General features: G+C 40.6%; 4 protein-coding genes and 1 long non-coding RNA gene across 11 annotated transcripts; 1 reads left to right on the top strand and 4 right to left on the bottom strand.

Moving 5' to 3' along the window:
- Positions 1-86,738: 86,738 nt before the first annotated feature.
- Positions 86,739-97,230, bottom strand: ppp4r3a (protein phosphatase 4 regulatory subunit 3A). 2 transcript variants are annotated; one of them, XM_085383346.1, is made up of 15 exons: positions 96,106-97,230; positions 95,872-95,927; positions 95,668-95,766; positions 94,908-95,525; positions 94,011-94,088; positions 93,796-93,912; positions 92,313-92,429; positions 92,090-92,221; positions 91,550-91,652; positions 91,305-91,463; positions 91,017-91,186; positions 90,026-90,165; positions 89,203-89,393; positions 88,275-88,495; positions 86,739-87,723 (listed from the first exon to the last, which is right to left on the bottom strand). In XM_085383346.1, the coding sequence occupies exons 1-15, from the start codon at positions 96,245-96,247 to the stop codon at positions 87,598-87,600; spliced, it is 2,469 nt and encodes an 822-aa protein (XP_085239472.1). In that variant the 5' UTR covers positions 96,248-97,230; the 3' UTR covers positions 86,739-87,597. The 2 variants fall into 2 exon arrangements, with proteins under 2 accessions (XP_085239472.1, XP_085239471.1); XM_085383345.1 differs by having other exon boundaries at positions 90,026-90,168; positions 96,106-97,229.
- A 189-nt stretch (positions 97,231-97,419) lies between these two features.
- Positions 97,420-102,402, bottom strand: erh (ERH mRNA splicing and mitosis factor). The gene is made up of 4 exons (XM_085383352.1): positions 102,245-102,402; positions 101,718-101,805; positions 98,902-99,022; positions 97,420-98,804 (listed from the first exon to the last, which is right to left on the bottom strand). Exons 1-4 carry the CDS (start codon positions 102,245-102,247, stop codon positions 98,696-98,698), a joined length of 321 nt encoding a protein of 106 aa, XP_085239478.1. The 5' UTR covers positions 102,248-102,402; the 3' UTR covers positions 97,420-98,695.
- A 764-nt stretch (positions 102,403-103,166) lies between these two features.
- Positions 103,167-109,156, bottom strand: paplnb (papilin b, proteoglycan-like sulfated glycoprotein). 5 transcript variants are annotated; one of them, XM_085383347.1, is made up of 13 exons: positions 109,039-109,156; positions 108,733-108,815; positions 108,281-108,390; positions 107,473-107,533; positions 107,281-107,383; positions 107,083-107,213; positions 106,312-106,632; positions 105,913-106,089; positions 105,686-105,836; positions 105,520-105,600; positions 104,164-104,317; positions 103,973-104,048; positions 103,167-103,592 (listed from the first exon to the last, which is right to left on the bottom strand). In XM_085383347.1, the coding sequence occupies exons 2-13, from the start codon at positions 108,787-108,789 to the stop codon at positions 103,311-103,313; spliced, it is 1,704 nt and encodes a 567-aa protein (XP_085239473.1). In that variant the 5' UTR covers positions 108,790-108,815; positions 109,039-109,156; the 3' UTR covers positions 103,167-103,310. The 5 variants fall into 5 exon arrangements, with proteins under 5 accessions (XP_085239473.1, XP_085239476.1, XP_085239475.1 ...); XM_085383350.1 differs by having other exon boundaries at positions 103,167-103,589; XM_085383349.1 differs by having other exon boundaries at positions 107,083-107,210.
- A 178-nt stretch (positions 109,157-109,334) lies between these two features.
- Positions 109,335-112,851, bottom strand: LOC146652346 (uncharacterized). Its single transcript, XR_014907678.1, has 3 exons — positions 112,775-112,851; positions 112,001-112,115; positions 109,335-110,656 (listed from the first exon to the last, which is right to left on the bottom strand). It is a non-coding gene; the product is annotated as an uncharacterized LOC146652346 (long non-coding RNA).
- A 5,808-nt stretch (positions 112,852-118,659) lies between these two features.
- On the top strand, positions 118,660-131,116 carry LOC146652345 (ubiquitin carboxyl-terminal hydrolase 46-like). 2 transcript variants are annotated; one of them, XM_085382576.1, is made up of 21 exons: positions 118,660-118,875; positions 119,694-122,206; positions 126,802-126,857; positions 127,182-127,281; positions 127,391-127,474; positions 127,591-127,646; positions 127,751-127,879; positions 127,984-128,112; positions 128,217-128,345; positions 128,450-128,599; positions 128,747-128,884; positions 129,008-129,073; positions 129,171-129,302; positions 129,395-129,518; positions 129,602-129,753; positions 129,859-129,958; positions 130,070-130,146; positions 130,320-130,428; positions 130,525-130,582; positions 130,744-130,901; positions 130,981-131,116. In XM_085382576.1, exons 7-21 carry the CDS (start codon positions 127,761-127,763, stop codon positions 130,996-130,998), a joined length of 1,659 nt encoding a protein of 552 aa, XP_085238702.1. In that variant the 5' UTR covers positions 118,660-118,875; positions 119,694-122,206; positions 126,802-126,857; positions 127,182-127,281; positions 127,391-127,474; positions 127,591-127,646; positions 127,751-127,760; the 3' UTR covers positions 130,999-131,116. The 2 variants fall into 2 exon arrangements, with proteins under 2 accessions (XP_085238702.1, XP_085238701.1); XM_085382575.1 differs by having other exon boundaries at positions 128,744-128,884.
- The last annotated feature ends 13,063 nt before the right edge of the window (positions 131,117-144,179 follow it).

The following is a 144,179-nucleotide window of genomic DNA, read 5'->3' as shown; positions in this document are numbered from 1 at the left end:
GTCCATCCTCACCTCCTCCATCACCGTGTGGTACGCTGGAGCCACTATCAGGGACAAACAGAGACTGCAGCGTGTTGTGCGCTCTGCTGAGAAGGTGATTGGCTGCAGACTCCCATCTTTGCAGGACCTGTACACCTCCAGGACACTGCGGCGTGCAGCTCGGATCTCAGCTGACCCTTCTCACCCTGGACACAGTCTGTTTGACCTGCTCCCCTCAGGCAGGAGGCTCCGATCCATTCGCACCAGAACCTCTCGCCATAAGAACAGTTTCTTCCCCTCTGCTGTTGGACACATGAACAATAACCATATGACTGTTCCCACCACTAACACATGACCCTACGCTGTGTTCACTGCATCATTCCATGTTTGGCACTGATCACCACCTGCACTCATGTATATATCTTTCAACGTAGCACTCTTAATTCTTATTCTCATGTATATATCTCATGTATATCTCATGCACATATCTTCCCACGTAGCACTTTTAATTCTTATCCCTACTTTTATTTTTTTCCATGTCTATTTAAGTGCTATTTATGACACTATGTTTGCACTGAAGCACCGCAGCAATTTCCTAATGTTGTAAACCTGCTCAACATTTGGCAATAAACCCCATTCTGATTCTGATTCTGATTCTGATTCTGATCTTATTCAAATCAGCTGATTCACAAGGAATCATTTCCTACATACCACAAGTTTTAAGATTAAATATGCGATAATCACCTCTTTGCACCATGAAAAAGTCCTTGGCATCTTTTGGGATTATGCGCTTGTTCTCTGGCAGTTCATTTATATCAACAATGTCACTTGAGCTTTTATCTCTTTGTATTTAAAGGATCTGTAAAACCACATACTGTCAGCCAAGTAGCATAAATTAGGTAATAAATGTTCACAGCGAGGGCAGTGTCAAGTGAATGATTATACCTGACACAATGAACTTAGAACTTCTGTCGTGAAACTTAAATAATATTGCACTTTTAAAAGGTGTTACAGGTGCATAAATGCTAGATATGGCCAGATTCGGAGATAGGTGGTTGCTAGACAACATGATGATACATTAAATTTGATATGGATAAAATATAATAATCAGGTTTTGTAGATTAGTGTTGAGATTTTGTGGGCACATGACCACAGACCAAAAATGTGCCATTTTGGCACTATCATAGTGACAATGTAGGATCAAGGGAATAAGGTTCCAGTCACACAGGCCTACAGCCAAAATTCAGTTTTACCGACTGGAAAAATTATTGCTAAAGTCACACAGGCCTACGGATTGGCCAGCGACCCCATGGCAACCACCTGTTGCTAGGAAAAAATGTGTATCTCTCAACTGACTGCTATGGATGGAAGTGACAGACTTATCTACAAACAAAGTAAAAGCAACTTCCAGGAGCCAGTGACAACGAATTGAGGAATGCACATTTTTCCCTAGCAAACAGTTTTTGTATCAAGTCCAGTATGTCAGACGACTCATGAGCAATGTGCGCATGACGCCACGTGAGAAACCTCAATACAAATCTGATGATATCTGATAGGATATTGGGAGATACTCTGAGGTCCTTACAGAAAATATAACTTACTGGCAGATTAGCTCGTTGAGGAAAGGAGACTGAAGGGTGGCTAACAAGTAGTTATCAGTGTACTTAATAACAGTTTGTAAAACAAACCCCAGCATGCAACATGGGAGTGTATAAATCTTGAAGGGAACTAGATGGGATAGTAAGACCGAACTATGGATTATATATAAGACATGGATCATCAATAATCATAAACCTTCTACAGTCTCAAAGGCTTTCTCCATTCTGAACAACAAAAAATGTAACATGCCTAGAGAACAGACCTTTTCCACATCAATGTATTTTAAAATAACTACCTATACATGGTATGAATTATGGCTTGAGTCTCACACCTGAGTTCAAAACTGACTGTAAGACAATTTGTAAATAAGCTAAACTGTGAATCTTCAATCAAATCCTGGGGAAAAGCAACATTTTGATGAGTTATCATATCAAGTAAGACATTTGTTTGGGTCAGTAAAAACCGTTTACAAAAGCTCAGATGGATGATTATTTTGAAATGACAATAACAGAATTTGTCACCAGCAAGCCGGAAATTATTTTGTTTTATTATTCCACAACAGTGGATTTTATTTACAATGCACATCTTTCCTCATTATTGACTAATCTGTAATCTAAACACAACAATGAGGTCATTTCCAGTAAATCTCCACAGATGGCAAGCTAATGCTATTCAATTAGCAGGTGATGGAGAAGGGTGGAACCCGATCCCCAACAAAACACCAGTCCAGCACACTCCCTTCTATAAAGGACACCTGTCAGAAACAAGAGCCTCTTTTACCCTGGCTGTTAGAGAAAAGCATTCTCCTTGTCTCATCATCATTTAAGACTTAGGCACTTCAAAGCCGGCCAGGTACAATAGCAGTGATCAGGCCTGCCTTCAAAAGAACAGCACAAGTTATGGTGGGGCAGCAGGGGGAGAAGAATAGCCCTGTAAATCATAATAGAGAGGAAAATATAAAAGACGAGGCAGAGAGACGCAGTTCACCTGTTCTCTGTAACACAATCACTTAACGATCCTCAGGGTGCATTGTACGGGAGGGTGCTCCTGTAGCTTGCGCCCTCGCTTTGTGCCCTGCTGGAGCACAGAGATCATCTTCCCCCTCTCCACAGACCCCCTGACCTTCTCTCTGTTCCACTCGCACACACACACCCATCGAAATTACCCTTACTCCTCACAGATTAAGATCAATGTCATTCATCGCGTTTAGAGTATCAGCCTTTGATTTGGGCCAAAGAAAGGGAAGGGAGGGCACACAGGGCACCTGGGAGCTGTATAAGGATAGGAAAAAAATGTCCTCCATTCGATGGGGATGAAAGTGCCTTTTTTTTACTTTCCCCTTGAGCTTGTGTGTGCTTTATCTAAATGGAAGTCGATCTTTGAAGTTGCTGCAGGTTAGCACAATTTGCATATTTACACTATATGTTAGGCAAGCACTTGATCAAAGGGTGTCACTCTTTAAAAGTAGTGCCGTATTTCGAAACACTGTATAACTTCCACTGCTTTCGTGGAGTTTGCGCTTATGTGTAGATGTGAACTGAAACGAATCCATTCTGCTAATCAAAATGGCTAACTCAACAAGGCTGTAGCCTGCAGCTACCTTTACTCAAACACAGTTAAAATACTCAGATTCTGAAGAACAATAAGAAGATCATGTATCTAAATGGAAATTAACATATCAATCCCAACAACATCAGAAAAGTATAGATGATTATAAACATTATTGCCAGTTTGAGATGTTAGCATCACAGCGCAAGCTGACAGGATTGATTCCCAGGGATGTTTGGTTTAAAATGCTAGCTGTCTGAACCAGAATTTTTTAAACTGTTACTACACTTCCAAGGTGGACATGCTCACCCTCATCATTTACATCATACTGACAAATAAACAAGGTTAAAAACTTTAAAGGTCCTTTAAAGGTCTTTAACACAAAGATGCTGAACAGCAGTTTAAATGGAACTGTTTCAGGTAATTACCATAATGTCACACCACCCACCTTACACTGTATTCTACCTGGGCTGTGCACTTGTGCTTATTTGATTGGCCGGAGAAGTGTGCTGCCAAATGAGCCAGATGACCCTGCTGTTTTTGGCCCGACTGTGCCAAGTAATCTTATAATTGAAACAAATAAAGAGGCTGAATTATTGAACACAGTCTTTAAGTCATTAGGCTCAGCCCCCTTTGGCTCTGCTTCCCTCAGCATTACCACAGGGATTCCTCTGTGTATCTATTCCCTGACCTTTGTCCCTGCCCATAGGTAAGCTTAGCTTTTGGACAGCACTGACCCTTTTCTATACCAAGCTTTTTTCCATTGAAGTTTCAAACTCTCCTATCTCTGCTCTCTTGGCTTCCCTAGCACCCCCGACATCCCCACCCTTGGAGCCACCAGGGTATGTGACGGTCTAAATGCCCCCTTTTGTTGGCAGAATGGGTCTTTTGTCTGCACCCCCTGCCTGTGCTGACTAAGGGACATCCAGTGAGCCCACTTTTGAGTCCACATAAGGGTATGAGAGCGCTGGAAACAGAGGGTCAGCTTAAGCCACCCTCCACCCCCTCCCCCAAGAGTGTTTGAGGAATTTCCTGATTCACTAACTTTTTAAATAGCTAGTCCCCTTGCCTTTTTATACCTCAAACAGCACCCACTCACATCCTCACACCTCCAGTCTGGCAGATGGCCTAAACTGGCCAGGACATGACATCTATACTGAAGCTGTACTAGACACCCTGCTAGGTACACCTTGCTACTACAGGTTGAAGCCCCATTTACCTTCAGAAGTACCTTCATTCTTTGTGGCACAGATTCAGCAAGGTGCTGGAAACATTCCTCATAGATTCTTGGTCAATGATAACATGATAGCATCACACAGCTGCTGCAAATTTGTCAGCTGCACATCCATGATGTGAATGTCCTATTCCAACACATCCCAAACTGTGCCAAAAAATATCCTTCACACCATGTCGTTTCATGTTAAGCCAAATTCTGACCCTACCATCTAAATGTCAAAGGAGAAATCGAGACTCATCAAGCCGAGCAACATTTTTCCAGTCTTCTACTCTCCAGTTTTGGCGAGCATCTGCAGATTTTAGCCTCAGTTTCTGTTCTTAACCAACAGGAGTGGAACCTGGAATGACTTTAGGACAGCAGCCAATGAGTATCCCAGCGTCAAACGTGTCTAACAATCAGTTTCTTCAGGAATGAGTTGTTTGTTCAGCGTATAATACTTTGATTTTATTTCTACCCTTTAAATATTTATTGTTTTTGTTGTTGTTGTTTTTTGTTTGTTTGTTTTAAGATTCTGTTTTCAGGTAACTTTTAGAAATATTAAAACAAAATTCATATTAATCTGCTAAGCTAGATTCAGACAAGGCGCAGACTTAATGTCACAGTGAGGCAGCCATTCTCTAAAATCTTGTGTTCCCTGAAACTAACAGGACATCCTGTTAGTTTCAAGAGACACTTTCACTGAACATGTCTATGGAATTTAAGCAATGAGGTTTTGTATCTTGAGCAAATGAAGTGCGGAAAGAAACAAGAAAACCTGACAGGCAGAATAAAAGACAAACTGGATTGGTAGCTTTGTTCCTCTAATGAAAATCTGCTCACACAACATTTTGTGGACCTGTAATTAATCCCCCTAACATCCTTTTTTTTAATAGACATCCATTAACATGCTTTTAAAAATGGCACTCTTAAAAAATACCTAATTCACGGCATACATCAGAGCACACATTAGTGCTGAATAGTATTTACTGGCCATCCTTTAAACAGCTCCCTTTAAAATCTCATCCTCTAATGTATCCAAATCACACGGCTGTCCCGGACCATATATCTTTAATTGTACGTCGGTGCACTTTAACAAGAGTCAGATGCCTGCTAAGGACTCCTCTACATCAAAAAGCTGCCGCCCAGCACCTCATATCCTCTGCCTTCACAATGCTGCTGTTTCACCACCCATGTTCATAAAACGTACTCTCCTCCCTCCACTCCCGACCCCCTCCTTTCACTTTGATTGGGCTAATTGTGTTTCCTGCTAAATGCAGTAAACTTAAGGGAAGCTAGGAAGTGCAAATGCACGTACCCTGGAGCGGGTATACAAACTCAAATTCACACTGCAGGCAGCATCTCTAACAAGAGGCCATTAGAGACAATAGGCCGACTCGTTCACTTTCTGAGGGACCAATTTATATTGCAGTGGCAGGTACTAAAGCCTCTTGAGCCCTTTGGATTATAGACTCCTCTTCTGACACCTCTCCCATGGTCATGTGTTGCAAATAGCTCACTATGTTTCAATGGCTTTAACACATGAACATCAGTTTGAGCATCTATCTATCTGTACATATATTAAAGTGTCATTTGGCAGAAAAAAGAAACCTATTTGGTAACTGATCCTATAGCCAGACCTAGAGTTGGAGGAAAGCAAGAAAATAATAATTGGGTTTTTTTTAAACATGAAAAGATTCATAGAAGCACTCCATATTTTAGTGACCACGCAACACGTGGCCCAGCCAGATCGCACTATTCATTGGTTTTCGCCCAGGGAGCCATCACAAAACCATACTGTGGTTGCCTTTGTTATCACAGTCTGCCACTGTTTCTCTTTTCATCCCCCTCTCTTTCTCTTTTTCAATCTGGGTGAGCTCCCATTGAACAGAGGGTCTCTGAGGTTGGATGGGGAAACATTGGACCACTTCAGAGCTCATCCCAAAACCACACCAAGCTTCCCGTACTATCTCTACTCTCTCTGTCTTCCTCTGTCTGAAACCTCATCCTTCTCTGTGCCGGCGATCTGGTCTGTGTGTTGCGGCCTTGGCAGTGGCAGACAGCGTGTTACTGAATGGGAGGGAAGTCATATGTTAGCAGTTTGAACCTACAGCCCCAATTAGAGGCAGCTGTTACTGCACTATCACACCACATCGGAGGGGAGGGGTGGGGTGAATTTATGGTCTGCGTCTCCGTGGTGACCCCTGTTTGATGTGCAGAAAATTAGGAAGTGAATGACTTCCTGTGGGTTGCTGCTGGAAGGGCCAGCTCCATACAATAATAAAAAACAGAGAGTAAGAGAGAACTAGGAAAGCAACAGCTGAGAACTGGGATGAATATTGAGGTAGCAGGGTCAGGATGTGTGCTTACAGAAGCCAGAGGTCATCTTCTCCTTAAAAGCTGTGCCATCGTGCATCCATATATAGATCTGGGTGCTTGCTGACAAACTTGAGCCCTACTTTTGTACAGGTTCAGATTCACTCATACTGCAAGACAAAATCAGTCGACGCATTGCAGAAATCGGCATTTTGTTTCTTTACACAGAGTCCTTGGAATCCCGCAAGAACACGCCTGTGCAAGTAAGCTGCTCAGAGCATATTTACAATCTTGAGAAAAGATGAGGTAAAAGTCCAAGTGGTAAAAGACACAGAATACATCAAAGAAGAAAACGTATGTCCCTATAGATTAAGAAGAAAAGCCAGTCACATCTGTCCAGACTTGTAATTTCAAACATCTTGAGTAACCTTCTGTCAAATTTGCACGACAGAAGTTTCTTTCAAGACCACCTGTAAAGCTTGTCTAAAAAGCTTGATCTTAACCTAAATACCATTTGCTCGTTGCTTAGCAACACTTTGTTTTTCCTCTTGCTTCATCACCACATTGGATGTCATTTCAACTTTGACCTCTTGAACCAGAAGTAATGACCCTTACTGATTCTCCTCCCAATTCAGAGGATCTGCACCCACTCAGAGAAAGCCCCTCGAATAAAAATAAATAGTATTTGAATCTTGAAATTCCTCACAGCCAAGTGTTAAGTCAGTCAATAAAACTTTCTAACAGACTCTGCCAGTCACTGTATGAGCAACAATAGGGCCAGATTGTGATGCTCAGCCTCTTTTGTTTCTCTCCAGCTTTTCTGGTGAATGAAACACAATGGGAAGGAATGCGTTGGTTTCTGGTTGGGTGCTAAACCCAATCAGGATGATAACAATGTGCTTTAAAGGACTAGAAGAGTCTTTAAGGATTCGCCATAGCATCAGATTAGCTTGTTGCCATCTACCCCCTGTGGCCACCTATTCATGTGCAATGTAATGCTAACTGACCGCTAAACAACAACACAAACATAAACACAAAACCTTCTTCACATTTGCTAAAATCTAAAATCACCTCCACGCATCCCATTTATCAGCAAGCTGATTACAAATGAAAAAACGTTAGGAGAGTCTATTAGGACTAGCATTTATTAGATGTGTAAGTAAATATTTTACCTTAAAATTGGCTTTGTGCGTACTGAAAACCAAATGAAGGCTTTGAACCAGAGCATACACACTCTTAAGGATTTTTTTAAAATTTTTTTACACATGAATTTTGGAGTCAGGTCCAAAGTTGCCCCATCTCAAATATAGTCAAGAGCAGGGTATAATTCACATCAGCCACTCTTCAATACTAGAAATGCTTAGTTTGGTTTAGAAAATACATCTGAGGGTAAGGAAGTAGTTGATACCACATAAAAACTCTGATTTGATACATTGTAACACAACAGAATCACCATTGAGTCAGGATGGATGAGCAGAATCTGTCAAATAGTACATTTAAATACATTGTCACTACTTGTCAGTGACTTGTTGTATGCTGAATGCCTTTTTACTATATTTACTTCTCGTACTGAAAAGGAAATCCATTGAACTAACATTGCGATTATTAAAGGATCAATTTTTATATTGATCCAATACATATAAATATTGGTTATTCTAAACAAGATTGAAAAAATGGTAGTGTTTTAATATGCCTAAATACAATGTTGCATGTTACTGTCGATATAAGTGTTGCGGTACTGCATGTTTAACTAAGTAAATCACTGATTCATTGCAAATCTATGACGTCATAAAGGACTCAACTAGATTTGGGTAAGAAAACAGAAGCATACACACGCATACACAAGGTTTATCACAGTCAAAACAAACCAGCCAAGGATTCTTGGAGGCCTGTCCCATTCAAAAGAATGTAGAGAGCAGGGAAAATATTCTGCTTTGATAAGAAGCTGTTTTCTTATGGACAGCCAGGAGGGGTCCGCGGTATCGTGTTTTGCTTAGTATTTGTTTTACTCAATGAGAACATGTGATGTGTCTGAGCTGGTATCTGGATTCCCATTACAACATGTACTTCGGTGCCATGAGAAAAGTATGCCTGCCTGTTGCTGATGGAAAAATTCCAAAGCTCTCATGAAGACACGGTGAGACAGTGTTTAAATGGAGGGGTAAATGGGGCATATTTATTGTGCCAAGGGCCCCCGATTTTTTATATTGCCACACCATGTAATTAAAAAAGAACATCAACAAACCCCATTTTTTAGCCCCTCTTTTATTCCTTTTCCCTTTTCTCATTTAGTTTTTTCCATCTTTTTTCCCCTTTTACATTGAAAAACTAGTGGCCTCTCCCCCCTCTACTGCTTTTCTGTGCAGAGGGTCGCTGACAAAAGGAATTGTGCAAACGAGCCTTTAAAATCCCTAAATGGTTGTGGTCTGTGCACAAAGGGCCAAAGAATGCAGCGCTGGACAAAGACTGGCCCTTGCCCCACCACTCCGCCCTGCAGTGATGGATCCGAACGGACGCATGAACGTGGGCTGGATTTGAGGCTGCCGAGGCGCCACCTCGCCCCCCACTGGGCCGAGCAAAAGGGACGGGCCTCAGGGATACACTGGAACCCCAGCCAAGTGCCTCAAAACAATCACGACCTGCTAACTAGCCTCACCATCCATAGGCCTTGATTGATATGGGAAACGCATGCTTGCTTCTCCATACAGCACCCTCCATCACTCTTTATCATCCTCAAAGCCTGAAATTATTCCCCCTTTCAAAGTAAATGTTACAGATTAGATGTGGGCAGCCATTAAATTGTGATTTTATGTACATAACAGGTTTATATTAGGCTCAAAATTCATGTTTCATGAGTGTCCAATATGCCTCACGAGTACATAGGCTGTAACGAATGGCAGCGAAATATGAAAGCATGATGTTAAAGGTATGGAGAAACTACAATAAGTGTTTTATTAATGGCTGTTGCCCCCCTCATGTTTAAGAAAAAAGTTCATTTGCATGGTTCAAGGATATGGAAAATGTGCTCTGACAACCCACATTAAAGCTATAGTAGAAACTAGTGATTTAAGGATCAGACAAACTGAAAACAGGTTTGCTCTGCTATGACAGCAACTCAGCAGTTGGTCCCTTTATCATTTAATACAATAAATTAGGATGATGAAAAAAAACTGTAAAATGCTTTGGTTGTTTCAATTATTTATCTATTAGTGCAATCCAGTGTTTGAGTTGGATGTTCAGGATCAGAAATGAATGCTGAATGCAGTGGAATAGCCACAAAAACGACCAGCTTAGAGTTAATCTGGTCTGCTAGTGACAACAATACCAAAATGCTAAAATTAATCTATTGTTGCTGCCACAACAACACATTAATATTAGCATACTGTAATCCGTATCTAGTGTGCAGGTGAAGAGTGTGGGCTTGTTTCAGATGATTTCCATTGCCTTTAATATTCTCAACAACCAGCAAGAAGCTTGAAAGAATCGCTAAATATCGCAAGCAAAAGCGTAACACGTGAAAGCTCTGGCTACAAAACAGCGTCCAATTTATTAGATTTTAGGCTCCCCAGGTCACATCTGATTTGCAGTCTCTGGTTTTAAACAAGCAGCCACTTCACTACTGAAGGTCTCCATAAGCCGCTAGCTAATTTCTAAGAGATAAAAGGCAATAAACAACAATTTTACGGGACTGCAATTACAGCACTGCAGGCCTAGAGGACAAGGGGTACCCATTCAGGGAGATATTTTGAAACACTCTGTGTGTTATTACAGTTCCACACAATGCCAAATGACATCTATTTGAGCATGTGACTCCTTTACTAGAGGGGCTTCACACATTTGGCAGAGTGCTCGTCTGTGTCTGCTGTTTTGTGTCAACATAGCAAGTTGTAGCATCACAAAAACAGAAAATAAAATTGAAGCATTCATTCCTACATTTACAATTTCAGCATGAGTGATCGCGTGAATGTAATATTTTGTCATATTTTGCTCTGTGTTTACTCAAACATCTGACACCGAACACCTCATTTAACTGAATTGGTAAGTTGCATCTTTTCTCCCCCTGCAAACCTTTGAATTACAGAACCACGCATTTCTGCAATCCATCTACATTTTGTTTATAGTTCTTAAAACTCCCCAAAATTTTCTCTTCCACGAGTGTCAGACAAAGCAAGTAGCCCTGGGGCAAAGTCTTGCTACACCTTCTAATCCAAAACCAATCAACTCAGCAATGACACCTTATAAATCAGCCGTTTGAACTTCCTGAAATTTCTAACTGACTCAGTGACGCACATGCCCACAACACACAGGGATCACGGAGTTCTTGAATTCCACCTTTGCATCTTTTTCCTCCCTTTGTTTCTTGCCAATGTTTAAGCACTCTATTATAGTCTTTATCGCATGTATACAGCCCTGTACACACACTTTAACTCCCGTTTCTCTTTTTCTTTCTTTATACCGGTACCCTGCAAATAATGGGCTGTAAAAGTTAAATTAGAACTTTAGCTCCTTGTAGAGCTCTATTGGACCCTACAGAGATAAGATATAGCAATAAACACTTCCTGTATTGCTGTTCTTTGTAAGTTGCGGGCATTTACTGTAAATGAAATGTAGACGCACATGAATGAGTAGGTAAGTCTTCATCACAGTTGGATTATAATCGTATATCTTCAGCTTAGGCAATGATCCAAAAAGGGCTTGCACACCTTCTGTGTGTATCCAGTAAAAGCCCGAGGCCCGCATTTCCTCACAATGGTGGTATTTTCAAGTACTGACTTCATATCCTACCCTTGGATTTTTTGTCTCATTTGACCGCAGGACCCAACCCTCATGGTGCACCCCAATCTATGTAAATCCCCTATGCATTCCTCAGATGCACCTAGAAGCACATTGATTACATAACTGGGACAGTCGCAGGGTTGAGCAGGCCAGCAGAATTAGATTTAGCATCAAACTGAGACACAATCTAGCTCGGTTTAATTTTTAATTCAGGACAAAGGCTACATTCATTCATAAAACCCAGGAAAAGACGTTTAAGTACAGTTCTGTTAATGGTTAACGTTTTCTTTACCACTTTGCTTTCACTTCTTGTAAGACACTCCTCCTCACACTTGTTTTATTGCTTTTGAGTGGGTGGTGACGTTGCTGATACCTTACTGATTCATACTGTTGTTTGAAGTAGGATCATTTTTTTAGTCATGCACATGCCATTCATTCAGGTGTCCACCCACAGACATTGCTGCCCCCCTCCCCCACCACCTTTTACTTTAACTGGTAATGGGGTTAGGAAAGTGGGAGAAGACTGGACTTGAAAAGTTTGCCTTTAGAATCAAACAAAAGCAGCAAAAAACACAGAAACTGAATGACTTACTGGCTGACAGTTTATAGTTGGAAAAAGATATTGGACACTTTAAGCAAAGCACTACGAATATAGAGAAAGACAGATGGAGAGAAGCGCCAGTGATTGTTTGGTCACGGTGCAAGCTCAGATTTCTAGTTGTCAGTTCCTCACCGTGGTGCAGGTATGTGAAAAGCGCAATTTGTTTGTCTGTCTATTTCTGTTTGAATTTCTACATGTTTTTAAACACTTACTGTCATTCTGACTTTGATACACAATAGACTTGTTCATAATTCAAATCAAGATAAGAAGACATGAATAAACTGTAGTCTTCAGGCATTATTTTGCAAGGTCTAACAAAAATATTGTATTAACTATTTATGAACTATGGTCTTTTTTTCCCAGTTTTGTTATTGCAAGGTTATAAATGACTGGACTACCAAAGCACAACCATATTTATAAATATAGCACTACATGGAATGAAGTATAATCAATACCTGAAGTTAAGAATATCACCAAATGTTGGGTTTCCTTCTTTAAAGAAGCCCTTTTTTTCTTATCCATGGGTCTCTTGGGCTTCAGTTTTGGATTTAGAGTCATTGTGTGTGTGTATGTACAACAATTCACACCACCAGTCACCCCATTTAATACTGTTCTTGTCTAGCCATTCTGGTGAAAGTTCATCTTGGTTTCATCTGTTCGAAGAACACTTTTTCCAACACCAGTAGTGTAGAGAGGTTTCACTGCAGGTTACACGTGTTCTGATGTTTACCAACTGCTGGCAGCGGCATATGATTTTGTCTCTTGATACTGTCTAGCATTTTAGTCCAACTAGATTTCAGATGTCTACGGCACTTTTGTCATGCAAAAATTAAAATATTCAAAATTATGCAATTTGAAAATGCTGCAACCTCGTCAGTCATTCACTAGTTACAGGATCAAGTGATTCTAGTACACATGTGTATGTCAGCTAATATATTTTTTAATAGTCTCAAGGCTAAGTCGCACTGGAAGTCTCTCTGAAGAGGAACTACAGCTACACCCTATTAATGTTAGCCACACTCCCCAACAAAACATTGAACAAAAAGCTACACAACAGCCTACTCATTCCTTTAGCCAAAGTCACGCCAGCAATGGTGCAGCGCAATAAATTAACGTCTGATTAAAAATGGTTGTCTCGCCCGCCAAATTGTCATCAAGTGGCACCATTGATACGGGCAACAAAACCGGGCACATCACCAATCACCCACTCAATGAGAAAAGGAAGGAACTAAAAACAACATTCTTGAGCAAGTCGGTCTTTCATGAGCTGGATGCGATGTGGGGGTGGGAGGGTGACTGGGTAGAGTAAGTTTCTGGGATATGTAAAGCGGGTACACAGGACCCCACAATGGGGTAGAGAAGGAAGGGCCACCCTGACAGCCTTAGCGGTGCAGTTTCTTTTTTTTTTAAGGGGTGTGGGGGTACTACAGGGATGGAAGGCAGAAACTGGGAGGGGGTGTTCCCTTCTTCAAAGCCTTTCCGCTGGTTCTGGGGCCCTGTAGATGGAGAATGTAGATGGGGGGTGGTGGTGAAGGGGTGAGGGTAAAGGAGAGAAAGGGAGAATTAGGGAGCCCTCTCTTTGTCTGCTGGCATCAGGGGGGTCGGTTAGACACTGAACGCCTCGGGAAGATTAACCAGCCAGGCCCGGTCGGAAGCTGAAGGGTAGGTGGGTGGGTGGGTTGTAGTGGAGGATAATGGGAGCCCGCTTTGTTTCTCATCCACGATAGGATGCTGGAGAGGAGAGATGGAATGTAAGAAATGGAGATTGATTGATTGGTACAGTGAGTACTGCTGAAGGGACAGAGCAAGAAAGAGAGGGTGGATGACCGTGTTGAGCTTTAAGTCGCTCCCTGAAGTGAATCACAGTCTCCAGTTTTGAATTTTTAAAATATGGAAAACATAAGGCTCAAACAAGAAGAATGGTGGGAGTGAACAAAGGGGGGGGGGGAGAAGGGGAACAAAAAACAAAACCTGAAATAAAAATGAAAACAAAGAGAAGCAGAGAGACTTTTAAGGTGGGAGAGATTGAAATGGGGGAGGAAGCTTTAGGGTGTGTGTGTGGGGGGGGGGGGGGGGCTTCCTCAATACGGATTAGTGCAGTGGGGAGAGCGAGGATGGGGTTAGAAGGAAGGGAGGCAGGAGAGGATGAAAGTTGGGGTGGGAGGGACGGGTGAGAATGAAGAATTGCCATTCGCTTCACTCACTTCACTACACAGGAACAAAGCATGATGGGAGGTACTTGACATAACACTCTTCCAGGCCATGTTGGTGTGTGTGTGTGTGTGTGTGTGTGTGTGTGTGTGTGTGTGTGTGTGTGTGTGTGTGTGTGTGTGTGTGGTGTCCGCTATCTCAAGACAAGATATTAGCATGCACAATGTTGAATTTTATATATGATGAGTGTTTCTGATTGGATTGAAGTGTGAAAATTTGGGGTTTCACTGATTATGCAGAAAGTTTTAAAAGACTCTCTTAAGAAAAGGTGAGTGACTCTTTTTGCAGACTGAGCACAGCATGTATTAGTGTACAGCACCTTTAGTTGGAGGAAGTATAGGTGTATGAAGCTGTGAAAATGCAAAACTGTTTTGAGAGGGTAGCTAAAGCTGAATCACTTCTTACAAGTGACTCATACAGGAAAAAGAAGTTGAAGAAATGAAATTAAAGACTCGCTATTATTTTATTAAAATAAAACTTTTATTTGCTGTATTTTCTGTCATAGATGAGCTTCTTGCACTGATGAGTGATGTAACAGCTGAGGGGAAATTGGCTTTCGGCAGAACCAGCATTCCTGCCTCGAGCTAATGACCTGAGGCAGAATTTCAGCACCTTAATTAAGGCGTCATTAATTACAGGAGTGATAACGTTTCTCTCCACAGCTGATAGCCGATCAGAAAAAAAAGGGGATTCAATTATTTTATCTTTCATCGAGTTGTTATGATCAGGCCACGTCAACTCATTCTGAATCACATTTATTGCTTAATACTAAAGTATCCTTTCCATGCACTGCAGAAATGTGTGAGAGCCTGTGCTCCTATAGTGGATGTATCTTTAGGGGATGCTGTGTAATCAGGTGTGTGACACTGACAACAGACAAAGTGGCTGACATTTAATTTAACTGCACCATCCCATCACAAATCGTATTTTTGCTATATGTTGTCCAAAAAGAGTCACGGTAAGTGGCACTGTTAGTGGACATCAACAAGCAATTGTCACAAAAGCAATTCAAATCAAAGAAATCTATTCGCCCACCTTGGAAAGGTTATAGAGCCTGGTATCATTTGAAATTTTCACTCTCCATTTCTCTTTCTCGTCCAGTCCTCCTGCCTGTATTAAAATGATGTGTTTCTGTGCAAGGATGCTGAAAGCTTTTGTTTGGAACTTGTCACCCTGAAGGCCAAAGGTGTAGCCAGAGGGGAGGGAGAGGATATGCAGAGGTATTGTAGATGGATTACACCAGAACCAAAAGTGGACCATGCTCTCTCTCTCTCCCTCACACACACACACGCACACACACACATACAGACACACACACACACACCAGCTCCCTGCAGGTACAGTAACCCCAACGCCTTGGTTCCCTTCTGATCAACAGAGCTGAAACAAGAAGGGCAGGAGGGGCTACTGGTTCCCACATTATACCCCCCATGGCAGCAGTCTCTTCTCACCATCCCTAAAAGGATCTTTACTGCGCCCCAAACCTGTTATCTGACTTTCCATGATAACATGCACATAAGGGTATGGACATAAATGACAAGGGGTCGGGAAAACCAGCTGAATTAATTATTCAGTTATTTTTCAAGTAAATTGTGAGTACTGTCTGCTGTTCTCTGTTTAAAATACTCCAAGTGTAACACTTGTCTAAATGTTATGAAGGAAAGTTTGGGCTCGCAACAGTTCTAGGTAGGTTTGAATTCTATTAAGTTAGGTCCAATTATGTGTGGACAATGGCACAGTTACTAACAAGTTACAGGGGAGGGCTTCATTGCTGGGGACACTGTGGGGTGTGGATGACCAGCTGAACAACAGAGTGAAACAAAACTGAATGAATGGTTTGTACTGAAGAAGTCCCCCCATCCCTAATAAGAATTTGTTGACAATCTTGTGCTGTCCTGAGTCAAATTTTTTGACTAAATCTGAGAACCACTGAGCTAAAAGATGAATATGGATTTAAACTACATATTTAGCTTTAATAGCTTTAATACAAGAGACTGAATAAAGATATTATAGCCCACTGCATGACGTACAGTCATTTAAAAAAAAAAAGGATAAAAACACACTGGTGAGCTTGGCAACAGAAAATAGGCTTGGACAGCCACATGAAACAATTGTGGTGGATCATACCAAGATCCTTTCCAGATCCTTGAAGAAACGAAAAAGTCCTTCACACACTCACCGGCCAGTTGTTAAAGTTCAGGTAGATGAATATCCTGATCTAAATCTGAGTATAGCTGTAGGCATTTAAATATGTTTAGGTGCATGATCTTCATTCCCATACACCTCTGTATGTACTCATGTATTTATATATGAGTGGAGACACTGTTGCAACCATTTTGTGGACACTTAAAATACAAACCTCCAGTAGGTAATTAAGGACATCTGAAATGCCCACTAATCCCTCCAACTTCATCCATTAACAGACTGAAAGAAAAAGAGAAGAAAAGTGGGAAAGGAACCCTTGCACTAACAGATCAGCCCTTTAAACCTTTCCAACAACCCCTTTCCTTTAAACAAAAACACAAAGTCTTCCTCTTATCTCCCCTCTCTCTTTTTGTGTTTTTTACTCCTTCCTGCTCTGTTGTTTTCTTCCTCTGTAAAGTCAGTGGTCAGACTCTCTCAAAGGCACCTAGAGTCTCCACCCTGCTCCTATTGGTTCCTCCTTGCTCTCCCACACTGAGTGCCCATGGCTCCTGAAGTGATGCTCTTTGTGTGGGGTTCAGGGGTCGTGCCTATTAGTGTGAAGAAAGCCCTGCTGGGTCTTATCCTGACCCGGACGAGGACGCAGAGCTCTTCACCTCAACCTCAGCCCGGTCAGCCCCCTCCCCAGACGGGACACTTTCATCCTTTGTCGGGAGGTCAATGAGCGGACCCCCAGAGGGGAAGGAGGGCCTCCACCAATAATGATATGCATGACAGTCATTGTATGACCCCCATGGGGGGGTCATGGTTGGTTGAGGTGGGTGGGACAAGGGAGGGGAGCATTGGCTGCATAACTAAGGATCTCGGTTATCTTATCCAGAAGTAACTGAGTTACAGAATGATGGCGATGAGGATGAGAGAGCTCCACTGGACCGTGATACATTTTATCCAGGATCGTGTATATTATGAAAAATGTTGGGCCAATGGGAAGCAAACTAACAGTTCCACAAAGGTTTATGCTTCACCAATAAGCTCAATTATTGGGAAACCATTCAATTAATCTTCATATCTATTTTAAATGGCCATTCTTTGACACGCCATTGCACCCCAGTCCCACCGACACACACACACACACACACTCAACTTAACCCCTAACCTCAACCCTAGCCTTCACTAGAGAGATGGATTTGACTTGGTTCGCTTCACTCGATGCCAAAAATCTCAAGTATTTGCCTTGATATGCAAATTTTAAGTTACACGACAATATCATCAATAGCAGATAACGGCCTGAACCTTAGAATAAAAACTTCCATGGAAGTGCTTCATCTGAAATGAATGCCAATTGAGATTAAATGTCTAAATCAGAGTTACATTCAAAATGACAACTAAATTTAAACGCTATTGAAAAAGAACAAAAACCCATTGATCTTACTGAATAATATTAAACCTTTGTGAATTTAAAATCTCACACACGTGAAGTTGCTAAGTTTGTGAACACATATGGCTGCGGAGGTGCAAGGAGATGGCCAGTGATCATCATTTACTCTGGAGGAAAATATAATGAAAAGAATTAAAGACAGGAAGAGAGCTCTGAGCTAATAGGGTAATACGTTGCTGACGCTAAAATATGTATGACTCAAGTGCATAGTGTTCGTTATTGATTCAGGAACACGTCATGACATCATGTTCAGAAGCTATCAAGACCTAGACAATTTTGATGTATTATTAATGGCGTGAGCAATTCTTCATGGTCGCCTCATTAAACATAAAAGAAGCTGCCGAAAATTTAAATAAGAGTACACTTTTTTTTTTTAAATTTAAATGAAGCATAAAATCAGAATAATGAGCTAAAATGCACATAGTATTGAAATTATTTAATATCTAAAAATCACAAAAAAAATCACACTTTAAACAGAAGGCTGGTCTTAAATTAGGAGATTACAGTTAGGCTTAGATCAGACTACTTCCACACCTCTGCTTTCCTTCTTCTTTTTTAGGCTATCACAGGAGATGCACAGCCAAACAGCAGTTTGAGTGCATCTGTGGAAGTGCTCTTTGTCTTTGTTGACTAAACTGTACAGCAGGACTGTCATGCAGCCAGACTCACCAGCTCATGTTTCACTACCAGACTTCAGTCTGGAAAATATCTTCTGAGCCCACATACAGATAACAGACAAATCAGAAAAGGAAGCGGAGTTTTCAGATAATGTTGTGGCACATTGCCTCCGAGTATTTACTTGTGAAAAGAAGGCTAAGGCGTTTCTGTTTTATTTGCAAGAAGGTTTAGGGGGGAAAAAACACTTTTGTACTCATATAAAATCTACAGTACAGCCTACAACATGCAGCTTGTTACACTTATCTAGTAATGCAGGAGGCAAGGGTAAATCTGAGCATTGAAAATACAACCATCAAGGGAAACCATAATGAAAAAAGTGTGTGGTTGTTATGCAACTGCAACTATACAGATACATGCACAAATAAATAAATGAATTCAATGAATTCAAATGGTTCAAATTTGAGATCCAGCACTTTATTGCAGTAAATATATTTCTACATCACCTCTCCATCTCAAGTAATGCAATGCTGACTGAAAGGATCCTGGTATATATTCCTGACAATACCACCCCTTTTTTTACCCTTAGCCTCATGTTTTCTTAGAGGTAATTTTCCAGGCAGCCAGCGTACATCCACAAACCAATGCAGCAGCAGCAGCAGCAGCAAAGCTGATGCAAAGCATAAATGTTCCAAGATGTCAGTAAATTTGCTTTAGGGGATTTTAATCACAATTAAACAAGACTTTGAGGAGGTACAAACAGTATATGATGGTGAAACCACACAAAAGAACTCTAGGACTGACCTTTGTTATTGTTCATTGAAGAGTGCTTACTAATTCCTTGCCCGTTCCTTCCTCTGGTGCATTCTACCACGATCGTGTGTATCCTGTGCCTATTTACAAATCCTCCTTCAGGTGTCTCGAGTGTGTGGAGCAAATGACATAGCGCTGCTCCTGTGGATTTAGACTGTCTCAGTCTCTCTCTTTTTTTTTTTTAAACTTCATGCAGGCTTGATTTTGTTGAAAACAGGCCTCTGATCATTTCTGTTGCAGGACTTTTTGTTCTTCTTGATGGAAAAAAAAGCTCATTTATGACTTTGCTTATACTTTGTCGGTCACTGTGAAACTGGCAAATAAATCTGGTTCGTGTTAAAGCACGCTGTAAATAATTTAAAGCCCTTAGGTGCAGAAAACTTTGTATTGTATTATATGTCCTATCCTTTTGTTGCACTATGTATTCTAATTGCTGCTATCTTCAAATTGTTATGAAACGCTTAAACACACCAAAATGATTAGTTTAAAAGTTCTTCATTCACATTTTGCGTTTTCATTTCATGTCAGTTTGAGTTCATTTCCAAATCAGGTTTGCTCATTTACTTTGTTTTCTTCACTTTAAGTTTAGTATTTTTATTTGTGACCTAAAATCTCTCTAAACCCCGTGTTACTTTTTATTTCAGTATTAAGTAGCCTTAAAGCAGACGCACACAAGGCGCTGCTCTCGTTCACGTTCTGTCAGACCCACAGTGAAACCATTATATTTTTCCCGCCAAACCGCTCTTGGCTGTGTGACTGTGTTAATTAGCTGAGCTGCACACAGAGGCAGCGAGAGATCGACAGACAGGAGGAGACAGAAAAAATAAATGTGGCCGACCCCGACAGCCACTTGACTACACCTTCTGCCAGCGAAATGATTTTCTTACGGATTTTGGACAAGTGTCAGAGGGACCACACTGTCCCCTCTGTCTGTCCTCTTGCTGCGTGTCACCAACTCAAGACAGATCCAAGACCAAAGTCTATGTGTGTGAGATGAGGATGAAGAGTATTAGCCAGTTCCCTGCTGCTAGAGCTGTGAGTGTGAGCTGCCAGAAGAGAGGGTAATTATGGGACCTGTTGTGCAGAAGGAAAGCCAGGCCACCGAGGAGGGATTAAGACCGTCAATCTCCTCTCTTCCACTTCGGTCCTCCCTTTACCCCCTCGATCTGCACTGAATCTCTTCATTGAACTAGTGAATTGATTCAATTAGATTTGTGAATTCAACAGAAATAGATTTTTGTCAAATAAAGCAGACTCTTTGCTTTTACTGTAAGCAGTCAGATCCTCCTCCTCCTTCCAGTGATCATTCGCAGCCAGTAAAAGGCTATTTATATTTTTATAGGGAAATCAATTAATTTATCAGACTGGAAGAATCAGTTTAATGTTATTTCAGACATAAGTGATACATTCTAAATTCAGACGTTCACTTGGAACGGTGTTCAGCTGTATTCCTATATTCTGAAGAAGGGAGTGGACTCGTTTTGGTTCCCAGAGCGGGGTTACTCAACATTTAGATCACTCTGAGGCCTTCGTTAAAGATAGAGAAACTCTATGTACTGCAACATTGCACAATATCCCATTCCTGCCAATACCTGCCAACTTTGCTCTTGTGTCTTTGCCTTCCACGTCTTTATTCCGTGTTCCCTATCAAAGCGCACCCTAAACAGGCTCAGGTTCTAACACCAACCATTGATCCACGTGGTGAAAAAAAACAGCTCTCTGCGTACATGTAGCATGATCGAGGACACGCACATACAAATACTTCTTACCTGTGTAAAGTGAGCCCTGGCTAATAATTGGTTTTGTGGTGATTATCTGGCCTCCTCTGTTGCCAGGCCACCTTTGATCCCCCTCATCTCTCATTGTGTCACTCTACATATGTGCGCCGGTATAACATTTCCTCTATTAAAGTTCCACTTGAATCATTTTTGATGCTTCCAAAAACATGGGAGGAAAGTGCTTCCTCTTTCTCTTAAGCTCCTGATGAATCGTGGATCATTTCTCCTCTCATCTCCTCTCTTTCTCTTTATCTTCCCGACCTGCCGTCTGTGACACTGGAAATTGTGGGTATTTGAATAAAGCTGATTGCAAGTGGCAGATGGCAATTAAATAGGAGTGAGGATGTAATGCCGGGAAGAAGGGCAAAAAAGCAATAGGAAGAAAAAAAAAATCCTAAACTTATGAATGTGAGAAGAGATAGAGGGAGGTGAAGAAAAAAGATCAGAGAGAGGAAAAGAGCGATAATATAGTGAGAGAGCACATAAAAGAGGTCTCTGCTGGTGGTTTGTTTGATCAGGGACGAGCAGTAGTTATCTGACTGCACCCCGTCTCTTTGTACAGTTCAGTCATCAGTGCTGATTCATCCAAATGGATACCAGAACATCTCAGTAGCTCATAGTACAGTAACTGCCTTATATCCCTTGACAGAGCCTTAATACAGACCAGACCCACATAATCACTCACACACTGCACCTCACTGCACATACAATCAATCTGTCGGCTTGGCCATAATTTCTCAGACTATTGTGATTAGGCCATCATAAGAGCAACTGAACAGAACCAATTGCCAGACATTACTGAGCAACTTCATCTCACGGTGTAATCTGAGTGTGCGTCTGTCTGTCCTATAGCATCAAAGAAACGTGGTACAGAGGAGATTTTTTTTCACTCTCTCTCTCCCCCAGTCTGTGTGTGTGTGTTCGCGATTGTGTGTAAAAACTATGTATATATGTATCCGCTGATCATCAAAGGGCAGAAGTGAAGACACTGGAGCGGCGGGGATTGGAGCATCCTCACAGCGGTGTAGCGACACAAAAGCAGACAGCATCACACACAAAAAATCTTCTAAGACACTGAGAGAATATCATGCCTCCTCTGTCTGCCTGTAACCCGGGCAACCCTGGCACAGAGCGGTACTCCCATCCCAACCCTGCGCCCGCCTCAGCCTTCCCTCTCATCCACCCTGCTCCTCCCTCCACCCGCAGGATCCTTTAGAGTCCATCCAGCAGCACGTCAAGTTCATCCCCCCACACTCTGCTTCGCAGCAGGCTCTTGACTCGGACTGGCGCGCCGTGGAGGCTACAGAGGGCGTTTGCACTGCGGATCTACACCGAAGTATGGCGCGCCTGTGTGGGGTACATCTCAATCAGCAGGGGCACGGTCCGGAGAGGCCCCTGTTTCAATTCCTGCACCACCTCTCGCTGGCATGGAAGCCTTCATACCCTCCCACTGGTGACTATGAAGCAAAGGGTGCATTTCACCCCCTCCACCCCTCAAATGTCTTTTCATTTTCAGTTGCTCCCAGTGTCCTCCTGTGAATGCAGTGACTCACACTCTGCCAACTGATTTTTCTCTGAAAATGAGGAGAGGGGAAACAACGCCAAGCTGAATAAACACTTTGATAACTAGACAGAGGGTGAGGAGGACAGACGGCGCAGGGAATGGCAAGGCTTAACAGGGACACTGATGGCTTTATACAACAGACTGGAAGAAAGTGTTCCTTCTTTCGCACATTTCTCTCAGTGTCTCTCACCCCTCCTGGCTACTTCTCCCCTGCTGTAGATGACAGAAACAGGAGAAGTTAAACTAGCGAGAAACTCACAGAACAGGAGGCTGGGGATGCGAGGACAGAGCAAGACAGGGAGGATGAGACAAGGCAGGACGTTATCACAGCAGGGGGTGTGAGAAGGAGAGTGAAAAGTAGTGGCCTTTGCATGCCCATCTCATTACTATTTCATTCCTTCCTCGGTCTGCACCTCTCGCCCTTGCTTCCCTTTTTTTTTGTCTTTCCTTTACCACTTTTGTCACATCTGCTCATGGGCAAGTCAAGCATGGGCAGCTTAATAATTAATAATGTCTTAATATTTTCTTCTTTTTATTAAAATTACCTTTTTGAATTTTTGTTTGTATACTCAATAACATTAGAGTCAATGCATCGCTGATACCAACACTACCTTTGCTCACTACCTGCCCTTCCACACAGCCATAAGCGCCCCTCCTGTATTATTGTAGAAGTACTGCTGAGCACATGATGTGAAAAAGAGACTTTTACGTTTTATCACTGACCACAATTTGTTTACAGAACTAAAAAAATAAAATAAAAAAAACTCCTGTTAATGAGCAAAAAATTTAAATTATGACACAATTACACTAATATTTGTAGAAATGTGTATGCCAAAAAGAAAAACACTGTAAATTGACATACAGGGGATTTTGAAGTAAGATTCAGGGGGTTTAACAGTAAACAGAATCCTCCGAGTCTCTTGAATCCCCTTTTCAAGTCTACTATCATCTCTTCTTTCCCCCAACTCAAAAACAACTCTCTCTATCGCACGCACGCACGCACACACACACACACACACACACACACACACACACACACACACACACACACACACACACACATATGTGTGTACCCCTCCATCTATCCTCTGCTTCCCCAGGGTGTTTCAGAGTGACCCACTTTCCCTTACTCAACCCAAACAACTCAACAGCAAAAAGGCTGATGTCTGGTTTCCAGTCTAGGAGTTTTGAAGGTGTGTCAGCAAAAAAACAAAATGAAGATGAAGATGAAGAAATATTTTATTAGCATCCTTTCAACTTTAAAAAATGTAAATTGAATAAAATAAGGCAAAAATATTCAGAGGATTAAAAATAGCTACGCCAGACAGCATGATGAACTGGCGGTTTATACATTTTACACTTGACGTATAGTCGTTTGGCATGTTTTCAGCAGACAGCTCTGTGATTAATTGTATTTTCCTATCCTCGCTGCATCTATAAACCACTGCATGTAAGCCTGGTTCTGTCCTCTGCTCACCCTTGGGTGAGGAGTGTCATTGCCGTCGCTGTCACAGCTGAACCGCTCGGCAGCACCACAGACTGAGCGCCGCCTGGTCGAAGCAGACATGTCAGCAGATTTCCAGAGCCTTAGTGCGACTGTGTATGTGTGTTTGTGTTTGCCCTTGTCAGCCTCTGAGCTTTCTCTATGCAATGTATGGAAAATGAAAAACGCTGCGTCGGGACATTCTGTGGTCCGGAGTCTCCCTGCGTGGATGGTGAGTGACTAGTTTAACATGCATCACTAGCCCCTTACTCCCATGGCTATGTCTCCGCTCAGAGGTCAGAAAAACACATCACCATGCTTTTTTTTTTTTCTTCATTTGACTTTATGTTTTCTCTCTTATCATCCTTTGACTGTATTACTGCTTTCATACATGGAAATATCATAAAAATTCTAACAAGCTTGGGAGGTAATGTTTGGTACGACCACCTTTGTTCTTTAGCACAGCCTGAACACTTTTAGGCAAGCTTTCTCATAATTCCTATAAGTAGTATTCAGTTCTCCAGGGGTCTTGAAAGGCGTTCAAAGCTCTTCTTTGGATGTTGGCATCCATTTGCTACGTTCTTTTGTTCTTTCTCTGTTTTGTATGGTGGATCAAAATGTGACAGTTTGTTTCTGAGTTCATAATTCAATCAGTTTGCAAGCTCTTCAATACCACTGCCCGAAATGTCGTCCCAAACCATGGCAGAGCCTCCACTGTGGTTTACAGATGGCTGTAGACACTCACCTTTCTGTTTAAGGTGAATCAAAAGTTTCCATTTCATTTTATTAAACCACAAGACCAGTTGTCACTGATTTTTAGTCCAGTTTTTGTGCAATACCCCAGCCTCTCCTCCCTTTTTCTCTCCTTCAACAATGCAATTGGTCAGTTTGAAGTGGTATAATGAAAAAAGAAGAACCAAAAAAAAAACCCATTTCTCTTAAGATGCCCAAGTGGAAGGACTTACATTCCAGGCCTAACATTTGTAGTTCCGGTAGCTATATCATAAGTTGCATCACACTCTGGAAAAAAGAAATTGCAAAATTCACCTTCAAACAGAGACATACTACTTGATATGCAGAGTAAGTAAACCTGTTTGAATTCAAAGGTGACATAAATTCAAGTTGCATAATGTCACAGTTAAAAACAAAAGAAAATAAATGTACTCAAGTTAAAAAAAAACAAAAAAAACATTGTAATGGTTCCTGGCCCACAAACAAGTCCAAAAATATTACTGAAATAGTCAGCACTCACAATTACATTACTATAAATAGTGAGGAAAGCTACCGGCTCAAAAACATCCATTTCTTACTGCTGCTGTGTAACATTAAAAGTACCACGTGACTGTAATTGCTTTTTTTTTTATTTCAGTGGAATTTGGATTCCCTTTAAAGACTTTAAAGATGATTACAGATGACATAGTGTAGCTTCTATCCGTTCGTTAAGTCTGCCGTCACTAGCCGTGTCTGGGTCTAAACTCCGCTGCAGGTCCATATATCAAACGATCACTATGGCATTACTGAGAGTTGAAAAACTGTCTAAAGTCTTTCATCTTTAATAAAATGATCAGTGTTCTGCTCTACCAGGTGTAACAATTGAGTTTAACATCCAGGCATCCATGAAAACGGAATTTATGACATTTAACGGAGTTAGAAGTTAGCAGGAAGTTAGCTCGCTAGCTTCTATCTAAATACAATATAGCATGTCCTGACTGCGGGGTTTTGGAAACAAATTAAAACGTACTGCTCTGTTATCACTTCCAACATAAATGAAGACAGAAAACTAAACAGCAGTAGAGCTGGGCGATATAAGATTTTTTCATATCACGATATGTTTTTTTCATTTCAGGCGATAATGATATATATCAAGATATAAGCCAAATAACTACATTTGTAAGATTTAAATGTGCCGTTGCTCACAAGTAAAATGTGAAATAATCAGCAGCTTGTTTTGATTTAAATATTTATTTCCCATAATAAGTTCAACAGAGTAGATGTACTTAAGGAACATGAGACTTTTTCAGATAAATAAATGGCAAACTACACAAAAGGCAGCCGCTAAAGCGTTTAAGTTTCAAAATAGAACAAACGAAACAGACTACTAAATTGTCAATTCCACTTAGAAACAAAATATTAATTCTAAAAATAAATCTTAGTTTGTTTTACAGAAGAACAGACAAAATTGACTAACTTTGTCAATATCAAATAAACTGAGAACTAAAAGGAAATTCTCAATCTCTCCTTGTTGTATAGCTTAGCTTTTCAAACAGTTTTAACCGTTACTTTAGTCTGACAAAAGCCGAATGACAAATTAGCGCTTCCAGCCAGAGATTGAGCTGCACCGCTTTATTGTATTTCTAGACTTGCTTTCGGCACAATTTACAGCGCGCGCTACTCTGTTTTTTGTCAGACTTGAAATAGTCGAAATACCTTCACACTACGGAACTTCTATGGCTCTTCCATTCGACAATCTCTCTGGCGTTGGAACCATCATCTGTTTTCTGTTCGGTAACCTTCGGTCACGCTCTCAGTTGATTCTTCTCTAGTCGGCACACTCATTTCCTCCATTACCCGGGCGGCACGGCGGCTGGCTGCTTCCCAAACAAATACACATGTGCGGCTTGGCGCTTGTCCTGTACGTAACAAGTCACGTGACGTGACGCTGCGGCAGTGATTGGTTCGGCTCTGCGCTAGTTAATTTGGATTGGCTGTTCTTCTTCTTTTTTTTTTTAAGAGGACAAGAGAGATGAGTATGGAAGCCCGTTTCCGCCACTAAAAAAAAAAAAAAAAGCTAGTATCCATAACTCGAAATTTCGAGTTATTTTCTCGAAATTTCGAGTTATTATCTCGAAATTTCGAGAAATATAACTCGAAATTTCGAGTTACTTTTCTCAAAATTTCGAGTTAGCTCTGCCAATCAAAAATATACGTGAATGAGGTCGCTTTCTTTTTACCCGGAAGCATATGGCGCAGGACCGCGCACTCAAAAACGGATCCCAACAAATTAAAGTATGTTTGCTGATAGTAACACCATGTGATTCAGCTAATAACACAGGGATTTCATCATTTGTGAAGCCAGGCTGAAAACACTCAGCAATCTGTGCATTCACGACTGGATGTAATACCGGTAGCTTAGCTGTAGCATTTGTAGCTGAGGGCTTCAGCTTCCGGGTAACATGGAAATGACGTCATTCATGTAGATTACTGATTGGCAGCGCTAACTCGAAATTTCGAGTTGCTTTTCTCAAAATTTTGAGTTAATATGTCGAAATTTCGAGATAATAACTCGAAATTTCGAGAAAATAACTCGAAATTTTGAGTTATGGATCCTTTTTTTTTTTTTTTAGTGGCGGAAACGGGCTTCCATAGATGAGGCCTATCGCAATAGTTTAATTTTTCTATCGAGGAAAAGTTATTTTGCAATACATATCGTTATCGTTCTATCGCCCAGCTCTAAACAGCAGTGACCTTTGTAGGGTTACTGAAGTTTGGCTAGCTGGTATATAATGATGTGCTACGTGATCGCTAGCGACACAGCTATGTTAGCATAATATAAACAAGCTAACTCTTTTTTCCACTCGATAAAAGTTAACGTGAGTGTTCTCGGTGGTCAGGAACAAATGTAATCGCATGGCAGGATGCTGTAAAAGGACCAAACTTCAGCCAGGAGAACAAGTGAGATAATCCATCCACAATACGAGGTTAGTCATTCATATACTGCTGCATGGGCTAGGCTGTAGTTACATCCTAAGGTTTTAAAAACTGAGCTTAAATAAATGATTAGCGATAATAAAAGCCGAGGGAGGTCAACAGTGATCTCTGACTGTTTTAGGAGCTTTTTGAGATTAAATAGAAGAAAATACAAAACATTAAACATGTTAACAACACAAAAGCCATATTAAACGCAGACTACTTTAGGCCCGGAAGTAGGATTCGTCACGTCATCACTTAACGACCGGATTGTTTATGTGTTCATATATCTGTCATTGTTGGAAAATGTGATCCTAAAATGTGGGCCCACTTTAGCAGGAACTAACACCAAAGGTAGTTTTCAAGTACTATGGAAAGTGTTGAAAAAAAATGCATGTTCTTAACATTTTTGAATATTTTACAATGACATCATCTTATTTGACTGACTTTTTCACAGCACTGATAAGATGCACTAAAATAGGAAGCACCCAGACGTCCAAATCCTCTTGCAACTGTTGTTATATAATCCACCAATCACAAACTAATGAAACCAATTTCACACAGTGACTAAATTCCCCAGACCTCATCTTGCTTTGCAGCCTGTTAACGGCCCCTTGGGCAATGTTTGTGTGTGTGTGTGCACAAGCAGACACTGTGTGTTACGAGGCATTCTGTTCAATTGTAGTACTGGGCCCAGTCGGAGGAACGAGGCTTGGCGTTCGTAACGGTGCTTCACAGCCAAACACAGAGAATGTTCTGCCAGCTTTATCTAATATCTTTTCAAACACTTTGCATTCCTTCTCAACTTGCACAACAACTTCTGCTCGAACCACTCTTCGGCTCTCCGTCTCTTACCCCTGCTGCTCCACAAGTTGTTCACAAAAACTCTATTGTTCCTGTAAGTTTTGACTCATGCGTAAAGATTTTTTTTACAGTGCACCGTCTTGCTGCCTGTGCATCCTGAGGGTAAGGCAGCTTATATGAGTCATAGTTCCAGGATGTAAATTCAAATATGACCTCTGCATATAGCAGATACAATGCTTCCTTTTTCATAGAGTCAATCTAAAATATGAGTGCACAATGTAAAGTATTGTTAATTTTTCTTTCCTTAGAGGAAAATTTTGTTCAGTTTGAGGCAATAACTGAGAAAAGTACAGGAAGTTCAACAGGAGTTTCCCCCACGGGCTTGAAAACGTTAATCAATCAGCTCTTCCGACCTTAAAAGAAAAAAACAAAACAGCTTTAGGCACCAATCCGCCCCCATCATCATTCTGTCACTCACCCCATCCAAGCTCAAAACCCTGCATCCCTCACTCACCCACCATCCTGAAACACATGTATACCGACCCGGCTTTTAACCATCACTGATTTTCCCACAGTTTCAGTCTATCATCTTTTCACTCTCTTCTCCTTGTGTCTGTTAAACCCTGATCCTCGAGGCCCGCGATCCTTATCAGGGACCAGACTTCCGTTCAGTCAAGTGTGACGTCTGGAAGTCAGCAAGTCCAGGTGCGATGAGGTCTTGGAATAAGTGTGAGTCTATCTCCCTGTCCCTCAACACCCGCAGGACAGACGTTTATACTTGAATCTAATCGGATTAGATGAGATTATAACACCAGCATGTAACAGCTTCTGTGTGAAAAAGCGACACTTTTCTACACGCACAAAAAAAATGACAACGATAAACTTAACAAATACAAGGACACCCTGCAGTATGAGCTTGCACCTACTCAAAGGGACATGTGCAGCCAATTATCTTTAATGGCTTTGAGCAAACTGAGCTGGAAATACTTCAGTATGACATCAGGTATGCACAATGGAAGATGAACAGTTGTTCAACTCCACCACTCCCTGTTCCTCTTTGCTTATTGTGCATGCAGGACATCTATCATGTTGATGTCACCTTACTCTCGTTTAGCTACCTTGGGACAAAGCTGACGAGAAACAGCACAGGAATCGATAAGTGAGAGGAACAAATAATTTCCTTTTGCATTTAGTCAGACCCAGATTGGCAGCTCTATGTGTGATTTACACCTGGCTGCAGGTTAATGGGGTCTCTGTCGTTGATCCCTCTCATTTCTACTCATCCTACCTTCTCTTCCTCTTGATGTCAGCTTCTTTAGTCTCATTTTTCCACTTTTTTTCCCCTGGCCTCTTCTAAGACGCTCTTTCCATCTGTCATCTCGCTCTTGAAAAGAGAAAATGCGCTCCCCCAGCCTATTAAACAGGTCTCTCTCCCTCTTTAGCTCCCTCTCTCAGCTTCACTTTTTTCTCACACACACCCACATACCATCCCTGATGCTGGCAAGCAGCGGCCCATCCAGCCTGTTGCGTCCTCACCTCTCGGTTTTGTTGAGCGATCAATCACATGATTTGATGGCTCTTATTACAGGCCTTCCTTTCCGGGTCAGGAGGCAAGAATCTTTATAGCAGCAGATACGGGCAACTCCAAAGCCACACATTCTCGCAAAGAGGAAGACAGCCTCACACAGGTGTGATTTATTACCATTTTTCCTTCTTGTGAGAGGTCAAACAGCTTCCCCCCCCCCCCCCCCCCCCATCTTGCAGTGAAAAACATTTAGCGCTGATGGCTAATGAATGATGGTTTTAGTGTGCATTAGTTTGGAATGAAAACAAGAACCCAAATGTTCATTTTACTGATGAGCAAAGTAACTGGTGTGAGGCATTACCTTTCATTGATCCTGCCAACACAAAACAGCCAAAAGTTCTAAAACAAATAAAACCTTAGTGCCAAGTTATCTGCCCCAACACGCTTTCAAATATTTGTTCATTTACTGTATTACGAGTCATAAAAGACACAAAGGCTGATGTTTGGAAATTCAGTGACTTTGGATGCTCTACATTCTCTGTTTCTTAAAAGGGTTTTAAATGTGAATGAGTTTTGAACTTACTTCCAAGGCAAATGAAGCGGATGTTAATTGTGCAATCATGCATAAACACACTTGTAAGGTAAAATATTACCTCTTAGCTACCAAATAACTGTAAACACCATCCCACACTTGCAGTACAGTGCACCATTTGTCATCTGCATGTCAGATAAAGAGGTATATCACCTCATCCTATTCACCAGAGCCATAACAGTCACATCGCCCAGACAGCGCAGGTAAGGCCCTGTTTGAAAATGCAACCCACAATGCAGGCCCATTCAGCTCCTGGATACGGTGGTAGCAGGCATGTGACAGATTTATGCTGCAGCACTAACAGAGCATCTCTGATTTGCATTGCACTATTAGTATCGTGAGCGACGCCTGTGTCTGTGCCAGCAAACATCCGTCATAGAGCCCCCGTATACAGCGCTAAATCCAACCTCAAGGATTTTACCAGCATTTTAACAACCTGGCCACCTCTCCTCACAGCTATTATCACTGGATTCCTGTGGGCTAGTTTAAAGGACTGTTTTCTTAGAGTTACTTTGCTTTTGAGTTCTGAACAATGAACTTGGTATTTGGGACATCTGCACAGTTGTTTAGTCAGTATATAGTATGACATAGTCTAATGTATACATGTGGGTGCTTTGGAGTAAAGGAAGTTAATGATGTGGAGACATAACTCATCACAATGTTGAAGCTTTCAGGTCTTCACTGGTTAAAAATCACACGGCACCTATTTTTTGCTCCCGCCTAAGTGACAGCGTGACCCTTAAACGCTGACCTTTACACAGGGTGACCTCCACAGCCTGTTAATGGAAACAGGAAGGTATTAGGGGTGGGGAAGAGCGCAAAGGAGTTCAAGGGGTCCTAAGGGTCAAGCCCAAAATGATGCATTCGAGCTGGACAGCACTGATGAAGGGCACTGTGTTTCTCTTCAGACAATACTGTCTCAGTTATTGGTGTATAATTTAGCCAATTGATTACCCCACTAATTGTTGCCATAATGAGCTGGTGTGGATAGCTGGCTGTTAGTCGGCGTGTTTGCAATCGTATTTTCATGCCTGAATGACTCTTAGTGAAACATCACAGGTGTGTTTTCTGCAGCACCAGTACAGCGCAGTCATGTTTCCTGCGCGTGTTTATAAAGGCATCTGTCACCAACATGCCAGGGCTTAAAATAAAAAAGAAAACAATCACACGCTATCATGTTACATCTAAGATTATTATAATACTGATATATGCAGTAAACATTTTTTTAATGATGAATTCTTTTTTGATGAGTTTAACATTTTGTGACAGTGTTTTGAGGGAGATGACTGAAGAGGACTGAATAGTTTCCTGCAGATAAAACTTTTTGTTTCCTATTTTACACCACTGTTCATAGCAGGCAACAAAAAGTGGTTTTAGTTTTTGGTTTTAAGTTTTTATCCTTGTTTTCTGTACTTTTTAACCACACATCCAGTTTTAGCATTTTTTTTTGTTTGTTTTGTTTTTTGGGTTGTTTTGTCTTTTCTTTAACCTTTAAAGGCCTCATTTGAGGATGATTGGTTATTTTACTGCATAATGAATTAAAGTCACCAATGTCAGACTCTAAATAACTAAAACATTTTGCTGAGCAGTTGTACAGCATAACATGTAGAATAATCAAAATTTAATGTCCCCACTTAAGGACACAGGGCTTTATCCAGAATTATTTTATATTAACATTTCTTTTTTGTATATATACAATAAACAGCCAAAGAAAAAGCAGATGATCCTAAAATCTGAAAAACTGTAAAAAATTTAATGGTATATTTATTATAAGAAATTGCACTGTTAAAGCTGTGGAATGATTATTTGATGAATCCATTAATCAATCAAGAGATAATTCATGCATCTTCATACAGTAGAAAATAAGACAGATATGTTCTGGTTCAAGCGACAAATGTCCAGATGTTCAGAAGTCACTTCACTTCAATTCCCTCATTATTTAGTAATTAAAACTGATCAGAGTCACTCTTCTTTGACACCCCCCCCCCCCCCCCCAATCTATAGCTACAGACATAACATTGAATAACTTTAGTCTTTTCAGTGGTTTGTCATAAAAGGAAATAGAAGAAAAATTCCTATACTCAGGGACTCATTCATCAACATGAGTTTCCATGAATGTGGCTCTTTGTCAGTCTATGAAATATTTTTTTATTCACATAATCTGGAAACTTAGTTTATGCCCTGTTTTTTGTGGTTGGTCTTACAGCCCATAAATGAAAGGAGTGCTTTCTATCCTGCAGCATCCTGGGGAGAAGCTCATCACAGGGGTCAGTGAGCCTCCAGGGCTTCTTGTGCTCTGATGGGTACATACAGAACCAGAGGGCAGCCAAGGCATATACTGAGGTCAGATCAGAGCATATCAGACAACACAGATGATATCAGTGCGGGTTAGCACGAGAGAGGCAGACCAATTATGTGTATGTGTATGCATGTGTGTGTTGATAGACTAGGTCAGTGAACATGTCAACATCAATAGTAGGGGGCTGTACATAGTTCACTGGTTCGCCCCGAGGGATCTAGTGGGCTGGCAGGAAAAGGTCTCATTTTGACTTTTACAAACAGGTTTTTAATCACTGTGATCTATGAAGTTTGTTTTAACAAAATCTCTCTGTGGTTTGTTTAAAGTCATAAAAAAACATATCTTGAAAGATTATATATATTTTGACAAAGTGTGAGAGGGTAGTCTGCACAGTGTCAAGTCACATCTCATCTGCGACTGTGGCCCTCTTTGTCTGCTTTTCAGCTTGTCTGAGCTCCTGAAGGGGACAGGAATGCCGTCTCATTTCAAGATTTCCTGCTGATAAATCCAGGTGAGTGACAGGGATGACACAGCCTTATCCCAGTATTACTAGAGTCTCCTGGAATTCTGGCTCCATCAAAGAACCGGTAACATCCCAGGCTGAAGTTTCACTCTTTGCTTATCCCTTACACATAGCTTCCAACATACAGAAATTCAACTATTTCTATCCCATGTGTGCCTTCAAGAACATGTAAGGAAAATCAGAACTACCCTGGGCCTGCACTTAAGTTTTTCAGAGTTGAAACAGAAGAAAGCTTGTTTTGCTGACTTGCTCTCACAAGCATCGAAACATATAGTAAGCAATAATTAAATTTCAATGAGATTTAATGATAAGCAGTTTTGTTTATTCATATATTTTGTTTACTTATACTCTTTTGTAAAGCGTCCTTGTGTTTCTTGAAAGGCCCTATACAAATCTAAGTTATTATCACTATTATTATTATTATTATTATTATTATTATTATTATCATTGTAGTAAAAAATGCTCAATTATTCAGACATAGGTATTACTGATGAAACTGGTATGATACATACAAAAAAAGACATATCCTAGTAACGAAAGTTTCAAAGAGAACCGGAGTTCACATGTCACGAGTCATGCTTTTTTCATCCATTTCAGGCCTGTTTTCTCTTCTTTTTACCTCTCTGTTGTGCTATGCAGTTAAGACAGAAATTTGAATTTAACTTATTACCTTGCCAAATTATAAAAAAGTGGACTCTCATTCCTGAGCCTGCCAGGAAGAGAATGGAATTAAGTCAACAACATGAACTTCGTCTAAAAACCACAAAACTTTTTTTTTTTTTTTTTTTTTGCCTGTCCCGTTTGGCTCTTTTGCCATCAGAATTATTGTCTAAAGGCAAAGAAAGATGCCCAACGGATTTACTTTACCAAATTGACCATCCCAGCCTTGCCATAATGGTCCATTTGATTCACCTTTTATTGTTTATTTTATTTTCACTTGCTGAATACGGGACAGACTTGACTGGAGGAAAGAAGGGGAGAAAGAAAGAGGGAAAGAGAAACAGCTGAGAAGAGGGACGGGGGAGAAGGGCAAAAAACAAAAACCAACAGAACGGGCAGAAGAAACAAAAAAGAAAGAAAAGAAAAAAATGCATATATCGATCACCTGGATCACCTGCTGAGAAAGAAAAAAGAAAACAAGCAGAAGAGAACAAGAGTAATAGAATAAACAACATCACAATGATATATGGGAATATGACAGTAAATACTAAATATTAAACATTATTGTGCAGCACATAAGATCAACAGAACACAGTGTGCTTTGAGGTAGGAGCCAAAAAGGGTGTAGTTTGTGGGTGTGATCACCCGTGTGTACACCTGTAAGCATGGACGTGCTTGTTTTTTGTTTTTTTTTAAAGGTTCCTTCATGTAATGATCTGCTAGAGGGTGTGGGGGGGCCATAGCCCCGTCCTCCAGGGCATGAAGCAGGTATGGAGGAGATCAAAACTCCAGACATCCAGAGGCCCCCAGAACACAAGAGACCAAGGAAGACTAACAGAGGGGCAGCCGCGCCACTGTCCCAGAAAGAGCTGAGGAGAGTCCCAGATGAGGGCTCACTCAGCAGCCGCGGAGCAGAAGCCAGGGGGGGTTGCAGTGACGCGCCCGTGAGTTCTGCCGGCAGCCAGCCGTGCCTGAGTGACCGAGCCCCAGGCCGAGAGGCCGGGGGCACCCCACCTCCGAAGTGGCCCGAGCGAGCCCCAGGCTCCAGGCCCCGATAAGCGGCCACCAAGGAGTGAGCCAGTGTGTACCTGGATGCCCATCCCCAGACACAAAGAACCACCAACGCACCGATATCTGAGGGAGTCCACCACTGGCAGGGGAAGTGGTGGTGGGGGGAGATAGACCTCCAAACCTTGGAGGGCCTGAGATGTCCCCAGAGAGGTGGCGTCTGATACCCAACCTGACATATAGACACAGACATACAGGCACACACAGATACAAACATCCATTCCCACCCTCATGCTCTCATATGCACTTACTCCACACTCAACCAACGTGGAGACAGACATAAAGAGACGCTGTACACACGATCACACTCCCCAAGCGTACTCTACAAACCGGGTCTAGGTACCCTTGCCCCTGGAGGGGGGGAACTGCACCCAGACCCAGGTGGTGTTACCCTTTTCCCTGCGGTGGGGAGAGGCAGACCGCCCCGACTCCGCAGCAGCAGGGAGGCCCCACACTCCAGACCGCAGTCGGACAGCCAACTCTGCACCCTGGTGACATACCCCTACTCCAAGGCCCTGCATGTGTGGGTGGTTGTGGTGGAGCGGGAAGAGGGAGGCAGCTGGAGATGGGGAGGGAAGGAAGGGAGGGGCAAGTGACCCCTCCCTGGGGCCAGCTCCCCCGCTGACCCCAGTAGGCACCCCCATACTCCACGACCCGCCAGGGAAAGGGGGGCCAGGCCCATCCAGACCGGGGCCCAGTGCAGCAGCGCCTCCCAGCCCCACAGAGCCCGGGACAGTCCACCCAACCCCACCACAGAGAAAACTGCACCCACCCCACCTTCCACTCATCTTCCAGACTACATGAGACAATAGACGCCCAGGCTGAGGTCTTCCTCCACCTCTCCTGTATCTCCCCTTCCTGCAGAGAGAGTTCCTGAAGAGAGGAAAGCTCCTGCAAGATGCGACAATCTCCCCCACCAGTTGAAGAGCCCCCCAGGTGGCTCGACGCACCGGCGGCACCCTGCGCCAGGGCTGGGCCCCCATGCACCCACCCGCTCACAACCCCGGCAACACACCAACCAGGACCCAAGCCCCCGGCCATGGCCCCAGCCCAGAGACGGAGCGCCCCCAGAACCTCACCCCCATCCCGGACCCATCCAGGGGCAGCCAGGCTACCAGGTCAGTAACCCACGTTATGTTAGCGACTCTGTGTATTTATTGGTAGTAGTTGGATTCCTATGTTTTATTATCATGTATGATTGAAATTAATAAACTTATTCTTACCAAATACCGTATTTTTCGGACCATAAGGCGCATCGGATTATAAGGGGCATTAGGCGAAACAAAACTTTACTCAGCTCATTGTTTTTGTTTCCTCCACTTCCCTAACTTTGATTCATTACTGTTGAACTATCTCGCAGCTGCTCTATTCCCATGTTGTTGCAGTATATTAATGACTAACCTCGTATTGTGGATGGATTATCTCAGTTGTTCTCCTAACTGAAGTTTGGTCCGTTTACAGCATCCTGCCATGCAATTGGATTTTCCCTAACATTTGGGAACCCTCGCGTTAGCTTTTATTGAGTGGAAAAAAGTTAGCATTCATTCTCCAGCTTCACTGTGTTTGTTATGCTAACATAGCTGTGTTGCTAGCGATCGCGTAGCCGTCATTATATACCAGCTAGTCCAACTTCAGTAACAGTACAAAAGTCACTGCTGTTTAGTTTTCTGTCTTCATTTATGTTGGAAGTGGTAGCAGAGCTGTACGTTTTTAATTTTTTTCAGAAATCTCTCAGTCAGAACATGCTATATCATGTTTAGGTGAAAACTAGCGAGCTAACTTCCTGCTAACTTCTAACTCTGTTAAATTAAAAAATCCTGTTTTCATGGATGCCTGGATGTTCAACTTAATTGTTACACCTGGTATAGCAACAACAGTGATCATTTTATCAAAGATGAAAGAATTTAGACAGTTTTTAACTCTCGGTGATCCCCCAGTGTTCGTTTGACTTTGGGACCTGAAGCAGATGGAGTTTTGGACCCAGATTACTCCGCAAGGCTCCTAACTACGATAGCTGTAATCCATCAATCGGTGCGGCTTCTTAGCTTACCAAAGTTGTACTAAAACATTTTTTGACAGATTTCTGAGCACCTGTACCACATAAAATTGGCTCGAGGTCAGTAAGCACAACCAGAATTGATGCATAAGGTGCACCGGATTATAAGGCGCACTGACGATTTTTAAAAAATTTAAGGATTTTAAGTGCACCTTATAGTGTGGAAAATACGGTAAGCTTGAAACATAACATGACATAACTTTAAAGGGGCAGTTCTCTCCAAAATCATACTTATATAATTTTCCTCTTGATCATAGCTCTAATTGTCCAGATAGTTTTGAAACAAATAATGAATAAGTTTTCAAAATATCACATCTAGATTTATACAACTGCTCTTGGATATGCTGGAACTAAATGGCACTTGCCTTGTGGACTTTAAAGCACCAAAAGATTTTTTGAAAAACTCAGGAGCAAAATAAATCACACCTGTCCAGAAAGGCTCAGGCTGATTATATGAAATTAGGTAAAGCTGTAATTTTAGCTGCACATTTCTAATGTGTTTTGCATTTGTCTCACAATTCCATTTAGTTGCATTATTTTCAAGGGAATGGAGTTATATCCTTCCAGGTGATAGCAAAAAAAATCTACATGGAGAAACAGCACATAGGGGGAAAAAAGAGAAATTAGAGTTTAGGTTAAACTCTCCCTTTAATGAATACCTGAAAAAAATTCTTAACCGGCATTTAAATTTTTAATCTGCAGGAATTTACTGCATTCTAAACATTTTTTAAAAGTCATTAAATAATTTACAGTACTGTTTAACAGTCTTAACCACCCCTAATTTCCTCATAAAAGAAAATGGGAACTATATTGCACAATTAATTGAAACTTGTGACACAAAGGAACTCTCTTAGGCAACCTTTCTTGCAATTTCTCTAAGTACTCTTCAGGAGTAGTCCTGCAGGCTTCTTGAAGGACATTCCAAAGCTCTTCTTTGGATGTTGGCTGCCTTTTGTTCCAGGACAAAGTCTTCACAATCTTTTGCGCATGGCTGTGGACTTACTGTGGAAGACCTGTTGTCACTGATTTTCGATCCAGTTCTTGTGTAGTCTGGCATACCTCAGCCTTTTCTACCTGTTTTCCTTCCTTAAGAATGACTTCTTGACACTGAGACAATTTCTGATGAGGCTTCAATGAACACAACCCTTCAGCTAAAGGGTTAGATGCATCTCTATAGACAAGTGGCTAAATATACAATTTAAAATGCAAATTTAAAGCTAAGTTTTATGTTATGTGTAGACACAAATAGTGGCTCATGCCTTAAATTGGGTGCTTTTTTTAATGCTCGAATAAGTCATAAGTAGCTTAAGAAACAAAACATATTCCTGTAAAAATGTACAATGAAAAAATGTCAAAAGACCTTCAGAAAGCCTGGAGAACTATTGTTCAAGACCACTTAAAAAAGTTACAAGAATGTCTGGCTCCTTAGAAGAAAACTAAAAAGAAATAAGAGCTGGCTCAGTACTTTAGCTTTGGGTGCCTTGAAAAGCGCTATATAAATCCAATCCATTATTATTATTATTATTTAGCACAGCGGTCCCCAACCCCCGGGCCTCGGACCGGTACCGGTCCGTGAGTCGTTTGGTACCGGGCCGAGAGAGTTGAGGCTCAGGTGTGAAATGTATGGTTTTCAGGGTTTTTATCGGTTTTCAGCGTTATTTTGTTATCGTTTTTATCGTTAACTCGGTTTTCCTGGGTCTTTTCAGGTGTGTTATGAATAAATCTTCTTTTTTTCAGTACCGGTACTAGTTTTATTTTGTTGTATTTATCCGCGACACCTTAAAGGCCGGTCCGTGAAAATATTGTCGGGCATAAACCGGTCCGTGGCGCAAAAAAGGTTGGGGACTGCTGCTTTAGCACATATAGTTAGAATATATGTCTTTTAGACCCCATTCCTACAAAACTGCTCAAAGAAGTCCTGCCATTAATTAATTCTTTGATCTTAAATATGATCAACCTATCTCTAATTGGCTATGTACCACAGGCCTTCAAGGTGGCTGTAGTTAAACCTTTACTCAAAAAGCCATCTCTAAACCCAGCAGTCTTAGCTAATTATAGGCCAATCTCCAACCTTCCTTTCATATCAAAAATCCTTGAAAGAGTAGTTGTCAAACAGCTAACAGATCATCTGCACAGGAATGGCTTATTTGAAGAGTTTCAGTCAGGTTTCAGAGCTCATCACAGCACAGAAACAGCTTCAGTGAAGGTTACAAATGATCTTCTTATGGCCTCTGACAGTGGACTCATCTCTGTGCTTGTCCTGCTAGACCTCAATGCAGCGTTCAATACTGTCGACCATAATATCCTATTAGAGCGATTAGAACATGCTGTAGGTATTACAGGTACTGCACTGCAGTGGTTTGTATCATATCTATCTAATAGACTCCAATTTGTACATATAAATGGAGAGTCCTCTTCACACACTGAGGTTAATTATGGAGTTCCACAGGGTTCAGTGCTAGGACCAATTCTATTTACACTATACATGCTTCCCTTAGGCAGCATCATTAGAAGACATAGCATAAATTTTCACTGCTATGCAGATGACACCCAGCTCTATCTATCTATGAAGCCAGATAACACACACCAATTAGTTAAACTGCAGGAATGTCTTAAAGACATAAAGACCTGGATGGCCGCTAACTTTCTGCTTCTTAATTCAGATAAAACTGAGGTTATTGTACTCGGCCCTGAAAATCTTAGAAATATGGTATCTAACCAGATTCTTACTCTGGATGGATAACCTTGGCCTCCAGTAATGCTGTGAGGAACCTTGGTGTGATTTTTGACCAGGACATGTCCTTCAACGCACATATTAAACAACTATGTAAGACTGCGTTCTTCCATTTGCGCAACATCTCTAAAATTAGAAATATCCTGTCTCAGAGTGACGCTGAAAAATTAGTTCATGCATTTATTACTCCCAGGCTGGACTACTGTAATTCATTATTATCAGGATGTCCAAAAAACTCACTGAAAAGCCTTCAGCTAATCCAAAATGCTGCAGCAAGAGTACTGACAGGGACTAGAAAGAGAGAGCAGATTTCTCCTGTTCTGGCTTCCCTTCATTGGCTTCCTGTTAAATCCAGAATTGAATTTAAAATCCTGCTCCTCACATACAAGGTCTTAAATAATGAGGCCCCATCTTATCTTAATGACCTTGTAGTACCATATCACCCTATTAGAGCACTTCGCTCTCGCTCTGCAGGCCTACTTGTTGTTCCTAGAGTATTTAAAAGTAAAATTGGAGGGAGAGCCTTCAGTTTTCAGGCCCCTCTTCTGTGGAACCAGCTTCCGGTTTGGATTCGGGAGAAAGACACTATCTCTACTTTTAAGATTAGGCTTAAAACTTTCCTTTTTGCTAAAGCATATAGTTAGGGCTGGACCAGGTGACCCTGAATCCTCCCTTAGTTATGCTGCAATAGATGTAGGCTGCCGGGGATTCCCATGATGCATTGAGTTTTTCCTTTCCAGTCACCTTTCTCACTCACTATGTATTAATAGACCTCTCTGCATTGAATCATATCTGTTATTAACCTCTGTCTCTCTTCCACAGCATGTCTTTTATCCTGTCTTCCTTCTCTCACCCCAACCGGTCGGAGCAGATGGCCGCCCCTCCCTGAGCCTGGTTCTGCCGGAGGTTTCTTTCTGTTAAAAGGGAGTTTTTCCCCTAACAATTTACACTGCATCAAATTTTTACAGAAATCCATTATTACCTCTACAGCAATGATTTCCAAGAAAATGACCCCACCATGTGCTTTCACACTTTGTTCTCATTGAATAAAATGTTGCTACTTAAAGCTTTAGATATATGTAATAACCCAGCCTGCTTGTGCTCTCCCTTGTAACCGTGGAGACAGATGCAATCTGGTTCTTGTCATTATGTGCATCCACAGCTTTCAAAGAGATGGATAGAGTTTGTGTGTGCGTGTTTTGTGTAAATATGTGTATTTATCCATATGTTCAAATTGGGGGCTGTAACCACACACGTCCTCGGGTTAGGAAGTGCTAAATTCTCAACTTCCTGTATGTCTGGGTCCGTCTCCACAGCTGTGGTCAGACATAGAGCAGGCCAGCACTGAAGTGCATGGCTCTCCTGAAAGGCCATGTAATAATGGTTTATTCTCTCCTGAGCTTAACCCTAACCCCCTCTCCTCCTTCTATACCTCTCACACAAATACATTTCTTCCCTCCACTACCTCTCTATTAGTCTTTCCTCTTTAAGGCACTCCTGCCACCTATAGAAAAGCGGCCATACCTTTGCACACAGGTTGAGTGCCCCACTGACCTCCAAGACTAATGAAAAAAACTCTTACATTCTCCCCCATCCTCACGGCACCCCATTACTTATAGAAAAGTCTTCTACCTCACCCTCCTCTTGCCCTCTTGTCTTCCTCCTCCTCCTCTTCGTCTTTACTACCCGCCCTCCTTCTTCAGTAGCCCTCCCGCTGCGATGCGGTTGGCTCCTTTGATCTGGCCCAGCGCTCTAATTAGAAGGAAGTGAAGTGTAGGCCAGTGAGGTCACCATTACCCACGACCCCTCTCATCGACCACTCCAAATGTCGTTAGGGAGCGAGACATTCTCACGGCGTTGACCCGCTGGCTGCAATGGCGGGGGATCTGGATCGCGTTAGGGACCCCCGTAAAAATCAGGCACAATTTACATCTAATTTGAGCTGTTGCAGAGGTCAGTGTACGGCGTCTCGTTAGTGTCCAACTGGGGAGGGCACAGGGGGGAACCATATTACTACCGAACCAAACTAGTACCAACACTAAGCCATCTTGACTGGCTAAGGTTAGAAGTTCATCATAAACAAAACTACTGGGCTTAAAAGTTTAGTATAAATGCAAGAGTACTGAAAATTAAACTTTCAGATTTGTCACGAAAAGCCAGGATTGGGCCTTCGACATTTGAGGGGGTTCAACATAAATGAAGGCACCGGTTGTGACATAGCTGCAGGATTTATCTTAAAAGCAACAACTTGGATTTAAAGTTTGAGGTTTGTCATAAAAGCAAAGATTGGCATTAGTTTGTGGTTAAGAGTGATGAAACATGTATGACTACTGCTTTTGATCATGCCCGTAAAGTAGCGGGAGCTTACCGTGTGTGTTGAAGGATAATGTGTCATTACTTGAGGGATGTGAGTCACCAGAACAGACCGGCGCACACATAAACTAACAGACTTAAGGAAAAAATGAACGCTAATCACACTCTGACTCTGCTTGTTAAGGGTATTTCCTCTTGCTCACTCAAACTCCCAGGGCGATTAAATCTCCCAAAGTCTGTCGAATCCCGGCAGTACCACGTCTAAAATAAAGAGACATTGGCAAGCAGCGCTACATCCATAGCTGCATGCAAACACATAACCTTCATGCATGCACATCTACCTGGCCAGGAACCAAGCATTTGTGTACACATGATCACCTATAGACCTATAGCTTCTCACAAGGGAACCAAAGAGGAGGGGGAGGGCTTTTAAGGTAACACATCAAAGCTAGAGGGATATTTTACTTTGGATAGGGTAAGAACACATCAAACGACACGGTCCCACTTCCCACCGCCCTCCTCCCTGTCGCTCACTCTGCATTGTGTTGTACTAAAATTAAGGGGGTTGGACAAGAAATCCATATATCTGACAAAGAAAATGCATGCTCCCTGACACTTCAAAGACACTGTCAGGGTGGGAAGGCAATGATTTAATACGCAATGAAAATTTACACCGTGGGTACGTCTTCCATTGCACTCGACCCTCAATTGGGGCAATATTACCAAATTGATGGGTGTGTTTCTGCATTCTGTGCTTGCCCAAGGTTGAAAGGGATGATCAGGTGTGTGTGCGGGTGTGTTCAGCTAGTAAAAGAGAAACATATTATTTATAGTTTGCTTTATAAGTAAGAGGGCAACTCTTGTAATTATCATGTCAGAGATTTTCTCGTACAAACTGGGAGGAGGAGGGGAAGGGGAGAAAGAAAGTATGTGTCTAGGTGTACTGTCTGTGTACAGTGTTCAGTCTGGCTGTCATCCAGGGAGTTGATTTAGGTGGATTATGTTAATCCATACGCGCTCTGTCTGTCTCAAGATGATCTTTGAGCCGACTTAGGTCTAGAGTGGGGCCACCCTCATCTGAGAGCGGAAGTCCCCTAAAACTGCAGAACACCAGAGCCTAGGAGCTCTGTGAGAGGAGAGACGAGACTTAGACATTTGGTTTTGTCCAAAATATGCCTAACAGCAACCCAAAAAAACTCATGACCAATGAACATAGAATGACCCATTTTATGTCCCTATAATCTGCAACAACAAAAAAAACACACAACACACAAAAAAAGTTCAAAAACATTACTAATTTTCTGGCAACTAGAATTGATATAGATATAGACTAGGACAAAACCTTGGATAAAACAATAAACTGTTGCTATTTTTTTAACAACCCTACTTGCTTCAGCTTCTCATGGACTCCAACTTCCTTTATTGTGGAACATAAACACATGGAATACGCCTTTAAGTGGGAACAAACAAATCCATTGGGATATTTTTTGGAAGTCAGTTTGGAACAAGTGTACATCTACCCCTTGAAATAGAGCAGAATGGAAAATTTCCGAAAGAGGTGGCAGTACCCCGACGGAAAGAAAACTTGGGACTGTAGAGTAATTGTTCAACTTCCATGTACACAAACCTTTGATAGACAGGTTCTCTCTTCCAGTGATGGTTGCCAAGGTTCTCTTGAGCAGGGCAAGAAGCTCAGCTTGCATCTAAATGTTTTAGATGTGTCGCGTGAGACTTATGTGGGTAAATTCCCATCACCAAATCCCCCGCCTTAACAATTTTTCCTTGAACATAGCCTAGCTCCGCTGCTCCTGCTTTCTGCATGAATAGAATTATTATCCCTGCCAGATAAAAGAGCGGAGTCCTCTGGAGCTAATGCCTGAGCTGCTGTTTGATCCTGATAAAAACACCCAAGCTAGATAACAAATGCATTCTCTATGAGCAGCAGGAAGTTATTCATTCATTCTTATAATCAGACCAAAAGCACCACTCCCTGCTTCTCCTTTTCTTTGATATGTGCAGTAAAACTGATAGTTAAAGAGAAGAGAAATAACAAATAAAGGCTTACATACTGTGCATGATTCATATCCTCACACCAAAGTTGCATTGCTGATTATATTATTAGATAATTAATCATATTATTTATATATATATATATATATATATATATATATATATATATATATATATATATATATATATATATATACACTTTAATACTGCATGTGTAAGAATCTTTTGACTATTTCTCTCTGACAGATCATATTTGGGATCTGTAGCTGTCAATCAGTACAATTAAACTAAAAGAAACTGGTTATTTCCTTGCATTTCATTATTCAATAATTACATATCTAATTATTGATATCTATAAATATACATGCACAAATATTATTTTAATAAAATATATGGACGGGCTGTCTTTAGAGATATAACTAACAATCATTAAAACAGCATGCCTGGGCGATCTAGAGAGGGCTATTCATTTAATATTGTTATATATTCACACAAAGACTTAATTTTATTTTTGCGTTTGTGTTCAAATTAGTAAATTTAAATGTTCTGTTACTCTTGTTGTTTTAATGTTTTGGTCTGTGCATGCATGTGTTCTGTTTATCTGTGTTGTTGAATCCTTTTTTTTGCTGACCCAGATAAGATCCTGGGTCTCTGTGATCTGAACTTTGACCCTCACCTGTTGCCTAAAGGCGCCTGTCGCCTAACAGAGGTGAAGCCAACAATCACTTCTGGAACCATGTGGGAGACCCTTTTGCACTCACTCTCGCACCCTTACACACAAACACACACCTTTTCACCTCTGCACGGACACAACTGAACACCTGATACTGTTGAGCAAGCCGTTTACTTGCTTTTCATCTCATCACCTGCTCTACTTCCTCTTTTCATTTTCTTTCTCTTTTGCGCTTTCACTTTTTTTTGGACTCAACAGTCTTAAGGAGCCACAGAGAAAAATCCTTGTATGTTGTAGTAGTTTTTAGAAGATATAAATGCAAAGGGAGCACTTTTTGAAGCACATCTCTAATCTTGGTCTTTCTCTCTCTCTCACCTGACTCTCTCACTCACTCACACACACACACACACACACACAAAGACACCTACGTACTGCTGCAAAGATCAAACACTTCTTATTGTATCATAAAACTTATCGCACCTTTGCAAGATGAGGCCAATTGACATTTCCCAATTACAGAGAAACACACCCATTCAAACATCCACTCTTAAGTACACAAGTAAACACTGGTACACAGAAATCCACAAGAAGGACAAAGGGAAAGACTGCAAACATGACTGCAAGTATCATGTGCTGCTAAATTTAAACCTAAGCTCTAAGTGGGTCTCAGGTTTTTGAGTCTATCATAGCTTTATGTCAAGCACAAAGTGCTCAGCTAACACACATTTACACACACACACACACACACACACACACACACACACACACACACACACACACACACACACACACACACACACACACGGTCCATTTGTGTGTTAATGATTAGAAGGGGACCCATTTGCTGGTGATGGGAATGTGGGCAGTGGTTTCCTAAGTGGTGCTATCTGTGTCACAGGGCCAAGGCTGCTAAGTCTCTATCTGTGAGCATGACACTGGTTTGCTTCACATGGAAAAGATGCTAACAAGGAAACCTCTATTTGGCCTTCAAGCACTATTGCATATGTTTATCTGAACTTAACTCTAAATCACTATAAGCCACCTGAAGAGTCGTATCAGATAAAAAAGTGAAAGCAAAAGTAATCGCCAGCTTTATTTATTTGATAGATTAAAAGATCTTCATATGAATATTTACCTTATTGTGTGAAAATTACTTCATCAATATTAGATTATTAATATTATTTAAAAAAATAAAAAACTTTCACTCACCCTTCATATCAAAAGAATATTAAACAAGAAGGTTCTCATGCTAAGGTTGTTTTTCCATATCCTACATGTTGTCCACAAGACGTCCAGCACTCGTACTCCAATTTGAAGGACATCCAAATAAAACAACTCACCTGACATTCACAGCTTTTTTCAGGTGTGTCATAGAGATGACTGGAGATACTGTAACACTGTAAGTTGCTACTACGCTGCAATAGTTACAATAAACATATGAATAGTTCTCCAGGCTCCTTGAGGAACATTCAAAGTTCTTCTTTGGATCTTTTTGTTCATAATGCTGAGGACTCTGAGGAGGCCACTCACTCAATGTTCCACTGTGTGTTTCTCTATCCAAGTACACTTATATTGCATTGGAAGTGGGTTTAGGATCAAGCACTGTCACTGCTGTCCCTCTTTCCTAACCTCTGTCCGTACATGTTGACAAGAATTACTATTACCAGATTACTATTTTTTAGGCCAGTGTCAGATTTTTTTTTTTTTTTTTTTTTTTTACAAAAACTGTAAAAGAATGAAAGATAAGAAAATGCCATCTTCCTGCAAATGGCTGTAAGAGTATTATATAGTCATATTTTTTTCCACTTTAAACAACAAAGTCTTTTAAAACTACTTAAGCCTGAAATATAAATATCAAATATTATTTATAGCTTTGGGATTTTAACTCTTTAAAGAAGAGGGACTCCAGCTGAGGTGGAGCAGAGGCTGACATTGGCTGAAAAAGACTGGTCTCTGCATGTAAGGTTTCCACATGGTGCTGCCAGCTCTTCTCTTTCTGTCCAGGCAAAAGTCACACTGCCCTTGCTGATGAGAGGGGCTTGCAGCAGCACCCTGCAGATTGGAATCTATTATTTTTTTTGACCTGTAAACACCATCTAAAATGAGCATCCCTACATAAATCAGCAGTTCCTCTGTGTCCACATAAGTCACTGAGTCTTTACTGCAGCAAATCATGGCCACAATTTGCTGCAGGATTTCATCCATCAGCAGCAGTGCATAGATGGTGGGATGTTGTGTAGGTCCCGGGATCAAACCTCTGGTTGCTATACAGAGCAAAGCATTGCAGTCTTTGTGAGATTAAGATTATTTCCTATCAAACTGTGTTATCTTTAAAAATTTTCTAATCTTTTTCAACTAAAGAAAATGGAACAAATAAAGTGTCACTATGAACAGGCAGCTAGCTACAAAATAACTAAAGATAAAAATTTTAAATTGTCTCTTTCCTAAATTGAATGTTATGAGTAGACGAAATACTTGAACATCTCTTGAGTTAGATTCCTTTTTATGCTTGAATAATTCATAGTGTTTAGAGGCTTTAACAAACCAACAAAAAACACAAATTCCCGTGAAAATGGTCGGATACAAGAACTTGACTGTAAAAGAGTGAAAAAGCAGCTGATGTCCAAGAAATATTTCAAGAAAGCTCGAAACCATTTTTAAAAATTACACGAACATCTGGCAAAACATAAAGAAGTTAGGGGTGGGTCAAGGCTTTTGCACAGTATTGTAGCTCAAAAGTGAAACCGTTTACTAAATAGCAGATACTGTTTGATGTTTTGTCATCTCCTGGGCTGTGGTTTTTAAGTAGAAAAGAGAGCTGCCAGGGATAAAAGTATGCGTCTGCCTGCAAGCATATTTGTGCATATTCGCAACCATGTGAGTGACGGCTGTGTCGAGGCCGAGTGACAGGGACTCGTGTGAGTGGTAAATCGTAGTGACAGTGCATTGGGGAGAAGGAGCAGGACGGTTCCTGTGCAATGGTGACCTCTGACCTCCTGTGTCAGAACTGAGGCATCCCTAAACAATAGCATGAAGAGACCGAAAGGCCAAAAAGAAGATTAAAAAAAATAGCTTGAAGTCTTCTCTGGCTTCCCTGATCCAGCTGCCGAGCTATATTGTTCTGTCCATCTCCGACACTAATGCTGCCCTAATGAGCCTCCCTATAATGCCGACTTAACCACGGGGATGTGCTCCAAGGTGTAAGGTGACAGGGTTAATAGGAAGGAGGGGAAAAGAATTTGGGGAGCATAAGGAAGACAGAATGAAGTATTAGAAGAACACACAGCTACAGGTGTGTAGAGCAGCGTGATCTTTGATATGTGCATCAGGTCTGAGGTTCAAGTGCATTTTAGCATTTTGAATAACTATGAATTCTTGATTAAAACTACATTTGCATTTATAAATCTAAGATTATAAAAATATTAAGGATTTCAAATGATTATATTCTCACTCTACTCCTCATTACAAAGGTGTACTGTGCTTTACACACATTAAAGCACAGTACATCATTATAGTTAGGTATTATAGTATAGTCTACACCATACTATAGTAGAATAGTATAGGCATTTGTAATATAGTAGTTTAAGTAATTACTTCAGTGAGTATGATAGGGTTTGTGTAACATAATAACTGGATGAAATAGACAGCTTACTTAGTGTGTGAAGACTTCTCTCTAAACAATTGTGGTCCAACTCAGGCTGAATCGCTCTAACAAGCAACTATCGAATTCATAAACACAGATTACCAACACGTTGCAATCAGCGCTACCTGTGTGTGGCGTGTCTCTTTGCAATAGGGGGCTTGCTCAGTTGGTTGCCAGCTTGTTTTATTCTGGTTATATTTAAATAATAAAGGAAGGTTGCCAAGTGCCTATATCTTTGGAAGTTGAACGGCCATCCTGCAGCAATTATGCCACTAGTTATGGAATTTCAGGCCTTTAAAGTTCTGGCTGGACTCTGAATATAAGCAGTTAATCAGGATTTCTTTTTGAACAGTTTATAGTTAATAGTTAATTCCCATATTATCACAAACAAGCTGTAACTGACCCCATTCAGGCACAAACTGATGCAAACAGATAGCAGACTGAATCCATCCTACTGGGGGTTTTTTTTATCATCTTGATGCACCAAAGTCGCTCTAAAGTTGGCAGCTGATTGCGAGTAGTTGCAGACCTGTTCCAAATCTTCCAGGCAACCATTTCAAAGACATTGAGATCACAAGTTTATTGCACACTATTGTGCTAATGTCATGGTTGGCTGTGTGGCAGGCAGGCAGGAGTGGTGGACCCAAAATGCAGGACTCTTAGGAAATGAGGTTTCAACTGAAAATGCAGCTTTATTGCTGGAACAAAACTTCAACATAAAATAAAACTCACAAAAGCAAACAAAACTCTAAACTGAGATGCAGGAGGACTGGAAATCACGAACACACAGCAAGTGAGGGTGAACAGCCGTTAACGACGCAACACTAACACAAAGACACACCGGGCTTAAATACACTGAGGGAGTCATCAAGGAATTAGAGACAGAAGGGGGACACAGCTGGGAGAAATAAGACCTAACGAGACAGGGAGAGCAAAGCCGGAACACTGACATCAGACAGGAACAAGAAACTTCAAAGTAAAACAGGAAACAAAACACACTTTACTAAGACACGGACTAGACAGAGAGAGACAGACTTGACACTGACCAAAGTCTACTAAATAATAATCATAATCAAAACAGTATCACTGATAAATCAAATCATAAATCATAATCTAGAAAAACACCAAAGCATGAAAAACAGAAAGCTGGGTCAACATGACCCAGAACCATGACAGCTAAGAGGTCTCCAACAAGTGTTTTCCCCTAGTGTGACTGTAGAATAATGCTAATAGCTTTATACATTATTCACTACTATCACACCTAAACCTTTAGTGGGTCAAGTTTCACTGTCAGTAATGTGGGTGCCATGCGTGCCAGTAGAAGAACAATGCACATTTTAAAAGAGCATAATATTGTGCCATTAATATTGAGAATGTAATCATATCGTAAGTCTCAGACAGCGGAATACTCTTATAACATTAGTGAGTTGATTTTTTTCCCCCCACAGAATCGGATTTCGCCTGTTACAGAGACTAGCTTGGAGAAAACTGACTATCAATAAGTACAAGAGCTGTTAGGAGAGTCAATAATGCATTTCTTACCACCATGCATAGCAAATCAGGCTATAATGGCAATCTGAAAATGACTATTGAAAACCAATGCTATGTGTATTTTTGCCCCGATCAGCACAAAACACGTTAAAGTTCATAAACACAACTGCAGACAGGAAAATCAAAATAAATCAGTCCACTCTGTAAACCTTAATGTCGTGGAATGACATCAAATGACATTGTGTAAAAGCCCTAATCAAAAATCTGTCTGGGCCTCTGCATGCCGAAAGCAAACCTTTCTCTCCGCCTGGAATGGGCTCGGTCCACACAGTGCCTCTTTAAGCAGGGAGAGGCTCGCAAAGACAGACTCAAGGCTTGAGTATTGACTCACCAGTCAGCACCTTATCACGGTGAGAACATACACACATGAAGAATGAGTCTATGGTGCAGCAGATAAGACGGCAGGTAAGCGGAAGGGTCATGGGTACAGAGGGTTGACTGTAACTGCAATATATAGGCTGAGCATACATATCTGCTTTGTTTCACTTTGGTTTAGACAGAGGTCAAACATGAGAGACTGACAGAGAAGGATGTAGAGAGGAAGCTTATACAGGTTAATCTGCCTTTTAAGAGTCCACAGAGCTGTCAAAAACACGTTTGAGCACTCTGTATGTGCGAGCGGAGGAAAGACACATAAATGCACAAGAATGTGCATTCCCAGACATGCACCCACATAGACACACACTGAGTTCATGGGGCCTCTGAGTTCAGGGCAGTAGGTGTTAGATTACAGCAGCGAGGCCATCCAAAGCGCCGCCTGGTTTTATCTTTATTTAACTGCTGATTAGAGCAACTCTTTGAAGACTCCTTTAATTGCCGCAGTGATAGGGCTCTTAAAACTGAGAGGCTTTTTTCACCTCTTTTATTGATTTCTCCACTCATGCCACCATAAAAACGCCCACGCTCCCATCTACAAGGCTGTCTGTTTCTCCCTCTCTGCTCTTTCCCTCTCCTACTGCTTTTGTCTTTGACCACCCTTCTTGTTCTTGTTTTTCTTCTTTACCCATTCCACATTTCATCACTTGGTTTATATCTTGTCTGCTTTTATCCTTGTCTTGTGTTTCTGAGTAAAGTTTTTGCTCTCTAGACTGAATTAGTGACTGATTCTAACAATATAGACTGAAGCCCCCGAGGCAAAAATTTTAAAAAAAAACTTGTGACCCGCCCTGTAACTTTTGATTTAAATATTTCAGCAATCCTTTTTAAGACAAGACGTTTTAAAAGTGAACTCAGAATAGAGGGTGCTAAAGTAACGTGATGACAGATTGAGAGTCAGTGACAGGTTTGTATTGAAAGTGCGGTATCTCAGCGGTTTGTCACACACCAGTCTGTCGTCACTTTCAAAGAAACTCCAGCTTATTAAACATAAATTTCTAAGTAAACATCGTCTGCAATCTCTTTTATTGTTCACATTCATTTATGAAGTCAAGTTTTTAATGTTTAAAGCTATTTTAACAGCATTTTATTCATTACACGGTTCTGGTTCTTTTTTATCGAAAGGCAACAAATAAATTGTCATCAACACCTCAAGTTGTTGGCGACAAGAGAACAACTACATCAAAGTGTGCTTGATTCAAACAACAATTTCATATCCAAACTAGACTTGCCATCTTCTTATTGTATGCGTTCAGCAAACTGCCAGCCAGTCACACCCAGAGTGCTGAGAAAACACAAGAAATCCACAAATTTTAAAATGCACCACAGAAAATCTCTGCTGCCAACCAAGCGTCTTCACTTTTACACAGTCTTTCCTTCTGCTGGTATTGAGTATGGGTGGAAGAAAATATTAATACAAAAAAAACATCTTTCATAGCAATCTATAATTAATTTTCACAGTCCTGTGAAAGTATCCCACACGAGTAATTAGCTTGTAGAACCACATTTAGCCGCAATAACTGGAGTAATCATTTTATCTACGACTTTATCAATCGCTTACATAGTTGTGGAATAATTTTGGCACACTCTTCTCTTCTGCATTGTTTCAGTTTATTGAGGTTTGTGGGTATTAATTTATGCACAGTTCTCTTAAGGTCCTCCCACAGCATTTCATTTCCTGCTGTGCCGGGATCATTTAGCAATCGGAAAGACAGCTTCACATTTGTTTCTAATATTATTGTATCATTGAGGGTGTTTACCTTACATAAAAAGCACACCCAGGTGACTGTTGTTGTGATTTGAAACAAACTGAATTGAATACTCTGATATCCATGTTGATGGTTGACTGAGTGATGGTGTCCAAGCCCTGTGGCTGCAAAACATCCTAATCATTACCCTTCCACCAACGTGCTTGACAATAGGTATGGAGTGTTTTTGATGATATGCTGTGTTTGGTTTTTACCAGATGTGTATTACGGCCAGAATCTATACTTTGAAGTCTAGTGGTTTGTTAAACTGTGCAAACTGACATTATGACATTTTTCAATACCAAAATGCTAACGGTACAATTTTTAGTATCATAAGCATCATTATATTTGGCTAACATGTATCTAGTATATAGTATAATGCATCTAAGTCAACTAACTTTATGCTAATATTAGTAGAATACTCTGCAACTGTGTCCTGACTACAAAACATAATGTTAACATTTTGAATAAATGTTCAAACATAACTTTTTTTAAATCCCGGTAGCACTGCAACCACGTAAGCTAGCACAATATTTTTTTTTGCATATGAAACCGGAGGAGTTGTACTTGCATCATATGCCATCAGCTTGTCCTAAGTCACAGTTTCCTTCCACATATAGCTTTGCAAAAACTACATAAAAAGCACTTGCAGCAACAAAGACATAATATTCCAGAAACAGGCTTTGCCAATCTGATCAGCTGTTTGTAACACTTCCGCGAACTATCGCATGTCCGCCATGACCTGGCCGGAACAGGAAGTGACGTCATGTTGCGGAAATGCAGTTTTTTACCATCAGGGCCTTATGAGCCTATACTTGTGTTTTAAAAAGTTATGTTTGACTTTATGACTTTCTGTGTCGTTTCTGGGATGCTTAGGACTCATATTGCACTGCTGGAAATAGTTTATTATTAGTTTTTGATGCATATGCTGTTTTTTTTGCAAATTTGCATTATAATATTTATTTTCGTTTTTCCTGCAGCATATAAAAATTGGTGTATTTCAAAAATAAAACTATGAAGACACTTAAAATAAATTTCCTGTGGTGGGAAACTATTTTGTGTTTATTGCACTTTTTTGCAATTTATGTAATTACTATGCACTTAATACATACATATTATTAAAATTTGGGCTATACTGGTTGTATTGATGTATAGCAACTTGAAATGCTCCCAGAAATGGCACTACAGCATGTAAAAATATAATATAAGCTCTGGCGGACTTGGTTCTATGGTAGGTCTTAAAGGGTTAATAAAGAGAGTTTAAGTTTATGGGATAATAATTTTGTTTTGTAATCAAATCAAAAATCATTTACTTGTCAAGCGTCACACAGTCATTATTAGTCATTATTAGTCATTATAGGGAGAAACACAAAGTACTAGTGTCTTGATGCATGCTCAAACATCCAAGTAAGGAATCCCAAAAAATGTATTCTGTTCATCTGGACATAGCTTTTTCTACTAGTACTACTAGTATTTCAAGCGAATGAATTACTCCACTTTTGTTGAAAATAAAAAACTAAAATTTTATCACACCATTTCCCATTAGATATGTATGTGAAATTCAGTTGTAATTACTTTTCAATGACAATACTATTTCTGGCAAAACTGCAGTTCAAACACCTGAGAATGTAAAAAACAGAAAACCCCCAACTCACTTATAATGATTGCTGCTTCACTTCTGTCTGTTTCTACCTTTGATAGGCATTAGGTTCACTACAGAGTTTCTGCTGCTGAAAGACACAGTTTATGGCTGTCTTGACAGGACAGGTCCACTGGATAAGGTCTCTACCTCTGGCCTCACATCCTAAAGTGTGCTGATTCAGCTGGCCTCTTTCGTCTGGTTGCCATTTCATTTGCACATGACCTCTGTCACAGCTCAATTTCAAGGGCATGGAGTTACCCTCATGCCTCACCTCTCATCAAGGCCATGACACTTTTTTTCATTGATTATCCAATCAGGCAATAACACCACATGCATATAACTTTGTGTTTAATTGACTATTACCCACCTGATCTGGAATTGAGGTTGAGATGCATCAAAGTGTCTGTTGAATAAAGCAGGTATTGATTACATTTGAACTTTATATTTCAAAAAGAAATTGTTCTAAATACTCGTGATGACATAATATCTAATCTCAAACACCTGCTGATTTGGTCAGATCACACCCTTGGGTGAGAGTTGTAACCTTGAAGATTCTGTAGCAAAGCTGCTGCTGATCCTATTACAGAATAATCAGTCCTTGTCTGGCTCCTGTTCTGCAGCGTCAGCACTGGGTTTGTATTGATTCCATGTAGAAACAACAGAATCGCTAACCTTTCATCATTGACTGTGAAGGAAAATAAATACTAGGCTTTTGTGATTCTGTTGTGTGGAAAGCAACTCAATACCAAAGGCAATTTCACAGTACTGATTGTAAGCCAACAGTAATAATTTCATTAAACTTTTGAAAAACAGTCACGAAAGTTACTGCATTACCAATATAATCAATGCAGAGACTGATCTGTGTCTAGCAATTGTTGATTAGATATTTACCACTGCAAGCAGGTTTCTTTTATTCAAAACAAAGCAGCCCTTACAAAGTTCATATTCTAACAAACAACATTTAGTTTTTTTGATAATTTCCTTTATCTCACGCCTCATGGACTTCTTCTGCTCATTCTCGGTACCTGCCATAACAGCTGAGCTTAAGACTGGTATCCTGAAACAGATTAGAGGTATTCATTAGGGATTCTTAATCAACTCATTTACAGTGCAATCCCTTGTACACAGAACCTTGTATACCTCAGACCTGATTTTGAAAGTCCTGACATACCGTCTTTGACCTTGAACAGGCAAGGGTGCCTAACTGTGGTTGTAATGAAAGGAGGGGAAAGGGATAAATAAAAGGCTGGGTGAGCGGGGGATTAAAGGGCAGAGAATAAATTTCAAGAATGTTGAGGGACTAGAATGTCCAAGAAGAGGGTTAAGGATGAAAAGAGGGTGGAAATGCATCAGGTACTAAAAAAATAAAAAGGAGACATAAATACGGAGAGGTGTCGGTGCCCCACAGAGGGAGATGGGAAGTAAGTAACAAGGTTTGATTTGGTAATCCTATCACTGACCTGCTTTTTTAAGGCCAAACAACAATGTGACAGCAGCTGACTGATTCAGCCTAGACACCAACAACCAACCCCGCACCCCATTTCTAATCCTGTCAGCTGACTATCCACTAAATCAGCTGATGGATGCCGCGCCATCACCCCACTAAGGGTCCTGACAGCTGACTAGGTCCCCTGTTCTCCGACGACCCCCATTCCAACTGCACACTGCATACGCCTCCATTACTGCTGGTGCACTGTGCAACAACAGACCTTCTGGTTATACATTTTTAATTTCCTTGAAGGATTTTACAACATCAAAATTAGACTTAAGTGACAATTACAGACTAATCAACAAGTCGACCTTGACTATTGTCTTGTCGTAATCATCCAAGGCGTAATCCTAACCTTTCCCAGTGACAGACACAACACCTATTTAGCCACTTTGTTACACAACACTCATTTAGCCACTTTCTTATCCTCAGATCAGCCAGGTTCAAATCCGAACGGTCATTTGTCGAGCGTGGGCATTCTTGCAGTGAGGACAGGATTAGAGTGACAGAATCTGGGTTACAGACACTACACAGTCCATCTGTTGTTTTGGTTTTTCCTCTATAACGACCACAAGCAAGGCTTCACCTCCCTCTGCTTCATTCTTCATTTCTCCAAATGAAAACAGTCGGGGCGGAAATGTAAATGCAAACAAAATTAAATGATTTGTAATCATTAATCTAACAGAAATAAAGATACCAAATATCAGATCTTAGTGTTTTTTAACAAAAGAAAGTTAAGTAACGTGTTTCAAAAAGGTGGGACAGGAGCACGTTTACCCCTTTGTTGCATCACCTGTTTATTAATGACCCTCTTTGTTTTCAGAAACAACAGAACTATCCATGCCATTTTGGAAGCTACATTTTTCTCTTTGCACTTGATATACTCACTTACTGAACTCGTCCTGAACCAATGCAGTGATGTGTAAATGTCAGAAGACAGTTTTCTCATTAATGGTTAGCAAGAAGCAACTCCACTAGTTCCAAAAAGTCAATTCTTACCTTTGTCTTTGAGAAAATGGCCCACCTTTGTAAATGTTTTTTGAATATGTTTGTGTTTTTTGTTGCTGGGTTAAAGTCTTCTGCAATACAACACAGTGTTCATTTTGTACACTGTGGATCAATTTAAAGAAAAAGTAGACAATAGAAGGTGTAATTTTGGAAAAAGCGTATATAAGCATGTAGTCCCTGATATGCTTAGTTTCAACATCATATATGTTGTCTTTGTACTTCGGGTGTACATTTCACACATCCCTAACTTAACTTTCACAACAAACAACTGACTTTAAAGAGATAGTGTGGTTTTTGAAATCACTAAAAAGGAAATATGTTTTTCTCTTGAACTCCTGATCCATGAAAGCAGAATAATAGAGTTCATGGCGAACAACTCTTCTTACTTATCTTCCTCTCTCTGTCTGTTCCCCTTTGTCTTTATCTCTCTTCATCTGTATTTCACTATTCCAGTTTCCAAGGCGAATAAACTAAATAATCCGTTTTAGCAATTTCTACATGGATACACTAAACCCTCAACATACACTTCTTACTTAGCCACATGTGAGCACAGGCGCATTTGAACACACTACGTATTTAACACACACACTATTTTGTTGTTTTTCACAGACTGACTCAAACACACAGAAATTCTGGGACTCTTCTTTTGAAGAACCTATTTATCAATATAGCAAAAAATAATTAACAATTAAGCAATTAATGCATATTTAATTACCACAGGATTAAGATAATACTCCACTATAGACAGTCTTTACATGAACACCCCATTGTAATCTTTGTAATCACATTAACGTACACAGTCAAATTAGATCACAGTCTGTATAAATTAATAGATGATTGTTGTTTTGCATTTTATAAAGCTCACAAGCAAAGTGGATGTAGAAATGTTGTCACAAAGCACAAATGTTGTAAAACAACTGATGTTCTGAACAAGTTTTCTAAAAGTATACAAAACGATCATTTAAAAGTTTATTTATGCGGTTGAAGTAAATCAAATCAAATCAAAAAAATTTTCTATAGCACATAAAAATACAACAAAGTTGACCAAAGTGCTTCACAGTCAGTCAGATCAATAGCATAAGACGGAATAAAAAAAGAAACTGTTAAAAAGAGGGCAGGAAACAATATGACAATTGTTTGAAACTAAAACTAGCCACGAAATAACATACTAGTTTGAAGTAAATAAATAAACCCTTATATAAGATGCTTAATGCTACCTTTTGACAGTTGTTGGTTTTGTTAATATTTGGCAGTAAAGACAAAGCTCTAGTGTGTGTTCATCAGGGTAATTCTCACACAGGCTTTTCAATAAACACATACATACAGAGTTAGGTCCATAAGGTTTTGGAAAGTAATACGATTTTGCAATTTAGCCCCTTCAAGAGCTTTATTGTTTGTTTTTTTTATTTTAACTGTTGCATTAACATTGCATTAGGAATTGCAGCCACAATCCTTCATTAGAAGAGGCTCAAAATGAATTGATGTATTGACAGAATTATTAGTAAACAATGTTGAAATAGAGCAAGTCTCGGATACAAAATTTCTGGGTGTGATAATAGATAACAAAATCTGCTGGAAACCTCACATAAAGCATATACAAGCCAAACTGTCAAGAAGCATCTCCGTACTAAGTAAAGTTAAATATTTTTTGCCTTCCAAATCACTCCGGGTACTTTATTGTTCACTTATATTGCCATATTTGGAATACTGTGTGGAAATTTGGGGAAACACATATAAAACTGCACTTCAACCAATATGTAAAATTCAAAAAAAAGCAATCAGGATGATTAATAAAGCAGGATTTAGAGACCATACTAACATCATGTTTTTGAAATTAAAAATACTGAAGTTTATGGATCTTATAAAATATAAAACTGCAAAAATTATGTACAAGGCCAGATACAATATGTTACCAGGAAATATACAGAGGATGTTCTATGACAGAGAAGGAGACTATGAATTGAGGGGGAAATTGAATCTAAGGATTCTTAAAGCACGGTCAAAGGTTAAAACCTTTTGTGTCACTATTTATGGGGTAAAACTGTGGAATAGTTTTACTATAGATCTACAGCAATGCTCAGGAATTAGTAAGTTCATGAAAATACTTCGAAAACTGATTTTGGAAGAATATGATACCGATAAAGATGATCACCCATTGTATGTATAAAAATATCAAATTATCTCCAAATTATATCAATCATGGTAGCCAAGTTTATATAGGTTCTCCTCGTGTATCGTGTGGAGTATGTGATGATGGGAATTAGGTGAATTATGTGGGATCAATAAGATGTTGAGCAGGGGTAGGAATTAATAAGTATGTTCATACTTCTTCCTACTCCTTTTCAGACCAAACATTGTTACATTATGTCAGACGATTTTGTTTTATTTCATTATATATTTTGTTTATCTGAACACATACGTGTGTGTGTGTATATCTACATATATATTCGTATCTGTAAATGAAAATATATGTAGTGTGTATATATTGTTTTTTGTTTTATATGTCTGAAACAAATAAAGATACAATACAATACAAAAAAGATACAATACAATACAGAATTGGCAAGGTGAGACCTGATCCCTTGTTATTTCCTGACAGATGAAGCAAATCTGGAGCTGATACCAACTGTTGAATTTGCTGTTCATAGGAACTCTTAATATGAGGTCCAAACAGATGTGGATGCAAATGAAGGAAGCCATCATTAGGCTGAAAAACAAAAATAAACCTATCAGAGAAACAGCAAAAGCCCAAATTAGAATTTCGCAGAAAACATCTGAACAAAAAAAAATACTTGAATTGAAGCTAAAAGTCTGTGATTTAGTCACATTTTTACAAATCCACTGTGGTTATGTTGAGATAAATTATTTCATTGTGCAAATATTTATGGCCTAAACTATAATGAAAAGTGCAATTCTCACTAAAGGCCCTTGAATACACGCCATAATTATAAGATAATCAGATAAGCCCCGTGACCCAAGTGCACTAAATAAAAATATGAAAAACAACAACTTCTAAACAATTTATTCTTTTTGACACATAAACATATTTTTCTTATTGACCTTATTTTACATTAATGGTACAAATTCAGATTTTATTCTTTGCAACACACAGGAGAACAGCAAAAGGTTTGGCAATGTAATCTAAAAATTACTTGCATCTGTGTGTTTGGAATAAATGCGATAAAAAAAAAACCCAAACATGTGGCCCTTCACTAAGTGTGGCCCTCCTGTGTATCTGTTTAAGGACTCTCAGTCCAGCACAAAGGCAACCTTACACCAGTGACTAAAAGACGGAGGGAGTTAGGGAGTGAACGAAATGATAAATCAAGCCTGAAGAAAGACAAAAGCAACTGGCCAAGGGGGCCCAAAGTGTCATCTTGCCTCCACTTGGGGTGAAAAGAAGGGAGAGGAAAAAGAAAAAGGAAATCTAGAATTTACCAGAGGAAAGTTCTCTTTCTTTTCCTGGACAGCTGAGCGTCTTATTATGGGATTAGATTTAACCAGTGTCCCCCTTGGAATGTGGAGCAGAGCGCTGGTGGTAATGGGTGGAAGAGTTTTTAGGGGAAGATGTGGGTTGGGGAGTGAGGTTTACGGGTGGGCCTCGGTGAGGGGTGGGGTGCCGCTGGGTGATGGTAGGATGGGTCAGGGAGGCAGTATACAGGAGGGTTTGGCAGGGTGCCCGGGGTGGGGGTGGCGGGGCGCACAACACAGGGGCCCACATGGACCCTTGCCAACAGTGCAATTACTCCACATTCTGAACAGCTGGCACATAATGGGTATTCAGGCACTTGTAGTCCTTCGATAGGACATTGAGATCCCAGGTCGTCCCCCCTCACATGCCTCAGCACCACGTGGCAACCAGAGATCACGCCACCAAACTCCTGCTGGGAACACCGTCATGCCAACAGTGCCAATAAAACACACCGAGGTGATGTGATTGATAACGCCAGGTAAAGCGTTAAAATGACTTCCCGTGCCTCGTGAGAAGCATAAAACGAAGTAGGTGCAAGCCCAACGCAAGCGTCTGCACACACGAACGCATCAAAGTGCAAATGCAGGCCTCGTCTGCATTTGATCCGCAGTAATATGCTAGCAGGCTGGGACCCGTGAGTTGAGTGTGGGGGAATTCTGTGTTTATAAATTCAGTTTGTTTGAAACTCAGTCCAAGTTTATAATCCACCCACTGTGTGGCGGCTTTGCGCTTTCCCTCAAAGCGCTCACACAGTGTAAACACAGAGTTTAAAAGGGAGATCTTTTTTTTTAATCTAAAACAAAGGGAGCACAGGAAATGGACTCCGTCTTGAAGAGGAAAACAAACAGACCGCCTGTCACTCAGGCTCACATGGTGCCGTGATGTCATGCAGGACGAGATGTGGGGCCGAGGAGTTCAACCCATGTGTGTGTGTGTGTTTGTGTGTGCGCTCGGCTACCAATTCCAGTAGCCGGGAACACATGGCGAGTGTATGTGCGGTCTCAAGAAAGGCTGCATCCGTTAGAAATACGGCTGACTTCCTGTCTGCAAATTCCTTTCTTTGTCAGGTGCTGATGATGAAGATTGATATCCTCTGTGCAGTGATGGAGCTGTGAATCAGCCTGCCTCCGAGGCAACGAGGCCACAACCGCTCCAGGGTTCTTTGTGACTTGCAGAAAGCTTCATCTTCAACTCCACCCTCTGAGGATCATACGCAGGACGTGTGCAGACCATCAAAGAGCATGTGTAGGATGAGATGATAGTATCGATACAATTGTGTGTGCGCACGTGCACGTGCACTCGCACGCGCGCACGTATCATGCCTATGCAACTGTGTGGGGTACAGAACAGATGAGAGCCTTATGTTGAACATTATAAAACACTCAGGCCATCTGATAGAGTTTAACTAGTGTGTTCCACTTCACTTAAAGAGCAGCAAACAAGGGGATCTCTATGTGCTGCTAAGTCAACACAGACCTCCTTCCTCTGCTCTTTAAATGTGATTAAAAGATTTGTTTAGAGTTTATTTATCTGGTCTTAATTTTAGCTGCTCTATAATCTCTATATCAGTCTTCTAATAAACCGATCACAGCTATCATATAGGATGAGCATGTGTTAATCATTTTTTCTTTCACAAATGTTTATCATAGTGTAAACCACTGAGGAGCACCACTGCAGTGTCTGTTTTCACTAAAAAGCCATTGACAGGAACCAGTTTGGGTGACAAACTAACCCCAGTTTTTATCAGCTGGTCTCAGTTCGATTCGAAGCCTCCTGGTGACAAGTGCATGACCTCGATTAAATATGGTATTAGAGCAATAGAAGCCTTTAACAAGATGCACTCGGAGCCTCAATAACAAGTTAATTTTCTTTTGTTCCCATTTTTACCTCATAGAGCCTTAAAGCTTAGACAAGCTGGTCCAACAACATATTTGCTTTGGTTGTGTTGTAAAAAGCATTAGAATGCGCTCTGTGATTTCAGCGCTTTACTACATGACTGCACTCACACACATAGCAAATAAAAGTTAAGTTACATTTCGTTGCAAAAGACTTGCACGCGAGAAACACAGATGTCTGAGGCAGCCGAGTTCAACCTGCCGACATGCTCAACTCAGGTGAGCCCTCACGTGAACTAAATGGAGTATTTCCACAAGGTGAGATTCTGTTTGAAGTTGACTAACTTCTGTTGAGAAATGAAGCCAGGAGGAAAAGTTCATCTATAACATCTGCAAATTCCACACTAAGCAGGACCAGGAGAGCAGTAAAACATGTTTAATGATAAAGAGAATCAACAACTGTACAAAAAGAGACAAAAATCTTTAGGACTCTTTTAAATATCAAGCCAGTGTTTAACACCGGCGGTCCAGTGCTGGAGGCTGAGTTTAGCATGTGTATCAGCAGGAACCGTGCCAAGAACATCAGTTTAGGGCTAACTGTAATATGATTAGAAACACACAACATAAGTCGCCGCCTTCCTGGGAGCATAGCCATAACTCCCATGCTCATGGGCAGGATTATGCTAATGTGAGACAATTTGTGTGCATGTGCGATTGTGTGTGTAATAGACAGGGAGAAAGCAGAGTGGAGGAAAATGCAAGCAAAAGGATGAAATGGCACAAAACTCTCATTTTCTTGATGTTTTTCTTGTCTGAACACACCATTGGGTTTTTTTGTCACTCCCACTCTCCATTGTCTTGTCACCTTTTTATCCTTTTCTCTTCCTCTTCTCGTGCTTTTCAAACTTTTCCTACCATATCAGGTGGCAGGGCCTCAGCATCTGCCCTGTTGGCACGGACCCTGACTGTAGCTGCCAGCAGAGGCTCAGCAGCCCGGTGATGTCAAAAGAACCTCTTTCATCTAAACCTGCTTCATTCACCAACTCCACTTTTTGCCCTTCACTTTTTTCTGAGCCTCCTTTTGTGTGTCTGGGTGTGTGTGCATGCCTCTGTGTGTTTTCTATCAGCGTGTTTTTCCCCATAGGGTGGCCTTCAATTCAGAGACACACCTGTTGTTAGCAGAACAGGAGCACAGACGTCTCGTCCATGTACAGCGAGACAGGTTCAGAAAGATTGGCTGCCAAGAAGCCAGAAGCCAGCATTTGTAGTGACAGCAGGAGCTGAAGTGATGAGTGCAAACATTTGAAACTCAAAAGAAAATTCTCTAATTTATTGGTCTGTTTATTCTGAAGTTGAATATCTCTACAACTTATGAGGACTTTAAAGAAATAGGCCTTGTGCCAAACAAGGCATGTCTGAACAGTGTCAGTTGGATTGAGATTCAGGTACAGGACTACTGCCACAATAAATAGTTATATTTAGCCAAGCTTACAAAAGAAAAGAAAAGAAAAGAAAAGAAAAGAAAAGAAAAGAAAAGAAAAGAAAAGAAAAGAAAAGAAAAGAAAAGAACAAAGCAAAGAAAATAAATGAATGCTATAAGAGCGCTGTGTTCACAGTCAAGAAATCAATTTAAAGTTGAGTGTTAGGAATGGTGTCTCTACTTAAGTGTTGGCAGCGGTTTGTGCTGCTCCAGTGCCTTCTAATTTCATGATTTATAAGATCATTCAGAGCGGAGAGACTGAAGCGATACAAACACATGACTCAAGGGCCCTGTAATTACATGGGATTAGTTCTGCTTTTGTCTGAGCCATTAGGATGCCTCGAGTGGGCCAATATTTACATACATCAATAATCATGCAGGATAAAAAAAAATGATGAACACTTAATAACTTCCTCCCATTGTCAAGTACATCTCTGCTGCCCAAGATCATGGGGACCTTTGTTGGAAAATGTCAACTCATGGGTGCACCCCCACCCAACCATCCCCCAGGCAGCTGATCTGATTCATTCTGGTCATCCCTGGTCTTGGATTCATCATCTAAGACATAACCCCTGTGCTGTTAGAACGCTGAGTGTGAAACACTGGAAGACTAAACTTGGGAGCTAGATGACTACAAATCTAAGTAACCCACCGGCATCCACCTAGGGTTAGTGAGGCCAAGCCCGAACGCTGGTTCTCAGTGTCTGGGGACATTTATGACGTCTGGGTCTGTGAACAGAGGGGGCTGCCATGACTTACAGGACTAATCTGAGGGGTTATTCAACCCCTTGGAGCTTACAACCATGCATGCTTTGATGTCATATATTGTTATTGCATCTGTCCACATTCCATGGCTTGGAGACGTGATTGGATTGTGTTTGCTCTCCGCACATCTGTGTGTTTGCCAGGCAGGATTAATGGCTTGTTGACCGCAGTTCAGTTGGGTGTTTTCTATTTTCAACCCCCGCGGATTTCACATCTTATCACACTTTGTCAATCAGACAGAATGCAATCTATACTATGGCTTCCAGTACAGCCTCTATTCTGTATTCGGATCAAATGCTACCACAGATGTAAAGTTTTGTGTCTGAAGTTCACACCCGGAATACTGACAGACAAACTGAAAGTGTGAGCGACACACTGCCGCTCCTGTCACAGGTGCCATGTTAAATGTCAGCTCCGTTGTGTAATCCCTCAGCTGTCGTGACGTTGCTTGGTGTTTCCAGCGTTGTCCCTGACTTAGCTGCTGTGCTGTGCTGTGCAACTCTCAGCCTTTTGGTACAGAGCTCATTTCCATACTGTTCCCTAAGGAATTGTAATTAAATTTCATAATTACTTTGGGGATCTTAACTCTGCCGCTTTGACCAAAACACTGGGGAAGTAGGCTACTGTGTATGTGCGTGTGTGTGTGTGAATGAAGGTATATGTGGAGCATGGTATATGTTAATGTGCCAGTGAGTGATAAACTATTTTTTCAGACTAGCTTGACTTCCTGTCATCTTTCTTGTCTTGTCCTGTTTCCCTTCCTGTTCCTCATCCCTTCCTCTTTTTTTCTTTCCTAGCCCATAAAGTCTTTGACCTTGGGGAGTTCCACTACTTTACCATATCCCTTGTTTCATTGCTTCCCATTGTGTATACACTCTGTGGGTTAAAGGTCATGGCAGGAGGTCACAGTGCAATGGTGTCCAGACAGCTCACTTAAATGCATTTTATTGGGGATCCTTAAGTTTTATAGGGTTAATGTCTGAAAAATTATACCTATCATTTTTGGAATCAAATGGTTTTATTGCCATTACAGCACCAGGAAATTACCGCACACTTCCAGGACATAAAAATGATATGTGACCATGAATATTTACAGCAATTTAAGAGGTAAAAATGTGAAAACTATTAAAAATAGATATATAAAATAACTTTCCCCTAAATAGCCCTTAACATGTACTTGAGCAACACACTTAAGCCTCAAAATTCCCAATGGTACTGTACAAGGAAGGGTTCAATTGTGTGTGTAAGTGTTTTATGGATGCAAAACTTAATGGGGATGAAAATGAGCAAGTGTTCTTCACAAAACACTCCTCGGGACACAGGGATATTCTATTGTTACAGATGGAATTTGCCGTTGGATTAAGATTGTGTAAATTACTAACACGCCTGAATCCCCAGTTGTAGTGCAGCTGGCGGTGCAGAGGTGCCAGCGAGAGGAAGGGGAAGCGCTGGCACAGTTGGGGCTCCACTAGATTTCCCTGTATTCAAGTAGAAAGCAGTGGGGAAGTGATATAATCCTCAACTGGACATCAGCCAATGTCTTCCATCCTGTGTGTACAGCACCTCCAGCACCTTCCCGCACTTTGCAGTGTGCATATTGTACGCATCTGCTTGTGTATTCCTCTTGCGCCTGCCTATGTGATAAGTGCCGGGATCACAGGGTTCTGCGCTATGAAGACTCATTGAGGGAATGGTGGGCACACTGTGCGCATATGTGTGTATGTGTGTGTGTGTGTGTGTGTGTGTGTGTGTGTGTGTGTGTGTGTGTGTGTGTGTGTGTGTGTGTGTGTGTGTGTGTGTGTGTAATAGTAAAAGGGAGATGTATTGGAATGCTGCCGAATCCCCTGAGGGCCCCACCACACACACACACACACACACACACACACACACACACACAGAGTATTCCTTTGGGGTCAGCACACGACAGGTGCTGACTTAAGAGCCCTTCTTCTTCCTCCTCACACACCCACTTATGCCCCCTTTACATGTACTACAGCATATTCTGCCACCATCCTGCTTGTGGCCAGACCAGTCTGTTGTTGAATATGTGTTTCTGAAGCTACACCTATATGAAATAGGACACGCACATACACACAGATATACCTACATATCAATGGACAGCTGTTGTCATAACAGTAGACCAATGTCCTCTGCACTGCAGATACATTTTTTTCCTGGGACATATAGACAAAAAACTATATTTTAGGCTCTGTAGGTACTTCATCACTGTCTCCCTTCTTTACCTTCTCTGCCTTACTTTCTTCTCCCCTTATATCCTTCCTATTGTGTTCTCACCTCATTTTTCTTCCTATCAGCCACTTGTCTGTTTTTTTTCTATATTACATTTGTATTTTTTTCTTTCCCACTCCATTTCCTTTTCTTAAATCCTTTTCTTAAACCCCTCAACGTCCCAGAGCATCCTATTGTGTCTCTCTCCATCTTTACCACTTACTTCATCATTCTATACATTACCTCTTCCTCCTCCTTCTCTGCATTAAACGTTCCCTTTCTCTCTCTTTTTTTCTTTGTCCTTTTTTTCTCTCTCCCTGCAGTGTCTCTCCTTCCCCTCCCTCACTCGGTCTCCTTTCTCTCTTTCGCTCTCTTCCTCCCTTGTGTCTATTGGTGTTAGCCAGTGCCAGACTGTTGTAGAAAGAGAGTACTGCAGACTCCGGGCGGTTGGTATTTGTGCCAGCCGTTAGGCGCACACACACACATACGCAGAGTCAATGAGGACAATGTGTCTGTGCTGAGAAGGGAAGAAAAAATGCAAGCTTTCGCTGCCACCCTGAGGCGACAGAGAGTATAGCTGCAGCTGGGGTCATTGAGGGGAGACAGAGAGGATGATGAAATACTGGAAGCTTTTCAGTAACGACTGAGCCGAGCCGGGCTGGGTGGGCGGGATGAGCCGCTGTGAGCTCACTGCTGCTACTACGAGCTCACGGCTGCTATTATGCAAGAGAATGAAGCGAAGGGAGGGAGAGAGAATCGATGCAAACAACAGGAGGTTCAGCGAGGATAGTCGACTCAGTGGGATGATGTACAGAATATCATCAGCGCTGGCGCCTTAAAGCCAGCCAATGCACGTAGGGATGATTTTTCACAGCTCTATTGTTTCCAATAGTGGTGATTACTTTCTTTAGATGGCATTCCAGTGAAGACTACTGCCCTGAACAGTAATCATCACAAAGACAAATAGTGATGTCCTTAGGCACAGCAGGGACATTTAGGAGATAAATGGCTTTAATTAATCTTGTTGCAGACAGCTTCGAGATATGTTAATCGATGAAATATGGTGAGAGCATCCTTAGTTACATAGATATGCAAATAGTCAACTGCAGGGCAAATTCATTTAAATTTGTATTGTTTCTCAACACACCGAGTGTTAGCTCAAAGGAGGACAATGCATTGCGTGCAAAGGGAAACACTTGTGGAAACACAAGGTGACCTTAACAGAGTGGCTCAGGCATTTTTTAAGGGTACAGCGTTTCTTCATTGCAGGTTTCCACTCAATATCCATTTTTAAGGAGTGATGGAGATGATGAGAGTGACAGTCAAGGGCGAGCCAGTACTGTTAGGGTGGCGTTACACAACTCATAAGAAAACATTGATGAAGGCTGAATGTTATGCCAAAGGGTTCACAGGAGACAGCAATGCTGTGCTTCCTGACAGTTAGTTCTTTTTATAATGCAAGCAGGAACTAAGGTCAGAAATGTTCTTCAGATTTCAAAAAGTGGATATTCAGTTTTATTCTTGATCAGGTGTCTTTGTCCTGATTAGGAGCTAACACGCTCCTGTCTCCTTTGTTTGTGCTTACTCTTCATTTCTGTCTTATTCCACTTACTTCTTATACTTCCACCCCCACTCCTGCTCTACTAATACAGTCAGTGCTGAGGTGACCTTCAGGAAACAGAAAGTGGCATACATGCATACATTGATTCCTATGCCTATGTCTTTTCCTTTCTGTATGTACAGAGGTACGGCTGAGAACGTCTACCTTTCTATGGTGATGTTATGAAAATCCCATAAAACTGTTTTCCTCCTTTTTTGCAAGATGCCTTAATCAAAGTTGGACTGTCAGTTCATTTTCAGCTGTCAAATCATGTTACTTCTCACATAGGTGGTCATGTTGGCATGTGTTTGTTTATGTCAGCACCTTCCCAGACCCCTGTCCATCCAATGAGCACACAGGCCATCAAATGCATGGGAAAATTGCAATGAATATGAACCTCATAGCACGATCAATTAGAAACAATCGAGGACTGCCGGGACAAAGGGGGGGAAGACAAAAAAGGAAAAACATTTTTCTTTTCACTGCCATCTAAGTACACTGTTTAGACGTGTAAAGTTTAGTGAAATTGAGGCCGACAGCCTTCTTTGAGCCCAGTGGGGTACTTATAATTGTTGGGGGAGTAAGGGAGGGAGGGAGCTGAGGCATTGTCCTTGTTGTACTAGAAGCCTGCGCTACTGTCACTACAGATTGTTACTAGTAATTTGCTTTATGCTGAGTGGAAGGGGGATCAGGGATGAAGTGAGGCGTGTGTTAAATCCTCTACAGGGATCACAAAATCTTATCAGTCTCCAATCACAACTCCATCCGTGGGGGGTTACGTAATGCCCGTAAACTGCCACAGTGACCACCCAGGGCCGGTGCGCACTACTGCCACGTTGATGAGATTGCAAGCAACTGGCATCATACATCTGCCAAAAGCAACGCAGGATCAATACACTGTGGAGGAGCAGACGGGGTCAGGCTTATTCCTGGTCACATCTCTTGCAATGCTCAAATTACTTATGCGTCTTTTCTGCAGCAGCAAGACCGCAGGGATTGATTACGAGTGGCTGTGATCAATAGCAGACAAACAACCATCTCAGCATGGTATGAGCAAAGCAGAACCTAAATCCAGTTCGTTTAGGATGAGCACATGTAAATACAAAATGAGTTCACATGCTAGATCAGTGGCTGACAGTTTGTCCACACGTGTCCACTTAACTGACATCGTCCAACTTCATTCAGTTGGACGGAGGTAATGACAGTAGTAAAAGAGGAAAGAAGAGACCAAGAGATGGCGAAAGCAAGCAAAATAAAAGTTAGACACAGCTAATGCAGGCGGACAGTAGCTTTGTACTAGTCATTGTGGAGTCCACTGTGTGATAGCTTCCCTCAGGCCTCTGTGCCCTTTGTTGGCTGTAATTTGCTGTTGTCACATTCAGTTCATATCAAGACCTTTCTACAGGCCACATCATATGAAAAGATTAGTGCAGTTGCCCTATGCTTTCCCTTGGCTCCTGGTCAGAGGCCCAGCATAAGGGCTCAGGGTGAAGCAGCCGGGATGACAGTTTGGGGAGGGCAGCTTGGTGGCCTCCTGGAGCCTCAAAGGTTCTCAAGCCAGAGCTTCGTGGTACAGACAGCTGTGAGAGGCCTGGGGACACGATTGGAAGGGCTACTGAAGAGGAAGCGCATTTTTTGTTGAAGGGTGTATTGTCACCACCCATCATTTCTCATTGCCCCGTTGAGACTTGAGGAGCTCGACTCACATTTTTCTTTTCAGATGCTCTCCTGCCTTCTCCGATATCACAGTAAAACTTGACAGATGCATGAAAATTGATGATGCAGTCCTGAAATTTCCAGAAGCACATGGTAAATGGAGTGGTGTATATTTACGCAGAGCACTTTTTCAGTCTTGTGGACCACTCAAAGCACTCTTGACACCCATTCACACACACATCCAAGCATACAGCAATGTTTTACACAAACGACACTTGAGCATGCAGACTGGAGTAGCGAAACCATTGACCTTCTGCTTAGTGGACAATCCCCTCTACCTCCACAACCACCCCCCACTCCACATGGCCAGACTAATAGCAGCCAGACTAATGCTTGCATCAACTGCATCTATTAAGTTCATATTTGAGGAATCAGCGCCTCTTAGGATTTTCTTCCATCTCTAAACACATCAGACCCATAGCTAATATTGCAGGGCAAACATATGTGCAAACTCAGCTGTCTGTTCTCCTACATCCTATCGGCTTTGATCTTCCATTTTCTCCTCTCCTGTGATAGATATTTACATTACATTACCAGTGAAACACACACGCATGAGGGCCCATATGCGCATATACACGTTCCCCATCAGAGAGTGCTACTGACACCTCCCAGAGGGGTCGTGGTGGTGGAAGACATCCTGCACATCAGACCGCAGGGTCATCGTTATTAGTGTACTTTACGACAAAGAGCAGGCTCCAACACTTACGCTCAACTAACTGCCGTGAGACACGGGAAGTGTGTGGCAAAGTGTAAAGGGAATTAGGAGGCTGAAGAAGAGGGGAGGAGGGGGAGGCAGAAAAAGAGGGAGACAGTGAGAAATAAATGGAGTGTCACAGTTCAAACAAAAGAAACAAAAGACAAAGGCAGGAATGGGGCAATAAAGAAAGGTGGGATTGTAAGACAAAGGCACAAAGAGAGTTGGGGTTGATAGAGAAAGACAGACAAAGGGAGATGATGCACTACCTATGCAGAGTACAGCAGGAAAATCTGTCTGGACTCCCCTCCCCAAGCAGAGCACGCTGGGCTATTACAGTAATGAGTGCAAGCACCAGAGTGACGTCATGTATCTATAGCATTAGTGATGTATAGACAAAGAGACTGAAGAACAAAAATCAAGCAAAACCATGGGAGGCAGTGAGGGATGTGGAGAAAGACACTGACTGTGGGGTGTAGCAGGAAACAGCGTAAGCGCAGTACATAGGACTGGAAAGCAGAAAGGGTTAGAGACAAAGAAAACAGCAATAGGAAATTAATTTACATAGGCTCCTCCCTCATTTGCCTCCCCTGCTTTGTTACACCTGGAGGTGGAAAAATCAGCTTGAACATAGCATATTAGATAACAACAAATCCTCCCCACCTCCCTCCTCCCCGTCATCACACACATTGAATCCCCCTCCACAGCCCAGTTCACAAAAACAATAAAACACTTATTGCACACATATGCAAGTCGGTGGCTTTTTCACAAGCCAAGATCGGAATAATGAAAGCAGTGACAAAAGAACATCATTAATTATCTGGTTCTTCAATCCTAATTGGCTGGAGATTATTATCACTGTCTAATGGGATGCACAATGCTTTTAAACTAGAGCACATGATTTGAATGAAACGTACTCACGGAATCTCTCAGTGAATTTACGAGACAGTTGAGCTCATAGTAAACTCACGTATTGGGCATGAATGAGGCTCTCTTGTGCACAATTCCACAGTTCAAAAACCCAAACAGCTGTGAACTGCCCAGACAACCAGTCTTTTTTTATTGGCCACTGGGCTATTCAGAATTGCTGGGGATTTCTAAGGGCACCTTGATGGTACGCTGCAAAAAATCCCTATTGTTAAGCAAAATATTTATAAAGTAACTTGGAGCAAGACTGACACTTCAGTTCATCTTCTTTGTTATATGTGATGATGCTCACTTTTGGTTTTGAGTGTGACAACAATGCAATGCAACAAACACGTTGAATATCCTGGTACTGGAAATAACTTTGTATGAAAAATTAACCTGACAAGATTTGTCCTTGATAAGAAAAATAAGTCTCTTTCTATGATGAACAACATGAGCTGTGCTTTTTGTTCCTTTAAGAAGGATTCTAGGTAACTGTTAACTTTAAGTGTTTAAGCACTGTAATAGAACAACCAATGATTTAATCTTACATAAGAATAGGACACCTAAGTGTACAAATTAACAGAAATAATTAAAGATTTCTTCTTGTCCACAATTACAAATGCTCATCAATGTCTATTGGCTACTGAAATATAAGCTGCTTGTCTGAGGTATATCAATGATGTTTCCAGAGCACAAAGGCAGACTTTATTCTGGGCAGGCATGGCAGGGGGCGACCTCAGAAGCTATGAAACAGGGGGCCTCTTGAGTGCGACCACCCCAAAGACAGACCACTGCCGGTGCTGACACTGAGATCTGCACAGGAATTTACCGTGACAGCGGAAACAGCCTCTCCTCAGGTGAACGTTCATAAAAAGAGGGCACACACACACACACACACACACACACACACACACACACACAGAAATACACATGCAGACCTTGGCAGTGAACCCTGCTTTAGCTCACCTCCCTCTAACCTTGATGGTGAGAGTCAAGGAAAATGTAAACCTTTCCTCACCTTCTGATCTTCAAAATGTTCTCGGCCTCTCTTACAGGACTGCCTTGTCAGCAAGGTGTCAGATTAACAGTCATATTATCTTTTCTCTTAAAGGGGAAAACAATTAAATCTGAAGTCAGACTTCCCATAACATCTAAACCAGAAACTTCTGCCTTGTATGTTTATGTATGTGACCACATAGTTGCCTCCTAGAGGTCTTGCCGTCCTGGGAGCAAGTAGTTGGTGGAGAAGAAATACTTCCTGTATTTCTAAGTATTTTGAAAGTAGTGGCACCGAGGGGCTTGATATAGACCAAGACAGAAATGTTTACATCATGGTGTCATCACTTTTGAAGATTCGAAAAACAGCCATGTTAAGAAACAAAAAAACTAAGCCAAGAAAGCCCTTAAACTGTCCTTGTGATGTTTTCAAAGTAAGACGGCGGTAGCAGCAGGGCCCCTTCAGAAGGCATCTAAACAACGGCAACCTGGTTATATATTAGTAACAAAGTAGATTTACTGTTCCTAAGGGCAGGACCAGTCATTGGTTCCGATCCAGATCAATCAGAAAGGCATGCCTGTGAAGAAAGTCTGAACTCTTGTGACCTGGCAGTGCTGGATAAAACAACATGCATCCTGGCTCTGCTTTCAGGTATTTCCGGAGTGCACCTTGGGCCCATTTCACAGTGAACCCACGTATCAGCTTTCAGAGTGAAATAATGTGAATCTGTGTGCTTAAGATCACATGTACCTATGCTGGCATGCACACGGCAGCTCCTGTACGCTCCGCACATACACAAGTATGCCGCTAACATGTGTTTCTGATGAGACAATCTAGATCTGAATTTCAAATAAAGATAATGGGAAGCAGAGCAAGAGTGAATGAAAGGGAGAGGGGGTGGGGTATGGAATCTATAGGTGGGGAGGGAGGGGGGCATTCCTGAGGCCTGATGTAGGAGGTAAATTAAAAATATCCCCAGCTTCTTGGAGGGGGTCCAGGGCAGCTGACACACACTGCTCAGTCAGGGATCTCGCTGCTGATCCAGTAAGCACTCACTCACGGCCAATTATGCTTCCTGTGAAGTGTGCTCAACCCCCCCTGCACATCCCTGCCACCCTGCCTCCCTACCTTTACCCTTCTAGCAACACCAGCCAGAGAGAGAAGGCTGTCAAAGAGCTGGGATCAAACCTCCAATCAAACGCTGGCTGTCACACACCCAGGTGATGATTAATGGCTTATATTCTCTGACCCAGAGAAGAAAGGAGAACAGAGAGCAAGCTACAGATGGGAGTTTTCAACTCATTACAAAGCACAGTAACATGTGTTGAGAAGACCAGGCGTCTTCCGTGTGCCTGTGCAGCTCACCAACTGGCACTGGCACGCAATTATAGTGTCGAGAGATGAAAGTTCACTCCATTTAGTAAGCAAGGCTGTCAAGGTTTTCTTCGCTTCCGGGCAAATTAACAAATTAGATACAAGGGGTTCACAGTTCACCTGTGTTTCAAATTGTCAAAGAAACCAGAGGTTCTCACTTCTTTTCTCACTCACACTCACACACACAGTGAGGGTCTTGCCACTGGCGTCCAACCGTGTTCTACGGTGGAAACCAAACACTGGTCTGTTTTGACTGAATGTGATCCTTGTTTCCGGCCTGAATGCTGCCAGAGGCAGATTGATGGCTCTCACCCAGAGGAGGACGTTTACAGGAAAATCCTCCTGGCTGAAATTTGCCTTCTTTTTTATATTAGAATTGAAACACAGGGTCGCAGTCATGGCTGTGCAAAGGCAAAGTGTTCCCCAAGTGATAATGAAGGGAATTTAGCTGTGCATATCATCATACACACAAGTTTGTACTTCTGGGAGTTGCATCTCTAGACTCAGGCCTTTACATGCCTGACACTAAACTTTAAACTAACCTCAGCCTACCCCTGCTACTAATCCTTATCTTAAACAAAATTCTTCAATCTTGTTTTCATAATTCTGACCATCTCATCTCTGCTATGACAGCACGAGAAAAGAAACTGACAGAGCCCATCCAACCCATCCAAATTGGAAAAAAACAGCCCTATAGTTAAAACTACCTTATAGGTCAAGACTGAACTACTGAACCTTAGTAGATGTTTACAACAGAAACTCTATGTATACTTTTCACCCTGTGTGATATTGAGATAATGCAAAATAAATCAAAACTTGTGTTTTTTAAAAGTCATTAAAGATGTATGCTGTAGAGCCATTCCACCTTGGAAAAAGAACAGTTCAAAGAAATCATTAAAACACCCAAATTACCATTCATGCCCATGATGAGTGCAAAAACCTCTGACCACAAGTATATATGGGTTAACGTGTTTATTAACCCATCACACTCATTGGCAAAGCCATTTCATTTCCTCATATGTCACTGAATAGTGAAAACCTCTGGGCTGTTGACTTATTGACAAGCGGACACCACAATGGATGATTCCACAAATTTGATTTAGCAGCTTTTCACGCCTGATGCCCTTCCTGATGTAACCCTCCAAAGGACTTGTCTCCTCCCGCTCTCCAGACATTGATCATTTGGATGTTAGGCAAATGTGTTAACCACTACACTATGGAGCCACAGTGTTAACACATATACAGTACTGTGCAAAAGTCTTGAATCTTTATGTTTTAGTAGGAAAATGGAAAATACAGACATGCAAACATAAATGGAAATATATTTTAAAAAATACAAAAACAGTTTGTAAAATTCAACCTTGGTGTGGTATGACCACCTTCATTTATCAACACAACCCTAACTCTCTTAGGTAAAGTTTAAACAGTCTTCTGGAACAGTGCTGCAGGCATGTTGAAGGACATTGAAAGCTCTTTTTTAGATGTTGGCTGTCTTTTGTTTTTTCTTTCTCGAGATTATCCGATGCTGCTTCAGTAATGTCTGGGAGTGATATGCAAACCATGAAAGATCCTCCTCTGTGCTTTACAGATGGCTGTAGACACTCACTGTTGAATCAAATCATCTGCTTGTCTAACTTACCCAGATTTTTTAAGGACACACTGCACAGTACATAGAGATATGCCAGATTTACCGATATTAGCTCTTGGGTAATTGCCTTGTTGTTTAAAAATACTATTTTTTAAGCCTTTTTGTCACTGGCAACAAAGTTCCTAAAAATAGAATTTAAAATTGTTAGATTAGCATGGGCTCTTTGCTAAATTGTCTGTTATTTGTAGACTGCTAACTCAAGGGATGAACACTGATTCACTCCTTGAGTTAGGCGACTTTTATATGCCTGAATGATTCATGGGTCTGTGTTACGTGGCTTAAAAAAAACCCTACATAAACAACCAAAAATTCCTTTTAGAGATGGTCAGGTAAAAGGGCCGGACTAAAACTGAGCAAAAGGCAGCCAATATCTAAAGACAAACTTCTAAAAACTTCAGAGAAGCTTTTGTAGCACTGCTGCTCAAGACCATTTTGAAAAATGATTACAACAGTTTGGCTTCTTGGAACCAAACTGAAAGGAGTTAGCAGTGGATTAAACATTTTGCACAGTAATGTAGGCCAAGTTTCCCTAATATCATGTCTTACCGGCAGAGCAACTTTAAAATAAGGAGCACACTCTCAGGATCTGAACATGTAGCTGGTCCTAACTATACAGGAAGTATAAGAAACCTCATTGTCAAGTATACAGAGACATGCAAACACAACACAAAGTCTCATATATACGCATTGAAGGATGTATTTGTACACACAATCCTACTCCCTGTCTTTATAGCTTAAATGTGTTTACACATGTGAAAACTAACAAAGATGTACAGTACATGCCTGCGTATACAATGAAACAAACAGCAACAAACATTATTTACAGTGGGTGTTACAGTTTGCCTCCTCATCCCGCATCTCCTAAACGTCTTGTGTTATCCCCACCCCCACCACACACTAATTAAACTGAACTGAAATGAAAAGCTGATCTGCCATTCCTCCAAAGCAGCAGGAAGATAGAGCAGTGATTTCCGCTGTGAATCGATAAGTCAGAAAGACGAACACTTATTAAAGTTTCAGCGGAAGAAAAAATAAGATAAGGAAAGACAAGAAGGGAAGATAGAGGGAAGAGGCTACACAGGATAATGACTGGTGCTATCAGACATGTTGCATCAGGCAAACTGTTGTGTATTAATTGCTGTGGGCTTCACATTTCTTCATTTCTGTCCATCAGATTTCTTCATGTTGCATATCGGTTACTGTGAGATAAGAAGAGATAAACTGTAGATACAAACACTAAAACAGAGGGGAGAGGAGGAGGGGGTGGCGTGAAAGCAACAAAGAGCATAAGAAACTGAGAGGGGAGATGTGGAGGAAGAGAGATAGACGGGCTGTGGTAACAGTGATAGAGAATGAGCAGACTCCTGGGACAGCAGAAGCGAGTCCATCGATTTAGGACAGTAAGCTGGCTCACATTTCCCCTCCTCAGCAGTAATAGCAGCGCTTTGCCATGGAACTGAGCCTCATATCCCGTCTGGACAGGGTCACCTCCACTTTATAAGTGTGTGTGTGTGTGTGTGTGTGTGTGTGTGTGTGTGTGTGTGTGTGTGTGTGTGTGTGTGTGTGTGTGTGTGTGTGTGTGTGTGTGTGTGTGTTGAATGAGGGGATGTTGGGGGCTGGAGGGTCATGTGCATGTGTACAAAGACAGGAAAACATAAAATGTGGTATTGAATTTTTTAAGTTTGTTTGTTGTTTGTTTTTTTTACACAGACTAAACAACAGCCACATACAAATAACTTACTTCCATGGTATATCACATAGATATAAGACAGCCCGAAATGAGCTTCTTTTTGTTGCCCTGGTTTACAACCACATGGCATCTAAGCATTCTGTAAAGTCTGGCGCATCCCATAAGTCATATGTTGGCCTCATCAGAGGGAACTGATAGCCTGTATGAATCACATCTATCCAGAAGGGTGGACTACAGGGAGACTGGACTGGGTTCTCAAAGCCGTCCAGTGTCATCCAAGAGGGCCAAACCATGTGACAGACGACCGAGCATGTGGCATCTCCCTGACCCCTGACCCGGAAACCTTTCCCCTATCTGCCCCTGCTGTGGCTAACGGATGGCCCGGGACCTCAGTGACCACTGACCACTGGGACTCTTTTGTGTTAGTGATCAATCACATCAGAAGAGGTCACACAGGGGTCAGATCCCAACCAGGTGAACTTTGACTCTCCAGTGTGGGATCTAGCTTGTGGTATTTGGGTAGGGTGTCTATAGGACAGATAACACTGAGATCTGCAGATAGATGACAGATACGACAGATACAACATTAGCAATGTGTGTGTTTATGAAAACTGACCACAAAGCCTGCACACACTTGACAATCCGATGCAAGGACACCAACTCCAAGCAGAGAAAAAAGCAAAAATAAAACAACAACAGGTCTTCTGTATCAATTGAGAATTCCATAGAGAGAAAATCTACAAATTCTCTGGCTATTCACATTTTTCCAAGTGGTCAGCTAAGGACTGTTTTCTGGACTTGAGTCAAAACCTTTTCAGTACCACTTAGGTTTATACCCCACCTGATAAAGATGACCACCCAGGAAGCCAGCGACATTTACAGTGAGCCGTTTCAGCCCATTAGCCAGCATCAGATCCCCAAGCTTCAGCACCTCGTGAGCAACATGACCAGCGGGTCTAGGATTTAACTAAACCACAAGAGCACCGCCATCACCACCTCCTCAATCATAAAGCCTGGTACTCTAACAGGAAGAAGAAATATGGTTTCTCATAGATTCCTTCCTGCTTGTAAGGGACCAAGCAGTCGAAGGATGCCCAGGCATAGGTATAATTTTTAAAATGTGGGTTTTTTTATACCCCATAAACACAAAGACAATATCAAGAAATATAATCCTAAATAGGCTATTTTAAGAAATATGTCAGTCTAAAAAAAAAAAAAAGAGGTCAACTGATTAGAACTCTACACGAAAACAATGCCTAACAAAACCTAAACAAAGTGACCTAACTCAATGAAAGACAGCTCAGTCTATATACTAGCCACAGGTGCAATAAATAATCTTATATACAGAAACCACATTCTCACCCATGTGGACAAAGACGATGGTTCAGTCCATTTTGCTGGCCCTTTGGCTTAAAACAGCTGAAAACCAATTGCGCATGCCATCATTTATTATACAATGTAGTGTCATGATGTGTAGTAAAACAACAAACCAAAATTGATTAAATCAAACTAACTGCGCAACAATGTGGGAGCATAAAGTCTTGTGGTTGTGGACGTGACATCACACTGCTGTTTTACTGCTATTATCTCACATAAATTCTCACCCAAAATCATGATGAAATGACAAAGGGAAACTGTGGATAACAGTTTATATCCTATACATGAATCTGTGTGTCGGTTGGGGGACGTCAGTGTGTGTGTGTGTGTGTGTGTGTGTGTGTGTGTGTGTGTGTGTGTGTGTGTGTGTGTGTGTGTGTGAGTATGAGAGAAAGAGAGACCCAGATGTTCTTACAGGAAGAGACAAATTTAGAGTTCATCCCTCGTATATTTGGACATCACTCACTGACTGATTTATAGAAACAAAAAAAGAAGTTCAAAGACATTTTAACCCAAAATATCTTCAATTTCACGACTCTGAAATGTCAGGGACAGCCCTGTAGACAGTTTCATAGATTTAACTTTCTACGTTCACAGACTGAACTTCTGAACTCGAAGTTAAAGTTAAAAACCACAGAGGACTCGTCATTCATGTACACTAAACTCACAGCACTCTTGCCCCTGGTTGGCTTCGCCGCTCGAGGGACGCATCTTAAGCACTGCTAAACTAACATCACACTGGTCTCGGGTCAGGAATTAAACACAAGAGAAAAGAGGGGCTATAGAATGATTTTGGCCTGTGGCAGGCGCTTCTCACAGGAAGTTTATTTTTGTCGAGAGCCACACGGCTCACATACAGAGAAAACATCCAGAGAGAGCTGCCCACGCACACTTTCAAACATAAACACAGACATGAATGATTAACAGGGAAATTCCTCTTTCATTCATACTATATCATACAAGCATATTAGAAATGTTACTAATGGGGCTTTTCTCTTTTGAAATCTTTCTCTGAAGTGCAAGGTGTTTTTAAAAAAACCCTGTTGTGGCATTTTTTTTTCTTTTCAAAATACTGAGCCTCTCTCACTTTGACCATCTGGCTGGTCAAACAGATAGTAGTCTCAAAGGTCACAACAGCTAGGGTCCTTCATGACCCTGTCAATACCAGTGCCGCACTTATCTGTAATGGAAGCCACTCTGTGAGACTGGTAAGTGTGGTGGGGGGTTGTGCGCTGGGTACTGCGAGCAAGTGTGTGTATGCATTTGTCTTCATATGTGTGAGCAGTGACTGTGCTCAAATTATTCAAGTGTGAGGACTGTGTCCTTGAAATGCTCACCGGTCAAGGGTGCATCTGTCAACTGTCTGCTGGTGTCTGAGTGCGCAACAAAAGGCAAAGTAAGTGTGTCACCTGTTTCTGGGAACTAGTACATCAAGGGGTTAGTATGGGCTGGAAACAGCACTCTGATGGGCGGCTGAACACTAAATAATAATAAAAATAATAATAATACTAAGCTTGTTTTTTTGTTTTATGTATTGTACTGTGCAAAAGTCTCGAGTCACTCCTCAAGTCTTTATGTTTTTGATATGAAAATGGGAAAAGGTGCAGCAATTTATTGAAGCATGTAAACATGCATGGGAGTGCAGCATACCCATGTATAACCAGTAAAACCATGTTTGTATAATTCTAATGAGCTTGAAAGCCAGTATTTGGTATGATTGCCTTTAGTCTTGGACGTAGCCTAAACTCTCTTAGAGCAAGCTTATTTGTAGTTTCCTTTAAGTAGTCTTTAGGAAAAGTTCTCCAGGGTTCTTGAAGGAAAATAATGCATATTTGAATTCATCACTCCATAAGATCTGGTGCTTCTGATTTTCAGTCCATTTCTTGTGTAATTTATCATACATCAGCCTTTTATCCCTGTTTCCCTTCCTTAAGAACAGTCACTCTTCTACTGAAGAAATCTTGGACAAAGCTTCAGCAAACAGCAGATGGGTCCACTCAGGGTTTAGAGGCATCCCAAGTCTTTGCTGGATTTTTGTTATTAAGGACATAAGTGTCAGATACTATTCATCTGCAATAGATAGTTGACAAGCCTGCCACTACTTCTTCTGTCCTCCGCCTGTTCAGCTCAATGTTTTTTCAAGTACAGACTGCACACTTCCAAGTTTTCATAAACTGGTGCAAAAATTGAATTTTATGCTTTTATGCATTATCATTGCCATTTTTCATCGATTCATCTGTTGAAATATGAACAAATTATGTGTTTTTGTGACCGCTACACTGCTGTAGTAGATCTTAAAGTACCCGCACCCACCAAATGATGCTTTAACCCATTTCTGTCTACCCTGTGTCTTTCACACAATAAAGGACATAATGTATACGAGAGTAGCAGCCTATAAAAAGCCTTGTTGGAATGAAAGCGTCCTAGCTGTAGCTAGCACTGGGAGCATGGATGTTCCTGCGCTTGAGCCAGATAATAATGAAATGCTGGTGTCAGACAAGAGACAGGGAAAAGAATCAGGCCTGTGGAACAGAGGGCTAATAATAGCAGCTGAAACTGTGCTATTCCCACCACTGACTGAGGGACCATCATCACACTTCTACGCACACACACAGAGGCTCAGACAGACACACACACACTGGCTTGGCACAGAGTTTAAACAGTAACCTGATCAAGCCACCGCAGAAACCAAAGCAATCAGGAATCAAAGCAAATCCAGTATGCGTGCAGAACGTGCATGTGCGTGCATGTGCCGTACAAATGTGAACACGTGAGGAAGTGTGTGTACAGCGAGTAGGGCGAGCGAGCCAAAGATAAATGGAAGCAGAGTTTGGTGGAAACCACTTTCCCCTCCATAAAGTGAAGGAGAGCATGTCTCTGATGTGCCCTACCAGAGAGGAAAGAAGGCCTTTCATTCAGCATGAGGAGATCTGTCTCTTCTCCTCTAGCCCTTCATTTCCCCCCTCATCTTCACTCCTAGAGAGCATCTGAAGCCCATTCTCTCCCTCCGCTCCCCTCTCCATCAGCCGCAAATATAACAAAAGTCTCTCCCTGACAAGACGAAAGGCTTTCTGCTCCTAATTGTACCCAGCCGTCACAGAGACGAAGGAGGTGAGGAGATCGGGAGAGAAGAGGAGGGACGAAAGAGGAGAGGAGAAAGGACTAGGACAGGGAAGTGGACTTAAAGCAGGAGAGAAGAAAGGAAGAAATGAAAGATGTGTTTGTTCAGTACCTCATGCTGACACGTCTCTCTTATCTCTTGCCCAGCCAAACCATATGCCCCTAGGCCACAGAGGGAGGGAGGAGAGAAAGATGAGGTGTAAGTGTGTGAGAAGGATATAATAAGTCTTTGCAGGATGCAGAAAATTGTGAAAGAGGCATATGCCATGCGTACTGTAGGTATGAGTTATTCAAGGTCAGCCAGGGAGACAGACACAGAAATCTGAAGATGAATAGAAGGCGTGAAGAGCGGACGGAGAAGAGATACATGGTGAGGCCCTGTCTCGAACCAAAGGGGCTTCTGCCTTGACCCACAGCCCTTTCGCTTCCCCGCAGCTTCTCGGTTGCCTGTTGACCACACACGCCGCCTGGCACAGCGCGGACGCCAACGCCACACGACACAGAGCCGCCATCAAAGTCTCAGACACTCCAGCAGCAGGAGCCATCAGGCCTGGCTGAATGGAGGAAGAAGAAGCAGAAAAAAACATAAGCGTTTTGGTAATGCACAGGCTTTCAGTCTGTGGAAATACAAAAGCGGACTCAAATAGTGAATGTCAAGCATGATTTCGACTGCTACTGTATTTTGGAACAGTTCTGTTTGGTTAATTTTGGGTTACGGACAGAAATCAAAGCTTGTCAAGACCTTAACATATAGCGAAAGGTTTGATTTGTTAAGTCGAATGGTGATTTTAATGTTCACAGTAGCAGCCTGACTGGGTGACCGGGGCATTGGCTATATGTGTGTGTGTGTGTGTGTGTGTGTGTGGGTGGGTGGGTGGGTGTTTGTGACTGGCCTCACATGTTCAACTCCAACTGAACCATGTGTCTGATTCTCCCTGTTTATTGGCTGAAAACTGATACCTTTAAGGGCTTCATTCATGCCACATTACGTGAGGTAAATTCAATATCTCAGACATCATGATTGGCCCATTCACCTCCTTGCCCTGGGTGATTTTTACATGTTGGATGTCTGCGCCTCCCAGCGTTTTCCTTCACAGAAACTGCTGTGTTTCCCAGCGCTCTGCTGCTCAGCCTAATTTCTCTTCAACACCTTCAGTCTGGGACACTATACGTGCCCAGAGGGCCGGTGAAGTCGGTTTTATTTTATTCAGTGTGAGTTTTACGTGCTTTTAATAGGGTCAGAAATTTATGCGGGTGGGGATTTTATCTGCTAGATTCCGACGTGTGAGCTCACATTACTGGAGCAGCATTAGATGTAAACTCCTGGAAAGTAGGAATAGATTCAAGTGTGGGTGTTTGTGTGCGTGTGTGTCAGTGAGCGTGCAGCTATCTGCAGCTCATGCTGTGGATTTACAGTGCGCCTCCAAAGTATGCCACCAAGTCTTCTCACACGCATGCACGCACAAAAACAAGCACACGCTCTTGGGCGCGGAAGGTGCGCTCTTTATCACTGTGACATTTCCATTTAACACGCAGCCCAGCAGCTCGTACATTCACATCCATGTTTCCTGTGCCCCATGCCGAGGCACAATAACAACCACTTAACATTTAGCAATAGCAGATCAGCCCCAAATTCTTCCACTTTCCATCGCTTCCATGGGAAAGCTCATTATTTATCTCTGATTTAGAGTGACAAGAATTATGAAGGGGCCACGGTCTGCTACCGAGAAACAAAGGAAGCACGGGCTTACTGCTGGTTTATGGTGCACATTTAGAAGGCATTTTAGCTGCAGTGGATGCAAGTTATGAGGAGAGACAGAAGGAATATGACAGCAGTTTCCAACCTGAGGGGTGGAAAGCATTCCCGACCTGAGTCCATGGGTCATAGAAGAGATTTAAAGAGCAATTACACCAAAAAAGTTTATTTATTTATGTATGCTTTAGTCTAAAATTTATGTTGGAAAATGCTTTCACCTCCTGATATTGCTTTAAATCATTCAGGATGACAGAAAATAACTACTGTAGTTGAAGACTGCATGTAGAGGTCATTGGTTTTCATTACTTCACAATAAAATACAAATTACCCGTTTCAATATTTGGCCCAAAACATACCAATAACACTACAATAAACACTATGGGCTTTGATCAGATTATCATCATCAGGTTCAGCAGATGTCACTATACTGTAAATCAACACGTCAGCTCTAGATGGAGTTTTCGGGGTAAATAACATTACAGCAATATGCAAGCTTGTTAGCATGATCCAGAGGAGAGGAGGGACAATCTCCAAGAAGTCCGTTATTTGAAATGATCTTGATATATAGATGTAACTTTGGAGACCTCATATTTTTTCTGCCACCACTTCAGAAACATTTAGGTCACAGTATGTTGGACTTCTGTTTGTGACTGCATCTCACCTCTGCTTTAATGTAAACCATATGTGACGGATGAGGACTTTTCTCCACTCTTTTATTCGCTGCCGACGGATGCTGACCCGAGGCCGTCCCGGCTGCCCCCCAGCCCCCGGGGTTCCACGTCGGCCTACCGGCCCTCTCTCCGCCCGGGGGACGCCCAGCTCCAGCGTTTAACACGGTGATTAATCACGCACAGCGGAGGACGCGCTGCACTGAACACGGGCAATCACCTCCATTAAAGCGGGGGAGCTCCGGCGGACACAGAGAGCACTTTGTGCCGGGAAATACAGGTCATTGTCTGCCGCGACGCCCGGGCCGGTAGGGAGACATAAAGGTGGACTTTGTGTGAGTGTTTAGACAAGCTCAGCCAGGCTTCCAAAAACTGCATGTGTGCCACATTTCCTCTTTCATATATCCTGATGTAGTTACCAGGATTACACGGGATAAAATAACTCCCCTTTCCTTCCCCATCCCCCACTGATCAATTAAAGGTGCTTCTCAAAAACTTAAAAAAAAAACAATGAGTCTGTTTATAAATAAATGGCATGGAGGAAACCAAACACGTGTGCACATAATAAGGTTGATTACCTTTCTACGTTTATAAATCTATGCATTGATTGGCATCCACAAGTGGTCTCTACCGCCCCCTACTGATTCTGCTCTCGTTTCGTTAAAGCAAAGAAATCATAGCCCTAAAAGAGAGCCATAAATGTCAGACACCTTGCTATTTATAACTGAGAGTGTCCAAAAGTTGCACTTTGCATGCTCTGGACCATTTTGGGAAACTGGCTGCTAAAGTGGTCTGTAATAGCTATCTTAGGCTATAAACTAAATTGATCGTTTTAATTGAAAATAACGTGACTTTCGTATGTTCGTAACTTCCCTCCCTTGCTTCCACTGCTTGTTTCTCTGATGCTCCTGATTGTATCACAGCATCTGCATCAGTTGTAATAAAAATGTTCACTGCTGCAGAACAGGGAGTTGGTGGACACGTTTCCAGGGTTCTTGACAGGTAGGACATTTTGTTCTGAGCAGCTGAGCAAACTTAATAAGGTGATAAGATCAAAAGCTCTATAAACAGGTATGTGTACAGACAAAAAACAAATGTTATGTGAGGCCAGATGGAATAAAGCGAAGCATTAAAAGCAGATTGCAATCACTACAGATCAAAACCACCACATTGTCAGGGAGGTATATATTTGGTGGCAGGAAGTATAACTCATAAATTTCAACCTTGTTTGAAATACACCATTTTTTTTGTTTCTTATGAAAGTATGCACACAGTATAGTAGTGAGCCTCATCTATACTATCATTTGTTCTGCTACTTTTAGCATTTGCATAGATATATACTAATGTGATCAATGTATAGAAAGTTGACAACTGGCAGACAGTATGCTTTAGGAGTGGAGCTGATCAAGACAGCTGTCAAAGAGACTTTTCATTGGCCCAGTAGGAAGCTGGACAGCAGCGTCCCTGATGGGGGCTCTTCAGCCTGGCAGACATACAGGCGGGCAGAGCCGGGTGAACGACTTGGCATTGGAAGTGGAGCTGGCATTCTGGTGAAGAAGTGGCTGGCACCAAGACCAAGCTGGCCTCTCCAGTGGCAAAAAGGGAGATCTCACACATATACACACACTCTGCCACACTCCTGCTGAGGAGCAAACGGAGGCTGGCAGGGAGGGCTGCTCTTCAAAAGCTGCTGTTGTCTGGAGATGGCTTTCATGTGAATGGAGGCCTTAATAGGCGTTGTGCGACGGCTCTCGTTGCCCGCTGAGCACCGAGTGATCCTCTTCTGTTGGGTTTTAATTAATAAACAATGTTTGAAGGCCACAATGCACTTGGAGGGACAACACAGTGACTTCTTGGTGGCCTTGATGCTGTTTGTTTTTGAGTTGTACTCAGACTCCCACTGAGGTGACCACATAAACGGGAGGGTGCTGACATTTTTCATCAACTTTTTTTTCCCCACTCCAAAAAAAACAAAACACTTGCATGGCTACAAGTGCTGCAAAGTGCTTTCAGTTATGAAGATGATTAGCAATACCTCTTCTAAGACTGATTAAAGAAATTATAACCTCATATTAGTCACTTATATGAGTTGGCAGAATGAATCATACTGGTATAATACCAACAGGATAACATGTTCTAATGGAGTCTACTTGCAAAATTGCAGTTGTGTATCTGACCTTGCTTTTAAATACATAATTTTAAATACATCTTTAACAATTTGTCCCCAGTGTGGTATATCAAGCACCCATGTTCCACCCATTACCGTCTCAACAAAGAAGTTAAAAAATGCCACATGTAATACACAGTATTTTAAAAACAACAGCAAGGTATTAATACTTTCTCTGTGGAGGAGTTAATGACTGATTTCTGTAAGGACTGCAAAGCACAGTTGAAATAACCCACAATTCACATAGTTGATTCTCTCATGGACCAAGGATGCCATCTGGTGGATTATTAGGAAATCAGCAACCAAGTACACCCCCAAAAAACTTGGGATACCTTGTCTGCTAGTTGGAACATAATGGTAATACTTTAGTCCCAGGAATTACAGATCTTTCTTCAGTTTGACCTTCTAGCTTGTGGAACCATTGTGAACCAAAAAGAACTGTCTGCGCTACAGAAACAGGGGCACCCATCTTCTAGCAAGGAGCCAAAAACTGTAATATATAGTAAAGTAGATGCAGCCAGGAACACTTGATTACTAGAACAAAGGGTAGTAGGACATCTTACAGCAAAGATCATTTTAATGGTCCCAAATTTTCTGAACAACTAGTGTACACTCATGTAAAAGAAAGGAAAAACAAAAGATATGACAAAATTCATCACATCTAGAATTCCACTCAATCTTTAATCAAGACGGGATTACAAATTCTCCAAAAAATCTGCAGTTTCAAAGGGCAAAAAGGGTAAAACTAGCTCACCTACTGAGGTCTTTAAAAACCTGTTCAAGTGTGACTGAAAACGTCCTGAACATTTAAAGGCAGGTCTTTTTTTTGTAGTCATTTACAAAAAAAAAAGAAAAAAGAAAAAGACTGTGACAAATACAGAACATAAAAGAAAATAATGAAGAAACTGCTGGCTTTTTTTCCTCTTCGGAGAAACAACGTCCGCTGAGGAACGGCGACACTGATGACATCATCAAATGACAACAAGGACAGCGCTTTGCCACATGCTGCCTCCCATCTGGTCCTATATGCTAACTTAAAAAGGGAGAAAAAGCAACAGACAAAGAGAAGGGAGAGAGCAGGGGAGAAAAGAAGGAGAAAGGAACAGGAAGGAAGTGGATTCTGAGGAGGGGACGGGGGTGCGAGTGGTGGCTCTAGGTCTGAATTGGCCGACCCGTTTGGGCCACTGTGATGTCCTTCCCTGAGTGGGGGGCAGGTGGGGGTCAGTGGGTTATGGTCCAAGCCCGCGAGCTCTCTGGGATTTCTGTCTGTGTTGTATGTGGTCTTTTCCTCCAGTTGCTAAATTACCAAACTCATGGCTCATACTGTTTGAGTCCGTTGAAGATTTATTGAGTGAAATTTTTTTCCCCTCTCCAAACTTTCAATCGTCTCTTCCCATTTTCAGACGGTTTTTCCACTCCTGGTCTCCTGATTGGCACTTGTATGAATTGGACTAGTGTGAGGAGCCTTCAGATCCATTCACAGTCTGCTCCTCATGTGGCCACCCGTTGACACTGAGCGGTGGTTTTCATTCATTCAATTTGTTTACAAGTTTGATCGTTCCTGTGTAAAGTCTATGCGCTGAGACTGCCTGAGCGGTGCACAAGCTGAGACAGTGACGCTTCTTTAGGAGCTCAGCTTGGACTTCTTTGAGGGTGGCAGAGGGTCTTCTTTACTCTCTCCATCCTCCTCCTCTTCCTCCTCCTCGTCATCATCATCATCAGGATAGTCCACAAGTCCCACCAAACCTCCCTGAAGCAGAAACGAGACACCCAGTTTGCAGAAACTGCAATTATTATTTGCAGACATGTTTCAACACTGCTTTCTTTATAACTAGCAATCATATGCCCATTACACATACATGTCAATATTGCATGCAATTCTTCACAACTACTAAACTCACTGCATTTTTTCCCCCCATTTTTGTATATAATTTGGTGTTAATTGTCCTGATTTTGTGCAGCGAGTCTTCCATTTTTAGAAATCTATTAAATCCATAAATAACACACTTTCTGATAATCTCCATCCCCCCTCTATTTTTCCACCATGTAAATAAAGTCAGCTAGAAAAAAATATCCTAGTCCAGTGGCACAATGGTTATCATGTCCAGTTTTTGTATTATATAACAAGAATAGAGGGGGAGTTGTGAGAAATTTAACAGTATAAGTGTGAAGATTCATAGCTAAATCTCATTTCTTACTAAATCCTTCACTTAAGTGTTTAAAGCATTGCCAACACTGTGCAAATCTTTTTTTTTTTTTTTTAACTTTGCTCATTAAGAAAAAAAAAATGTTGACAGGTACCTTTGTGGTTACAGTTGTGGTGGAGGGTGAGCTCCGTGCGCCTGAGCCTGGAGAGCCTGGAGACCCTGGCGATCCTGGAGAACCTGGGTTTAGTGAGGCAGATGAAGGAGGGCTGGAGAGGCTGGTTTTAGTGGAGCCCGAGAAGGAAAGCTTGAAACTGGGATTCTGTCTGCCCGACAAGCTCGACTTTCCCAATACTTCTTTCTCCTCTGAGTCTTTCACTGTGGGTCAACATGATGAGGTGATAAAGAAAAGGTCATTCTCTCATTAAAATTCTTTAAAATTTTGGAGGGGTGAATATAATTGTCTCCTCAGAAATCAGGACAGGCTTTTGCAAGACATATTTTCCTTCTTAGGCGTCTCTCACTACTTATAAATATACCTAGCCAGCATGTAAAAACTGGTTCTGAGTGGCACCGCTATGCTGAACCAAATGAAAACAGTTTTCTTTGAGTGAATCCTTACAAAATGCCATACAAGACAATAACAGAACGCATTATGTGCAAAGCCCAATGCACCATTTTAAAAAAAATCAAAATTAACTTATCTTGGCTCTGCAACACCTTACAAGCAAATTTCAGGAAATTCAGTTTGGTAGTTTTTGCTTCTTGCTGACAAACAACAAACAACTTTCATCTGGGGAGGAATAATGTAAGAACCATATACACTGGTGATTTCCCCATGACTACACCTAAAGCTATCAATGTAACCGAGACAACCCAATTACAATGTATTTTTCACCTAAAATTTGCCATTACATCTATAACCCTGAAATACCCTTTATAAAATCTATTCTTGTATCAAATTTACAGGGGCTTCGTTTTCAGAAATAATCAGCTAGTAACATTAATTTATATAATTAACAAAAGGAATGGATTCTTTCCAACCCCAATTTCCCACCAAACATCACAAGTTTCCTTGCACGTACATTTCTTTCTTTCCATGAACTTGCTAATTGGTTCCATGAGGTCTTCCTCACTCTTCATTTTATCAGAGGGAGGAACAACTGCCTCGCCATCCTCAAGGTCATCTTCATCTGCATTGAACCACATCTCCTCCTCATCCTCCAGCGTCCGTGCATCACGTCGGAAGCGGTGGTTCCTCAAGATGGAGCGCATGCTGTCAAAGAAAATGCACAGTTCAGCAATCAGGAAAAAAAAAAAGATTTTCTATTCTTTGAAAGCTCTTAGTTAGTCAAATTTCCTCTTACAGAACTAATGTAATCCACAAACATGTGGTTTGCATTAGTATACACATACACATGAAGTATACACATAGCCCAAGAAGCTGTTATAAAACATACACCACATTCGTTTAAAAATTAAGTCGATATTTTATAACATGAAATTTAACAGAAGTATTACAGATTAACAAAACAAACCCATCCAGTTTCGCTTTAAGAGTCATAGATGATCAACTGGTCTATTGCTTAACTATAAACGGTTAGACTGCGTTAAGTTGCAAAACCTTCTCTATAAGTGGAAACTTGCTTTTGTACAGTTGGTGAAATACAAGTGTAAGGATGCGTTTCAAAAGAATATAAACTGGGCACGATTTACAACACAGCAGCTCAAAATAGCACTATGACTCAACAAAGCTGCCTTCAGAAAAAAACAATTCATGAAAAAAAAAAATTCATCAAAATTAGTCATTCAAGATGTCACACGCACTTTTTCCATTTAGTGTCAGATAAACATTGTCTGTCAATACATAATTAGATAAAGGCAGCAGTCAAGACAAAATCTTCTTACCTATCAAGTTTGGGGTTGTCCTGCCTTTCTCGTTGTTGTTCATACCGCAGTTTTAGGCCTTTAAATGTCTGGACGTAGTCCACATCCTCAAGAGCCTTCCAGTAGTTTTCTATTATATGAGCCGTTAGAGACTTCACATCCTCCTGGGAGCAATGGCAATCGGGAGCGGAGAACACAGAAATGGTAGCAGAGGGGGAAAGTATGGAAAGAGAAAAAGATGGGCAGTTTACAGTTTTCGATAAAGCAGAGTGGGAAAAAAAAAGTTGGAAAGAAGCCAATGAGGGAAATACAAAAGGCAGATTAGAACTAATTCTAATGAAAGCACACATAACAACTGGACTGAGCATTTTCAGACCTATAGTTCCTTTACTCTGGTCTAAATCAGGTGATGAGTTTGTAAACCTGTAGCTTTTTCTTCTGTTGTTTGCTTTGTTTTTGCATTGACAAAACCCCAAGCTAACTTCACCACCATCTCCTCAAAAGTCTTGGGCATGGTTGTTTTGGTCAGAACCAAACAACCTTAAAACACGTCACAGTTTGGTTTGAATGGACTCAATACTTGTAAACTTTTAGGGATTTAGTTTGACATCGTACACATATCAGTTTCTCTGATTAAATATAAAATCACTTAAGATAGAGAGAATACGTTTTTAATGCCTAACAAATAATTACAGCTATGTTTGCACATCAGTTAGCCATACATTGGTTTTTTAAACCTGTAAGACATGACCAGTTTTTTCAGTACAGGTTTTTCAGGCTCTTCAAATGTGAGAAGCAGAAGCAATAAAAAACAGGAACAAAAATCAGTAACACAAGTGAAACCAAACATATTTTTCCTTCCAGCTTCCCAAACCAAGTTAACCATGAGATGTACAGACCGCTATTATGGCGCTCTGACATCATTTATATGCTGATCATGTCGCTCAAGGTTCTTTTGTGTTAAATATATACTGTTGTTTACCTATTAAATTTTGGTATGAAAAATACTCACCACACGAACATACTCAAACATCTCAATAATAGCAGAGTTCATGAGATTGTAGCGTGAGCCGTTATTGAGGAAGGCCTTGATGACAGGTTCAAAGAGAAAATTTCTCATGATGTAGCGATTGTAGAATTCATCCTTTAGACCAATAATTCTTCGCATGAAACGCAGGGCGCCTGTGCAGGGAGAAACACAATGTTCAATATTAAGCAATAGATGTCCTTATTTGTCAAACAGACTTTAATTGTATCGTTCTCTACTTTGACAGATATAGTTGGAAGAACTGTGACTTACATAGAGCCAGGAAAGCATGCCGGGAGGCTGTGAGCACCAATACCCTCCTGAGAATATCCTTGTTGATGATGTAGTTCTTGATGTGATAGGTGTGATGCTCAACACAAAATGTTAGCAGCTCCAAAATCAAGGCCAGCAACTGGGATGTTTGAAAGTCATCTAAAGGAGGAAAGAAAGAACGTGAGAAAGCTAGCAACATAAAAACTTGTAGATTAAAAAAAAGAAATCTAACAAAAACTCGGTACCTTTGCTAGGTTTTTCTTCCGTGGTGTTGGCCAGTAGTGGAGCTGATAAAACATGCATACAGTGCTTGTAGAAGAAGCTCAGAAACTCAGTTTTTTCTGTTTTCTGTAAAAAATAAAATAAAAATAAGGAAACAGATACTTTGCTGAATTGCTAAATTTTTAAAATGTACTTGAGCTTTTCACTCCAGTTCAAAAGAATTACAAGCAAGAAAGTGAAGCTGCAGATATCCTGGCCAACCTGTTGAATTGGTGGCAGTGATGTTTTCAGTTACTAGACAGTAACTTGATTAACAAGGAAATCTGCCTTCTTTTTTTCTTTTTTTTTACTGATAGGACTATTGTCTTTGTCCAAAGCGCAAGAACCCACAGACATAACATTTGTTCTCTTTTGTATTTAAGCACTTACACATTTTGAAAGCCAACTCTTATCTGCGCAATGGACTTATTTTGTTTTGTTTTGATTTTTGTTTGTTTTACAGTCAGTGTAAATAGTACATACATACATAGTGGAAACTATGTAAAAGCAGCATTCACACTCACATTTGCAGTAGCAAGCATATTCTCTGGATCCACCAGAGTTCGCAGCAGACCCATTAACTGCACTGCACCACCAAGCTCTGGGTCTGTGTCACAGATCATGTGCTCTATGATCAGGTTGATCAAGAGGATGTCCTGAAAGGCAAATAAGTTTTAGTTTATGTGCATCATTGTGATAAATGGACATCATTCCTATTTATCATGTTGCCTTTGTGTATATACTCACATCATCATTCTGCTGTGATTCCTGCATGACGAACTCTCGTACCATGGAGGGGTTGTATTCCACCAGATAAGAGAAGATATCTGTGGCTGCCCCACGCACCTGAACATCGTCCATTCCCTTTTCAAAATAAATCTATTTATTATATTTATCAGCAGATTTTTGATTTGCACGCCAGGAAATTTTGAAATGTACTTTAAAATTGTTCAAAAGTAATAACTTTTAAAAAAGGAACAACCTTTGTTGTTTCTCTCTCTGATAAAATCAAGAGTGATATAATGAAAACAAAAGTCATGATCAGCTTCAAAATCAGCTTGTGTGCACAGGTTTAAGAAGTACATGTAATTGTATCGATATAGTGAGAGCAAACAATTCAAAACCCAACTCAAGATTTCAAGAACAAAAACTATCGATTTAAACATAACAAAAATAAAAAGGTCAGTGGCAAATTATAGAGAAAAGACCCATACAGTGAAAGGACACCTCAATTGCACGTTTACGCATTATTGTTGCCATTTTGTGAGGTGCTAAACTGGTTTCCCCATGTAAAGTTAATCAAGTTGCCCACCCCCCTTTTTTTCCCCCATTCCCCAAGAAAACACTTTAAAAATCTGTAAATCTCTCTGCTTTAGTGCCTGACCTTGCTTTAACTCACAATAGTAATCATTAAGCTCGAGTTTGACTCATGGTTGCACTTTAGTAGTTCTTGTAATGTCTAACAAATTCTTTGGACAGTGAATCCCCATTAACCCAATGGCTATATGAGCAGAAGGTCTTTCCTGACCTTCCTCACATACACTTTACAAGCAGATAATATGAATTGTACCACCACCAAAAAAAAAAAAAATCTTATTAGCTTACTAGCCAAAAAGCCCATCATGCCCTGAAACCACAACTTTGATGACTAACTGCATGCATGTTCAATGTATGTTAAGCCTCAGTGTTTATCACATAGCACTTCTTTTAAGCCCATTTAAACTCAAATTCCATGTGAGAAGTTAAACACACGAGTTAACTAAAAGAAAAAATAAAACTTAATTGAAATTTATTTTTGACAAGGGATGCATACAAAAGAAATGTGCTATCTTCTCAGTCACAACACATTTAATGCTACAGATATCACATGCTGGAGTCTGATTCTGCTTTCTCAACTAGGTGTTCCTGTGGTATGCCCTGGCAACCTTCAAGTACTGTTCAGCAAAAAATAAATGTAATGAGCAAACTAGCATGTTCCAGTTATTTTTTAATAGAATAATTATAGATCATTATAACAAAAAAAGAAGATTTTGTTGTTATAGAATTAAGGGACATACTACTAGTATGTCCCTTAATTCAATTTTATTGCATCAGAAAGTTGAAGGCATCACCCATGATCAAAATGCAAAAGGCTGCAACATCACCAAAGCTACTGACGTCAACAGACAAATTATTTTAGTGCGAGAAAACCACAAAACTATTCATCTGAGATTAATGCCACTGGACTTACCAGAATAACCTCTAGTGCAGGTAGAATGCCCATGTTTGATAATGTCTTGAAGAAAGCATCCCTGTTTTGAGGTTGTAATGTTTGAGAGAATGCACAGAACTCCTTTAGGAAGTTTACCTAAAAGGAATAAACAAAGAGAGGTCAACAAAACAAAGATCTTAAGAGTTTGTGACTGCAACAACTTTAAATAAATAAATTATTAAATTCTGGTATACCAGTTCGTGTCTTTTGTCATCATCTGTGGCCTCATCTGTTAGCTGTGCAAAGAGGTCTGTCAGGAACTTCTCATCGTCCTGACATCAAAAAAGGGAGATGAGATTTTAGAAGTCAGTATTAAGAGTATGATTAATATGTCAATGTATGACAGACACCCAATTTTCACAAGTTACAAAGCTGTTATTGGTTTACAATAGTACAAGTCCAACATAATTACACAGAAAACAAAAGTGAATTGCATCATGTTTGTCAATGAGAAATTTGGAGCATAAACAATGTGATCTATCTGGTCATAAAAATACTTTTGATATGTTTATGCTGAAAACACCATCTCATTCAATGACATCTACTACCACTTTAAATATTTTTTAAAACCTTGGTTAGTGAACGGTTTGATTTAAGCTTGCCTGCCTTATGCTAATTAAGGAAGCAAAGACTCATATCTGTAGTGTTTGACTTCAGAGCGTGATATAGCAAAGAACACCAGAGTCAACAATGTGCCCGTTTCAGTTTTCCTCTAGCGCAGCATAACAGATTTACACAACACTACTGTGCCTCCATGGAGACAGCCATACATAAACAATGCTGAGTTGACACAGGATAAAAACACAAAGGTCACATGATCATAAAAGGGTGCCAGACAATCTCAGACAGGGTAAAAGTACAATCAGTCAAAAATAAAACCAATGTACAATCCTATAATTACTGTAATTTGAGGCTCACTAACATTTCATAAAAGAAATTCTCCTTTGTGAGGATTACAGTATATTCACAAGTTTACCTATTTATAACACTTGCTTCAATTAAACCATTTGTTTAAAATGTAGTGTTTATACAAAGTAAAAACAACAACCCCATACTGTTAGATCATACTACTACATGTCTGCTTATCTCACCTGTAGCATGCCCACAATCTCCACCTTGTTGAAAAAGATGAAGGAGTGCAAGGTGGACAGCATGTTTTCCTCAAAAACAGAGGGCGTGGGCAGCACCATATCCTGAATATACTGCACCCGATATGTCTGGTGAATTTTCTGACGCAGTTCAGGATCAGAGATGGGGATCACCTCCTTAAACCGGGCTGTTTTAGTGAGAAACTCACGATGCCGCCTTGGCTGCGGGAGTGCTGGGTCAAACTCCAGGCAACCAATGACGTCCATTATGCACTCATCAGAAAACATCACCTCAAAGAGTGCAGTACGATTCAGCAGGAAGATGCCTTTCATTATTTCATACAGGTGGTGCAGTCCCTCTCTGTTCTCCAAATCCTCACAAACACGGAACAATTCCAGGAGCTTGCGAATATAGCCTTCATTCTCCACAGCCAGTGCTAGTTTTTCACGCCGCAGTGGTGATGGGAGAGAAGAGGCCACCAACTCGGCCAGGTCCTCCAAACGGTTCAGTTCGCATGGTGGTAATTCCAAACCTGGGGATGACATGTCATCAAAACGCTCCTCCTCCGATTCGTCCACCACATCCTGTGTGATGTCAACTGAAGGGTCCTTTCCCTGCACCTTAATAAAACACAAGTGCGGACAAACATATTAGCACCTCAGGATGTAACTACATAAGGGATCACCAGGAACACAAATAGCATCAAACCCACAAACTAATGGAGATGAAAAACTCAAACCCACACAAATTAAGTACACTAACCTGGCATATTTTCTCCCAGATTTCATCACAGCCAGCCTTCTCCTGGAAACTGAGTGCTAGATCATAATTTTCAGCCTCTGACCACACTATCAATGTGTCCTTTTCAAAAGAAAAACAAAGCCAATTTACAATAAACAGAGCAGAATGGGGGGGGGGGGGGGGGGGGGGAATCAGTTTTGGATGTTCATCATGTTATGTACTGACCTGTTGTTTCTGGTAGGCTGTGTTTGGGTTAATTTTGGACTCCAGCAGAAGGGAACCTGTCAGGTTTAAAACAAAGGTAGCCCAAAATTGTAGGTTACTGCATTTGCTTCAAATAAGTAATACGTGTACAAATTTCAGGTGATACAGGTGGTTAAAATGAGTGCGGAACGTCTTGTTTTTGTAGTAATAACTGAGCTACTACAATCTTCGTGTGGTATTCCTGCGTTCGCTTACCATCGCTCTCTGCTCGCACCAGGAGAGACGTGCCTTTCAAGCGCTCCACATAGCCCGACGAGACGTGCCCGGTCCCACGGTCATCCCACTGTCTGTCCTCATTGAGGGTATAGACTTTGACTCGCCGACGAGTGTCCGTCATCCTGGCAGTTTCTTGTAACCCGTTCTCCCCTTCCGGGCCTTTTACGGGGTGCTTTCTTCACCTAGTAACGCCACAACTTCAATTCACTTTTTACAGCTGCTCACTTCTACAAGAGTATTAACTAAATATGAATCGGCGGGGGGTCACTTAGGATAAGTTCTAAAAGCAACTTAAAAGTGGATCGCCTCAACAAGTTTCCAGCAGGATTCCGCAATAATTGTTAAAATTACTACTGCAATATCTCGCATTTCTTGACGAGCTGCCTCAAAACTTACACTGCCAGCGCTATAGGCAAGGCGCCACGCAGACTCCGCGTACAAACCATTGTAGGAAGCTAACGACAAAATTAAAGAGCGGAGGACGTCGTTATCTTACGCGTTAAACGACAAAACAACGAATGTCACTGCAATATACAGCTGAGAACAGAGTACTGAAAAAGAAGCAGATATTACGATGACTGGCTCACGAAACACTCCTGCTTATATGTACAGCTTGTACGCTTACAGGTAACGTTAGCTATCAACCCTTACGAGTTAACTCGCTAGCTAGTACGCTAAGTACCTATGCTCCACATATCCAATGTTAAACTACCATTTGAAGCAGATTAACTATAGAGTTAGCTGTCGATAACATTACTTTATACTTGCGGACAACAGACACCCGTTTTAAGCCTGGAACAATGTTTCTATTCTTCTTTAAATAATACGCCAGCTAGCTAACGTTAGCTGCTATTTCTTTCCCAAGTGTTCCGCCATGTTCTGGCTCGGGGCCGCGGAGAGACCACTCTCTCCTTACTCTTACTCATGCATCCCCAAAACTGTGCAAACCAACAAACTGGAGTCGTATAATTACTTGAAGGTTACGCTTTACATTATACTGCTATTTGCCATTCATTGCCGATGTCTTGCTCAGATAATTGCTAAGTGCCCCCCGTGAGTATTCAGCCATCTTGGGTCCCTTCACAGTCAGTACGGGGTTTCCAGCACGGCAACAACAGGGCAGCCCGCCACATTTAAAGAGACAGTAACAGAGAAAATAAACTGTATTTGAGGCCACGTCTAGCATGAATGGGTCTAACTTTTGCGATACTCACCTGCCAGTCACACTATCATTGTGTATAAAAATTCAGTGTTCATCGCACTAATGGTCGCATATACACGAGTGGACACCAGTCAGAAACAATCGTTTATTTTGTTTCAATAAAAGAAAACAGAAATGCAGAGTTGAAATCAGTTGTTATGCAACACAGCAGAATTACAAAAACGTTTTATATCACAATGGTGGGCTTTTAAAACATAATGAAAACTCAAAAACGTCCATTAATTATAGTAACAAATATCCTGGGTCATCATGTGATCATCAGTCTTCAGCCACTGATCTACTTCAAAAATAAAACGGCTGCTTTCAAAGTCCACAACGTCTTGAAATTCAACCACCCAGGAAAATGTACATAGGAAAAAAAAATGAAATAAAATTCACATAACTTTTAGGGAAACTGAAAAACACACACAAAAAAAAAGTTTTTCTACCTCGTGGAGTATTTCTCCATTCTTCCCATCATAGTGTAACAACTTAAACATGCAGGTTCCCAACCATGACCCAATTTTTCAGTATAAAGCCCAAAATGTACAGTTTCACCCCAATTATTCCAAACCTCTTTTGCCAATGAAAACAATGTGAAAACATTCCCTTTGTTAAAATGGGCAATGCAGTCTTTACAAAGAAAAAGAAAAGAAGCCCTTTTCATACATGTAGTCTTTTTTGATGGCACACATCAGATTCATAATTAAATTACTAACCTCATCAGATTTTTTTATGTATTACTTCCAAAAGGTAATGAATACGAATGAATTCATGTATGGCAAATGTCCTGCGAGATCAATGACACTTTTGCCACAGTTGCCAGTATAGCTGTTTTCACACACAAACTTAAAATGTTGGAACAGGCACATCAGGACATTGTGTAAATTTCTTTCTCACATGTAACACAAAAGCAAGCCTTCCATGTGGTTTAGGTGAGGGAGCTGCATGATCCTATAGAAAGGACACAATATGACTATAATATGACTAAGTTCCTATGCAAATTACATGAATTTTGTTCCTGGCTGAAATCCATTCAATGTCCAATCCAACTGCATCACACCTTTGTGTTCTTACATGCACCTCTCTCAGGTAATGTCAAGAAAGACTTCAGGCTGCAGTGCACATGTGAAAAGAGCTTACGTGTCTGAATGAAACTGCAAAAAGTGGCCTGAATGGAAAAAGTGCCGTCACTTAAGCACAGTGGTGGAACCATGTCTGAAAAGGGCTTTGCGTTAAAAATTACAAACACATGCTGCCAAGGATGACATTTCCAAAAAGAAAATCCCCAAATTTTTTCACATCCCCCAATTTTCCCCCCCAATCTCTCTTCCTCATGTTTGGTACAATATGAAATAATTCCCCCTGTCAAACTGACTTTGCAGCTTGCTGAGCCTGACGCCGTAAGAGGACGTATATCTTCTCCTTAATCCAGTCTTTGTTGTATGGTTGATATGTTTGAGTGTCAGCTCTGTATCTGTATAAAAAGTAAAATATTTTATTGAAACGTGACCAATGCATCCAAAGGGAATGTTGTGTTGCATTCAAATTCATACACAGCTAATTATACTTACACAAGACAGCTCAGATCTGCCAAGTCATCAATAAAGTCGAACAACTGACTAATGTCATAAGTAATGGAGGGACTGTTTGGATTCATCCTCTTGAGGTGCTCTTCATACATTTTGCAAACACCTGGGGAAGAGGCAAATGACATGCTGAATGGAAGCAAAAACAACAACAACAAAATGCAATCCACAGGAAAAAGCTAAAATAGCAAAAAACAAGCGTAATTTACATAGACTTTACAGTGTGCAGTAATCACTGAAAGAGAAAGACAAGATAAATAAAGAGGCCCTAATAAAGGGAATAAAGTAATAAGTGAAAACAAACAAACCTTTGGCGTCACTTTCTGTATTTGTATCTGTATTTATTAGAGCTATTTTGAAATACCTTATATTTAACTGGTACGTTAATCTGTTATTTACTGGTCTTACTGTCTTGAAGCAACAGTGACCACATCATTTCCTCTGGGATTAATACAGTAGTCTGAATCTGAAAAGTGTATACTGCAGTTCAAGACACACAACACAATTGTAAACACCTCTTACTTTACAGATAATAAAGGCATTAAAAGGTATATGATAACCCCATTACTACGGAATGCATAACTTGAGTAAATGTACGTATTTTTAATCACAGTCAGTTCTGAATATCATACTAATGATTATTCTTTGTGTAAGTGAACCTTGATTAATCTCTGTTCAATAGAGCTCAACTGCAGTTCAAAACCCATTAATGTAAAGCAAATGGTTTCCAGTGTATACTTTTAGTCTGTGTGCTGAGAGCGCTTTCAGTCACAGTCACCCTGTTCTTTGGGACAAGCTGCCTGCTGACCTGAGGTCAATTAGAGCTGTGTCAACATTCAAAAACAGGTATAAAACCTTTGAATTCTTTATTTTTTTACTAAGTTTTTTTGATGTTATTTTTAAACTTTTATAGTAAGCACAAGTTTACATGTTATTTGTGCTATATAAAAATGATGTTGACATTAGAGCAGGGCGATATGGCCAAAAATATTTATCACGATATACATTTGAAAATTTGCAATAACGATATAACTGACGATATAATTGATGCGAGACAAAATACAACTCCACAACATTACTAGCGCAAAAAGACAACCTTCCATTTATTTTCACTTAAACAAGAAGCTGGTTTTTATGTACATTAAAGCTTTATAAAAATGTAACAGTGCAAATGCAAATTCCTTGCTGAAAGTTTAACTAAAAGGCATTTCCAGTAGAAATGGGCTGACATATCCTGAGCATAACCATGTATAATATCCACTGAAGTTAAAAAGAGGTGCTTTGCAACATTAAACTGCAGTGTGCGGTACGTATTTTTCGGACCATAAGGTGCACGGGATTATAAGGCACATTAAGCGAAACAAAGCAGTCAGATAAATCAAACTTTATTCAACTCATTCTTGCTTCCTCCACTTCTGTACCATTGATTCATTAATGTTGAATTCTCTGGCAGCTGCTCTATTCCCATGTTGTTGCAGTATATTAATGACTAACCTTGTATTGCGGATGGATTATCTCAGTTGTTCTCCTGACTGAAGTTTGGTCCGTTTACAGCATCCTGCCATGCGACTGAATTTGTCTCTAACTATCAGGAACCTTAACGTTAACTTTTATTGAGTGGAAAAGTGTTAGTGTTCGTCCTCCAGCTTCACTGTTTATGTTATGCTAACATAGCTGTGTCGCTAGCGATCACGTAGCACATCATTATATACCAGCTAGCCCAACTTCAGTAACCCTACAAACGTCACTGCTGTTTAGTTTCCTGTCTTCATTTATGTTGGAAGTGATAGCAGAGCTGTACGTTTGAATTTTTTCAGAAATCTCTCAGTCAGAACATGCAATATCATGCTTAGGTAACTAGCGAAACTAGCGAGCTAACTTCCGCTAGCTAACTTCCTGCTAACTTCTAACTCGTTAAATGTAATAAATTTTGTTTTCATGGATGCCTGGAAGTTAAACTTCATAGTTACACCTGGTAAAGCAGCAATGCTGATCGTTTTATTAAAGATGAAAGAATTTAGACAGTTTTTAACTCTCAGTGATGCTGCAGTGTTGTTTGACCTGAAGTATACGGAGTTTAGGACACAGATTACTCCCAGATTTAAGAGCATCTTAGTCCGACAAATACGACAATAACGACAGCCGCTTGCATGTTCTGCAAAAAAATGTGCTTTGTCGTGTATCTGACGGACAAACACCAAACCAGTTCCACATCACTGAAGTTGCACCATTTTTTACAAACCAATTCTGGTTCATTTGTTTCACTCAACAATCGGCCATGTGCGTATGAAAACAAAGGAACTGCGCATGCGCGTTTTACTCATATTCTATCACGATATTTCATTTTCCTATCGTTGCCTAACATTATACCGGTATTACCGTGAACGGTATAATATGGCCCAGCCCTAGTTGACATAAAAGAATTTTGTTTCCTGAGTCCATAGTTTAAAGAGAGTCACATAATTAATATATATGTCTTTTCTCATGTTTTCTTTTTTACTTTCCAGAAACTAGAAAGTGATTACTGTCAGTCTGGGTTTTTGTTTTTTTCTCCACAAATTAAGATGAACCACATAATCCCATACACAGACAATACTTGGTACCAGGATTAATTTATTATTCACTGGCCTATCATTCGTATGTATTTACTATGAGAAAAATATCCTTTAAAAGAATGAGGAATCACAATAGATGATGAATTCAATAAAATTGCATCTGCTGCTACTACTAGTTACACTGAAAGTAAATATTTAAAAAAAACTGCGAGATGATTTATGAATGAAAACATTAAACAGACTCACCCTCCATGCATTCATTAACTGACTCATAGTCAGCGTATGTGCGGCCCTCTGGTCTCTTGGTTGGTTGGACAAGCAAAATTGTGTGCGACTGTAAAATGATTGATAATGTTTAATACACACCACCACGTAGTTTCTCTGTGTCAAACCAAAGCACCTTAATTGGGCAGCTGATGCGAGTTTTTTGCGAGTTTTTGAGACTTGTGTAACCTTCTGCCCAGACATTTTCCAACACCAGTGTAAGGATGGTCATTCAGCTGCAGACCACCGACTTCATCAGTCTTTTACAAAACATCCACCATAACGTTACTTCAGCCACATCTCACATTAATAGAAATATGTAATTTGATTAGATGGTGAAATTAAGTTTTAAGAAACAACGAAGCGGTGGGCAAAAATGCGTGTTTGATAAGAATAGCAAAGCGTTAGCCTCGAAGCTTATTAGCTTAGCTGTGTGTGATTAGCACAAGCTAGTTGTGGCCTAAACTGAGAATTATTAGCTCTTTAGATGTAAAATAAAACACACTTACCATCTCTGTTTTCAACCCAAAGCCTCGCTATTTACTGGCTATGCAAAACTGAAAAAAACTCGTATTCGGTGTAACTTCTCAGAACCCCGTGCGATGTAGCTGTTTGGTCTAAAAGTAATTTAGGGGAAGTGAAAAAGACCTCTTCCGGTTGTAAAATCGAGTCCCTTCAAAGTATAATTTTTGCTTCAAAATAAAAGTCCGATAATGCAACAGTAATGATTAAAATGTGATTTTTTTTCAGCAGACTTTGTTTGTAAAGGTACACATTATTTTTTCTAAATTCTCTTTTTTTTAATTATCATAGACATTATTTAAATGGACCCAGGTTGTGCATCTGAAAAGTGTAGCCAGCAGAGAAGCGCTCTAAAGCTGCCTTACTTTTAATAGCCAGTAGGGGCTGAACGCTTTGTCAGCCCCTGCAAGGCTCCTGCATAGAAGACTTCTAGTTGTACAGAAGTTTGTGGGAAAACGGCCCCCCAATAAATTACTTTTCTAATGAGTTTGTGAACTCACTTGCTGATTATTTAATGGGGGAAAATGTAAATTTAAATTGTAGTCATTATATTGTTTTGCTGTTTACACATTCACTTAACATAGAGAGATCTCTGGTTCATCCCTGGGAGGACACACAAAACCCTTCAGGTCTGCATCAAGAAAGACATCCAGCATACAAGTGGAGCTAGCTGTTGTGGTGACCCCTTGTGAACTTGGGAGCACCTCTGAGTAGCTTTTACTATTATCCTGCTCGTGTATTGACATGTCAGTAATGATGCCCTACAAGAAATGAAGATGCAAATAAAGCATTTTTTTTTTCAAAAACAACACATACACTGACATAGTGGAGATCACAAAAACAAACTGAAAGACAGTGAAACCAGGAAAAATAGCTATAATATTTGTGATGGCAAATCATATTTTTAAATGAAATATGTAATGTGGTTTGTTGTTCTTTTTTTCTTTATTTGGTGTGTATACTATAGGCTACATTTGTGTACCAAAATCACTTGATTTTCTTTAAACAGAGAGCATGACTGGGCACTTTTGGAGATATCAGTGACATGTGTGGTTATGGCCTTGCTCTCAGAAGGTCCCTGAGTGTCGCTCTCCTTGTAGTTTCTCTTGGAGATGTGGATACAGGCACCCTCGCCACACCTCCACACTCTCGTTGGCATGCCTCCAGGGACACAAAGTTGTTGGGATTGCCCTGGCAGCCTCCATACCAGAACTCGGTACACTTGGCAGTGGCAGGATTATAGCAGAACCGGACCGTCCAGGTCTCACAGGGGCCCTCATCACGAGGCAGGGAGCACAAATTGCCAGTGGATGGAGGAGTGGGTGATGGGTGCTGCTGATATAGGAGAAAACAAAGCAATATATACATTATATTTGTAGTGTGGTCTGCAGAAAAAGAGCTGCAATTGTTAGACATTTTAAATGGTGAAAGAAATATTAAGCGTTACATATATGATTATATAATTGTTTTGCAGAGACAAAGATACTTTCTTATGGTTGTTATTGTGAATAATGCTCTAAAAACACATGATATTTTATCCCTGTGGTGCTTCTATTTGACCATATCTTTTTGGTGAACACTCAAATTTAGTAAACTTGGCAAATACTTTGTTACTAAGTGAAGGTCATCACTAGATTTATATACACAGCTGTTATATTATTCAGAAAGGTTAACTGTGACTGGCTCATAAAATTAGTTAATAATGTGATTCCTACCACAGTCTGGTACTCAGGACAGCCAGCCTGTCCGAATCCTTGAGCGGGTGTCACCCCATCCAAACAACAGCCATACCTAAAACAGAGACGATGATTTTTCTTTTTTAATTTCAGTTTGAAAATGGGGAAAAGATTTCTCTACACTTTCACATCATTTTCTGCAAAATAGTGTTTAGAGGTACTCATGTTACCTAGTGCGGACACATTCTTGTGAGCATCCCAGGTTCCTGGGCCCCGTGGCAGAGGTACGGCCATCAGGACAGCAGCCGTAAGGCGACTGCGTACAGTGAGGTCTCACCTCATTAGGGTAAGAGTCATACACACTGTTTGTAGCTGGCCTTGAAACTAAAGCAAGTAAACAAATGAGGTCAAATATACTGTATGCATGCATTCCTTTCTAATTTTAAAAGCTTTTGACTAACATTTCTTAATAAGTCTGTGTAGGTTCTCAGTCATCTTTGTAGGTAATAAAAGATAAGTCATGAAAAGTTTGTTGTTGTTGTTTTTAGTTAAAAAAAAACAGCTTTTATAATACAGAAAACGCTTCGTAGAAGGAAAAAGAAATGGCTGTGTTTGAGCTTGTGGCTTACCTCCAGTTATCTAAGTTGGAAATTAGGCTAAAACAAGTTTGGAATTTTCTGTTTGTCTATGAAATACAAGAAGGCAATGGGAGGGCAGCACAGTCATAGTCTAGACAGCAACAATTACAACATGCCGAAAGCGTACATTATCTTTATTGCGTGAAGAACCCTCAACTGTGTTACAATACTAAAATTACTGTCTGCGTCGTCTTAAGAAACGTTTGTTTTTTTTTTTGTTTTTTTACAGTGGCTTTGATTTCACATATATAAAATGCACTCTGAGTTGTGAAACACTGCTATGTCTGTGTGGGTGAGTGTCTCTAAATGTTCATTAATTCATTATTCAGCACTGTAATATCAGTTCTGTTCAAATTAGTTCAATTCAATTCAGTAGTACCAAATCACAAGAAAAAATGCCTGAAGGAGCTTTGTACTATAAGGCAAACCCCAAAAATCAAACAACCCCATATGAACAACCATTTTGCAATAGTGGGTAAGAGCATAGAGACAGGACTAAATACAGACTACGGGACAGAGAAGACAAAGATTTGGTGCTGCAGTGGTGTGTAAACATGTGGGCAATGAAAAGAGGTGAGTAGACAAGTTCCTGAAGCAGTCTGTGCTCTATAGCAGTATAGCTACAATCTGCTTCAGGGTCAGCCAACCCAGCCTAAACTATAAGCTTCATCAAAAAAAGAACATTTTGAGCTTAGTCTTTAAAGTAAACTTCCCCCAAATCCAAACTGGGACCTGAATGCTGAAGGCTCTGCCTCCCATTCTGCTTTTAAAATCTCTAGAAACTACAAGCAAGCCTGCAGTCTGAGAGAAAAGTGCTCTATTGGGATGATATGATTCTATGAGGTTCTATTACACACAAGGGTGATCTTATGTTGTAGTGCCACATATAAAGAAATTGCATGCTCAACCATGCAAAGAAAGATGGTAACATTTCCGCACTCATCATACCTGAAGGTTCTTCTGGAATATGGGGCACAAATCCTCTAATAGTGCTTCCACCTGGCCTTGGGTCCTGCACACTTGGGGCCGCTGGAAAAGAAACAAGGTTGACAATATAAAATAAATAAATAAAAGTAAAAATGATCAGAACTTGCTGCATTCAGATGTCACTCACTTTGCACCCCAGGGCAGGGCTGCGTGTTGCATTCCTCCACAGAATGTGGTCTGTGAGCTAACCCACAACGATCTTCAGGGTAGGGGTTCAAATCAGTGTCAAAACAGGCAACTCTCCTCTCCCTCACACCACCACCACAACTTCTCGAACACTGCGAGATAAACAAAGCTAGTAACGCTGAAAGGAAAATAACAGTTAAAGCTTTTTTTTGCTTTCTGTTCCCTTACCAGGCCGTACTCTGTCATATGCCAGGTTATGCGTGTGTAACAGGCAGGTCTGCGGCAGGCCTGGACAGAAGGAGGTCGAACCAGTCCACTGCATGCATGATCAGGCAGATGTTCGCCTCCTGGTCCAACGCAAACAACTTCCCTTGTCTGCTGTCCTTCTCCACAGGTTGCTGAACACTGACCATCAAATGCAACAATTTAGTTAATATTTTTAACTGATTTGAGTTGATAAATACAAGCAGTGTAACAATCATATGAACAAGGTCATACTTTATCCAAGATAGGTGTTGTATCAGCCAAAAAAAAAATTAAAATGGCAAAGATGGTCTAAGTAGACATAACTGTTTCATATCATTAGGATAGTTCAAATATGATAGTTTTTAACCGTAGGAGACATACTCCACTGAAGCTGGACACGCTGTACTCTGCAGTACATGGATGCATGTTGCAGGCCTGCTGACTCGGTGGCCTTTGCAGGCGCTGGGCAATGCAGTAAGTCTCGTCGACCACATGGGGGTTCACTGAGTCCTCAACTACACACTCCACACTACGATGCTGCATGCCTCCGCTGCACGAGGCAGAGCACTCGCCAAACACACTAGCTCTATAGACATATGTGAATGTCTCTGTTGGACGAGGAGCAGCAACAACAACTGGAGCAGAGGAGTGTACTGAGTTAGTGTCTTCATCCAAGCCCATAAACTCTCCACGGGTCAGTATCTAAAAAAAAAGACAAATTATTAGGAAATAACTATAAGAAAAAGAACCAACAGGTATTACAAAAGTGAAAAGAGTCCTATAAATCGCCTTTTAGGAGAGTAAAATTCTCTATGACTAAAACAAAACTAAAAGACTGCATCAAAGAAAGGGAGGATAACAACAGAAATATCTTATATATTCTTTTTCTACCTTTAACTTCAACAATCTTTTTTTCTAAATCTGGCTGACAAACAAGAGTTAGCAATAAAGAAAAAACTTCTTTGCTTTGAACAATCTGCATCTTTAAAAGTAAAAAATATACAGGCGATCTTTCAACCTTATTTAGATTCATTTTTATGCTCTATTCTAGCGTCACACCCTGCTCTTGGATTATTTGGTACATTGAAACCCAAATATTCAAACTAAGTAAGAGTCACATGCATAGGTCTAATCTGCAGCTCCAAATCTCACCCTGCAGACACCATCCACACAGATATCACTGCGGCCCACATAGCACGGGGTCCCATCTACCACTGCAGTTCTGTGTCGGTAAAAGAAATCCTCTCCTCTCGGGACACAGTTGAGCTCACATGGATTAGCTGCTAGAAAAGGTTAGGGAGTCACAAACCTAAAAACACTTAAATATTGTTGTACATATTGTACATGTACCTCCACAATAAGGCAACCATGTGTAGCGTTTGCCATTAAAGTCCATTCTGTCAAACTGGGAGCACTGCTCCTGTCTGAAATCCCTTGAGCTCACTGGGCATTCCTGCATGACAGGAAATCGAACATTTAAACAAGATACTATCCGTTTTCTCTTTGTGAAAGTATTTTTAAATGGGTTTAAAGGATAATTACATGTGTATTGCAGGTGCGGAATGATTTGGAGGATCCTATGCAGTTATGTCCACCATCTGTCCTGCAGAAGGAAATGAAATAAATGGCATTTGCACACTCAAGTGTTAAAAAAGACACAAATTAAAAACGATATAAGAAGAGTGTTGGGTCTGTGTTTCCACAAGCCCCGCTAATTCTAGAGACTTATTCATCATGAAGAAAACAAGACAGTCGATCGATCGATTATTTGCGCAAGGGAGGCCTCGTCTGTGTCCACCACGAAAATGACCCCCAGATCTGACCTCCTCCTGCTACCTTTTATTGAGAGACAGTTCACACAAAACACGTCAGAACAAAGCCACGCCCCCTTGGTTCTAAGACAAAGCATTTTATGTATATGTGTGAACTTCTGTAAGAGTGTGTGTGTGTGTGTGTGTGTGTGTGTGTGTGTGTGTGTGTGTGTGTGTGTGTGTGTGTGTGTGTGTGTGTGTGTGTCAGACCTCCTGCTGACCAAAGGGTCGTAAACCCAGGAAGCTTACATCAAAAGAAACAGATCTTTCAGATAGGATGTATCTACAATAAAACCTCCCCCAGCACAGAGTGGTTGGAGAGGTGGTCAGGATTAAAGGAATGGCTTTGATCCTACTGCTTGAACTAAGACTGTACAAATTTAAGAAACACAATGGCAACATTCAACAATTAGACTTAACAAAGAGTCTTTTGTAATGTTACAAATGAATACAAAATTACCTTAAGTTCACATATTCAAAACACAATAGCAATGAATATAAATATGAGGCTCTTTACTTCATGCATTTCTTTGCCCTACCTTGAAGTAATACATTTCCTGGTTCTCACTGCCACCCCTGTGCCACAGCTGCGGCTGCAGGGTCCATAGGCTCCAAACTCACCCCAGTAGTCGTGGGTCGAACGTGTCAACTAAGCAAATAAGAGAAACTCAAAGTCAGGCTCTGGAACATGTTGTGCTCCCACATGGGACATCAGGACCTGACACAAATCCCTAACTCACACACTAAACGCATGCAAGACGCACTAAAAAAATATAGCATTTAGCCACAAACTAACACTTATACATTACACAACATTTTTACAAACCTGTTCTGTGACACATTGAACTAATCATGCTTGCACATCAGAAAATAAATCATTTACCACTTAAAAAAAAAAATCAAAGGAATATTTTCCTGTGTCATAAGGTACTGTTGATATGAATCTGTAATAATACAATACTATTAATATTGTTAACATAAAAAAACTCACTGTAAAAGCAGGTACAGCCAGCAGCTGTAGGAGTCCCAGGACTTGCAGGATATTCATGTTCACCTGAAGCCACTGCTGAACTACTGACGAGGATAGCAATTAATTAACGCAACTTACAGTGCAAGAAATTCCATTTAACACAAATGATGTGCGTGCAGTTCATTCATCCATTAACAGATTAACGTGTATCAGATGAAACCTGAGTCCCTCAGGACCCCTGCTAATGTCTTAACAAGTATCTATTCCATGCAAATACAAATGAAAAGCTGGATAAAAAAAACATGTAAAATCTTATTACTGAATTACCTGATTGAAGTGAATTCCCAGCTTGCTGACAAGCTGCACGGTGGGATGTGCACTTCAGCAGTGACAGCAGGCAACGACACCCAGCATTTCTTCTTCCATCACCCTCTCACTGCTTACTGACACCACAGCCCATAAAGTGTCAGATTTCAACCACTAAGAGAAACACTGGTTTTCTATTTTTTTTGTTCTGTTTTGATCGTAAATATGTTTCTTGCTGGAGCAGAATGTCTGAAGTTAGAACTTCCACGTACCGAGACTCATGTTGTTAATTTACATCAAGTCTTTTTATTCACACAAATGTTTTGGAGGTACAGAAATTATGCAAATGTAGAGGCAATGTATAGATTCATGCAGAAATGGAACATCATCAAAGTTTGGTTCATTTCATAATATAAAGGAGGTTACATGTGTCATCACGTGCAATTTAAATACGTCTCTGCAACATATCTTAAAGTTGTATTATTTGCGAAGCGCACTAAAACGTGACTCAGTGTGAAAGAGAATTTTCCATTGATTGCCTTTTCTGAAGTGTCTCACCATTGATTGTCTCCTTCACACATCCTGTAACCACTAAATACAGACGAGTAAATCACAACAGGGGAGCTAGTGGGAGGTAAACATAGGTTTAAAGCTCTATTTAGTTTTATTTTTAGCAAGAAACCACAGTGGAGCATGGCCTGGATGTGAACGTAGCATGGAGGACAAGGAACACCGGGAATCAGTGAACATCAACGTTCCTGTGCCAATGAGCTGCAATACTAGAGGAGCCGTTATAGTCTCTTGTCATCGCCTTTAAGATGCAAGTACATAGCAATCAAACAAAAAAGAAAGGCAATAAACTGTGCCTTTGTTGGGTTCATATTGTTAATGTTTGAATGAAACTATTATTTTAAGGGAAAATCCAGCATTCATATATATATATATATATATATATATATATATATATATATATATATATATATACATAAAGTCAGTGATATTATATTATAAAAATAAGAAAAAATATTGTTGTTGCTAGACTTAGCAATCAATGACAAAAACCTTAACAAAGACAATAAAGCACGATTCAGCGATGTCAAACTTCAGCATCTCGCCCCATCACCGACCCATCCATTCAAAATGTAAGCATCCAAACTCAAAACCACAATCCCAAACACGATACAAAGAGAAGCTAAATCTGCCAGTCACTTTTTGTCCCTCAAAGCTGCTGGTTCAGCTTCTGTTTGCTTCTCTTGAGGTTCAAAGGCACTCTTGGTGCTGAACAGGTCGTCCATTGATTCCACGATTTCCTGTATTTCTCGGGACAGCTCGGAGTAGCTCTCTTTAAGGTCCTCTTGCTGCTTCCTGAGGTCTGCTGCCGCATGCGTCAGCTCAGAAACCTGTTCGCTGCAGGTGGTCCTCAACTGCTCCACGTCCAAAAGCATCACTTCCATGCTGTTTATCAGCTCCACCAGACGCTCAGCAGTTGTTTCAAACCCTGATGTGTCCAGACTTCCTTCTTCCTTGGAATTGTCTGGAGCGCTGGCTCCTTCTTCTGGATTTGGTTCTGTCTCCATCCTCGTGTTGTAGCAACTTTCAGTCACCTGATACTCAAGTCAGTCTTCAGTATAGCAGTTTTCTGGAAGAAAAGGGAAGCATTTAGCTGTAGCCAATAGCTGTGATAGGTTCAACTGCAAAGAAATTATTCAATTTGGGTGAGAAATGTCAAAGATGCAGATCTAAGCTCTTCACAGGGAATGAAAAATGCATTTCTATCTAACAACTTTAATAGCAGGAAATTAACTAGGCATATCATTATCTTCTTACTCTGTTTTTTGCTATATTTTTCAAGTAATTAATATTTGACAACAGCATAATAAAACTGAAAATGCTATTTTTGGTGTACCACCCCCAATATTTTCAGTGACTCCTATATGGCCACCCCTATGAAAAATTTCTGGAGGCGGCCCTGTGTGTATGTGTGTATAGTTGTATGTGTTTTATGTGTATCCAAGTGCCCTTTCACTGACATGGCTATACCAAGCTACAACCCCCTACTCCACCCACACCCACACCCCCTAGTCCAAATTACTGCCGGCTTCGATGAGGGGCAGGCGGGACATGAGATTATGTGTTTCTTCCCTCCTCCCAAATTGAGACTATTTACTCCTTCGGCTGTCTGAGCAGATGGATTAACCTCGTCCTCTGCCTTGACACACATGCACACAGTCATATGCATGTTATAATATAAGCTGAACTATTGAAGACACGTGGAGCTATACTACTGCAAGTCAGTTTGAAATGTCACATGCCATTTGGATAAATGCAGAATGTGGCTGGCCCATTCTTTTACATTAAGGAATTACAGGCAAATGCCAGCAGTTACTCTAACAACTGCATATTGTTCAGTAGTAATGGAAACTTTACAGATGAGCAGGCCAACAGTATGCACTAATGCACCGGCGTGCTGTCAATGCAATGAATTTTTGGGACCTCTGTAAAAGTGTAAAGTGATCGTTTCACAGCCTGGACCAAAGACATCGCCACTATTCTTTTACATTGGTTATCCCAAAAATAAACAGCCTAAAATAAAACAGTGTATAATCATCTTCCCGGAGTTTTCTGGCGCAAACGTCAGAGAAGATCCAAAGAATGCTGGCAATAAACAGAGGTGACGGGGAAAAGAACGGGAAACCACAAGGGCTACGTAGAAAAGGGAGGGAAAAGTGATGAGACAGGTGAAAACACAAGGAAAGTAATAATAGGACTTTGGATACGAAAATATTTTTATATTCAATTAGTGCTGTAAAACAAACAAAAAAAAGTATTCTTTCCTATTTTTAATTTTTTAAAAGATTCGATTTTTAAAATATACACTCAATCAATTTTAAAGTCTTTAAAGAATTAAATAGTTAAATGCATTAAAACAGTGACAAAATCCAAATCTTCAAAAATGTGTTAAAGAGCCACCAAAGGTTCCTACCCTTTAAATGGCTGTAAAGATAAGGAGTCTAGACGATGACCTCACCACCCTCGGTCTCTTATCAAAACATGACAACTTGCTCGATGGAGGCCAATGTCAGGGGGATACCCTTACTCTGAAAGTGGTGTAAAATACAAGGGTGTAAGTTTCAAAAGAAAAGTAATGAATTATTAATGAATCGGTTCAGGACACATTACCTAGACAACAAAGACAGCAGCTGTGTGTGTGTGTGTGTGTGTGTGTGTGTGTGTGTGTGTGTGTGTGTGTGTGTGTGTGTGTGTGTGTGTGTGTGTGTGTGTGTAAGACTTTAAGCAGTTACATTACATGTAAATTTTTTGTACTGATGTAATTTTGTTGCATAAGTACAATATAAAATGTTACATTTAATGGAATCTGGTCGAATTACATTCACTTGTACACATACAGTTTATGCCAAGTACAGTTGCCTTAATGATCAATTATTTGAATAAATAAACCTTTAATTTCATGTATTTGAATATCTGAGTTGCGTTTTACTCAAAAAATATTGCTTCGTATTTATGAGGTGGCAGATTTAATTTTTCAAAGCAAAAGCTCACAAAAAATACTGGTATGACAGATCAGGAGGAAAAAGACCCTCATCAGTTCTTCACTAAAGCACGAAGAGACAAAACCAGACAAAAACCGATCAATAAAACAAAAATCAAGCAAAGTATTCATTATAGTATTCAACAAAACATATCAATAAACTTTAAAAATTTCCCATCAGCGAAATACAAGAAAATGAAGTCTTACTTGTCTCTGTGGTTATTTACTGAGCGTATCCGGAATGTGTCAACATGCAGACTAAAGATAATATAGATTATGTGTTAAGTATGGATCCCAGCCAGAGTGCAGCAGGCCTGCCCTCCTCCTAACTCACTCCCTCTGTGCTATGATGCCCACAATGGTGCTATTTAGGGCTAAACCCTGCTGTACGTTATCAACGCAGAACATTTAGTTGTAAAGGACAGATACCTTTTACTTTTCAGAGGCAACATCATGATGAACATGTTGCAGTTTATTTTAGTTCATTTCTTCATTCACAACCACATTTTCAAAACATGCTGGGACCGTGTAAAATCATAATGGTTTGTGGAAATTTAATGCAATGATTTCAAATTCCGGTGATCCCTATATTTAAAATGGGACAGCATATGAAATGTTGAAACCCTTCTGTAACTGTTAATGCGAAATACTAAGCTCTATTTTTGACAGTAACATGTTTTCTCATTCTTGCTTGGTGTAAGATTTCAGCTGCTCAGGAGTTTCAGGTCTCCTTTGGCATTTCATATAATGCTCCAGAGCACCCGGATCCTTACTCTGGAGCCATAAAAATGTAATGCATGCAGAAAGTGGCTTGGTAATGTCATCTGAATGAAACATCACAGATGTGTAAGACACCCATGCTGCGTGCGCTAATGCACCCTCACCTTTATTTATTTATTTTTTTACTTTACAATAATCCAAAGAAACTAGATACTATGGTCTATCTATCTCTCTCTTTGTGTGTGTGTGTGTGTGTGTGTGTGTGTGTGTGTGTGTGTGTGTGTGTGTGTGTGTGTGTGTGTGTGTGTAATGCTGAAAGTGTTGATGGTAAAGCCTGTGTATTTCCAAACATTTCCACATGATGGCGCTTTTAGCTAAGTTTTCCATACACTTCTGTGGAAGCTAGGAAGGTTGAGATACACTTTTTCTGTATCTTTTATGTGCACCAACTCGTTTTTTATGTGTGCTTTATTTATTGTCCTTTGCAAATGTGAATTCTCAATTATAGTTTGTTGAGGTTTAAAGTTGCAGGCGGCTGCCAACTCTATACAGGTTATGCATGTGTTTCAATGAGCTCCTAAAAACATTTAAGGACTAAAATGTGTAGCTTTGCATTTGTGGTTAGGTGGGTGCTCTTTATGTAAGTGCTGTGTGGGGGATCAGGAGTATGGATTATTTCACCCTGGGTCGTATTCAGAGAGGCCAGCCAAGCGTGAGGCAGACAGGAGAAAGGGGGCATTGTTGAGGTCTAGATGAGTGTCAGAGGTGCCTCAGAAAATAGAATCACTCTTGGAGGTTTAACAGAAACTTACTTGCAACAACCCCCTGACCCTTCAGATGTCTGACCGTGGCTGAACCCCTCTTTACAACAGTATATAAATGTATCAATTAACATACCATTTGTATGTGGCTTATGTTAACGGATTGGTAGCGCACTAATTGCAAGTAAACCACAAAGAAACTATGAAAATTAAAATTAAAATTAAAAAACAAAAAATAAAAGAGGAAGAAACAAAAAAGTGGATTTGATCTGGTTTGAATAATAAGTTTATGGGAACGGGGAAATTCCTGAAGGCTGATTTTGTTTACCTTGAGCATTAGGTGGCTGAGGTTTATCAAGTAAGGTGGTGGTGATAATATCAGTTTTCAAAACCTTGGGACTTTCTGGCACCTTGTTCATTCATCTATCTGTCTAGAATTCAGTCTAGGTAAAACAGTTACGTGGATTATGTGGACGCACATTTGTCTCAGCCGTTCTGTCTCTGTCCTTATCTCTCACTGGCTTGGATTTGCACAAACAATCTGAACACAAACTCTGGATTCGTCTGCATATGCCTTCAGAGAGGCCGCTATCATCACTGCTCATAAAGGAAGAAAAAGTTTCATGAAAATGTTTCCCAAATGTGATTTATTCTCAAAATGTGGGCATAAATAGGCTCTCTGTCACTGAAGAAAAAGGAAAGTTACGAGGTAGTGGCTCACGCATGCCTTCAGTCCTTAGGGCCTTGTAGGGTTCAGGGTCTTTGACACACAGAATTCCTACACTATTTATGGCACCTCATTGGTGTAAATGGGCCAGAAATATATGGCCATTTTTAGACATAGGGCCCATTTTTCAGAGGCTAACATGTAATTAGACAATTCACGGCAAAAGGGGCAATTTCTCTCATTATTCCATGACAAATTAGGCAGATAAAAGAAATGGAGGTGATTCCACATATTGAACTTGCATTTCATGGCTATTCATTGGAAGATTCAGTAGCGGCCAAATCAGCAATCTTCTACATTCTTAAAAAGAAGTGGTCAGCTCAGCAACACCAGAAGGACTGAAATACCTCAGACGTGGATGATGACAGAATTATTTCCATGGTTAAGGAAAACTGCTTCACAACAAATCAAGAATGCTTTATAGGAGCTAAACATATCATAGTTTACGATCTAGAAGGCTTCATGAATGGAAAGAGGTCTGCAAAGAGGATAAAACAGCCGTTGATGATGTGAACGATGAATTGTGACATGTACAGAGTTATACTCTGCTCACATTCAGCTAAATGCTGCAAAACAGAACACAACTCTTCACATTGCAAATGGATAACAATCCAAAGCATACCGCAAAAGCAGGAGTTTCTCAAGACAAAGAAATGATATATTCTTCAGTGACCAAGTGGGTCACCTGATCTCAACACAACAGAGCATGCTTTTCAGTTACTGACTACAAAACTGAATGATGAACAACTCACAAGCAAGCAACTGAAGAAGGATACAGTAAATGCCCCGATTAACTCGTATGCATGCAAACATGCGCAGTACCAAAAAGAGAAACAGAGGTACATCCAGAGCCCAACCCTGAATGAATGTTCATTTTACTCTGTGCTCGCTTGATGTGTGGGATAGAAACAGAATAAATACTAAATATATGCTTTGTTTGTATTTGTCTTCACAGACTATTTAATGTATCGGCTGGTTAATTAGGTTTTTGTAGATGAAAATGATCATACAAAAAAAATCAAGAAGGGAAAAGAACTAGATTTGAACTTTTTTCTCTCTTTTAATTTAAATTTTGACTTGTCAGTCAACTGTCAGTCAGCTCTGTAAAGGAGTTTCAGCTAAATATCTTAAAAAGAAAGAAGTATTTTTTTTTCTTTTTAGAATATTACATTCTGAAAAAGATTTGGTCTAAAAGTGAAAGGAAAAACAGCTTAACAGAGCTCCACCCAGATCCATCAGATCGGGATCAGTTTCCTTGAGACGTTCTCGTTTTCTGGTAAATGGGTGGGATTCCCGATCCCGTCCCCCCAGGGAAGTACAAGTGCATGAATAGTTAATGTTCCAATCAGGCCTCCCCCGCTTTCATATGATGCCAGAGAATTTTTTTCTCCCCCTTAGAGAAACAATGTGAAGTCTGCTGGACACTGCTCAGAAACCTGATTGTTACAAAATGTTCCCTGGAATGGGAAGCTTCAAATATTTCCCTCCTTCTTTGCCTAAAACAAAAGGCCCAGATGATGAAAATGTGTGATTTCTGCTACTTTTGTCAAATGTTGAAACTGAAAAGTAATGTGCTTTGAGATGATGCCATTGATGAAAATGAGATTTGGTTTAAAGACTATAGCTGTGCTAGTTGGAGGCATTACCATAAATAGAAATGATAAAACTGGCTCTTACTGCGTGACCTGATCAGTGAACCAGGCCAGAAAAAAATCAGAGCAAACAGTAATGATTCTCATCAAAGACTTTGCAGGGAAATTGCAGGGATTTCATGCAAGGTTGAAGGCATCAAGTTGACCTTCTCATGACTTGTGTCCATTTTGAATGGCTAATGTGTCCAGACTGTCCATCAAGTGAAGCATCTGGGCCTTTTTCATGACAAGTGAGACGTCTGACATCGATCTGCTCACCACCTCAGAGCATTCCATTGTTGGGTCTCTGCTGCACCTGATATGAGATGCCTGCCAGCACTGCACTCTCTTAACAGAGCTTTAATTGTTTTGTATTTCTTCCACATTCTCGGGCGTGCAGTTTCCCCTCAGTATACATTCATACACATGTGCTTCCACACATGCCCACACATTGCAGGAACACTCACCAGACATTATTTTCTCTTTCCAGTGAAGTAAAACATTTGGCTAGCAGTAAAAACAAATAGAAGCATGTGGGAATTTGGCTTTTTAAAGAACCCCTGGCCCTAAAGTGAAACCACAGTTCATCCCAGCAGCAAGGAGGGCAGGATGAGAGATATTTACATGAAATTAAAGCCCTAAGATGGTCTAATTTTTACAAGATTATTTGGTGATAAACAAAAGTGGGGGAGGGTTCATGGAAAGTTTAGACACCATCTAAATTCTTTCTTTTTCTCCCGCTGATATATATATTATGATATTATATAAAACAGATATAGATGTTTGAGTTACTCCTGATTAGGCAATGTGGAATATTTGTTTCTCCCACAAAGAAGGATTAAAATTTCCATTCACATTTCCCATAACAACGCCACTCTTTGATAAATGTTGTTGTATGAGCTGCCATGTTTTTCTTTCTGGATATTTTCTGCTGTCTTTGCCAGGACCTCATTTACTCTTTTTCAGGCTGGGAAACGGGTTTTAGACACTGGGGAAATCTGGTGTGCCTCTGCCTCTCACAGCTAATTAGTGTGTGAACTAATTGCGTGGCTAACTTTAGCAAACCGATAGCCTAGTTCCATCTGTCCGCTATGTATAAAGTAGGGAGGGAGATGTAGAAGAGCGTATTGGTGACATTCTAGCTCTTTTTAGAAATTTTTGACAAGAACTCTCACCTGGGAAGCCTGTAACCGGATCCAGTCTGGCGCAAATGATCTTTAGACAGAGTGGCATAAACATTTATGTTGTAATAAATAATTTTATGCTGAGAAATCATTCAGTAAAGCTTTATAAATCAGTGATATGCTGGACTGAGGAAAATCTGATGTGATCTGTCATCTCTGTTTAACTGTGGCTGAACTAAATACTGTATAATAAAATGGACCACCTATGTAATGTGGTCTGAAGCCTCAGTTTTAACATGGTGATCATCCTTATGATTCTTGGCTCCATAATTTGAGAAAAACAATAGCATTATATAATTTACCCCAAAATTAATCTGGGTACATGACTTAGACGAGACCATCCATTCATTTTCCCCCACAGAGTAGCTGTAGCCTAACCTAGATGTCATGGGGCAAGCCCGGTACACATGTCACAGAGATAAAACAGCGAGACAGATAAGCATTGAACGCCTACATCCAATTTAGAATGAACAGTTACCTAACCTGTAAATAATTTTTTAAGTGTAGGAGGAAACCAGAGAACACAGAGCAAACAGGCACAGGGAGAACATGCAAATCTCACATAGAAATGCTCTAGGCTGGATTTGAACTAACCCAGCACCTGGTTAGCATCTCCCTGACTAGTGGCAACTTTTGTTCAGACAAGACATTTATCCTGGAACAATGATATCACTTCAGGATGAAAACTTTATTGTACCACTTACAAGATTTTAACTTCATGCTTCCTGCTACATGATGACTGTTTTTTATGGAGGACCACAAGAGCCAAAATAATGAATTGTAGAATAAATTCTCCATTTGTAAATTCATTTTTGAATTCCAATTTAATAAACTGATTTTTAAAATGCTTTTTAAAAACTTCATTTCAAAAAACATTTTTGAATTCCAATGTAATAAACTTTATTTCAAAACCCTTTTTCCAATTGCACTTTAATAAACTGCATTTCAAAATCCATTTCCCTTTCCTGTTCGCTCAGGATTAATTTTTGGATTAGCTGTTGGATCAACAACTTCATTTTAAAAATACTGTGGCTATTCAAATTAGCCACACCGTGGGATGTAAGGAGCTCTCTGATTGGTTGGACAGACACAGGCTGTCTGCCTGGATTTTTCTAGCTCATAGCTTCGCCATGCTAAGCGTGTGTACTTGTACAAAGGCCGTTCAGCCTCGGGATTTACACTCGGCTCAACACGGATATGTGAAGAATGAAGGGACCCTGCAGCAAAATGAAGAGCGCAACCTCTGACTGAGTGCCTGTTTATGCAGTCTGACCACCTGTTGAAGGTAACGTGCTAACATGGCTAACGCTAGCATCACCGCACTTAGCCCCATTATTTTAAGGTCATCTTAGCTTATGAAATTTTTACGTGGCAGCTGTACGAGCTAGCTACGTGATTTTGTAAGCTGCTGTGCTCTTCACAAATAAAGCTGGAAGCAGCTCAGACTATTAGAACCAGCACTGAGGCCTGTTACGTTTATACAGTGTTAGAGCAATGGCTGCAGCCTACAGCCTTTAAACTAGCGATTAAAATGCTGACAGTAAACTCGTCAGTCCAGATGTTACCACATTACTTTATGATACTTAGAGTTAAAACAACTGAGACAGGCGGATTAAAATAACAGCTGTCAGTTCTCTCATTCCTTATATCAAGACTGGAGATCACACTACTGATTTCAGTTCATTTAATATGTGAGTGCACAGATTCATTCTCAACTGGACATAAATGATGATCAAAGGTTGTATATATGATAAATTCATCAAATCCCAGCCTCTAACACAGTGCGCTGAATCTTAGCTTTGAATGTCCAGTATATTCTAATCAGTGCAATTTAAGCATTCACTTAACCTACAGTATCTAAACCTGTGTGGCAAATGTGTGGTAAAGACACAGATAATGAAATTTAATTATTAATACAATATACATCATGAAAAACGAAAGCCGAAATTGATTCAGTTTAGTACTTTTTTCTGTATGCTCTGTGATTTTAAAGGCCTTAAATTCAGTGATATATACTGTAAATGATTTTCTCAGAGATCTTAAAGTAGTTAAATCACTGCTGATAGTCTGGTTGTTTATATTTCCTCTTGTTTTTGTCTGTAGGGCTGTTTGATGATGATTTGGACTCCTCTGGGAGATGAGGACACACCCACATCTGTTCCATACTGCAGCCATTGATGGTGTGACAGATGCACACACTGGAAAACCAGCGCCTGGACTTCATGCAGGAGAGACGGCCTCAGAGATGGACCAATCAGAGAGCTCCTTACATCCCACAGTGTGGCAAATTTGAATAGCTGCAGTATTTTTAAAATGAAGTTGTTAATCCAACAGCTAATCCAAAGGTTAATCCCTGAGCGAACAGGAATCAAAAATGGATTTTGAAATGCAATTTATTAAATTGGAATTCAAAAATGAATTTACAAATGGAGAATTTATTCTACAATTCAATATTTAAGCACAGAATTCTTTATTTCGATGCGCGTGGCTCTTGTGGTCCTCCATAGTTTTTAGCTTAGCTTCATCAGCTCCAAAAAGATATTATGTCATGGTAGGGCTGCTCAATTAATCGAATTTTAATCACGATTACGATCTGGGCTTTCAACGATCATTAAAAATGACTGAGCCGATTATTAGCCCCTCCCTCATTTATCCGCGACACCTTAAAGGCCGGTCCGTGAAAATATTGTCGGGCATAAACCGGTCCGTGGCGCAAAAAAGGTTGGAGACCGCTGATTAAGAGGACCCGAGGGAAGCTCGGAAAGCTAAGCAGAAGTTATTTGGAGAGGAGAGTGACTGCTGTTGGTTGAAAAGAGAGGTTAAAAAAAAAAAAAACTTCAGTGGTGTTGCACACTATTTTATATTATTTTTTAAAGTCATTGTTAACCCTTTAAAGCCGGTCAGAGCAGCACGCTCCGTTTTGTGTAACTATTTTTAAATCCCTGTAGAACCTGAACCGTGTAAGCTAGCGCAATAATTTGTTTTACATATGAAACCAGAGGAGTTGTACTTACATCTGATGCCATCAGCTTGTCCTCGGTCACGGTTTCCTTCCACATAAAGCTTTGCAAAAACTGCATAAAAAGCGCTTGCAGGAACAAAAACACAATATTCCAGAAACAGGCTTTGCCGATCCGATCAGCTGTTCGTAACACTTCCCACAGTGAAACAGACGTCAGCGCGAACGATCACATGTCCGCCATTCCCTGGCCGAAACCGGAAGTGACATCATTTTCGCGGAAAATGTAGTTTTTTACTTGTAGGCCTTAAAAGCCTATACTGGTCATGTTTGACTCTTCGGAATAGTTCCTGGGATGCTTAGAACTCGAATTGCGCTGCTGGAAATAGTTTATTTTGATGCACCTGCTGTTTTCTTTGCAAATTTGCATCATAGGATTGTTTTTTCGTTTTTCCTGCAGTGTATATAAAAATTGCTGTATCTCCAAAATAAAACTTTGAAGACACTCAAAATAAATTTCCTGTTGTTGTAAACTATTTTTTGCAACTTTTTTGTATTTAAAGTTTTGAGGGATAAGCCTCTTAAATTTCTCCAAGTAGAAATATATGTAAAAAACAAACAAAAACGATTTTCAATTTTTTTTTGTAGTTTATTGCACTTTTTTGCAATTAATGTAGTTACTATGGACTTAATGCATACATATTATTAAAATATGGGCTATAACAGTTGTATAGCAACTTGAAATGCTCCCACAAATGGCACTACAACATGTAAAAAAATAATATAAGCTCTGGCGGACTTGGTTCTATAGTAGGTCTTAAAGGGTTAAATAAATATCGTCAAATAATCGAGATCTCAATTTCAGTGAAAATAATCGTGATTATCATTTTTGCCATAATCGAGCAGCCCTATGTCATGGTTTGCTAAGAGGACTCGTGTACAGGACACACTGAAAGCAGGTTAACAATGTTTAACTAACAAAGTCAATATCAATTGAAAACAGCTGAAATAAACCAAAAAATTTTCTTTGAAGCAAAACTCAGAGAACTGTTAGTCAAAAGCAGGTAAGTAGCTGAGGTTTCTTTGATAATTTCACTGTAAGCTATATAAAGTTTCTATGAACTTGGCTTTAATATCATCGATTTCCTCGGATACAGTACTGTACAAATGCTTTGAGCCAACCTGACTTTCTTTGTATTTTTTCTCCAATAGGCACACCTCATTGTAGGCTTTTTTGAGGTCCTTGTACTTGGCTTCTTTCATCAAAATTAGTTTTTGTTTACTAAGCCCTGTAACACCAGCATGAATTATTCAAACATAAAAAAGGCACTCAATTCCATACTTACCCTTATTCACAACAACTTGGCATAGAACTGACTGAAATTGTGTCTCTAGGGACTTTGTCTGTCTGTCTGTCTTTGCCCATCAGAGACCCATCATTTGTCATTTCTTTTCTTGTCATTTCTGCAGGGAAGGGGTGGTGCAGCAGGTTTGAGGGGCAATGCCAGTAAGGCTGGGACACGAGCTGCAGCCTCATCCAACCTCTTTTTTTTTTTTTCCAGGTGCCCAGCCACCCTTCAGTTTCATCATATCATCCCAAACAATAGCTGTAAAGTTGGATGTAGGATGAAGACAGCAGAGAGAGCAAAAGAAACAGGTAAGAGCGGACAGGTAGTCCGAGTTAGAGCAGGGCGATATGACCAAAAATATTTATCACAATATACATTTGAAGATTTGCGATAATGAGCTTCTATCCCCAAGCCATCCGTGCCCTAAACACACACACCCGCCCTCTCACATCATCTATAATTGACTGAGACAGGACTCTCTTCCAGACACTCTAAACCAAGGCACAATGTACATTTCAATTCCTTTAATTTTAAATATGTTTATATTGTCTATCCTGTAAAATAGTCAGATGTCTATTCATATTAATGTACAGAATTCACCTGCTTGCTGCTACTACTGCACATTCACCCAGTGTATATACTATATATATATATATATATATATATATATATATATATATATATATATATATATGTATTATGTTCTTCCTCTACACACTTCTCATTCTCCGTCGCCAGCACGCTTTTTCCACCATGTGCGTATGAAAACAAAGGTACCGCGCATGCGCGTTTTACCCATATTCTATCGCGATTAGGGATGGGTATCGTTTAGGTTTTATCTGATACCGGTGCCAAATCGGTACTTTTGAAACGGTGCCGGTGCTCAAACGGTGCTCAAACCGGTGCTTAAAGAATGGAGAACACAAAATTGGTCCAAAAACCTCTCATATTCAGCTGGTTTTTTGTAAAAAGATAACAATGTTAGCCTTTTCTGCAGCTATGGGGCATATATGGTATCACTCTTAGCTGGAAGCAGTGCTTAAACAATGGAAAAAATACAAACCTTGTCCAAAAACCTCTCATGTTTAGCTGTTTCCCTCTTTTTCTTTGGTCATTTTAGCCTTTTTGGCCAGGGTGAAGGGAGTATCTGCCATCAACCAAGAAGACAGCCGCATGTAGCTATGATGATGTTTGCTAGTTCACCTTACATGCATTAATGTAATAACGTGGTTAGCCTACTCAACGTAAATTACACACAAACAACATTAAGCTACTCACGCAGAGAAGAACGGCTGCTGCTGCCATCAAATACGGCGCATTTCTCGGCTTTTAAAAAAAAAACGCTACGCGTCGCCAGGTGTTTCATCGGATTCGAGGTGTTACTTCCTTTGACAGTATCACAGTATCAGCTTAAAGCACTTGTTGCTGCTGAGTTTGCATATTTTGCTATGAAGTACAGCCAGACTTTTGACCGCTTCGCCTTGGACATTTTTAATCTGTAGCTCTGCATAAAAGAACGTACGTACCTGGCCCCGCCTACTATCCTCGGAAACGTAAATTGATTGGCTAGAAGTGTATCACAGCTCAGGAAAAAAAAGCACCGAAATAAAGCACCGAAATGTGCGCTGCTTTTCGGTCTGGTTACTACCGTTTATGTCAGAACACCGGTACCCATCCCTAATCGCGATATTTCATTTTCTTGTTGTTGCCCAACATCATACCAGTATTACTGTGAACGGTATGATATGCCCTAGCCCTAGCCAGAGTTAACAAAAACTTTTAAAGCCAGTGTAGCTTCTGTTTTGAACACATTTATTGATGATGATTTTACATAAATAAGCAGTGTATTATACTGTAATCAGATGTGGATTCTCACTAACCGCTTTACTAGTAATTGTCACAAATACTGTTTATTTGCCGTATTTACAGATAGTGAAATAAAATGGAAAATAATTCTTTCATAATTGTATACTCAGCTTGGTCAAGATAATAACTCCAGAACAAGAGGCATAGGATTTTGAATTAATACCAATGGTGCATCTACTGATATTCAGTTTGAATATCAGTGACCTTGACCTCAAGGTCAAAGGTCAAGTTTTCTGAAAATCTTGTGAATGTTACAACTTGGTGACAGGAAGGAAGTCACCTAGTTTGCTCAAATTTGTACCATAGGTGTTCAGAAGGGTTAAAGAAATCTGAGCTGGCAGCAATCACTTCAGAGTGTCGGGTCAGGACACTTGCAAATGTTCAGATGTGAGAGGAACAAACAGGCAGAGTCCAGGAATAAAGTTGTCATTCTTTGTATTTTCAATTGAGAATGTGCCCGCAGCTGGGCGAGATAGAGTGTGTGTGTGTGTATGTGTGGTTTCTGCAGACAAAGCATAATAATACAATCAATTAGGAATCAGATTACATAATAAACATAAAGATACAACTGAGGTGTACTCAAGTACAGTATATAGCTAAATAAGCTGACATTATACTTCAGCCTGGTTACATAAACTTAAAGTCAGACATTATGCATTAACACACCGCATACAACTATGCACTGAAGGCAACTGTACATTGGTTTATCATCTGTTACACGGAGCACAGAATCAACAACACGATAACAACGAATCTCTCTCCTAGAAGCTAATTAGTAAACAAATCTGTTATGCTAGCGAACTACCACTTGTACATAATGTCACATAAACAGAAGCAGAAACTGCTGGTAAGTCATCAAATACACTCATGGCTGAACACCAACACAACTGAGTGAAGTAAAACATTAACTTACGGTCTTATGAACGCACACACTGTCCGTTGTTTGGCTGCCGTTTGTCTCTGAACTAAAGTTGCGGACATGCACCCCGATGGTGCATTCAGGGGGCATAGGAAATCCCATACACAACCCTAACCCTTTTGTACAATAGGTGCAATTACTAGTAGGCTGAAGGGTTGCGCTAGGGGCCATCTGTAGAGATGTAGGGTCAACAACCTGTCTGTGAACGTGGACAAAACAAAAGAGATGATTGTTGACTTCAGGAGAGCACAGAGAGCTCACTTCCCACTTAACATCACTGGATCCTCTTTGGAGGTCGTCAAGAGCACCAAATTCCTTGATGTCCACCTGGCGGAGAACCTTTTCTGGTCCCTTAACCCAAGCTCCATAACTAAGGAGGCCCAACAGCATCTCTACTTCTTGCGGAAGCTGAGGAAAGCCCATCTCTCACCATCCATTCTCACCACCTTCTACAGAGGGATTATCGAGAGCGTCCTGAGCAGCTGCATCACTATCTAGTATGGTAACTGCACCGTATCAGATCGCAGTACCCTACGACTAATAGTGAGAGCAGCTGAGAAGATCATTGGAGCCCCTCTCCCCTCCATCATGGACACTTTTAGCACCCGCTCCATCCGCAAAGCCACCAGCATTATGGAGGACCTCACACACTCTTCACCCTGCTGCCTTCTCGAAAGAGGTACCAGCAAGCCGTCAGACTCCTGAACACTCAGTGACTGGACTGACACACACACACACACACCTTCACACATCGCTACCAAGCACTTATCTGCAGTATCTCACACACACACACACACACACACACACACACACACACATATAGGGCTGGGCTATATCATACCGTTCACGGTAATACCGGTGTAATTTTGGGCAACGATAGGAAAATGAAATATCGTGATAGAATATGGGTAAAACGCGCATGCGCAGTGCCTATGTTTACATACGCACATGGCGGCGACACAGAATGAGAAGAGCGAAAGTGGAGCATTACGGCTATATTAGGCAGGCGCCTCGCGGAGTGATACGTACTGTGCTTCAACATAATATTACTGTATTGTGTGTGTATAACCTCTTTTTAAGTTTAGTGGATATTATACATTGTTATGCTCAGGATATGTCGGCCAATTTCCACTGGAAATGCCTTTTGGTTAAACTGTCAGCAAGGAATTTGCATTGTTACATTTTTATATAACTTTAATGCACATAAAAACAGCTGCTTGTTTAAGTGAAAATACATTGATGGTTTTTTTGCACTAATAAAGTTGTGGAGTTGTAAAGTATTTTGTCTAGTGTCAGTTATATCGTCAGTTATATCGTTATCGCAAATTTTCAAATGTATATCGTGATAAATATTTTTGGTCATATCGCCCTGCTCCACACCCACACACACACACACACACACACACACACACACCAAGTTACTTTTGCACAATACTCAGCATTTTGCACATATCCATTGCACTGTCTTGTCTTGTTTATTTTTGCAATTTTTTGCACATTGCACTGTACATTTCAAGCATGTACAGTGGGGTTGCTTGGAGACGAGTACCACACAGTTCCAATGAGCATACATTCCAAAATATGCAAACTAGCCCCATACATTATGATGACATATGTTCAGGGTATGAACATTCTATGCTGAAAGCTTATAAATATACAACTATTGAACTTGTTTTCAGTTGAACTTTTGCATAGCACAGAAGATTTTCACTGCGATCAAATTAGGTTCAAAGATGTTCAAACGCTTTTTTCTCAGAAAGGTAAGTTTGACGAGACTTGTAGCACATTTCTCTGTATATTTTCTTACAGTAAATAAGCATTTTGAAGCTTTTAATGGAGCTTCATAGATGATTTTTGTAAAAACTGAATTTTGAACCAAATGAAGTATTTTGTATTTCATACCATAAACTTTAAAACTCAAATTGAGGCATGAATAAATTGTTTTTAATTTATTTAAACATATTCATATCGGTCCACTTCATGAGTCGATAGCTCACTAAATTGATAAATAATCTAAAATAATACCAAATTTTCTAACTGGACACTTTTCATGTAGAGCCTCCCTTGGAATGTTTGTTTTATGCCATTACTGATGTTGGTTTTCTTCTTTCTAAACAGAGATCAAAAAACCAAAACGTGGCAGAGAAGGAAATTCCTTCTACGTCTCAACAGAGGTAAAGAAATGTGACTCTTTAATCCAATGTTGCCGGAGATATTTATAGCAGTGGTTTAGTGTGAGCTGTTTTATTTCCCTTTTATTGTTGTTTTTCTTCCGCCTTGTGTGTTTATATCGTTTTTACTACTTCTAGTTTTGTCTATTATTTATATCGATTCAGAGATTAGTTGAAAATATAGAGTGTAAATGTACAAAATACATGATTTTGTTCATTTTGGTATTTCATAACAGTTATTATTTTTTATTTGCAATATCCAGGATGCGCTCCTTGTTAAAAATTTCCACTTTGAAAAATAACATTTACACTTTTGTCCTCGATCAGCGTCCCGGATGCTTCTGTTGCTGCCACAACACCTAACCATGAAAATGGTATAAAGAAGAAGAAGAAAATAAAATGGAGACACTTCTTCTGCTGTTTCTCGGTTTGCTTTTACAGAAGACATATGAAATGCACATTTTCCTTAAAATGTATTTGTTAATTTTAAGTGACTTTTCTTTTTTAATAACATTATGTTTGTTCGTTCTCTACAGGAAACTGACAGCGATACAGAGGCAGAGACCCCCACTGTAAAGCCACAGAAAAAGTCCCGCTGGTCTATTTTCAAATTCTGGAAGGTATGTTTTATGGAAAGAGTCATTATCATCAAGCATTTATTCATCACAATGAAATGGGAGCAATTAAGAGCAATGAAGCACACAGCTATGTCCTGTCTTTTGGTTTCTTTCTACAGAGAAGAAGGCAGGTTGCTCCAGAAACAACAGGGGAACCTGATAAAAAGAGTGACAAGTAAGGGAAACTTTAATCTTCTCACTTTAAAGAAAAATTCTTTTGGGATCCTTCTGGTTGCAGATTTGATACTTAATCTTCTATATATTTGTATATTTTTGCAGATTAAAGAACATGCAGCAGGACTGTACACCTGCCAAGGCAGCACCACCAAAAGAAGACTGCCTAGAAACAAAAGGTCGAGAACTGGTTGCTCCAGAAACAACAGGGGAACCTGATAAAAAGAGTGACAAGTAAGGGAAACTTTAATCTTCTCACTTTAAAGAAAAATTCTTTTGGGATCCTTCTGGTTGCAGATTTGATACTTAATCTTCTATATATTTGTATATTTTTGCAGATTAAAGAACATGCAGCAGGACTGTACACCTGCCAAGGCAGCACCACCAAAAGAAGACTGCCTAGAAACAAAAGGTCGAGAACTGGTTGCTCCAGAAACAACAGGGGAACCTGATAAAAAGAGTGACAAGTAAGGGAAACTTTAATCTTCTCACTTTAAAGAAAAATTCTTTTGGGATCCTTCTGGTTGCAGATTTGATACTTAATCTTCTATATATTTGTATATTTTTGCAGATTAAAGAACCTGCAGCAGGACTGTACTCCTGCCGAGGCAGCACCACCAAAAGAAGACTGCCTAGAAACAAAAGGTCGAGAACTGGTTGCTCCAGAAACAACAGGGGAACCTGATAAAAAGAGTGACAAGTAAGGGACACTTTAATCTTCTCACTTTAAAGAAAAATTCTTTTGGGATCCTTCTGGTTGCAGATTTGATACTTAATCTTCTATATATTTGTATATTTTTGCAGATTAAAGAACCTGCAGCAGGACTGTACACTTGCTGAGGCAGCACCACCAAAAGAAGACTGCCTAGAAACAAAAGGCCAAGAACTGGACATCAAGCCTCCACTGAACAGTTCAGAGGACCTAGTACAGGTCATAACTACAGACAATCCCAGGTAAGTGCTTTTAATATTTTGGCCGATTGCTGATCACAATAAGAATTAGATGTTTGAATGCTTTTCTCCAGAGAGACAATGTTTGTTTGTTGTCCTGTTGTGCTTGCTATGCATCCCTGACTCCTTTCTTCTTTCTGCATGCAGCAGCACCCATAAGGAATGTGGTGAAAGTTCCAACCAGGTTAGAAACACCACTGAACATAGTGAGCCATCAGACCTGAGTTGGGACACTTTGCTTATGGAGTTTCTGGCACAAGAGGATGTATTGGAGCAGGTGTTTGACATGTAAGAGAAAAACGTCCTCCAAAATGTTTAAACTTCAAAGCTCATGCATACATGCACATACACCGCTTAGCTTCTTGACATCTTTCCTAATTGTGTGTTTGTGTTTTTACCTTTTTGCAATAGTTTAGGGAAAAATTTAAAGGATAGAAAAAAAATGGAAAAGAAAGTTCAGACTGTGGACCGCTTCGGGTGAGTACACGTGGTGCACGAGGACCAAAGCTCTCTTTGTCAAAGTGGAAATGAGTTATTTTACACTGATAGTGTAAACTTTGTGTATGTGTGGCAGGTTTCCAAACATTGTAAACAGCTGCTACATGAACTCCTGCCTGCAGAGCCTCCTCAACAATGAGGAGTTCATTAGAGATGTCAGCCGTCAGGAGACTTTGTGGAGAGCAGTCCCAGAAGCTCGGCTCTTAAGGTGCGCTACGTCAACCTTCTACTTTCTTCAGAAACCTGAAGAACAAAGATATCTAACACCAGAAATGTCTGTTTACCCTTGTCTGTTTACAGAAGGCTCATGAACATCAGGAACTGTCATGAATCAAGAGATTATGACCTTAAAAAACGCCGCCTAATATCTTTTAAGAAGGCATTCAGCCAACAGGTTCCTGAATACGAAGGCAGTGCACAGAAAGTGCGTCAGCTATTTGGACATTTTGTTTTTTGCTTTACCTTCTAATGTTTATGTTCTAAATCTCCTCTGTGTTTTTCTTTCAGGACGCTCATGAATTCCTAACCTTGTTCCTCAATGAGGTGAAAAGCCTCTCACCTCACCTGAAGAGGGAAGCAGCTCTCCTGGGCCGAAGTTATACCTGCCCAGTAGAAGACCATCATGTTTTCAAAATGGAAAACATGAGGACATGCAAGAGGTAAGCCAGTCTTTCAGAAACACAGGGCTGATTGCAACATTTTCATATACCTCTTTTCCACCTACTTGATCGTTACTTTAACTACGTTACTCCTTAAATGTGTAGCTGCGGTCACCAGTCATCACAACAGGAGGAATTTACAAGCTTGTCCCTTGACCTGGTTCCAGAGGGGTCTGTTGAGGACATGTTAGGGACATACTTGAAGGTAAGATCACAAATTCCAGTAGAGATGTAGTATCACTGATCTTGTGTGTGTGCATAGGTTGTGATTTTTTTTTTCTACCATAAAGCCTGTTTTCTCTTTGCCGTTGTTTAGGAACAAAAAATCGAATTTACCTGTGACTGTGGAGGGACGACCTCGGAAGTGAAGCAGTCTTTTGATACACTGCCAAGGTGAGTAAGGTCACATCAGAATTGATCGACTGACCTGATTTCCAAACTGTGGCGCACTAAACATCAGAGTTTTTAAGACAACACTTGAGCAGTCATTTTCTCCCATCTTCGGTTTGTGTTTGACACTCATTCTTCTTATTTTGTACCTTGGGTTTTTTTTTCTTTTCTGCCAGAGTTCTCATCTTTCACCTGAAGAGGTTTGGCTTTACAAAAACCCACAAGCTTCAGAAGGTGAATGACCCCGTCAGGCTGCAGAGGGACTTGGTGGTGTCATCCAAACAGGTAAAAACAGACTGCAGAACATCTCAGAGAATCAGCTTAATTATCGCACTGATGTGAGACTTTATGAAACTGATCTTTGGATTTGTTCCTTCTCAGGGTGATGGCCGTTATGAACTCATAAGCATCATTAGTCACTATGGAGGCACAGAATCAGGTAAAACAACTGACTTGTTACAAACAGAAAATGCTACTTTTGAGTGAAGGACTCACACACAAAAGCTTTTGATGTTTTAAGAAGCACTAAGTCCAAACCACTGTTTGCTTGAATCAGTTGACTTTTAGAAGTTGGATTCATTTGTCTTAATGTGATCTTAGGACACTACATCTGTCATTCTGTGCATCCTGAGGAGAGCCCACAGTCTACATCAGATCATTGGCTCACCTATAATGATGCACGGGTGCTCCACACAACTGGATCGGCAGTTTTTGAGGAACAGCAGCAGTCTGCCTACATCCTGTTTTACAAGAGAAACGTAAGAAGACACAGCAGCTGAGAGAATTTTGAAATGTCCTATTACCTTGTTAATCATTTTTCTCTTCATTCTAAAACAGGGTGTGGAAGCAAGTTAGAGCCATCATCGTGCTGAGAAGGAACAACCGTCGTCTCAGACCGCTGGTAAGTATTGCCCTTAGGAGGAAGGGTCCTCCCAGAGAGCCTGGTTCCTCCCAAGATTTCTTCCTCCAGGAGGGAGTTTTTTCTTGCCACCGTCGCCCCACATTCACCGGTCATTCACTAGTAGTGCACCACTACTAGAGATAGTCAGGACCAGTGTTTGGCTTGCTCTCTGGGAACAACAAATAAATTAATAATAAAATAAAATAAAGATATTATTGTCACGGGCTGAAAGCAGGGACTCAAGCGCAGAGCAGGTTGATGTCTCAAAACACAATTTATTTACACACCCGTGCAATAATATATACAGTGACGGGAAATTCAGGGGATTAGGGGAAGGCTCTCTCTCTCTCACGCTCGCTCACGTCCTCACACACGTTCGTACCGCGGGGAGGTCACAGGTCCGGGAAGATAAGCTGGAACAGGGAAAGGGAGATATCACTCACAAATCACGAAGGCATAAAGGTGTAAGACCACGGGAGCTGGAAAGGTAGACTAACGTCAGTAGCGCAATCATCCCGCGATGAGAGGATATGTGACCCAGCCTCAAATAGAAGACGGATAATCAGCTGATCGCCAACAGCTGTGAGAGCCAAGGGCGGGAGCCAGCTGTGAGCTCCGCCCAGGCAGAGAGATAGGGGGAGAAAGAGAAAAAAAACACAAGTGTAGCCTTGTGAGGCCGGCTGGGCAGGCACGGGGACCATGACAATTATTTACTTATTTATTTATTTTTTATTAAAATTAACGTAACAACAAAAACAAAAATAACTAATAAAAACGAATTAACTAAGTATTCAACTGTGTTTTGTGAAATTTGTAATGAGTCTCAGTTAAGTTGATGTCACAGAAGTTTCTGAATCAACCATTTAGATTGTTCAACAAACAGATTTACTCAGGTAAAGATGGTAAGCTGGAGCACTGGTACCCTTCTAGTTCAGTTTAAGTTTTTAGACAAATATTCCCTCATTCAGTTGCAGTTTCTGCTTACATTATACATTATTTAGCTGCAAATGTTTAGCTGCAAGTAGCAAAGTCCAAAAGTGACAACATTTCCACTGCACTCTCTCCAGAAATGGCATATAGAACTTTTGATCAAATTAGACATTTATCCTTGAAAAATCCATGAAAATCTTTAATTGTACCTTTTATAACATTGTGGTGGGGCGTGGTCTGCGGTGCCGTGCAGGGAGGGCGGACGCACCTGCACGGCATCCTTAATCACGCCCGCCTAGTTAAAAACACGGGGACTCAGGGGTTTGGGGATTGTTGTGGTGAGATGTAAATAAAGATGGCTCCGAATGATACTCCGTGGTCCTGCCGTGCCTTATTCTCGCCACATTGGTGCCGAAACCCAGGAGGCAGCACGGCGGGTCCGTATCGGAGCCAGGGAATGGAGGAGCTGGCCCAGATGGTGGCCGAAATGGCGGCCGCCCAGCGGGAGCAGGCGGCGGCGGAGGGAGTAGTAGTGACGGAGGAGTCGCGCGATGGGCTGCTCCAGCGGGGAGCGACGGCAGTGACGGATGGACCGCGCAAGGAGCTGGAGGTCCCCGTGCCAGGGGAGCCTGCTCGAGTGGAACTGGCGAGCGAGGCGTGCGCCACGCTTGAGATCGCCGTGCTCACCAGATCGGCCTCACCACCACCAGAGGCCAGTACACGCCACACCTCTGCCCAGCCACCTGTGAGCTGGGGCTCACGACTGTGCCGGCCGCGCCGGGTGCACACGCCACGCGTCCGACTTCCGAACCAGCTTGGCCTGCACCGCTGGATTCGCGGGCGGCCACCTGAACTCGCACCTCCCCGTCGCTTGGCCGGGGCCTGGGGGCGCCAGCTGTCCGGGCTGATTCCCTCTCCCACTGGCGGTGGGGGAGTAGGTTCGGCCGGATGGCTCCCCAGCCTCAATCAGGCGATGGGGGTATGTGGTGGGGCGTGGTCTGCGGTGCCGTGCAGGGAGGGCGGACGCACCTGCACGGCATCCTTAATCACGCCCGCCTAGTTAAAAACACGGGGACTCGGGGGTTTGGGGATTGTTGTGGTGAGATGTAAATAAAGATGGCTCCGAATGATACTCCGTGGTCCCGCCGTGCCTTATTCTCGCCACAAACATTTTAACAAGTTACTGTCTCCTGCTGCATGTTTCTTGTTTTGGCTTAACTTCATCAGCTCAAAAAACACACCGTGCTGTGGTTTACTGAAAGAACTCATGTACAGGACACACTGAAAGCAGGTTTACAACGTTTAATTAACAAAGTCAAGATCAGTTAACAACAGCTGAACGAAAGATTTACTTTTTCTCGTCGATAAAATGGTCAGATGAGGTCCATGCCAATGTGCTCAAATGGTACCTCCATTAAGGGCAGTAAGGGCATAAAGGCACTTTTGGAATGGCCAGCTGGTTCACCAGCTGACACCACTGGACGCACAACATCAGCGCACATCCAAACAGATTCTTGGCCAGTAAAATCGGTCAATTTTTGGGTCCAGAGTCTTATCTTATTCCAGGTGACCAGCCATCGAGTTGTAACGAGCCACCTAAAAAAATCATTTCTCAGTGGCTCTTCTGCGACCAACAAGTAGATGTGTTCTTCCATTTTACAAGTGTCACGACACGCTCAACATGGTCTGTCGTTACAAAATGTGGAAATGTCAGGGCGCACTATTTGACTATCAGCTCTCATCATTTGATCAAAGGGCGAATTGCATAGTACCATTATCTTCTGTGTAGCGAATTGCTGGAACCGGCAAGCTGAACGCGGCCCAAACGCCACGTGTCCCTATTGGCTGTGTGTGCAGCCCTGCATACTGCCCTATTGAGCTACCAAACCCCAACCAATCAGTTTTGAGATTTAAGGGGTATGCTAGCCGCCAGCTAACCGCAGCCGTTACTCTATGCATTTCCCCCCGATCTTTCATTTCCACCAGTACTATGGGGTATTTGTGAATATCCATGACTGAGCCGGACAGGTCGCCAGCTGGTCTTTGGCCAGGGTGATGGCAGTTTCGAGGTTCACCGGCTAGTGATAGCAGACTCACTTCACTGTCCTGGCCGGTAGCCCCCCCCCCCACAAATTTCTCTAGCACTACCATTTTCAGCAATCCAGCCTTTCTAAGTGTGGGGCCAGGCTGCAGCCACCTGGTTTAGGCAGAGGACTGGTCCTCCAGCCCCATTTGCCCCATGAAAGTTGCTGTGATGGTCTTCTGGAGAGACTGATGGCAGCCACTTGCAACAACCGGAGGGCACGTTCCTTCCCTGGCCACCAACACACCTCCGCCAAGCGTTGGAAAACTTCCAGGAAAAGCTTGCTGTTGATTTAAGTCAAAATATATTTGCTGATGTTGAGTGTGTGGATATTCAGAAGGACACCCATTCCATAATACATCATTTCCATAAGTGTAAAATCACCAATTATGTTGTCATTAATGTCCAAAAACAACTTGGAGTTTATCACAGATGCGCTTCTTATTACAGTCAGTATATTTAGCATGAAATGGAGTTGAGGAAAATGGTAGAATACTTAATATCAATGTTTTGAAGACTATGACATTAGGGACATTAGGGGATGTATTGGTTGGCACCATCACCTCACAGTGTGAAGGTCCTGGATTAAAAAAAATCCAGGCATGGTCTGTTCTGAGTGCAGTTTAGATGTTCTCACTGTGTACTCTGTCTTTGTCCTGGAGTCCAAAGACATGAATGTTAAATTAACCCATGATTTTAAAATGTCAATAGGTATGAATGGTTATCTTTTGTTCTGTGTTAGTCCTGCAGTAGACTTGTGATATGTTCAGGGTGTGCTCCACCTTCTGCCTGATGACAGCTGGGATATGATTAATTCCCTCCACAATCCTGAATTGCATAATTGAATGGATTTATTGCATTCAGATGATAGCACATATCTTAAAGATGTTTCAGAAAGTTGTACAAATAAAAGTATGTCAGCATGGCTAAACACCAGTAGACGTAAGTAAGGAAATTGTGGGGAAGGGGAATTTTTTTTTTTAACTTATCAGTATTTCAGTTCTTGAATTCGTTACAGTTTGTGGCTTTTTCATTTAGCTGTGCGGGCATGTTATAGCATTTGCAACTCACAAGTTTGTATAAAGAAGGCAAATCCAAAAAGCACTTCCGTCTGCCAGTAAATCTTAGATGGAAAAGTTTCAGATTGTGATAATAATGGTCCTTGTTTGAGGCTTTAAACACTGCTCCCTTTCTGGCAGACAAAAGCAAAGTTTGTCTGAGGTGAACCAGAAGCTCTTGAGATTTGATGACCTAGACTTCCCCTAATCTCTTTCTCAAGGTTAAGGCTGATGAAGAAAACAGGCTCCCTTTTCCAACGGCCTCCCCATCTTCCACCTTTTTTTTTTCAACAACCAAGAGGATTGTGACAGCCAGAGTGTCTGCAATGAAGTTAAATGGGCGGATAGAGTTGCTCTCCTCTGCCCGATATGTGATATGTAAGGCAACTAAAATGCAAGAGACAGTGGAGAGAAAGAAAGATGGAGCAAGATTAGGAGGAATGTATGTTTGTACGTATTCGTAGTAGATCGGGTTTCTGGGAAATTGAGTAGAAAGTTATATGGGGTTGTCACACTGAAAGAGTTCAGTACAGGTAGACTGAGTCTCAGTTTCTGATTAAAGTGAACTTGTCAAGTTCATGTAGAGAAAAAAAAAGAGGCACTTGGCTAAAATGTCCACATCTGCTGCTAAATGAGCAGCTTTTTAAAAAGAGCTATGGCTGATATCAGAGATCAAAGGTTTTTGTCCTGCAGACCGATCACAATGAAAAACTTAACTCAAATCTTCTGTTTGTTTCAAAGCAAAGTGGAACCTTATTTAAAGATCGGCTATGCTGACAGCTCGATAACTTTGGAAACCTCACCTTTATACTTGGCCAGCCCATTTGTGTTATTAACATCCAGATTTATGTGGTGTTTTATTGTTTAAAACATGCTGTACTGACTTCTGGCTGTTGACAACATTTACTGATTCATGAATGGATTAAAGAGAGATATTCAAAATCCCCTCCGAAGAACACCGAAAGGAACTCCGAGGATTAAATTTGCAATTGTTAGTAGCGGTTTTTGTTTGACCCCAGACAACGAGCAAGGGAAGCCAATGTTAACTAAACAAATATAAGGGATATAAGAGATCAGCCAGCAGGCCACAGCCAGGATCCACCATCAGCCAGCAGGCCACAGCCAGGCTCCACCATCAGCCAGCAGGCCACAGCCAGGCTCCACCATCAGCCAGCAGGCCACAGCCAGGCTCCACCATCAGCCAGCAGGCCACAGCCAGGATCCACCATCAGCCAGCAGGCCACAGCCAGGCTCCACCATCAGCCAGCAGGCCTAGCCAGGCGCCATCATCAGAAATTCCGCTTCCGGGTCCCTCGTGGTGGCCGCCTCGTGCTCTCGCTTCAGTATGCCACCCAAGAAAGGCCCAACACCAGAGGAGGTTGAGGACATTAAAACCTCCCTCGGAGCGCTGTGCGGAGACGTGGCCGCAGTCAGGGCGCAGCAGGAGCTGCTTCTGGGGCTTCTGGAGGAGGTAAAACAGCTACGCCTCCAAAATGCCGAGAAGGACAGACGGATCATGGATCTCGAGCGGCAGGTGGATGAGCTGGAGCAGTACACCCGTACGAACGACGTGGTCATCAGCGGTATTAAAATCAAGCCGCACTCATACGCGCGCGCGGTGGCCGGGAACGTCGGGGAGCCCAGCGACGAGGAGACCCGCTCGGTGGAGCAACAGGTGGCGTCCTTCCTCCAAAGCAAGGGGATAGAGATGGACCTGGAGCACATAGAAGCATGTCACTCACTGCCCAGGAGGAGTGACAGACCGCCAGCCATCATTATGAGATTTGTCAATCGGAAGAACAAGGTCGCACTGCTGAAACAAGGACGCAAACTGAAAGGCACGGACGTTTTCATTAATGAGCATCTGACACGAAAAAACGCAGATATCGCGAGGAAGGCAAGGCAACTGAAGAAGAACGGTAAAATACAACATACATGGGTAACAAACTGTAAGATTTTCATTAAGCTAAACGGGACACCAGAAGAGGCAAAAGTACTGATAGTGAGGAACATGGAGGATCTGGACAAGTATAACTGACACCAATGTATCAATTACACCAGGAAATGACATGGACACGTTGAAATCAATTCTTCAACAGAAAGTAATTGATCTAGATTGTGAATATAAGGAGCATAATATAATAGATCCAGAAATAGATTCTGAAAGTAACTTTCTCTCTACTTTTGTTAAAAATTGTAATTATTTCACTCAGGAACAATATGAAAAAGAAATTAACCTAGACGGGAAGCTCTCATTAATTCACTTTAACAGCAGAAGTATGTACTCTAATTTTGATTTCATTAAGGACTATTTACAACAATTTTCTCGCCCCTTTAGTGTTATAGCCATCACTGAAACTTGGTTCAATGTCGATAAAGGAATAGATTTTTGTTTGAATGGATATGATTTAAAATACATGAATAGATTAAATAAGGCGGGCGGCGGGGTTGCTATATATGTTCATAACTCTATAAACTATAATGTTGTAACAACTATGTCTATGGCTATTGATGGAATTTTGGAATGTTTGACTATTGAGATTATGAATGACAAAAAGAGAAATGTTATAATAAGTTGCATATATCGGACACCCAGTTCAAGTATTGACACTTTTAATGAATGGATAGAAAAAACGTTTGCTTCGGTGAACCAAAAATTACTATTTATCTGTGGTGATTTTAATATTGATTTGCTAAATCCAACAAGGTTAAAAGCCATTGATGACTTTACTGACACGATGTACATTTTATCACTATATCCAACAATAACAAAGCCAAGCAGAATAACTTCACATAGCGCCACTATTATTGACAACATTTTTACTAATGTCATGGATTTCCAAATTAATAGTGGCCTGCTTGTCTGTGATATAACTGACCACTTACCAGTTTTTACTTTGTGTGACTGTGATTTTAAAAAAATGGATGCCAAGATCATGATAGCAAAGCGAACAATAAATGAAGAAGCAATTCATGCCTTCAATTTCGATTTAGCACAACAAGATTGGAATTCAGTGTATGAAGAGTCAGATGTGGACAAGGCTTATGATAATTTCCTAGATATTTTTACTATGTGGTACAATAAACATTGTCCTGTAAACGAACACATGACAAAGAAAAAAAAGATAAAAAGTCCTTGGCTCACAAAAGGAATTATTAATGCTTGCAAAAAGAAAAACAATCTGTATAAACAGTTCATCAAAGTAAAAACAAAAGAAGTGGAACAAAGATATAAAGCATATAGAAATAAATTGACTGATATTATAAGAACGAGCAAACAACTTTATTGTAGAAGAAGATTATATGAAAATAAAAACAATATAAAAGGAACTTGGGATGTGTTAAACAACTTAATTAAACAAGGATCTTCTGGAACATCATATCCTGAATATTTTACTGATGCAAATGGTGAAAATCACAACATGAGTAATATTGTCGATGGGTTCAATAAATTCTTCATAAATGTTGGCCCTGAACTAGCAGCAGACATCCCGTGTCATAAAAATGAAAATATCAGTAATATAAAATCAAATCCCTTTTCACTGTTCCTCTCAGCTACAAATGAGCAAGAAGTAATAAATATCACATTAAAATGTAAAAGTAAGTCTTCAATGGATTATCATGACATAAATATGTCTGTAGTTAAACAGGTTATTCTGAATATTGCTAGTCCCTTAACATATATCTGTAATTTATCATTTCAGTCTGGTTGTTTTCCAAAAAAAATGAAAATTGCGAAAGTAATACCACTATATAAAAGTAATGACAAACACAGTTTTACCAATTATAGGCCTATTTCTCTACTGCCTCAATTCTCAAAAATTCTAGAAAAACTTTTTAATTCAAGATTAGAAAAATTCCTTGAAAAACATCAAATAATAAATGTTGGTCAGTATGGTTTCAGAACACAAAGAACCACTTCAATGGCGATAATTGAGGCAGTAGAAGAAATTACTGATACACTGGATAAAAATAAATATGCAGTTGGTATTTTTGTTGATCTCAAAAAGGCCTTCGACACAATCAATCACTCAATATTATTGGATAAATTGGAAAGATATGGTATTCGAGGGAAAGCTGGTAACTGGTTAAAAAGTTACCTAACGGGTCGGGAACAATATGTTAGCATAGGGCATTACCATTCAGAGAAACCTGGTATTACATGTGGTGTTCCCCAAGGGTCAGTGTTGGGACCAAAACTTTTCAATGTATACATAAATGATATTTTTGATGTTTCTCAAGTACTTAAACTCATACTGTTCGCAGATGACACCAACATATTTTTCAGTAGCGATGATTATACTGATCTTGTAATGACCGTAAACAGGGAGCTAAAATTAATAAAAAAAATGGATGGACATAAATAAATTATCATTAAATATAAATAAAACTAAAGCAATGTTTTTTGGTAATTTAAAATATAATGTAGAATTACCAATTATCATTGAAGGTGTACCAATTGATAATGTGAGTGAAAACAAATTTTTGGGAGTCGTAATTGATAATAAAATTTCATGGAAACCCCACGTCAGACACATAAAAACCAAAATTTCCAGAAGCCTCGCAGTTTTGAACAAAGTGAAACAATTCCTTGATAAAGATGCACTTCGTACTCTGTACTGTACCCTGGTTCTTCCATATCTTACATATTGTGTGGAAGTGTGGGGAAACACATATAAAAATACAACTAATCCATTAGTCACAGTACAGGAACGAGCACTGCGTATTATTCACAAGGCTGGTTATCTAGATCATACTCACAAATTCTTTCTTCAGGCAAAGTTACTTAAATTCCAGGATCTGGTTAATTACAATACATCCATAATTTTGTATAAAGCTTTTACTAAACTTTTACCGGCAAATTTACAAACTAGATTTGAAATTCGAGAAAAGGTTTATAATGTGAGAGGCTTTGGAGAATTCAAATTACCCAGAACTCGAACAACCCGTAAAGGTTTTTGTGTGTCTGTATGTGGTGTGAAAATCTGGAACAGTCTGAGTTTACAATTGAAACAATGCAAAAATATTCATAGATTTAAATTTCTCTACAAACAGTTGGTCTGGTCACAGTATACTCAATGATGCTTTTAGTGTGCTCTGTAATGTCTGTTCTCTTACCATTGCTGGTATGGATTCCAAAAAAAAAAAAAAAAAGTGTGCGTATGTATGTACATATATGTACGTGTGTGTAGATATATATGTATGTATATGTATGTGTGTTTGTTACTTGTAGTTATTACTGCCTGTTACCTGTGGTAATGCAATTTATAATTTATATATTCTGTATTCGCCATTTGTTTGGAAGTTGTGTTTTGATCGTGTCCTGTGGATTTTTGAAATTTGGCCATCAATTTCTGGAGCAAAGACTACTCACATTGTTGGAACTTTTGGTACAACCCTGTCTGGATTACGACTTTGATACAGGATATTGGACTGGACTAACGGAGTTAACGAGGTAATTGCAGGCTAGCCAACGCGTTACCAGGCTAACAGCTGACTGAGGAATCAGCTGACTGAACCTGCTACCAGGGTAACCAGATAAAATGGGGCCGAAGAGGACACCGACAGCTGAGGAAGTCGAGGACATTAAAAAGTCCCTTGACTTCATAATGGAGGAAATTTCTACTATCAGGTTGCAGCAGAAAAATATCATTGAAATTGTGGAGGAGGTAAAGCTCCTCCGCATCCAAAATGCCGAAAAAGATAAAAAGATTGCATACCTGGAAAGTAAGGTCGCTGACCTGGAACAATACTCCAGGATAAACGACGTCATCATCACTGGGCTCCATATTAAACCCCGGTCATACGCTCAGGCGGTGACCGCTGACAGCAACGAGGAACCTGGAGAGCTTGACATTAGCTCCACGGAACAACAGGTGGCTGCTTTCCTGCGGTCCAAAGGGATTCCCCTGGACTGTAACTCTGTCGAAGCATGCCACCCTCTTCCCAGGAGGAACGGCAACATACCGGCTATTATATTAAGGTTTGTAAATCGAAAGCACAAGATTACGCTGCTGAAACAAGGAAGAAAATTAAAAGGATCTAATGTCTTTATCAATGAACATCTAACCAAACACAACGCTGAAATAGCCAAAAAAGCGCGACACCTTAAGAAGCTGGGAAAAATCCAAGGCACTTGGACGACGAACTGCAAAATATTCATTAAACTAAACGGATCACCAGAGGAAGCCAAAGTTCTGACCATTAAAAATATGGCGGATCTCGAAAAATATCAGTGAGCAACACGATCTGGACGGCAAACAAGGTAACAGACAACCACACACTCACTTATGACACACACTGGAAGGAAGAACTCAGATACATCTGGAAGAATCAGCTGCATCAGTCAGACAGTTGCAGAATATGATCAATTGGAACTGAAAACATTTAACTATATGGATCACAATACACACGACTTGGAATATGAAATAGATCCAGACAACAACTTTTTCTCATCTAACAATAACAATTGCTGCTACTATACAAATAAAGACTACAATCAGAGGATTAAAACTGAGAATAAATTATCAATTATCCACTTTAACTGTAGAAGTCTCTATGCTAATTTTAGTCATATCAAAGAATATCTTAACCAGTTTTCACATCCATTTAGTGTCATTGCCTTATCAGAAACTTGGATCAATATGGAAAAAGGAACAGACTTTGAACTGGAGGGTTATGAATTCACATTTATAACTAGGCGAAACAAAGGAGGAGGAGGAGTGGCCTTGTATGTGGACAAATCCTTGAAATTTAATGTGGTGGAAAAGATGACGATGGTGATTGATAATGTACTAGAATGTATTACAGTTGAAATTTGTAAAGAAAAAAGTAAAAATGTAATCATTAGCTGTATATACAGAGCTCCAGGTAGTAGTATTGAGACATTTAAAGACTGGATAGAAGAAACATTTATTGAAATAGCTCGCAAAAAAGTTTTCATTTGTGGAGACTTCAATATTGATTTGCTAAACCCAAATAAACATAAAACCACTGAGGAATTTATAAACACAATGCACTGTATGAATCTATTCCCTAAAATTACTAGACCTACCAGGATTACATCACATTGTGCAACTCTCATAGACAACATTTTTGCAAATGACATTGAAAATAAGACTGTAAGTGGACTCCTGATTAACGACATAAGTGACCATCTTCCAATTTTTACAATCTATGATAGGAATTACAAGATCAATAAAATGGACAGTAAAAAAGAGTACAGACGAGTAAGAACAGAAGAAAGAATGAATGCATTTAAAAAAGATTTATTGAAGGAAAACTGGGGTGAAGTATATCAGGAACAGGACGTTAATAGTGCTTATAATAAATTCCTTAGAATATTTACATTACTGTACAATACCAACTGTCCAATAAAGCAATATAGTAGGAAACAGAAATATATGGACTGTCCATGGATAACAAAAGGTCTGCAAAATGCATGTATAAAGAAAAATGCTCTATACAGAGAGTTCTTAAGAACGAGAACTAAAGATGCTGAAATCAGATACAAAAGATATAAAAATAGGTTAACTAATATACTTAGATTTAGTAAAAAGGAATACTATAAGAAGCAATTAGATATAAATAGAAATAATAATAAAAGATTATGGGAAATCCTGAACAGTGTTATAAAATGTGGGACTGGACAAAAGAACTATCCCAAGTATTTCATTTGTAATGACCATGAAGAATACAATATGGATGTTGTGGCAAATAGTCTCAATGAATTCTTTGTAACTGCTGGACCAAATTTAGCAAGAACAATCACTCATCCTGGGAAAGCACAGGAAAAACCCGATACACTGATTGACAGAAATCCATATTCTATGTTTCTCACAGCCGTTGATGAAAATGAAGTTCTTGAAATTGTCAAAAAATGTAAAAATCACAAATCTTTGGATTGTAATGATATTGATATGATAGTGGTTAAAAGAGTCATTGAGGCTATTATAAAACCATTTACACACATCTGTAATTTATCATTTCAAACTGGTCGATTTCCAGACAGAATGAAAATAGCAAAAGTTATACCTCTATACAAATCTGGAAACAAACACCATTTCACAAACTACAGGCCTGTCTCTTTACTACCTCAATTCTCAAAAGTTCTTGAAAAACTGTTTAAAAACAGACTGGAAAAATTTATAGATAAACATAAACTACTCACTGAGAGTCAGTACGGATTCAGATCAAGCAGATCAACATCATCGGCACTATTAGATTCAATAGAATACATCACAAATTCCATAGACAAAAAGCAATATGTGGCTGGGTTATTCATAGACTTGACAAAGGCATTTGACACTATAGATCATGATATATTAATAAGAAAACTGGAACGTTATGGTGTCAGAGGGGTAGTTTTAGATTGGGTCCGGAGTTATTTAAGTGACAGAAAGCAGTTTGTGAAAATAAATGGTGGTTGCTCCTTATGTATGGACATTGCTTGTGGTGTACCCCAAGGGTCAGTTTTGGGTCCAAAATTCTTCAACTTGTACATTAACGACATCTGTAAAGTGTCCAAAGTATTAAAAATGGTTCTCTTTGCTGACGATACAAACATTTTTTGCTCTGGTGATGATCTGCAGAATTTATTGGAGGATATGACTAATGAAATAAGTAAAGTGAAGTTCTGGCTTGATAAAAACAAATTATCATTAAATTTGAATAAATTTAAACTTATGTTATTTGGAAATAGTAGTTTAAATACAAATGCAAAGATTCAAATAAATGGTGTTGATATTGAAAGAGTCAGTGAAAATAAATTTCTGGGGGTAATAATAGATGAAAAACTTAACTGGAGAGCTCACGTAAGATATATTCATTCCAAAGTATCACGAAGCATTGCAGTACTAAACAAGGCAAAACAGGTATTCGACAGAACATCACTTCATATTCTCTACTGTTCACTGGTTTCACCATACTTAAGCTATTGTGCAGAGGTCTGGGGCAATAACTATAAAACCACATTACATTCACTTTTTACTCTTCAAAAGAAAGCAATTCGAATCATCCACAATGCAGGTTATAGGGAACATACAAACTCACTATTTTTGCAGTC

This window comes from Rhamphochromis longiceps, linkage group LG15 (assembly GCF_057381845.1).
Source record: "Rhamphochromis longiceps isolate RC_006_pf linkage group LG15, R_longiceps_female_GT1.1, whole genome shotgun sequence".
Lineage (NCBI taxonomy): Eukaryota > Metazoa > Chordata > Actinopteri > Cichliformes > Cichlidae > Rhamphochromis > Rhamphochromis longiceps.
This window is presented reverse-complemented; position numbering and strand designations above follow the sequence as displayed.

Excerpts from the sequence above, each read along its gene's own strand:
- ppp4r3a (XM_085383345.1), bottom strand. The coding sequence starts at position 96,247 with ATGACGGACACTCGTCGGCGAGTCAAAGTCTATACCCTCAATGAGGAC. Across the intron at positions 91,653-92,089 it reads ATATGCTTGCTACTGCAAAT|AAAACAGAAAAAACTGAGTT; the intron begins GTGAGTGTGAAT and ends TATTTTTTACAG. Across the intron at positions 87,724-88,274 it reads CCACAACTGTAACCACAAAG|GGAGGTTTGGTGGGACTTGT; the intron begins GTACCTGTCAAC and ends TTTCTGCTTCAG.
- erh (XM_085383352.1), bottom strand. Across the intron at positions 99,023-101,717 it reads AGTTAATGAATGCATGGAGG|GTGTTTGCAAAATGTATGAA; the intron begins GTGAGTCTGTTT and ends CCTCTTCCCCAG. Across the intron at positions 98,805-98,901 it reads GCAGATCTGAGCTGTCTTGT|ATACAGAGCTGACACTCAAA; the intron begins GTAAGTATAATT and ends CTTTTTATACAG.
- paplnb (XM_085383347.1), bottom strand. The coding sequence starts at position 108,789 with ATGAATATCCTGCAAGTCCTGGGACTCCTACAGCTGCTGGCTGTACCT. Across the intron at positions 106,633-107,082 it reads GTGTGGATGGTGTCTGCAGG|ATACTGACCCGTGGAGAGTT; the intron begins GTGAGATTTGGA and ends CTTTTTTTTTAG. Across the intron at positions 104,318-105,519 it reads TATTCCAGAAGAACCTTCAG|TTTCAAGGCCAGCTACAAAC; the intron begins GTATGATGAGTG and ends TACTTGCTTTAG.
- LOC146652345 (XM_085382575.1), top strand. The coding sequence starts at position 127,761 with ATGCAGCAGGACTGTACACCTGCCAAGGCAGCACCACCAAAAGAAGAC. Across the intron at positions 127,880-127,983 it reads CCTGATAAAAAGAGTGACAA|ATTAAAGAACATGCAGCAGG; the intron begins GTAAGGGAAACT and ends ATATTTTTGCAG. Across the intron at positions 130,147-130,319 it reads TCTTTTGATACACTGCCAAG|AGTTCTCATCTTTCACCTGA; the intron begins GTGAGTAAGGTC and ends CTTTTCTGCCAG.